The 128,678-nt window shown below is 38.9% G+C and overlaps 3 protein-coding genes and 2 long non-coding RNA genes across 7 annotated transcripts; 3 read left to right on the plus strand and 2 right to left on the minus strand.

The window, feature by feature from the left end:
- Positions 1-14,048: 14,048 nt before the first annotated feature.
- On the minus strand, positions 14,049-52,045 carry LOC144078604 (uncharacterized). 2 transcript variants are annotated; one of them, XR_013301257.1, is made up of 8 exons: positions 51,986-52,045; positions 51,670-51,876; positions 48,904-48,958; positions 42,407-42,550; positions 41,612-41,896; positions 25,741-25,834; positions 20,777-20,935; positions 14,049-14,145 (listed from the first exon to the last, which is right to left on the minus strand). It is a non-coding gene; the product is annotated as an uncharacterized LOC144078604 (long non-coding RNA). The 2 variants fall into 2 exon arrangements; XR_013301258.1 differs by lacking the exons at positions 14,049-14,145; positions 20,777-20,935 and adding an exon at positions 23,683-23,756.
- gsx2 (GS homeobox 2) lies at positions 39,127-43,106 on the plus strand. Its single transcript, XM_077606814.1, has 2 exons — positions 39,127-39,623; positions 41,472-43,106. The coding sequence occupies exons 1-2, from the start codon at positions 39,179-39,181 to the stop codon at positions 41,834-41,836; spliced, it is 810 nt and encodes a 269-aa protein (XP_077462940.1). The 5' UTR covers positions 39,127-39,178; the 3' UTR covers positions 41,837-43,106.
- pdgfra (platelet-derived growth factor receptor, alpha polypeptide) lies at positions 51,707-68,809 on the plus strand. Its single transcript, XM_077606815.1, has 29 exons — positions 51,707-51,909; positions 53,927-54,005; positions 54,088-54,375; positions 55,395-55,655; positions 56,980-57,116; positions 57,741-57,903; positions 58,101-58,293; positions 59,169-59,284; positions 59,397-59,693; positions 59,772-60,038; positions 60,116-60,246; positions 60,321-60,489; positions 60,581-60,770; positions 60,894-61,009; positions 61,130-61,256; positions 61,329-61,525; positions 61,705-61,799; positions 61,919-62,051; positions 62,263-62,367; positions 62,464-62,574; positions 62,743-62,896; positions 64,113-64,267; positions 64,519-64,634; positions 65,029-65,151; positions 65,223-65,334; positions 65,419-65,518; positions 65,620-65,725; positions 66,614-66,849; positions 67,723-68,809. Exons 2-29 carry the CDS (start codon positions 53,945-53,947, stop codon positions 67,868-67,870), a joined length of 4,407 nt encoding a protein of 1,468 aa, XP_077462941.1. The 5' UTR covers positions 51,707-51,909; positions 53,927-53,944; the 3' UTR covers positions 67,871-68,809.
- Positions 61,107-103,696, minus strand: LOC144078603 (uncharacterized). Its single transcript, XR_013301256.1, has 8 exons — positions 103,501-103,696; positions 103,265-103,365; positions 100,775-100,838; positions 91,527-91,650; positions 62,197-62,334; positions 61,923-62,064; positions 61,689-61,789; positions 61,107-61,238 (listed from the first exon to the last, which is right to left on the minus strand). It is a non-coding gene; the product is annotated as an uncharacterized LOC144078603 (long non-coding RNA).
- kita (KIT proto-oncogene, receptor tyrosine kinase a) lies at positions 90,079-120,918 on the plus strand. Of its 2 annotated transcripts, none has more exons than XM_077606811.1 (21): positions 90,079-90,427; positions 93,993-94,247; positions 97,044-97,328; positions 98,335-98,474; positions 98,899-99,091; positions 99,271-99,460; positions 101,042-101,157; positions 101,231-101,345; positions 103,791-103,975; positions 107,128-107,234; positions 107,304-107,430; positions 109,933-110,037; positions 110,878-110,988; positions 111,070-111,211; positions 112,349-112,461; positions 112,539-112,669; positions 114,302-114,424; positions 115,862-115,973; positions 116,062-116,161; positions 117,215-117,320; positions 118,461-120,918. In XM_077606811.1, the coding sequence occupies exons 1-21, from the start codon at positions 90,370-90,372 to the stop codon at positions 118,698-118,700; spliced, it is 3,054 nt and encodes a 1,017-aa protein (XP_077462937.1). In that variant the 5' UTR covers positions 90,079-90,369; the 3' UTR covers positions 118,701-120,918. The 2 variants fall into 2 exon arrangements, with proteins under 2 accessions (XP_077462937.1, XP_077462939.1); XM_077606813.1 differs by having other exon boundaries at positions 98,920-99,091.
- The last annotated feature ends 7,760 nt before the right edge of the window (positions 120,919-128,678 follow it).

Consider the following 128,678-nt stretch of genomic DNA (forward strand, 5'->3'; position numbering starts at 1 on the left):
TTTTGTATGTCTATTTACCTAGTTTTTATTGAAAAAAATACACATAATTAGCTAAAAATGTATATTTCCCCCAAAATTAAAAACTAAAAAAGCATATTATTTTATTGAACTGAATTGAATGCCTTTTTTGTCATTATACAAGTATAATGAGATTTAAAGTTTTCACCAGTTTTTTGTGTGTATTTACATAGTTTTTATTGAAAAAAATACACATAATTAGCTAAAAATGTATATTTCCCCCAAAATTAAAAACTAAAAAAGTATATTATTTTATTGAATTGAATTGAATGCCTTTTTTGTCATTATACAAGTATAATGAGATTTAAAGTTTTCACCAGTTTTTTTGTATGTGTATTTACCTAGTTTTTATTGAAAAAATACACATATTTAGCTAAAAAATGTATATTTCCCCAAAAATTACAAACTAAAAAAGTATATTATTTTATTGAATTGAATGCCTTTTTTGTCATTATACAAGTATAATGAGATTTAAAGTTTTCACCACGTAGTGCACAAACAACAACAAACAGACAAAAAATAATCAAAAATAAGAAACAAATAATTGTATGTTAGTTTGAGTAAGTAAAAATGTTTTAGTTAAAATAAAGAAAACATATCTGTCAAAACATGAAATAATAATGTTTGGGTCGCGAGTACTTCCCTGGAGAGATACAAACAAATGTCATAAAAAAATGACCTTTAACATAAAAATATCACTATTTTTATCCCATGTTTTTCCTATATAGATGCAATTCCTTCCACAACAAAGAGAAACCAAAAAGCTCAGTGCTTTTGACTCAAATCTCAAGCGCTGCACGTTCAAGCCGATAACGCTTGACACACAACGGCCATGTTTTGAATTCTGAAAGTTTACTTTGCGTGACCATAAAAAGGTCCAAAAATAAGAAAAAGAAAAACACGTGGAAACGCTCGAAAACTGCAAACGTGTGCCTCTCGCTGTACGAATAAGCCGCTGTTGTTGTTGAGCTTTAGATAACGTCAGTAATCTCCCGTCTCACTATCACGCTGGCTGGCGTCAAAAACCTGACCTCAATCCTAACACCCCAGTAGATATATTCTCTTTCTAAATATATACTGTATATATGGAACGTTCCAGAATTGGGGGAAATTAGATTAGATTAGATTCGATTAGATAGGGAAATTTCATGGTCAAAGTAGCAAGAGGGTGAGAATACAGACACAGAAAATGTGCCATTGGAAATTAAACCTTCCCTTTTATTGTTTTTCTGCGATCTACTCGTCAATAATAATAAGTCATAAATCAGGGGTGTCAGACTCGGGTTGGTTCGCGGGCCGCGTTAACGTCAACTCGATTTCACGTGGGGCGGACCATTTTAGATATAATATTTAGATATTTTTTTAATAAATGGATTAAAAGAACTGGATTAAAAGCCCTGAATATTCAGTTTTTTATAGATCTAAAACAATGTTTATTTTAGCTTTTTTTTAAATATTTTTTTAGATTTTACAAAATGATTTTTGAACTAAAAACACAGAAAAAAATGATTAAAAAAATGACAATTATTGATTTAAAAGGGGGAAAATCAGGAAATTTAATATACATCTATACTCTTCATTTTAATTTGATCCTAAAACAGAAAGTCGGCACTCATGATTTACTTTCCCGGGCCACATAAAATGATGCGGCGGGCCTGATTTGGCCCCCGGGCCGCCACTTTGACACGTGTGGCATAGAAGCTAACTTTTAAGCGACTTCAGGGGTGTCCGAACACAAAAATCAAGTCGTTTGATAATGAGCATAACTGCGTCATTTTCACAAGATCAGAATCAGGTCAACAACAAAAAAAATCTTTTAAAATGCATTTTATTTTTATTTTTAAGGATGGGCTGACATTTAGACTTCCATTACATTGCTAGAATGGAAGTGATTGTTCAAATCGTAGTTTTAAATGAACCTGAAATGTTGTTTTTTTGCAATTTTATTTGGTCACATTGTTAGGCAAATAATTCATAATATTAATTTATTTAATCAAACCATTACGAGACAAAACAAATACAGTAATCCCTCGACTATCGCGGTAAATGTAGATGGTTTTTCCTAATAGCAAGAGTGGCTTCTTCCATTTACGAGTTTCAGCGTGTATTTTTACATTTTTATGAACTTTGGATTTTTAAAAAATAATAATAATAGCAGAAAAAAATTGCAAAGAAGTGAATTTGCGATAAGTGAAGTCGCAATAAACGAGGGAAGACTGCAGTGCCACAAATCTGAACTTAAATGTATATTTTTTTTCTTGCAATTTAGGGAAAGTTGGGTAAAACAGAAATGACAGTTTCAGGCAGTACACCATAAATAAAAATATTCACCCCCCTTTTTTAAAATTGAGATTAGATTGGAGTCAATTGACTTCCAAACGAATTTAGTTTGAGTCTTTGGCATGTGGATGATTCCAAATTTGAATAGCAGGACAATAAAATGTCCTCCAGTTGTGTAAGGAGCCGTATATTTGGAGTCATCCGAGGCCTTGCACCGACCAACCGGTATAGATCGCTGGTTGCCCCCCCTCCCCCCAGATCGCCTTCACCCGCAGTGCGCCCGACTTAATTGCCACGGTTAACCTTAAAGTCGCTCGGCTGAATGAAATTGACAAGCTGTCAGGCGCCATTACTTGCCTGCGCAGAACACATTGGGTCATTTTCCGCCGATCCCCGACTCGTTTTTCACGTTTAGCCGAGCGCTAAAGCTGACGTGGCAAGTGGAAACTTGCTCCATTTAAATGGGAGTCAAATGATGAATATTTCTGCTTGAGGTGCTACACGCCAATCCAAAGACCACATCAAAAAGACATTAATATTCACATTCCTGTTAATTAAATATTACATTCCAGTGAATTGGAGTCATTCTGATGCATGAATTGCTCTGAAACATGCCGGAAAGTACCGTACAGTGGTACCTCGACCTACGATCAGCTCTACCTACGACATGCTCGATGTACGATGAAAATTTCGATCGAATAATTCGCCTGGGATACGATCAAAATTTCGAGATGCGACCAAGCCAGGTGGCCATGACATGAGAGGCTGTTTATCATTGTAGCGCACTGTCTTTTTTTTGGCTGCATCTCTTTCGTGTATAACAATATCTACGAGCACTGAACGATTTATTCAGACGAGTTTCGACCAGGAAACGCACAACGCGCATGCAAAAAGAGGGCTTTCTGGGTAATGAAGTATACTCGTGCACACAACACCTATAGGCAATGGCACCCTTTCTCAGAATAAAACTTCATTACCCACAATCAATACGTGGGTAGGCTGTTATTCCTTCCTTAGCTTCTTAGCTCCCGCGATCGCTCATTCAAGACTACTTCTCGTTGCCAAGTGGTTGTGCGTTATCCTATTGTGAGGACATTTATGTGCATCATTTTTGGAATATTTTGAAGGGAATACAACAGGAAACAGCCCATCGATAGCGAACGTGAGGGTGGAGGCGTGGCAAACAGCTAACCCGCCCAGAACGAAGGTAAAAAAAATAAAACAAAATTAGAATTCAGTTTTGTGTAAAGTTACATTAAACGTATGTTTGAGTGTGTCTGTATATATTAATCCGAGTTCATTTAAATTAGTTTGTTCGTTTATGAGTGCGTTGTTGCCGTGGATAAAGTCTCCCCGCTGTCTCCACCCTCCGCGAAATGCGTCTAATTTTACTTCTATTAAACACATTTTATTACTATTAAACCACTCGTTATTTATTACTTTGTCAATACATGGCGAATTAGAAGAAATAAAAAAAAATCCAATCCAATATCCTGTTTTTGGTGTTTTTCAGAGGGTTGGAACGAATTAATTTGTTTTCAATTCATTTGAATGGGAAACGTTCGCTCAAGTTACAAAAAGCTCAACATACGATCTCAGTCCCAGAACGGATTAAGATCGTATGTCGAGGTACCACTGTATTGTCTGCACTATAAGGCGACTTTTTCTCATAAGTCGGTAATGCACCTTATTATAGTGTTATTATATATAGTGCTGATCGTACTATTACAGCAAAAACTCATGGAACTCATCCTGGACTTCAGACGGAAGAAGACCGCTAAGCTCTGCTGATCTCACTTGGACTATATATTTATTAATTTCTTATTTCACGATTATTTATTTGTTTGTTGTTATTTGTGCATTACGTGGTTAAAGCTTTCAGTGTCATTCTAAAAGCATTCAATTCAATTCAATTTTAAAAAGTCATACTTTCAGTACAAGATTAAAATCGTACTTTTAGTCCGAGATGAAAGTCATATTATTATGTAAGGCTAATGGGTTCAAATCCAGGTCGGTTCACCTGGGATAGGCTCTAGCACCCCCCGCGATCCTAGTGAGGATAAAGCGGTTCATAAAATGAGATGAGAATTTGATGTACATGAGGCAAACTATTCATAATTTCCCTTTTTTATGAAATATATTTTAAAATATATGCTCACAGGATGACCATTAACATTGCAATTTACACTTAAACGCTACATCCATAAAAAATCATAAATGAATATATTTTAACTGCGAGTTACAACAAAGTTTGTTGTTAGTTTGTTTGCAAAACCAAGTATAACTTTAATTCTATACTTCCAGTACGAATTGTTTTAATCGTCCTACTTATACAACTTTCATACTCCAACTTTATTCTCATTATAATAGTACGACTTGTTTTTATAGTACAACTTTTCATTCTCCAACTTTTGTAGTACAACTTTAATCTGCTTGTCCTATTTTTTTTCTTTCTCTCTTGGCCCTAATACGTCATCGTATGATCAGCACCCAACGTTACATAACTCCAAATATCAAAAGATGTCTTTTGGACACTTGCCCCCTCATTTTTTTTTTCTAACTGAGTCGAATGAAGTGAACGCTTTTGGAAAAAGTCGGCGGCGTTTCACACGTCCTCGCTGGAGGCGGCGTATGAATAATGGAAAGAAGTTATGCATATGCATCAGTTCCAGTGTAACTTGAAGGAAAGTCCCCAGTGTTGTTAGAGTTGTTCTATAAATACATCTTTGGATCCTATAGACTTCTTTCTCATATGTATATACGCCACTTTATGGATGAATACTGGGCTTCCAAAACTGCTCTGCCACTTATTTGCCTTCTAAAAATTCAACTTTATACTATAAAAGAAAAGTGCGCTTTTTAGGGGTGGACCCCATTCATCATTACACAGTAATCCCTCGATTATTGCGGTTAATGTAGACCAGACATGGCCGCGATAAACGAAAAACCGCGAAGTAGGCTCACCCCTATTTAAAAAAATTAATACATTATTAGTATTTTTTTACTTCACTGCATGGATTTTCACATTTTTCTGAACTTATAAAAAAAATTAATTAAAAAAAAATTCACTCAGAAAAAAATCCGCGATGTAGTGAAGCCGTGATATTCGAGGGATTACTGTATTCATGTTTTTTTTTTCTTATTTTAAAAAAACTAGCATTTTTGGGGGGGTGTATTTTTTTTTTCTAAATGAAAATAAATGAGCAATTTTTGATGAAAGACATCTTGGGGTTTCATTAACTTACTTTCACTAAGCAGTAAGAAAATACTAAGTGCACTGATGCTTTAGGATGGGTAATTTTCTAAATATATGCTTTTGATTTATTTTACTCATATTTGGTGGAAGTGTAAAAAAATACATATGAATGAATTACATATCATTTTTTAGGGAAATAGGTCACTACTGTGGAAAAATATATTTTATAGTATTATTGGATATATTTAAATGTTTTTTGTATAAATGTAAAAGAAATTGAGAAACCTCATTTAATATACACATTTTTGTACTACACTTTAGAATTCATGTATTTTGTGTTCAACAGTATTTTAATTGAAGAATAATAATTATGTTGTTTTTGATTGTTCTTCTGTACTTTTTTTTAATTGAAGATAACATTTCTATTAAGTTTTAAAATACTAAACATTATTTTTTTTTCAACATCTAAATGATAACAAAAATGAAGTGAATATTTACACATTTTCCCTTCTATTTTATCAAAAACAAAAGATAATATTTTTTAAAGGTTTACTGTAATATTTTTCAATTCCATTGGTGGCGCTAGACATCCAAACCAATTTGATTCCTCCAATTAAAACGGATTGGACACCTAGCAGTGTCAACGAAAGCCCTCAAATGTACATTAAAAAATATGAAATATAGCTATTTTATTTTTCAATGAACACCTGAATAAAAAAAGAAAAATCCAGCTGAAAAAGTGATTCTACCTCTACACATATTGGGTCAGCGTATATTTTCATTATCCATAAATCCAGGCTGCAAAAAAGGCATCCCGCCATTTTGATTGACAGCAAAATGATTTGCGAAAAGGGCCGCGCAGCTAAATAAATATAAATGACAAGAAATGACAAATGCCGTCGGTCGTCTTTTCGCCCCGGAGCGGACAATCAAAGCGAGAACGAGGCAGAGACAAAGCGAGCGCCGACTTGAAATATGGAAAAACACGTAGCGACCTGTCACCGGATGATGGATGGGTCACCGAATCAGTCAACTTTCATAGCCGCGTGATGACTTTAACAGAGAATTACAGTTGGTGGAAGTTGCAGGAAGGACTGCGCAGCGCAAAAAAAGAACTCGCTTGCCATCGACGGAGACAGGTGTCCAATCAAATTTGAATGGTCATGTTTCAGAAATGCCCCAAAATCAACCGGAAGTCACCTGGAAATGCCCCCAAATCAGCATTCAGGAAGGTCCCTCAAAATCAATAAGAAATGATTCAAAATTTACCGCAAGTGTCCTGTGAGTACTCTAAAATGGATCGTTGCCTGCTCACGAGGGGTGCTGGAGGCAATCCCATCTAACTATGGGCAGCAGGCAGGGCACACCCTGAATTAGTGGCCCTCCAATCGCAGGTCACAATGAGATGAACGACCAATCACGCGTACTTATGGGCAACACCAACCGTATGTACATCTATGTGTATGTATGTATTTCTATGTATGTATGTATGTATATGTATATTTATGTATTTCTATGTATATATGTATGTATTTCTATGTATATATAAATATATATATATATATATATATATATATATATTTATATGTATATATATATATATTTATATGTATATATATATATTTCTATGTATATGTATATACATGTATGTATTTCTATGTATATGTATATATATATTTCAGCAACACGTTTATTTATTTGAATATTTATTTTTTTATTTATGTATCTATCTAGCTATCTATTTATTTATTTATATATTTATTTTTTATTTATGTATCAATCTATTTATTTATATGTTTATGTTTTAATTTATTTATCTATTTATTTTTTTATTTATGTATCTATCTGGCTATTTATTTATGTATTTATTTTTTCTTTATGTATCAATCAATTTATTTATTTATATCTTTATTTTTTTATTTATTTTTCAATTTTTTTATTTATATATCTAGTCTAGTCTAGTCTAGTCTAGTCTAGTCTAGTCTAGTCTAGTCTAGTCTAGTCTAGTCTAGTCTAGTCTAGTCTAGTCTAGTCTAGTCTAGTCTAGTCTAGTCTAGTCTAGTCTAGTCTAGTCTAGTCTAATCTATCTAATCTAAATTAGAGCCTATCATGCATGTTTTAGGGATGTGTGAGGAAACTGGAGTATCCGGAGAAACCCCATGCAAGCTCCACACCGTGAGCTCGAACCCTTGACCCCAGAACCGTAAGGCCAGTGTGCTAACCACACGTCAACATGAAGAAGTCACTTGTAAAAATATTGAATGGCGCTGCTGACCAAGGCGGCGTATTCACCAGAGCGATGGATGAGTCAGTGTTTGCAGACACACGCGTACTAATGAGCGGCGGTGAGTCACATGGGCGCGTGCGCGTGTCTTTTATCTGCGGCGTGGCCGTGATCCACATGATGTAAGGGCTCCATTGAAATCTCATCAGTCCCTTGAGCCCAGGAGAAAGACGAAGGCCCCAAAAGACGGCTCAAATATTCATGACGGACTTACGTAAGGCTCGGCGGAACGCCGTTTGTGTCGTCGGAAAGATTCTCCGCGACGTTGCCATTGAAAAACTACACTCACTTATGCCAGAAACACTCAACATCAGAGAAAGTTATTATTACACTTAACCTAAAAAAATGCAACTTTTTTTCACCAAAGGTCATATTTTTCTGCGGCCAGAAATGCACACAGATTCTTATACAATTGGAACTTTTTGCGAGGGAAAAGATACAAAAAAATACAAAAATACAAGCCTATACAGTCTTCCCTCGTTTATCGCGACTTCACTTATCACGAATTCATTTCTTCGCGATTTTTTTCTGCTATTAATTATTTAATAAATATATATATATATATATATATATATATATATATATATATATTTATTTATTAAATAATTAACAGCAGAAAAAATCGCGAAGAAATGATATATATATATTTATTAAATAATTAATAGCAGAAAAAATCGCGAAAAAATGAATATATATATATATATATATATATATATATATATATATATATATATATATATATATATATATATGTCCATGTTTGGTCAACATTAAATGCGATTTTAAAATGTTTCTGTGCAAAAAAAAACACCTTAGATTTAGAAGTATATATATTTCAACTTTTTTTATAGGTTATTAAGTTTTAGGTTTAAAGGGCCATAGAAAAGAGATCATGTGATTTAAAATCAGGCCCGATAGTGACATTTTCACAGGATCGGAATCAATTAAAAAAATGACAGTTTTTATTCAAAAAAAAAAAAATCTATTCATTGATTTTTACGTATCTATTCATTGGCTAGCATTGACGGCGAAAGATGTCCAATCCATTTTAACAGGGAGGGATGATCCAATGATTAAAATGAAAATAATTTTGACTATCTTTGACTAACTTCCTATTGATTTTCTATGGCTCATTCAGACTTTTCCTTTTGACAGAAATGCAAATTAAATTTTGTCAAGGCCATTTTTTTTAAAGCAATGAAGGCTTCCGTCTTAGATAAACGTCCCATTTTTCTTTGGGCACATTTCCGCAATGACTTTTTTCTCTTAAGGATCTCCTCCGAACCTTCCTGTGGACTAATATTTGTCTTTCCACCTCCTGTCTCCGACGTGAACATCTGGACTGAAGCTTTGCAGAAACGTAAACTTCCTCAAAGGCTTTAGTGGCCTTTTGGTGTACACGTGAACATGTAAATATTACTATCACTCGCACGACAAAAGCCAGAAGGAAGAGCGGCACGAGTCTTACTAGCTTAAAGTCCGCCTATCACCCCAGCTGCTACTTCACTGAATTTAACCCCCCAAAAAGACAGTTAATCATACTTGACTATTAGCCAAAAAGGGAAAGTTTCTAGTGAGTGAAATCAAGGGAGATCGGCCTCTTTTCAGTGAGCATTTTAGTTGTTTATAAATTTCAAAAAAACAGTTATTTTATTGGTACTGTATTTTCTCGCATATTAGCCGCGTCCGCGTATAAGCCGCACCCTTAAAATCGCAGAATTTTACAATTTCTCTCATATAAACCGCCCCCTGATTGACAATTTTCGCCTCCATTTTAATGTGGAGTACAAATGTGTTACTTTGAAGGGAAAATACGAAGAAAATTCATTGCACGTGGTTAGCGCTTTATCTGTTGATCTTTTCTCTATTTTCTTGCATTTTCTTGCGTTATGGCGTTTCGTGCAAGTCACGTCAAATTTGTGCGCAAATAAACCGTACCCTCGATTCAGTCATCATTTTTTTTGCGACAAATAGGGCCTATATATGAGAAAATACGGTAAATGGCTAATAAATGTCATGTAGGAAATTGCTACAACACAACCGCTAACGAATGACGCAACGTCTAATGAATTGATTTTTTTGGGGCTAAACTGCCGGAGTTAGCTGGTTAGCACGGAGGCAAAACTGCCTTTGTTAGCTAGTTAGCATTGAGGCTAGCTGCCGTTGTTAACAATGGCATGGGAACCATGTAGGGACAATTTAGAGTGACCAACCAGCCTAGCATGTAGTGTTTTTTGGGATGTGAAAGGAAATCGGAGTACCCGGAGAATACCCATACAGGAAAGGGCAGAACATGCAAACTCCACACAGAAAGGCCAAATTGGTGAGGCCCGGGTCATTTGATGCAGTTGAGTTTAACGAAGGAAACATGGCAAACAGCCCGGATAAGGGCCCTCGAGGACAGGCGTTGGTGACCCCTGACCTCACCCATTCGCACTTATGGACTTCCTGACCAAGACACCTGCGCAATGAACGTGAAAGGGAAGCAACGGGACAAAAAGCGGTGAGTCTTATCTTGTACTTTGCAGCCGCAAGAAGCGCAAAGCAAGCTTCAAGTCCAATTTCTACCAAGCGATGAGAGTAATGATTGTTCTGCTCTTCGCCTCTGATTGAACTCCTTTAAAAAGACGACCCGATAGGGGTGGGAGGTGGGGGCATTGGGGAGATTTTTTTCGCTTTCTCTCCAGAGGCGGCTCGGTAATCAACCGGGAACGGGAAAGTTCGGCGAGACGCTTTTGCTCGGCACGTGTGTGACCGCCGATTGGCAGCGGCGGGCGGACGAGATGCTCGGGAGGGTGTGCGTCGTGTCTCGGTAGGTGGCGGTGCAGCACGCGCTTGGCTCGCTAGTTTCACTAGTGGTCCTGATGGAAAGGAATATACTGAGAAATTTAATGAAAGAATGGATTTGAAATATGTTAAATAGAGAGAATCTGAGGAAAGGGTTGATGGGAAAAATGGCAAGAATCTGTATTAAAGGTTGATAGGAATCAGGGATGCAAGAAAAGTCTGACCAAAATGGACAAATATTTGGTGGAAAATGGATGGGGAAAAATGTGGCAGAAATTGATAAAAAGATAGAGAAAAATGACCATAACTGGAAAACCAGATGAAAAAAAAGGGCAGAAAATATCAGGTCAAACTCTCAGGAAGTGAATTTCCTCAAAAAATATATTGAACAAACGACAACACCGGGTGGCGTGAGTGGTCGCACTCACAGTTCTAAGGTCCTGGGTTCAAGTCCAGGTCGTGTTCATCTCGGTGGAGTTTGTATGTTCTCCCCGGGCCTGCGTGGGTTTCCTCCGGGTACTCCGGTTTCCTCCCACATTCCAAAAACATGCATGGTAGGCTGATTGGAAACTCTAAATTGACCCTAGGTATGGATGTGAGTGTGCATGGTTGTCCTTTGTCCCCCCGCCTCTGGCCCGGAGAGAGCTGGGAATGGCTCCAGCACCCCCCTGCGACCCTAATGCGGATAAAGCGGTTCAGAAAACGAGATGAGTCAACACTATATACCACATGTGTCAAAGTGGCGGCCCGGGGGCCAAATCTGGCCCGTCGCATCATTTTGTGCGGCCCGGGAAAGTAAATTATGAGTGGTGACTTTCTGTTTTAGGATCAAATTCAAATGAAGAGTATAGATGTATATTAAATTTCCTGATTTTCCCCCTTTTAAATCAATAATTGTATTTTTTAATCCGTTTTTCTGTGTTTTTAGTTCAAAAATCGTTTTATAAAATCTAAAAATATATCAAAAAAGCTAAAATAAACATTGTTTTAGATCTATAAAAACTGAATATTCAGGGCTTTTAATCCAATTCTTTTAATCCATTTATTAAAAAAATCTAAATATTATATCTAAAATGGTCCGGCCCACGTGAAATCAAGTTGACGTTAAAGCTATATACGAATAATAGAGAAAAGCAAATCCATCCGAACCAAGGTAGCGATTCAACTGTGTTTTTGTGGCCTAAAAACCGACCCCTTTGGTCCGTGGGGGTCACACAAAATAAACCGATCAGGAAAAGATCCAATGTTTGACGTGGCCAAGCGCCTGTGTCCGAGCAGTCGGCAGAACAAAGACAAACAGCTCCGTCCATCGTGCAAAAGACACGCCGCTGAAAGAAGGAGACCAATCCGCCCCCCATTCAAGCTGTTAACTTTGCGCTTCATGTTTACACAGAGATGCCACAGTCCGTCTGTGAAAGTCTTCACGACGACAGATTTTTCATGCCGGTCAATCAACGGACGAGCTCGCTAATTCCGTATGTGTGCGTTTGATGACCTCGGCGGTCTTCACTCCATTTTTGACGGTGGGAAAGCAACTTTGACAGAAGCGCAAGGAATCGCAATGATTGACAGTGACTGATTATAGCATAAACTATTTCAGGAAATCCCGTGGGTCACCAAATTGATTATTATTATTTATTGATTATTGCTCTGTTTTGTTTGTTGTTCTTGTTATTTGTGCACTTCCCTACTCATTTATTTCTTATTTATTGATTATTTATTTGTCTATTTGTTTGTTGTTATTTGGTGGTGCTATTTCTTATTTATTGATTATTTAATTGTCTGTTTGTTTGTTGTTATTTGGTGGTGCTATTTCTTATTTATTGATTATTTAATTGTCTGTTTATTTGTGCACTTGGTGGTGAAGCTTTAAATCTCATTATACTTGTATAATGACAATAAAAGCATTCTATTCAATTCAATCTTATAAATGTTTACGATTTCAGCCCGGCGCCCAAGTGGTTAGCGCGTCGGCCTCAAGGTTCTGGGGACGGCGGTTCGATCCCAGGTCGGTCCTCACTCTGTGGAGTTTGAATGTTCACCCTGGTTTGTGTGGGGTTTCTGCGGGTGTTCCGGCCACATCCCCAAAACATGCATGCTAGGCGAATTGTATGCTAAATTGCCCTTAGCTATAAAATAGGTTGTTTATGTCCTTGCGCCCTGCGATTGGCTGAAAAAAAACCAACCCAAAATGGTCAACTAAATCTGACAGACAAAAATCTTCAATGAAAACTAATTGTGAAAAACACTACAGTTATTTAAACATAGCAGACAACAAAGAAACTTACAGAAAAGTTTAAAAAATTACAGCTAGTTGTAGTCACCTGACTTGAGCCAATCTGGCAACTTCCTGAGTTCCCCTTGTTCAAATGTTTATCTTGCGTAACAAAAGTATCGAACAATGCTGACATGCAAATCAGGCTGACAGGCCGACAATGGCTGTTGTCTTAACACTGGTGCCGCTTGTCGGGGGTGAGCTGGGAAGCCCCCCAGGTACGACCCCCGAGGATTAAAATCATAGTTTTACATTGTCATTAGATGGCTAAATGATATGCATCCCTTCAGGAAATCATTTACCGATTCACTGAGCAGCAAAAACAAAAACACAGCTGACGTCTTCAAGAAAGTCATTTTAAGGCCCCAAATAATCAAACAATGGCGTTTCACATTCGAAAGTCATCGTGGAGATTCTTAGGGGAGCCGGAAGGCTGTTTTTTTATCATAACAGCTGTCAGAATCCATTGATGGAAACTATCTTCTAAATTCTGGGTCTCAAGAGATAAGCTTTTTTTTTAGTTGTTATAAAAATGTATTTTTGTCATCAGTTATAGACAAATAAAAAAATAATAATACTTTTTGTCATCAGTTATAGACAAATGAGTGTATGAAAAAGAGAAAAATAGGTGTTGAAATTTGGGGAAAAAAGAAAGAAAATGTGTGTATATAGTATTTTCAAGAACAAATACAGTAAAATCTGTGGTTAAAAAAACAAAAAATAGGTATTTGTGTTTATAGATAGTTAAATCTTGTGTTATAATTTTTATAAAATGTCATGCATACCTTCAAGCAAATAGCGATACTTGAATCAGTGTAATAAAGTAAAAAATAAAGAAAATAGGATAGGAAAATTAGGGGAAATGCCATATATAGTACATATACATATGTATGTGTATATATATATATATATATATATATATATATATATATATACATATGTATGTGTATATATACATTAATAAACGTGCATATACATATACAAAAGTTTGGGGAAATGTCAAAAGTCACCAAAAATGAGAAAAAAATGGTATATACATAGATCTCTGTTTATGAAAGCCCCAATGGAATAAGGTAATATATAGTATTTGCAAAGAGCAGCTAAATGATGATAATGTTAAAATTATATGAGATAAATAAATCTATCAAATAAAAACTATCATCAACAATTCAATTAAAACGTAGGAGAAAAAAAAGAAAGGAAGTACTCACTGGGGATGAAAAAGCAGCAGACCTGGTGACAGCCATACATTTCCATCTGGCACAGATAGAGGGCAGCGTTTGTCCTTTCAATGAGCAAAAGGACCTGAAATAGAAGTAAAAAACTAAAGTTTCATTTTTGGAAAGCATTGCTCTTTATTCCAAGGCAAATCTTTGATGACAGCCGCCATTGCGCTCCTTTGCCCCCCTTTATTGTCCCTCCAAAAAAAGGATGACTTTTTAGTGTAATTGGTGCTCTTGTGCACCTTTGTGTGCCGTGAAGAGAGCGTCTCAAGACGATGCCCGAGTGGATCCGTCTCTTTTGACAAGGGTGCTCGAACGCCGCCTCATTTGCTCCCTTGCGCCGCAACAACACACGCCATCTTGTATTTGTTTTTTTATAGGTTAGATTAGATTAAACTTTATTCATCATGTACTCGGGAAATTCACTTTGTTGCAGTAGCAAGAAGCCGAAAACACAGGAAAAGACATTATAGACCTAAATAGAATAGATAATAAATAAATAAATAAATGAGCGTGCCAGCCTTCCAAGTTGAAATGGATTTAATCTTTGTAATTTCATTTTACTGGTGTTTTTTTGTCATTATTCTTGTTTTTTGCTTATTCTCCCTTCATTTTTAGTTTTGTCTTTGTAGATTTTCCTTCTTTTTGCATATTTCTAGTTCTCGTTTTAACTCCTGTACATCTTCCATTCATTCAGTCAAAATGAATTGGACGTCTAACCCCGTCACTGGCAGCCAATCAATCAAATGAGTGCGCTGGAAGGGTAAAAAAAAAGAAATGAAAAGGTCATGGTATTGATATACTCCACCATTTGAAGGAAAAGCTAATAAAGTGTTTAATATTCACTGTATATGTGTATTTCTAGTTGGCCCTTTAATTTTTCTGAGAGTGGCCCTTGGCATGTCCAGATAAAATGAAGAAATGTGCACGCTATTTTGTTTTGTTTAGAATATTTTTATATATTTTTTTTTCTCTTTGGACCTCCAGTGGAGCAATTCATTGTGACACGCCAGTTCCCAGCATCCTCACAATCACAGACACCACTTTGCGTCAATGTGGGGGTCAGATGTGCGTGTTTGAAGAAGCGTCTGCACGAAACGCCGCCAACAGGGCACGCTAGTTTTTTTTAAGGGATAAAACCACAATGGAAAGCCTTCAAAGTAATCGCAGGGCTTGATTATAATGCGACAGTTAATATAAAACTCTGTTAGAGACTTGAAAAGGCTGGAACCATACTCTACACCGCTGGTGTCAAAACTGCGGCCTGCGGGCCAGAAGTGGCCAGAAAAGTGCTCAGATCCGGCCCGAGGGTTTGTCATACTTGACGGCCACCTTGTAGCTCACGTACATAATTATGGAAATTTTTCCAGATTTTCCGATCCGCAATCATATTTGTTCGTTTGCACTCTTTCGTCAAAACAGCGCCTCGATTGGGAGTCAAAGAGTTAATAAGACACCTTAAAATGCCCCAAAACCAATAGGAAGACACCTGGAAATGCCCTAAAATCAGCAGGAAACGACAAACCAACAAGAAGCATCCCACAAAATCAATGGGAAAATGTCCCAAATTACCAAAAGTGACCTGTAAGTCCCCTAAAATGGACTCTATTGCCAACGAATTCACTTAAACTGGCCGTGGATGCTAATTTCTCAGTGCTAATGGTGGCGCTAGGCGTCCAGTCAATTTTGACTGAAACCAACGTTCATTGGCGCCTCTCAGTCAAAACAGATTGGACGCCGAGCGCCATTCTTAGCAGCAAGTGGGCCAAAAAATAAACTGGTCTGGCCCACATAAGATCTAGTTGGCACCAACCAAACTGAGTTTGACACCCCTAATCTACACCCGTCTATCCCCAAAAAAGATCTCTCGGGTTGCACTCAATCGCCGTGTGGGGCGAGAACCCCCCACCCCATCCCCGGCGGCCCCCCGCCGTAATGAAAAGTGTTATGAATGTATGTGTGTCTTAATTCTCCCGTGGCCCGACGTTTGTGGGTGGCGAATTTGGGGTGGGCCGCCTTAAATGGAAAACCATGTCCAGTTTAACCGAGCTTGAGCTAAGCCGATTCTTTAAGGTCACGTTGGCACCAATGGGGGATTAGCTCGGGTCAGATCAATGTCTGATTGGGAGCTTTCTCTTGCCCATTGCCTCCCCGGGTCCTGGCAAAATGCCGCCTCAGTCGGGCGATTTGTACCGGGCCCACAAGAAAGCTCTCCCCTCCCACGGTGGACAAAGGCCAACATTAGCTCACTTTTCGCAGTTTTTTGCTCTGTCTAAGACCAAAAAAAAGATCAAATGGATGAAGACATGAAGAAGACTAACAAGTAGGTGTCGGTTATTAGCTTTTTGCGACTGTCCTAGCAGAAAACTGGTTTACAGTCGGACTCAATGGTCAGGGTGACCAAATAACTAATTTCACGTTGACCTAAAATTGTACAAAAACCCTAATCCAGTCTGAAAACTTCAGACTTGAAACACTGAATTTAAGAATAAATACAAATCCTGCCTTGGAATAACCCTTTTCCAAATCCCAATCCTTTTCAAAATACTTTTTACAAGCCTCAAAGTCTTGAAAAACTACTTTAAAATCTAAATGTGTCTAGAAACCTAAAATTGATGACCAAGACTTAAAACCTTAAGTCCTAAATATAAATTAAGACCCCCTTTTGAAACAGGAAACAAAACTTAAAATGCTTGAAAATTGAAATCTACAGAATTTAAAAGCTTGACATGGGTTCGTAAAACCTAAAAAAAAACTTTCAACCTCTTTTGGGAAAATAAAACCCAGATTGGAAACCCTTTAACAAAGGCTTGAATTATATATTTTCAAACAAACCCCAATTTAAATATAGAAAACCCTTGTTTGAAACCCAAACCGTGACCTCGAGTTTTCTATTCAAACAACGTATCTCATTTAAATCAATGAAACGGTTCCAAAACATGACTTTGAAACTGTAACCAGTTCTTCAAACCTTAATTAGACTTTTTATCCTTATTGAACTCTAGACGTGAAACCCTGCCAGAATTCTTTAATGAATTCAAACCAGACTTCAATTGAACTCTAGTCTCCAGACACCCCACTTTTCTGCGATTTTTTCATCTAAGGCCCCAGTGTCAAAGTGGCGGCCCGGGGGCCAAATCTGGCCCGCCGCATCATTTTGTGTGGCCCGGGAAAGTAAATCATGAGTCCCGACTTTCTGTTTTAGGATCAAATTAAAATGAAGAGTATAGATGTATATTAAATTTCTTGATTTCCCCCTTTTAAATCAATAATTGTCATTTTGTAATCAATTTTTTTCTGTTTTTAGTTCAAAAATCATTTTGTAAAATCTAAAAATATATTTAAAAAAAAGCTAAAATAAACATTGTTTTAGATCTATAAAAAACTGAATATTCAGGGCTTTTAATCCAGTTCTTTTAATCCATTTATTAAAAAAAATCTAAATATTATATCTAAAATGGTCCGGCTCACATGAAATCGAGTTGACGTTAACGCGGCCCGCGAACCAACCCGAGTCTGACAACCCTGATCTAAAGCTAGCATTTAAAAAAAAAAGTCTAAAAATAAAAACGTCCTGCCAGGTCACCAAACGGCGTGCGAAGATTCAAGAAGAACCTCAATTTCATCTAAATCTGACCAGAACGAGGTTGAACGGTCGTCACAAACTGACACAACAAGTCTCAAGTGACCGGTCGGCGCCACAAGTGGACGGCGAGGGCCCGCCGCCCGGCGCTTCAAGAATGGAAGCCCCGCCCCCCTTTAGTCGGAGACCATTGAGAGGCTCAGCAGCTGGGAGTGTTTGTCTCCTTGTCGCAAACTGGGGGGGTCACGGGTCAATGTACCCAATGGGTTTAATTGACACGGAGCTGGCCGTCACCTGTGACATCCCTGACATAATGACAAGAAAGCTACTCTAGTCTTTTAATGAGCAAACACGCGCACAATGGCCGACTTGTGGGCGGAGAAGATGGCACGAGGGACACCATTTTTGGGACGCCTTACCATTATGCTGACAGGAAGGGAAGAACGGCCTCCATTCTCCTTCACATTTTCCACAAAGCACGCTCAACACATCCAAGCCTAGATTTGGTTTCCTGGGCAAATAAGGCCCGCATTGAAGCGACTACCGTATTTTCTCGCATATTAGCCGCCTCCGCGTATAAGCCGTACCCTTAAAATGGCCTTAGAATTGTTGATTTTGACAATTTCTCTCGTATAAGCCGCCCCTTGATTCACAAATTTCACCTCCATATTTATGGTTTTAATAGGGAGTACAAATGTGTTACTTTGAAGGGAAAATCTTGAGAAAAATCATCGCACGTGGTATTTCTGACGTGTGCGGTCTTTTGGTCGCCGGTCTTTTGGTCGCCCCGACCGCGACAACTGGCGACCAAAAGACCGACGACCAAAAGACCGGCGACAAAACAAGGTAAAACAACACGGTCTACGCATCAATAAAAGCCAGCAATGGTCATGAGCAGTTTCACTGAGCCGACGTGTAAGTGTAGAAGAGTTTGTATGAACATGCGTTGTCCCTTTAAGAAGGTACGTCAGTCAGGGTCTTAACAAGTTCTCCAACAAAAAACAATAAAAGTCTGGGAAATTTGGAGCTTTTCTTTAGGCTAATAATTACTAGGGCATTAAGTATGACTAAATAGTAATTCGCAGTTTGTATTTAGGGAATTTGAGCAACGATTTAAATGGTAATTATCAATAACCTTCTGGGCGACCAAAAGACCGGCGACCAATCGACCATATACCCAAGCCGTGCCCTTAAAATGGCCTTAGAATCGATGAATTTGACAATTTCTCTCGTATAAGCCGCCCCTTGATTCACAAATTTCACCTCCATATTTATGGTTTTAATAGGGAGTACAAATGTGGTACTTTGAAGGGAAAATCTTGAGAAAAATCATCGCACGTGGTATTTCTGAGATATTGTAAGAATCGAAAGGATCGTCTGCGCGATTGGACATTCCAAAAGGGTGTTGCCTGGACGTAGACATTTTCAAAAAGGAAGTCATGTGAGCAGTACAACCAGGAAGTGTGTCCGTAGCAGTCTAGTTTGTCATCCCTAGGTAAGATAACGGCGCCCTGAGCGAGCAAAGGTAGGCACAAGTGAGTTTTTTCACATTTTAGGCAAGATACGGTTTATTTCTCTTCCTTGAATTTCATTCATAGACGTCAAAATAAATGTTGTTTAGCGTTTTATCTGTTTATCTTATCTCTATTTTGAAATAAATGACCGTATCGGCCACATTGTCTTGCGTTATGGAATTTCGTCTTCGTCACATTACAGTTTCGAGCATGCCAAGTGTAATTTATGCGCATATAAGCCGTACCCTTGATTCAACCATCATTTCCTTGAGCGACAAATACGATGTATATGCGAGAAAATACGGTATTTTAGGAATATTAATCTTTTTGTAATTGTTTAGAAATGAATGACGACGTTATGAATTTAGAAAATGCTAAGAAAAATCAAAATTAAATGAATATAGGCAAAAAATACACAGTTTTAAAGGCCCATAGTGGGAACACTAACAGTCTTTAAAATGTCGACCTGGTGGAAAATCTAATCTAATCTGTTCAAAACCTCGTTAAGACATAATTTACGCATTCCAGACTTTATACAAACTGTAAAGTCCTTTTTGTGGACGCAAATAAAATAAGCTATTCATCTCTCCTTGCAATTTTACTCCAAATATTTGATTTTAATGCCTCAATTGGCGGCATTGGAAGGTTCTTTTCTGCCGTCCTTCCAATGAGACTTGGACGGTTTGTTTTGCTGGTGGCAAAGAGTGACAGTGCACCTGTGAAGGAGCAGGAGGCGAAAAAGAAAGCTCCCTCAGCTCAGCAAACCACTTCAGTTCTCACTTGAGTGCCTCTCTTTAGGCGGGGACCCCCATGGGCCCACCCCGCCCCGTTCCCCGATCCGACCGCGGCTTGTGAAATTCCTCCACTGGCCTTGCGCAGGGGTGCCCCAGACCCCTCCCCCCCCCCCCGGCACCGAGGGGCATTCAAAGCGAATTAACGCCCAATCAATGGGGGAACGGTGAAAAAACGGCGAAAAGAGAAACAAGGGGGGAAAAAAAGAGAGAAATCTCCTTAGCAACATAATCTAGGCGGTCTGGCCAGCCAAGGCTGCTGAAAGGAGGAGAAAAGGGGTCTTTTTGGCCACGCCGTTGTTTGGGGAGGCGCGAGGAATCGCGCACAAAGGCGGCGGACACAAAATGGAAAATTAACACATAAGAAATTGTTCCCTTTTTAGCCTCGTAGAAAAGGAGCCCAATCGGGAACGTTAAACCCGAGGCGAGGCAAGACCCCCCCCAATGACCTCCCCTTGCTAAGACAGCGGATCAAACTACTAACTGTAAAAGGATGTCACAATTAGCAAAATAAAATCAGCATAACCCGGTCAAAAATAGCACTTTTGGTTAAAAAAAGCGGTATAACCGTATTATTCATAATAAAGTCTCTGCTATTTTAACTTTCTGGAAATCCGACATCCGAACTAAAAGATCCATTGCATTTTCCTATAAATTAAAAAATGCTGACTCAAGGCAAGCAACCACTATGTCACATTTTTATGAATAGATGACCTATTGATGTAAAAAAATACCAAAAAAATGGATGCATTTCAGTTAAAACAAAACAAATGTGTTAGCCTGCTACACCAGAATGTGTTGTCGTCTATAAGCCTGTTTACTGACCTTATCTCCAAGTCGCTTGCAGTGGGGATTTACGGCATCTCGTCTAGCCTCAAAACAAACACTCCATCAGATTTAAGATGCTTTGGCTCATCGTCCACTGCGGGACAACGTAAACCAGGGTTGTCCCAAATTTGCAGGAGTCAACTTGAAATCCTTCCACTAAACAGAGGATTGGAATTGATTAAAATAAATAAATAAATAAATAAATAAATCAGCTTTTTAAAATACAATCATTTTCATAAAAAAATATGAACTCATTTCACTAAAACTCAACTCAACAGCACTAAAACATGATCATTCAATGCCAGCCTATCCTGTTAAATTAATTTCATGTTGAAAATGATGAAAATGACATTCAAGCTAACTCACTTGATCACCTTGTAAATTTTCTATAAAAGTGTTTTGGATGGGATTGGATAACTTTATTCATCCCGTATTCGGGAAATTTCGTTGTCACAGTAGCAAGAGGGTGAGAATACAGACACAGCAAAAGACATTTTAGACATATATAGATAGATAATAAGTAAGTTAATTAATAAATAAATAGATGAATAAATATATCAATAAATGAACAAGCGTGTTGCTGAAATATATATGTGTGTATATATGTGTATATATACACATATATTCATATATATACACATATATACATATATATACACATATACACACATATATATACATATATATACACATATACACACATACATATATACATATATATGTGTATATATGTCAGATATATATATATATATATATATATATATATATATATATACATACAAATATATATACATACACATAGATGTACATGTATACATGTTTTGATGTCAGTTTAAATTTGTTGTCGCTAACTGTCAATGCTACTAAAAATGGGCGGATTCCATTGTTTGGAGACCCCTGACGTAAACGTTTCCACTCAGACCATCAACGCGAGGGTATATTTCCCCCCCACGGCAGTGTTATGATATTGTTTCCATATCGGCGTGCAATTAGCAGAGGGGCAAGCCCCCTTGGCCACCAACTGCCCCGTAAGCGGCCTTTGACCTCCCCTACATGATCAGTCCATTTAAAGAAGGCTGTGATTTAATTAGGAGGCCAATAACCCTCCTGTTCTGCTCCTTTCTCTGGAACAGCAATCATGCTAACAGGTCATTACGACCCACGGCAAAATTGAGCTCGGCTAACGTTGCTGAAATGATGAATAAAAAGGTCGAATGAAAACGATGGACTTAAGAAATGTTCCTTGGAGTCAAGATGAGGATTTAGCCACCAGTTTGGAATACGAATCGAACAATAACTGCTAAAAGAATTCACCTCTTCACAGTCAAAATGAATTGGAGATTTAGCACACACACAAAATCAACTTTGGAGTGATATTTGTGGCCTAACCAGAGTATATATTCAATGAAAATGTATCAATTCGCTTTTTATTAAGTCCATTACAAGGTGGATAAAATAGTAAAAATACGATAGTGATTATCAATGATGAACAAAATAATGTGTTAGTTTATGTGACTCAAAATATCAAAAGTGTGGATGGCAGTTGCTTATGAGTGGTTTAATTAATCATCAAAAATATAGCCCTAATTGAAGGTTTGAGGCCCCTTTCTTATACTTATGTAATAAAAAAATCATTTTGATTCTGATTTGTCCTTTATTTCAAATAAATGTGTCCATGCTAACGTCTACCGCCGTCAATGGCAGCCGGTGGGTTAAATGAGTGCTGAGCAATGTTCCCTCTAAGATGTGCACTACTCTCGTCTTCTCTGCGCACAGCAAATCATATGGAGCGCACAAAATAAAATCTTTTTTTTTAGCTGTGAGACCGACGCGCGAACCACTCATCCGCCGGGCCGCCCATTCATAGATATTAATCATTACATTTTATTATTACTAAATCATTTATGTGTAGTAGACATGCACCTGCTTATGGCAGGTGTGATACTGGTGTGTGCCCATAGCGAGCATTGATGATGTTGCTCACACCGGTACTCAGTGTGCTCAGGGAGGTTGTCTTTCTGCCCAGACAAACAAAAAATTAGAGGGAACATTGGTGCTGAGTACCTCAGTGCAATTTATAAAATATGTACTAGCCTGCTTTATTTGAATGGTGCGACTTATATCCCGCAAAAATACAATAAATGGTCAAAAGCATCAAATATAATTCCAAAACCGCCTGAAAATGCAAATTGGAGAAAAAAAGTTTTTATGCAACCCACATAAATCCCCCCCCCTCCCATTTGAAAGCCACCAAACAAGTCATTTCAACCCGCAATTTAGCAAGCAAGTTAAGATGTGGAAGGAGGGAGGGGGGGGGGGGCGAACGGCACAGTATTGCAACAGATGCTTTTGTTCGGCCAAAAGTCTGAAAAGGGGCCGCGGGGTGCGTGGGGCGGTGGTCTCCCCCGAGCGAGGACAGGCTCATTTTTCCTGGTCCCTGCTTCTCCCCAGCTGTGCCTGCTGCAAGAGGAAATGCGAGGGGCAAGCGGCGTGATGGAATACGTAAGTGGGGCGCGCGGTTTGGGCCTGTTTGCGGGGCGACTCCATTAAAGGGTCGTTTATCTGGCCTGTGATCCCATTGTGCGCCGCCTTCTTTCGCGGCCCCGGTGTGCCGAGGGGGGGGGGGGCGGGGTTTGCGGGGGGGGGGGACGTAATTGGCCGATTGGCCGCGGTCTGCCGCTGCACGCTGGGGCCATTTATAAAAGACTCCCGTGAATGTAGCTGACTCCTTCCAGCGGACGCCGCACCCGGCGAATAAACGCTGAATAAACGTGCAGGAAATGTGAAAAGGATGAAACGTCCCCAAAGCGTCTTTGTGCCAGTGTGAAATCAGCCGCTTGAATGCAGAGAATCACTCTTGTCATCTATTTTTTTTTTTTCGCCACCTTTTGACTCGGTCTCACCTCTTTAGGCGCTTTTCTCGACCTGGCCTTCGGATTCTTTTTTTTTCTTTTTCAACGGTGACCTTGGCATCACACTTGTAGAACATGGAAGGGAAAAACAGGAAAACAAGCGGATTTTTTTTGGCAATCTCGGCTCGCCGTCTTTACGTTTTACTTCACTCCAATGCGTTCATTCTCCTTTTCAGCGGAGTTTGACAAAGAGCAGTGAATTTCAAATGAGTTTATCACTAGTACACGTCCAATCCCTTTGAAGTGGCAGCTCATGGACTTTGATTGGACGTCTATGGAGGTTAATGGCAGCCAATAAGTTAAAGCATTTTTAACACAACTGTGACAACTATTAGGTAATTAGGTTATTTTACTTTTTTTTTTTTTTTAACTCTGGGCCTTTTGCCTTTTTCCATCACAAAGCTCCTCCTCTACTGCAAGATTTTGAACAAAAAAAATGGAACACATCAACAACGGCTGGCTCTAGAGGTGAATGTGTAGTTCTCTTCAAAAAGAATGCTAAATTAGCCAAAGCACCTTCATACCTGGAACTCAATACCAATTAACATAGGTAAACTCCCATCTCTGAACCTCTTAGCCAATCATCTTAAAGCCTGGCTGTTAGACGAACAAAATTGCGATCACAACGCTGTCCAAAACTGTGCGACTTGAGTGTGTGTGTGTGTCATCGTTTACCTTCAACCGGCACAAGGGACTAAGTATGGAAATTAGCCCTCGGCTACAATCTCACATATTTACATGTATATGTTCATTAACATGAATATGAATATGTTCATTCATATGTGCTGTCTCTTATTTAAATAAATAAATACAAGGTCAAACTTTGTCTTTATGATTGCCCATTATTACTACAGTAATACCTCGACATACGAGTGCCCGGACATACGAGCAATTTGAGATAAGAGTAAAATTGCGGGCAAATATTTATGTTGAGATACGATACGAGACAAATTTTGATATACGAGCATACAGTGGACGCGAGAGGCTGCTCATAATAACATCATGGCCACTGTCTTTCTGGTCGCAACTCCCTCTTTGTAATGTCTCTGCAAGCACTGGGCGGAGCGTTGTATTTTTTCAGCGTTTAGTCAGTGCGAATCGTGACCGGACATTTGGTTGCCGGACGTTTGGTCGCCCGGACTTTTGGTTGCCCGGACGTTTGGTCGCCCGGACGTTTGGTCGCCCGGGTAAATATAATTTTGAGAGCTGGTTTCAACAGTTGATATTTAGATATTAAACTCTCTCTCTCATGAATATAATTTTGAGAGCTGGTTACAACAGTAAACTCGCTGTCATGTTGTCAAACGTCTGGCGACCAAACGTCCGGGCGACCAAACGTCCGGGCGACCAAACGTCCGGGCGACCAAACGTCCGGGCGACCAAACGTCCGGGCGACCAAACGTCCGGGCGACCAAACGTCCGGGCGACCAAACGTCCGGGCGACCAAACGTCCGGGCGACCAAACGTCCGGGCGACCAAACGTCCGGGCGACCAAACGTCCGGGCGACCAAACGTCCGGCGACCAAACGTCCGAGTACCAGTGCGAATGGCGGGAGGTGTATATACTACTTCTCAATGGCAAGTGGTCATCCGTTATCCTATTGTGAGGACATTTGTGTGCATCATTTTGGGAATATTTTGAAGGGAATACAAAAGCAAACAACCCCCAATAGGTTGCATCTGAAAGTCAGGGTGGAGGCGGGGCAAATATAGCCAACCCGGGAGAAGAAAGGTATCAAAATTCCAAACAAAATTAGAATGAAGTTTAGTGTAAGGTTAGATTAAACTTATTTTTGAGTGTGTCTGCATCGTAATCCAAGTTCATTTCAATTTGATTATGTCATGTTACAGCGCGTTGCCGTGCAAAAAGTCACTCTATTCATATTCTATGGTAGCAGCCTGTAAAAGTGTAAATAGACATACACCAACTTCATTGATCAAAACATAACTTGGTGGAAATGTCTATCATAAGGAAACACATCTCAAGGACCTCTGCCTAAAATGAAACAGGAAGTGAGTGCTGGCCAATGGCAGCTAAAAGCGGCTCACCTTGCGCTACTGGCTATTGTGCGCCATCCCAGGAACTTCTCATCCATCTTTGTGTCTCATGCTCAAATAGATAGAATTGAGAGCGAGGGATGGACTGCAAAAAAAAGAGAAGAGAGAGGAGTGCAGCTGCAGGATGAATAGGAATGGGAAGGAAAGGATGATTTGGGAAGGGGGCAGCTGCAGGGTGGTCCCCCCTCCCACCTCTCGCCCCATGCCGGTTCGACGGCGCTACACTTTGTTTGAATTCAGTCGTACTACATTATTTAGTCATCACGCTGCTAACTGGAGCTGTTAGAATACATGAATGCACAAACAAGCATTTTTTTTTTACTTTCATACGATACAATTTGCAACTAATTGCTTGGTTGAATGTCAACTTTGACCGGTTGTAATGAAGGGGGATTATCACTCAAGGGAAAAAAAATGCAATATACAGTGTGAAATCCTACAAAAAAATCTACCATTGTCCCCCTATTTTACATTTGAAATATATTTTTGTAATGTTGTCTAATGGGACAATTCCATGCACAGAATATGCTATCTTAATATGTTATTAATTTAAGAGTTCTTATTTTTTTCTTGAACACGTGTAAAACTGTCGCTTAAAACCTTCCTAAACAGTCATTAAAAGTTAAAAATCTACCATTGCTCCCCCTATTTTACATTTGAAATATGTATTTTTAAATGTTGTCTAATGGACAGTTCCATGCACAGAATATGCTATCTTAATATGTTATTAATTTAAGAGTTCTTATTTTTTTCTTGAACACGTGTAAAACTGTCGCTTAAAACCTTCCAAAACAGTCATTAAAAGTTAAAAATCTACCATTGCTCCCCCTATTTTACATTTGAAATATTTATTTTTAAATGTTGTCTAATGGACAGTTCCATGCACAGAATATGCTATCTTAATATGTTATTAATTTCCCAAGAGTTCTTCTTTTTCTTGAAAACAAATAAAAAACTGTCACTTAAAACCTTCCTATACAGTCATTAAAAGTTTAATGGTGTGTACATAGTGATTATTTTAGCAGGGTTATTTATCCATAAGCCTATTTATGTTGTTTCCCATTCTAAATGAGCATTAAGCTCGCAAATTTTTTTTAATTGACATTGTCTAGTTCACATGTGTCAAAGTGGCGGCCCAGGGGCCAAATCTGGCCCGCCGCATCATTTCGTGTGGCCCGGGAAAGTAAATGATGAGTGCCGACTTTTTGTTTTAGAATCAAATTAAAATGAAGAGTATAGATGTATATTAAATTTCCTGATTTTCCCCCTTTTAAATCAATAATTGTCATTTTTTTAATCCATTTTTTCCTGTGTTTTTAGTTCAAAAATCATTTTGTAAAATCTAAAAATATATTTAAAAAACCCTAAAATAAACATTGTTTTAGATCAATAAAAAAAACTGAATATTCAGGGCTTTTAATCCAGTTCTTTTAATCCATTTATTTAAAAAAAATCGAAATATTATATCTAAAATATAACATATACGTGACGTTAAAGCGGCCTGCCAACCAACCCGAGTCTGACACCTGGTCTAGTTGAACATTTTAGTGTTCATAATGCTTATTTAAATAAGGCTTCTCTCTACCAGGTCCTAGAACCAAAGAATTGTAACAGTCCGCCAAATGAATAAAGTGACAAAAGCTGCAGGTGCAAATAAAAAGTGTCAGGAAGTTCAAATCCCTCCTCCTTCGCCACCCTCTTTGGTGACCTCCACCCTTCCTTCCACCTGCCAGTGCCCCCAAACGCACCTCTCGAGCCTGAAGTCGGATCAAAAAGACCCCCAAACCAAGGGGGAGGTCCGAACGAGCCTCATTTGGCATTCGGACGGCGTCCATCTCTACAGTACGAGATATCTCCACGTCGCACTTAAAACAAATTTACTCCCGGGCCATTGTAGAGCGTCTTTTTAAAGAGCGTGTTTAGCATTCAGCTCGGCTCGGGAAGTCTTTGTCCGGCCCGCTTGCTCTTCAAACCTCCAGAGTGTCGGCAGCGGGCGGAGTAGACGGGGTGAGCCGGAGTGGGGGGGATCGATTTGATTCTAATCGGAGCATGAAAAGAACATGATCTAACTGCTTTCACAGGCGAGTATATTTAGGCCCCGTCCTCCGGGGCCGCCGCCCCTCCCGAGACTCGACGAGGGGGCCACAATGAAGCTCGAGCCAATTTAAAAAAGCTTTGAATGTGTCGTCAATGACTTTGTGAATGCGAAAGAGGGAGATTTGGAGAAAGAGGGGAAAGGGGGGGTTCTTAAAAAAAAAGGCCAGAGAGCAGACATAAAAATTCCAAGAGTTGTTTAAGGCGTGGATGGCTTCATTTGCATGACAGCGCCGGGTGAATAAGGCCGACCCCTTCTCGGACTGCCCCGGTGCTCAGGGCTGAGTCGCGGCCCGACGAGCTCGCTTTGACCCGGCTCATTGACTCTGAATGGATACTCTGTTTGATTGGCGTGGTACGTGGTCACTCGACAGAAAAGAAAACAGGAGTGAATCAAGGAAGATGACATGCAGACATCGTTGTATCCGATATGGTTAGACCTTGAGACAATCGTGTGCGGTCGATTGGTCGCTGGTCTTTTGGTCGCCGGTCTTTTGGTTGCCGTCTTTTGGTTGCGTCTTATAGTCGGCGGTCTTTTGGTCGTCGGTCTTTTGGTCGCGGGTCTTTTGGTCGCGGTCTTTTGGTCGCCCCGACCGCGACAACGGGCGACCAAAAAACCGACGACCAAAAGACCGACGACCAAAAGACCGCCGACCAAAAGACGCAACCAAAAGACGGCGACCGGTTTTAATACGGAGTACAAATGTGTTACTTTGAAGGGAAAATCTTGAGAAAAATCATGGCACGTGGTATTTCTGACGTGTGCGGTCGATTGGTCGCCGGTCTTTTGGTCGCCGTCTTTTGGTCGCCGGTCTTTTGGTCGCCGTGTTTTGGTCGCCCCGACCGCAACAACGGGCGACCAAAAGACCAGCGACAAAAAGACCAGCGACTAAAAGACCGGCGACCAAACAAGGTAAAACAACACGGTCTACGCATCAATAAAAGCCAACAATGGCCATGAGCAGTTTCACTGAGCCGACGTGTGAGTGAGTGTATAAGAGTTTGTATGTACATGCGTTGTCCCTTTAAGAAGCTACGTCAGTCAGGGTCTTAACAAGTTCTCCAACAAAAAACAATAAAAGTCCGGTAAATTTGGAGCTTTTCTTTAGCCTAATAATTACTAAGGCATTAAGTATGACTAAATAGTCATTCGCAGTTTGTATTTAGGGAATTTGAGCAACGATTTAAATGGTAATTATCAATAACCTTCCGGGCGACCAATCGACCACACACGCCTAAAGACCATCCAACATTAGCCAACTATTTCCTCATATATCAACATTTTAAAAGTTTATTTGAAAAAGAATATTATTCTCACATGACACTTCCATCCTTCCAAATATCACATCATTTATGACCCTCAAGTCTTCTAAACTAAATCCCTTAAAAAAGAAAAACACCCTTATCGCCGATCCGCAGGCCTCTTGTGAACTTATAGAAGCATTTATCACCCCCCTAAAGCGCCCCCCCCATCCCTCAACGCCCACACCCCTATGCATGAATACCCGACAGGTGCAACCCAGCTCTTGCACGTGCAAAACTCAGTGCTTGTGTCTATGATTTAATGCAAACAAGCAGGTGAGAGCGAGACATAAAGTGGAACCCCCGAGCGATGCGGCCCGCATACAAATCACCCCTTGGCTCGCCCTGGGCCGCAACCCCGTCCCCTCGACCTCATGCGAAGCGGCGACAAAGCTCAGAAAGGGGCGCAAAAACACTCCCGCCATTCATGGCGATGGCCACGGCGAGGACAGGAATCTCCTGACCCCGACCTCAGCTGTCTCCAGAACGTTAAATCCGTGTGCCGTCATAACGCGAACAAAAACACAAAAGCCGCAGAATCGGATCCAATAAGCTTATGATGGAACGAGTCCATGAAAAAGTGAAAAACGGGGATCGGAATCAAAGCAATGCGCCCTTCATTGTCCAAATGAGGTGACGGATTCCACTTGTTGGGTTTTTCCATCAGAGGAGGACAAGACGAGTGGTAAAGCGGGAAAACACGGGCTTACAAGCGGCTATGAAAATCGACATAATGGCTCACTGGATTGAACTTGACACTTTCTCACATTCTATTCCAGTGTTTCCGTGGCTTCGCTAAGTATAAGAAGTGGCAGTCGGCATTGACTTATGAGTTTAATCCTTTCCGTGAATGAGATAGTAAGTTGATTTCGTCCACATGTGTCAAAGTGGCGGCCCGGGGGCCAAATCTGGCCCGCCGCATCATTTTGTGTGGCCTGGGAAAGTAAATCATGAGTGCTGACTTTCTGTTTTAGTATCAAATTAAAATGAAGAGTATAGATTTATATTAAATTTCCTTATTTCCCCCCTTATAAATCAATAATTGCAATTTTCTAATCGATTTTATGTAACCAATAGACATTTGAAACCATTCTTAAAATTTACATATTATTTTTTATAGTTTCACAAAATAATTTGACAATTTGACCCGCAATATAAAAGGATGTTGAAATGAACCAGTTTGACCTTCAACATAAGTTACATAATACGTTTTTGTAAATATTTTCAGTTTTTTGTATTGTGACCTTTTAATCCCCGTGACACATCGTCATTGTATTTTTTTTTTAAACTAAGCAAGGAAATCAATTTCCCATCAGCCTAACCCTAAATTTTTCCCCCTCCCCTTCCACACATGTGTCAAAGTGGCGGCCCGGGGGCCAAATCTGGCCCGCCGCATCATTTTGTGTGGCCTGGGAAAGTAAATCATGAGTGCCGACTTTCTGTTTTAGGATCAAATTAAAATGAAGAGTATAGATGTATATTAGATTTCCTGATTTCCCCCCTTTTAAATCAATAATTGCAATTTTTTAATCAATTTTTTTCTGTGTTTTTAGTTCAAAAATCATTTTGTAAAATATATAAAAAAAAGCTAAAATAAACATTGTTTTCGATCTATAAAAAACTGAATATTCAGGGCTTTTAATCCAGTTCTTTTAATCCATTTATAAAAAAAAAAAACTAAATATTATATCTAAAATGGTCCGGCCCACGTGAAATCAAGTTGACGTTAAAGCGGCCCGCGAACCAACCCGAGTCTGACACCCTTGATTTAGTCCATTTGAAATAAATTTTCCCTTTGCAAATGAATTGGAGAGATCGTTTTGTTTCGAGTTTCTGGTGGTCGGACGAGGCCATTTGCCAGCGTACGTTTGAAACTGAATACATTTGTTCCTCAGATTGATTTGATTGATGGGAAACTTGATGCTTCTCTAGTCAGGTGCTTGTTGCCAAATGTAGGACCGTTACTGAGAACTGTCCATTCAAGAAGGGAGACTACACAAACAAAATTCTAGGTTGGTTCAACTGCGAGAACTTCTCCATCTCGTGTCAGATAGAACTTCGAAAGTTTGGGTCAGATTTGAGCCTTTTGATGGGTGCATATGGCTCTCCGCCAACCCGTGATGTAAAATTTGGAAATCGCTGGTGAGAGAGCTGAGACCCCAACGCACCAATAGGAAGCTTCACGTCGGAAATGTGGCATTAACACTACTTCTAGTGCCACTTTAATCTTATTTTTTTCATTACACTCTTCTTCATTCACACTCACATTGATTCTATTGATTAGCAACAGCATAAAAATGTTATTAAAAAAAATCAGAAACTTTTTTGTAGCGGTGAAATGACAAAAAAAGGAAACATTTTTATGTACGTTTTCTTTTAAATTCTAAGTATGTCTCTCAATGAATAATATTTGAATTGTTTAAGGCTCTCTGTGTCAAAAAGGTTTACCGACCCCTGCCATAAACTATCTGCACATAGCAACCCAGTACATTAAAAGCAATGGACATTGAAAAGTGCCATTCTCTTAAACATAAGACTTTTGTATCTGTCATCCTAGCCTTCATTAAAAAACAAGTTTTTCAATTGTGTATCAATAAGTTTTAATAAATTCTGATATAAAGTAGTCATGAGCCTTAAATGGGCCTTCCAGATCCAGAAATAGTGAACGGGTCAACCAGCACGAGAACATTTGGACTCCAAATTCAGTTGTTTTGGGAGAATTTGAACCAAAGTGCCTTCATAGCCTGAACAATTTTAACGTGCCACATGGGAGTTTAGTTTACTCCTATTGTGGCGGTTCATATTGTCTTGTTTTTGCCATGAATTCAAAATGAGTTCATCACTACTTGACGTCCAATCCATTAAAAATTTGCAAAAATATCCACGCCGAAGTAAAGCAACAGACATTTGACGCTAGCGGCCATCGAAAATAAGGAAGTTTTAAGCAGATGCTAAAGCGAAAGTACAAACATTAAGCCAAAAGTGCACCCATTACCAAAGATAAACCAGCAGTAACGAGTCCCAGAAAGATTCTCTTATTCGACTAGGGTTGAAAATTGGAGAGCGTTTGACAAGTGAAGCAAGAAAAGATTGAAATAAGGGCTGTTTTTCCTTGCCATAATTGCGTTTGCTTGGTCTGCCGGAAACAACAGAGGAGGCGGTGATTGGGGGGGGAGGTGGGGTTTAGGGGACGTCTTCATGTGGGAACTTGACCGTGAGTCGCCGTCGCCAAGGCTCGCCGTTTATCTCTCTCGGGTTTTCTTGTTTGATACCGGGGCCTGGTTTAATTGCTGGCGATATCAGACGGCGTTGCGAGGAAAAGGGGGCACACTCCAGTCTGGGAGTGTCGGAAAAAGGCTGAGGAGAGTTGTCCTAATTAGCGGGGAGGCTGATGCGGGACGTCTGTATGGGCTGCCCTTTGTTCGCCGGCCTCTTCTTCCTCTGAGGCTGTCACTTTACTTTTCTATGGAGTGAGTGACGGGCCCTCCAAGCATCCTCCAGCTTCCAAACACTACATTGGCCAAGCATAACAATCTTTCAAGATGGCACACTAGCCAATCTGTTTTCATCTTTAAAATCTAAATGATGAGCCAACAGCCTAGCGACGAAACCATGCGCTAAATTAGGCCATTTTCCGTCAATCAAGTACGTTTTTATTTCTTTTGTTTAAACTCCCACTATGACAACTTTCCACACACGGATGAAATGCTAGAATGCTATGTTTATGTTACGTTTGCGTACAGTTGTGCTTACGTACAGTTGTGCTTACGTACAGTTGTGCTAATGCACAGTTATGCTTACGCACAGTTATGCTTACGCACAGTTATGCTTACGCACAGTTATGCTTACGCACAGTTATGCTTACGCACAGTTATGCTTACGTACAGTTGTGCTTACGTACAGTTGTGCTTACGTACAGTTGTGCTTACGTACAGTTGTGCTTATGTACAGTTGTGCTTATGTACAGTTGTGCTTACGTACAGTTGTGCTAATGCAGTTATGCTTACGCACAGTTATGCTTACGCACAGTTATGCTTACGCACAGTTATGCTTACGCACAGTTATGCTTACGCACAGTTATGCTTACGCACAGTTATGCTTACGCACAGTTATGCTTACGCACAGTTATGCTTACGCACAGTTATGCTTACGTACAGTTGTGCTTACATACAGTTGTGCTTACGTACAGTTGTGCTTACGTACAGTTGTGCTTATGTACAGTTGTGCTTACGTACAGTTGTGCTAATGCAGTTATGCTTACGCACAGTTATGCTTACGTACAGTTATGCTTACGTACAGTTATGCTTACGCACAGTTATGCTTACGTACAGTTATGCTTACGTACAGTTATGCTTACGTACAGTGATGCTTACGTCACATTTCTTCCCCGGATTTTGGCGACGTCAAGATCGGTGTGTACGCAAAACAATATCTGGCAACAAAACGAGGCTCAAGTTTCAAAGCCACTAGGGAAAACCTCGTTTTCCAGAACTGCAACTACACACTCCTCTTTGTCTCCCATCCTTGGCATTTTTGCAATTATTTCCAACTCATTTTTGCATAGAAACCCAATTATTCACCTCCAACTAAATGCGATTTTGTACCCGTGAAGCCACGCTATTCACCCCCATTCAGCGCCCTCGCCGCCACCCTTCCGTCAAACCCCCTCTCCCCATTTTCGTCCCAATGAGATGGAGAGCGGCCATCGCAGCTGCTATTCACAGCGACGAGATAATTGTTAATGAAAAGTCATCGCACGGCATTATGTTGTCGGCGGGGTCATTGTTCATCTCATTGAAGTCTATATGGCGGAGCAGAGTGTTTTCCTTTGAGTCGGGGGCATTGAGGATCTGTTGCCCGGTAACTAATAAAGGGCCCAATCACGCACTGTATTGGCCAAGATGGGCCGCAGACTGGCCCCGCCTCGACAATGCCACGTTTGTAAAAAGGCGGCGATACAAGTTAATGATGCTTGTTCAACAAAACATTAATGGGGTTCTTCACGCTCTAATATGGCTTGGGATGGGCCGTGAATAAGGCAGGGGGGGGGCTAATGGGGGGCCACTGAGCGTTTTAACTTTAACACTTTAACAACTTTGGCTGTTTTTTACTATGGGGAGGAGCTGAAAACACAACGCGGTAAACGAAAAAGAGGGAAATGATGGGTTTTTGTTTGGTTTTGTTTGCTAACGCAGGGCCCTGAATCATCTTTGCCTGGAGGAGTGCCGTTGAAATTGAATTTTCATTGGTTTGAATGGCCTGGTGATTAATTGCCCATCACCAAATGAAAGGGGTGAATAGCGGCGGCTAACCGTTGCGCTCCAGAGTTGAAGAAGAAGAAGAAGAAGAAGAAAAAAAAGACGTATGAAGGTTCAAGTGAAAAGGAGGGAAAGAAGTGATCTGGAGAATGAAGAACGTCAGATTGATTTGAGAAGATGACGTTTTTGGATGCCATTGACGGCGAGAGATGGCCAATTCGGGTTCGGTATTGTTTTTATATGAATTGTATTAAATACACAACAGATATTCTATGAGTTATATAAAATAATGATTATGCTACATAGAAACCAGGCGAGCAGAGAATTAGGAATTGTAAAAGATTAGCAAAATTGAGTCATTTTCAAAGAAGTTGTAATAATAAAATGGATTCCATGGTCTTTTTTCCCCCTTAAAAGTGTAAATGTTATGGAAATTACAAGTAAAAGATTCATGTTGTGAGAAAAATGTCCACAAAATTTATAGTATTAGTGATAGGAAAAAAATGACTGCCATTTAGTGAGTGACTGTTCAACATTTTTTTAAAGATAAAATTAGATTTTTTTTATGAGATTATATATTTTTATTATTAAAAAAATCTCATCAGAGTACGTTTTTCTTGCAACATTTAGTGAGTGACTGTTCAACATTTTTTTAAAGATAAAATTAGATTTTTTATGAGATTATATATTTTTATTTAAAAAAAATCTCATTAGAGTATGTTTTTCTTACAACATTTAGTGAGTGACTGTTCAAGAATTTTTTAAAGATAAAATTAGATTTTTTTATGAGATTATACATTTTTATTGTTAAAAAAACTTCTCATTATAGTACGTTTTTCTTGCAACATTTAGTGAGTGACTGTTCAACATTTTTTAAAGATAAAATTAGATTTTTTTATGAGATTATATATTTTTATTATCAAAAAAATCTCATTATGGTACCTTTTTCTTGCAAGCATAGTTAGATTTTTTTAATGTAATTATCTGGTCAAATAAAAACTTTATCATAGTGTTTAAAGGAAAAAAAATCTATAACTTTTTGCTAATACTAGCAACTTTATTTACCGCAATATTAAAGTATAACCTTTCAAATAACCACAACGGAACTCATCGCACTCCAAATTGATCTCCGGACTTTTTTTTAGCTTGATTATAATAGTGCTTTATAAATATGACCGCTTCATTCTTTCCAAATACAGCTTTTAAATGTCATCATTAGTGAGCACTCAATGATCCTTAAAGTGAATTAAAGCAGGGAAGCCACGTTCCCCCGAGCAGAATAAAACGGAATCATAGGATATACTCATTTTTTCTTTGCCCTTAAATGGACTCATTTTCTCCTTGAATTATGAAAGTAATGGCAAGGTAAGAGCCTGTGCTGCTCGGTACCCGGCGGCTTAATGCCTCCTAAACCCTTCCACGTGGCTCCACTAGCCCTGGCAATTAGGCCTCATTATAGCCTCATAAAGGCCCTCGTTTGGGGGATTACTTAATAGACAATGAAATTTTATCGTGCAGAATTATGGAAAAATAATATCGTGTGTGATGGAGGGGGGCGCGCGCCACGCATCATTCCGCATGGTTGCAGCGGCTGCTCTTTCACACTGTTTGCTTTACCGTAATAGCTGCGTGTGTGTGCGTGTATGCGTGTGTGTGTGTGTGGGGGTGTGTGGGTGTGCATACGTGTTACACACCGGCCTTGCTTTGTTATAGCAATTATGCTCTGTGTGTGATGTGACAGATGGGTTTAAAAGGATTTTAGGGAAAGTTAGAAGCAACATGAGCTCTTTAAAAAATGACAGTTACACAATTTATTAAAGTGGCGCTAAAATTTCCTATTTTCACGTGTTTTTAAAAAAATATATATGATATATCTAACAGCGTTTGGGCTGTAAACTGTTAAAAGTGGTTAGCATGATACGCTCACAGTTCTGAGATCGAGGGTTCAAAGTTTGCAGGTCTCCCCGGGCTTGGGTGGGTTTTCTCCAGGTGCTCCGGTTTGCTCCCACATCCCAAAAACATGCATGGTAGGTTGTTGTTTTTTCCCCATTCATCTATTTTTTTCTCGCTTGACCTTTTTAAAAAGAATGGGGAAGTTAAAATAAAATAGGAAAGTATTTTGTTTACCCTGTTTTTATAATTATATGGTATAATGACAATAAAGGCGAAATTTCCCGAATACAGGATGAATAAAGTTATCCAATTTTGATTAAAAATGAAAATAAATAACAAGTATTAAGACAAAATGTCTGGCTCATATAACAGTTCTCATCAAGCATTCTTAAGCCTTTTTTTCATCTTGTAAGCAATGTTCTCTCTAATTTTTTGTTTGTCTGGGCAGAAAGACAACCTCCCTGAGCACACTGAGTACCAGTGTGAGCAACTTCATCATTGCTCGCTATGGGCACACACCAGTATCACACCTGCCATATGCAGATGCATGTCTACTACACATAAATGATTTAGTAAAATGTAATGATTAATATGATGAGTGGTTCGCGCGTCGGCCTCACAGCTAAAAAAAAAAAGAAAATTGGGATTTTATTTTGTGCGCTCCATATGGTTTGCTGTGCGCAGAGAAGACCAGAGTAGTGCGCAATTGCGCACGCGTGCAGCTTAGAGGGAACATTGCTTGTAAGCCAAATATCACTAGGCAATTCCATCAATAAAATATGGCGAATCTAAATAAGAAAGCAAGGATTCAAATCTTAAACTTGCTGTTGAATTTCCAGCAAGGGCGCTTAAGACTTGTCTATCTCGTGAGGAAAAGTACCTTCAATTTCATGTGGATAAGCGAAACAGGATTTTTTTCTTCAACTTTTCTGATGAGGGTCTAAACACACTTGCAAAAACTGAATTTCCATTCCAATCCCCTTATAAACCCGCTCCTGGATCAGAACCACAACCTCAGCCTCACTGACTCGTCCCGAAGGTCCGAGGGGCCATTTGGCAGATGAAAGCAGAAGCTAAAGCCAGAAGTGACCCACCCGCCCGGCCCGGCCGCCTCCTGCAAGGGCGGAGGGGCTCAAAGCCGCTAATTATCGTCACAAGATGAGGGATTAACGCATTTCTGGAATAACTGCCTGTTTACCCCCAGTGCTGGCCGGCCTTTATAAACACTTTCTAATTGAATCCTAATCGCCATCCAATAGCCCCACGCTGACGCACCGGGCACGGCGCCACAAAGCCGGCCTTTCTGCAAGTGACCAAATCGCTCAAAAGCGTGATTAGAGACCAGTTACAACAATAGCGCCAATCACATATACATACATACATGCCGGAATTTAACATCACTGTCAGATATTTAAAAAAAACACATATGCCTTAACTGGAACTACACGATTAAGTATGCAGATGCCACCTTAGTCTACAAAATCTTCCAATACAAAGCCCCTCCTCCACTGCAAGATTTTGTACCAAAAAAATTCCAATACATCAACAAGGGCTGGCTCTAGAGGTGACTGTGTAGTTCCCTTCAAAAACAATGCATTCAGCCAAAGCACATACCTGTAACTCAATAGCAATTAGCATACGTGAACTCCCGTCTCCGAACTTCTTCACCTATCATCTTAAAGCTTGGCTGTTAGATGAACAAAATTGTGATCATGACACTGTCTAAAATTGTCCTACGTGTGTGTATGTGTCTAGTGTGTGTCATCGTTTATCTTGTGCAGCCTACACAGGGGACTAAAGAGGGAAGTTAGGGATCGAACCCACGATCCCAGAACTGTGAGGCCGACCCATCCAATCACAGTTAACTTTAGCGAATACCATATGCAAATAGCATTCACATTAGCATAGCGCTAACACTATGTTGTATTACTAGTATACAGCCAACAAACAGTTCACCCCAAGGCTCACACAGGACCCCCCTCATCACACTGATAATAAAATAAATACAAGCTTTTAATTATTAATTGATATTTAATTCAATACTTGCTTATTTTAGCATTTGTCCAAATTTATTTTAGTATTTACTAAACTTTTATTTTAGATTAACTTCCGCATTTATTTTAGTATTTATTTCCACATTTATTTCTATATTTAGCTCCACATTTATTTTTGTATTTATTTCCATATGTATACTTAATTTTTAATCATATCATAGTTTGGTACTTATATGATCTTATTTTTACTTTTTTTTATTTGCTTATTTTAGCATTTATGTCCACATTTATTTTAGCATTTACTTCCACTTTTATTTTAAGATTAACTTCCGCATTTATTTTAGTATTTATTTCCACATTTATTTCTATATTTAGCTCCACATTTATTTTCGTATTTATTTAAATATGTATACTTCATTTTTAATCATATCATAGTTTGGTACTTATATGATCTTATTTTTACTTTTTTTAAATTTTGTATTCATCATCATTTTGTATTTATTTTGAATTTTGCCACTTTTGCTTCTTCCTGCCATGATAAAGCCAAGTCAAGATGAATTGGACGTCTATAGCCGTCAATGAGTTAAAAATCAAAACATGTCAACGCACCATATTCAGATTAATAAGAGTAAAAATAATAATAATTAAAAAAAAGTTCAAGTTGTGATGGTCGACACTAACGGGGGGCTCTTATGCGATGTTTGCAACAGTGTAAGTGGTGGTGGGTGACGTTCCACCCACGGCCCACCCACAAGCACCCACCCACCCACTCACTCACTCACCCTCCTCGTGGTCCCTTTTGTTGTGCCATCAAACATAAGCACCTTTGCGAGCTCCCAAGGGGCATCACATGCGCCGAGGAGCGTGTTGCCATCACTCACTCTCGCCATGTCCAGATCCTTCTACGTGGACTCGCTCATCGTCAAGGATGCCCGAGTGGCCGAACATCCACACCCACACCCGGCGTCAGTGACGGCCACGGCGGCGGCAGCGGCGGCGGCTGCGGCGGCAGCAGCGGCCGCGGCGCACGACTTCCTGCTGCCCATCAGCGTGCACACGCCGGGGGTGGTGCCGGCGTGCCCCTCCAGGAAGAGCGGCGGCGCGCTGTGCGTGTGCCCGCTGTGCGTCAGCACGCACCTCCACTCGTCCCGGAGCGGCGCGCCGGGCCTCAAAGGCCACTTCGCGGCGGGCGTGGGCGGCGAGGCGGCCCAGTATTGCCATCGGCTCGCTCATCACCAGCACCAGTCCGCGGGGCTGACGCACCCGGGACACGCACCTGTTTGCACGGCGGCCGTTTTTACAGACCCGCGGAGGTACCACTGCATCTCCATGGGTGAGGAAAGTCACTTATAACTCCCCCAAAAGTTGATTACATTTTTGGGTGCTACATGAGAGGCTATAATAAAAAAAATAACTTTGATTTAAAAAAAAAAAAAAAAACGTTGAACTTGAGAAAAATATATTTTCTAAATGACATCATGCACACATTGGGGGCTTCTTTACAAAAAAATGGGATAATAATAAGTAGAATAAACGACTTTTTAAAACATCCAACACATTTTGACTGATAAAGTGGCTTTTTATCTCTCTTTTTTAATGTAAATACTACTAAAGAAACATTGTCAAGATGAGACTACAGATTGATCTTGTTTTATTATACTGATCTAACCCAATACATACTAGAATAACACAAGTATAAAGTGTCAAATTGAAATGTAATTTAAAAAATTAAAATGTCCATTGATCAATCATGTGGTATTTTTTTGTTCTTTTTAGTCATTTAGGTACAATATGTTGATGCTAAATAGTCATAAGTTAAAATTAGTTAGAATAAAACAACAGAATCTGACAAACAAGAATATGATAGTCTAATATTACAGATTTTTTTTAAATATCTTTTTTATTGGTATTTTGACTTCAACAATTATGTTGTTATGATATTTTGACCATGCTCTCCCTTTCTAGAGCACACCAAAACTTTTGAAGACTTAGAGTGACACAGCTTCATGTTAACCCTTCAAAATATCTATCTTAATGAGTTAGTCATCAAAACGTTGCAAAATTAATTAAAGCCAAGAAATGTTTGAAGCGTGGCTGAAACATCCATTCCCAAACTGTGGCTCAGGGGCCTTAAAATGGGTCCCTGGTTTCTTTTTATTGGGTCAACGTTGCTTGATAGATCCAGTGCAATCTGAATTCCTTCTGAGAGCCCATTTCCAAACAAGTCTTGCTGAATTTCAACACACAACAACAAAAGCGCAACAATAAAACACAAAACATCGATACTAATTGATCATCAATGGCTTCAACATAGTGTTTCAATCATGATTGCAATAAGTCAGAATCCAGACATTTATGAATCAACAACCACCAAAAAAGACCACAAATTTGTTCCTTGGAAATTGGTGTATAATATATGTAACCAATAGACATTTGAAAAGCATAAATAATTTTAAAAAAAATCTGAAAATATTTTTTCTCCCTATTCAGCTTCATTTTCCATTAGTTATTTGTCATTTATTGTTGCTTATATTATTAGTATACAATTTGACCCGCAATATAACAGGATGTTGAAATGGACTAGTTTGACCTTAACATAAGTTACATAATAAGTTTTTGTAAATATTTTCAGTTTTTTGTATTGTGACCTTTTAATCCCCGTGACACATCGTCAATGTATTTTTTTTAAACTAAGCAAGGAAATCAATTTCCCATCAGCCTAACCCTAAATTTTTTCCCCCTCCCCTTACAGCACGTGTCAAAGTGGCGGCCCGGGGGCCAAATCTGTCCCGCCGCATCATTTTGTGTGGCCCGGGAAAGTAAATCATGAGTGCCGACTTTCTGTTTTAGATTCAAATTAAAATGAAGAGTACAGATGTATATTAAATTTCTTGATTTTCCCCCTTTTAAATCAATAATTGTAAATTTTAATCAATTTTTCTGTGTTTTTAGTTCAAAAATCATTTTGTAAAATCTAAAAATATATTTTAAAAAAAGCTAAAATAAACATTGTTTTAGATCTATAAAAAAACTGAATATTCAGGGATTTTAATCCAGTTCTTTTAATCCATTTATAAAAAAAATCTAAATATTATATCTAAAATGGTCCGGCCCACGTGAAATCAAGTTGACGTTAAAGCGGCCCGCGAACCAACCCGAGTCTGACACCCTTGTCTTACAGGGACCACCGAGAGCAGCCACATCCAGAACGGCAAGCGCATGCGCACGGCCTTCACCAGCACGCAGCTTCTTGAGCTAGAGCGCGAGTTCTCCAGCAACATGTACCTCTCCCGCCTCCGCCGCATCGAGATCGCCACTTACCTGAGCCTGTCCGAGAAGCAGGTGAAGATCTGGTTCCAGAACCGCCGCGTTAAGCACAAGAAGGAGGGCAAGGCGGCGCAGCGGAGTTCCCACGCCAGCGCCGGCGGGGGCGGCGGCGGCGGCGGGTGCAAATGCTCGGGCTCTCACTACCCTCGCTCCGAGGACGAAGAATCCCTCTCCCCCATCTCAGCCTCCGAGGAGAAAGACGGGGTGCTTAGCATTTGACAAGCGTCTGTTTGGACTGAGTGACCCTTCCGAGCCTAAAAGACTCCACCCGCATGAAAACTGTTGAAGAGGAAAACTTTATTCATAATGTGAAGGCACAATTGACAGAAATGAACTTTTAAGATGTGTTGTATTAAGATGTGTTCTCAAACCGGGAGCCGTACCCCAAAATCAAATCAATAATACATCCATTCATTCACTATACACGTACCGCTTAAGTACACAAGAGTCACGGGGGGTGCTGGAGCTTTGAGCACCAGGCGGGGAACACCCTTAATTGACCGACAGCCAATCACAGGGCACAAGGAGACAAAGAACAACCATTCACACTCACATTCATGTTTAGAGTGTCCAATGAATAATACAGTATTAGAAAAAAAGTTATTTCAAGTATTACAAACTCATTTTTATTAAGATAAAACAAACTAGGATTAAATTCCCTGCCACGGACGGAGGTGTCCAAGGTTCCATGCACACTTTAAAGTTCAGCATCCTTAAAATTCATTCATCCATGCACACTTAAAATGCATTCATTCATTTTCTGAAACGCTTATGAGGCGTTCAATTTACCGGGCGTTGCCGCTGTGGTCAGAGCGCTCCACCGCCATTCGTCTACCCCCGTTTCAATTCCCGCTTGTGGTGGTGTCAGGAAGTGCATCCGCCAAAAAAACTGGTGTGCCAAATCTGACGTGCATTGACTGTTGCGTTCAAGTCCTGCGGGCAAAAGAGAGATGGCGTTTTTTTGGATTACGATTTATCGAAGCCGAAGTCCAGTTTACTATCAAATGTTGAGTTTAAACTATTTAACTGAATTCTAATTAGAATGTTAGATTTCCAACTGAAATGTGTTGACTATGAAGTTCTGACCGATTTTTTTTTTACCTTGTAGCTCAAATGACTCAAAAAGTATATTTTTTCCTCGCTAAAAACGTTTACAGTATAGATCAAATGCCACAAAGTGGCAGCAAAGCACTTCTTTTGTCAAAATGATCTCCTCAAGTCAATTCAACGTAGTTCCTCGGCACTTGTGTGCCAAAAAAAACCTTTGTATCAACAATATTTTTCACCCACCTCGACACCGGACTAATACTTGGTGAGCATTTTGTGGTTTCTACACCCCAAAAAGTTTGAGAACCCCGAGAAGTCTTCCACATTTTGACCCTCCACTGTGAGTGCGTGTTGGCGAAAAGCCCTTAGAAGCAATATAAAAAATAGCATATAGGACAGACAACCTGTGTGTGGAACCTGTAAGCAACATGTGTTTGCAAGCTATGTGTATAAAATGTGTATTTATTGCAATAAACAATTTTCTTTGGAATGCCTTTTTCTCATCTCAGGCCATTTTGTGCACACAAATACTGAATAAAATTGACTTATTGAGTGCTGAACTATATTCAAAGGCTACCAATTTGATGCGTATTTCCAAATTAGCCAATTTGATCAGATCAATGATATGAAAATGGCATCAAAGAATAATATTCAAATAATATGCAGGTAAGATAAAGAACAGGTCATGTTTTTTTATCAATCATTTCACAGCTTATGGAACATAGATTATGTTTAGATAATCATTACATATATAATAATAATAATTAATTAATAATATTAATAATATATTAATAAAACAATGTATAAACAAAACAAATAATATATATAATAATATAATATTATTAATAATAATATAATATATATAAAAAACAATATATAATAATATATTAATAAAACAATATATAAACAAAACAAATAATATATATATAATAATAATGTATTATTAATAATAATTAATAATATAATATATATAAAAAACAATATATAATAATATATTAATAAAACAATATATAAACAAAACAAATAATATATATAATAATATAATATTATTAATAATTAATACTATAATATATATAAAAACAATATATAATAATATATTAATAATATACAATAATAATTACATTATGGAACATTTGAGCTATAAAAAAAATCGTAGTTGAAGAAGAGTTGTGTTTTATATATATATATATATATATAATATTATGCATATATTTTACAGCACTATTTTTAAAATGTAATCTTTATTGTTAACTAATTGGCTGCCGTGAGTAAGAATAGACGTCCAAATTTTTTTGTTTCTCAGTGTAAGGATGAATAAAGCCACATGATTGGACGTCTATCATGAAAAGAGTAAAGAGATCCTGACCTTTTTTTTTTAAGTTTAAAAAAATATCATTAAGCAGCACATTATAATTTTCTGAATGGGATTTTTGTATAGTAATGAAAATGACAGCCATAAAAAATGTAATTCCCATGATTTTGTGCATACTGCACACATTTGTTTTAACAAAAAAATCCAAACCAATGGTGTTAACATCATTACTTTCAAATACCTGCATTGTATTTTTAATTCCCCCAAAATATTGCTGTTAAGCTCCACTTTTCATATCTGATATATCATATAAAGCTTGATATTTCCTTTAATAAATGACCTTTTTTGCCCTTCCCTCGTCCATTCCCGTAAATTCCATTTATCAGACAGCAATTTACATGATATAAGCGCTTGTTAATTCCAAGTAGAGCTCGTAATAATGGTCCCTTTCGACCCAAAAAAAGGGAAAGATTTTTCTTCTTTTCCCCCCATGTGGTTTTCAAAAAGCAAGTTTAATTGCGTTTGGGGTCCCACATCGCTTGATTGTATCTTTCCATTTGGGTCTGCGTAACCGAGGGACAGGATATATAGAAGTAGCCAAAGGCTTTGACAGGTTAGATTGTCCCGAGGGGGAGACCCCCTGATGTGGGGGGCTACGCGCTCACACCGCTTTTGAAGGTGGGAGGGGCGTTGGTATCGACAGGGTTCCACACGGGGCCAGTTTTAGTCACTGTTTCATTAGAGACCATTTGAACCTTTCAACTTGGGGGGACGAATGGGAAAAGACCTCTGAGGAGGGGATTAGGGTGGGGGGGCTGGAGGGGGGGGCTTGGGACGGGGAGGGTCGGCTCGAGGGCTGCTTAAAAATTAGCTGACGCCTAATTTAACTTGTTTCTCTCCGAGTTTGGGATACATTCCTAATTGAGAGGGGAAGCAGGTGAACTTTTCAGGGTTCCCATTCAGAGCCGGAGAAAATGGCCGCCCTTTTATACACTGCTGCTGATCGTATATTATTACTGGGGGGATAGTGGTGGGAGGGGGGGGGCTTAATGAATATACACTAAAGTTCCCATTAAGTGAATTAGTGTTGCCTTGCAGGTGTTAGGGCAAGGCTGGGAGCGGGGGGGTTTACTAGGGGGCAATTCATAAACTTCAATATGTTAAATGTGTTCATTATTAATGAGAGTTTGGACTAGGGCTGAAGTCCAGATGTACCTGTCCAAGTGGGATATTAAATGCCCCCCCCCTAAAAGTCTCAAATGGGTATTTTGGGAGTTGTTGAAATGACGCTCTTATCGTTGGTTGGTGATTGAAAACGTGGCCAATTACGCATGACAAAAGGCAATTAATAGGCGAGTCGTTGGAGTTGCCAGTGCAGCTGCTGCTAGATAGACAACGTGATTGACCGTCATTTGGTGGCAAGGTGACGTCTTCGTTTGGGCTAATCTGGTGCGTCGTGATCTCTGTTGTGAAAAGGTTGCCATTTAGAGAAGTGGTGTCAAAGTCAGCTTTGACGTGGGCGAAATCGGAGTGGGCATCTTTGACGACTACGGCCGCGAAATTGACAAATCATGGGTTGCCAAATGAATCGACAAGAATTTTAATAGAGATAGTGCTGACCAAATCCTCTTTTTTGTTCCTCTTCACCCTTTCAGGGGCAGCGAACGGCTATTCAAAAGTCGTCAAAATACATCTTTACTCCTTTATAGAGGAAGGAATGATTTTTGTAATATGATAAAACTGAAACTAAACTTTAACAAAACAAATGGCTGTGTTAAGACCTACCGTATGTATACATGTACATCTATGTGTATGTATGTATATATATATGTATGTATGCGTATATGTATGTGTGTGTATGTATATACAGACACTCCTCAACTTACGAACGCAATTGGTTCCGAGCGATTGTTCATAAGTTGAATTTGTTTGTAAGTTGATTTAGTGCTATATTTTGTATTATAATTTATGTTTAAGGCCTATATAAGTATATTGAAGGTTTATATAAGTGCATTTGTATGTTTAAGGCTTGTATAAGTAACACGCATTGGTTTGTACTGAAAAAAAAAACATTTAATAAAATGGAGAGAATATGTACAGTACTGTAGAGAGAGAGATAGATTTATGTATTAGAAACTGGCCAAAAGAAGCGACCTAATGACGATTGCACAGTTTTCTTCTTTTTTTCATCATAAATGATGCAGTAGCACTGTATGGCATCATTCAATTGATTTGCAAACTTTGTGCAACGTTCAATATTTGGGTCCTGCTGCTCGATCTTTCTGTTTATAAATGGTACTGAATGTGCAACGCTCACCACTCACGCGCATCAAGCTTCGTTATTATTGCCACTCGTTTCAAATGAAATGGCTTGCCTCTTCCTTGCAACTCCCTCAATAGAAGCCTTTAGCTTTTTACCAACCATATTCAATATTGGATGCATGAGATATTTAATGATACAAATGAAAAAGGTTCTTTGCACACTGGAGATACATTCACGCACTTCCGCATTGCAACGAAGAAGGTAGATGCTGGGTGAGCTGAGCTCTCACAGCGCCAGGCGTCGGTATTAGCGGCGGAAAGAAGTACTACTCCGAAAAAGACGCGAAATACAAAATTGGACTTGCGAACATTTTTGGACTTAAACGCAATTTGCAGACATGTTCGTATGTACCGTTGTTCGTAAGTTGAATGTTCGTAAGTAGGGGAGCGTCTGTATATATATATATTTCAGCAACACGCTTATTTATTTATTTATAGATTTATTAATGTATTTATTTATATATTAACTTACTTATTACCTACCTATTTATGTCTAAAATGTCTTTTGCTGTGTCTGTATTCTCACCCTCTTGCTACTGTGACAATGAAATTTCCCGAAAATACGGGATGAATAAAGTTATCCAATCCAATCCAAATATATCGTCTTAAAAACGACTTCGTCATTATTTGGATTATTATTTTTATAATTATAAATGGAAATCAATGTTTCCTGTAGGAAAAACAATCATAAAACTAATTTTAAAAAAAAAGTTAGTTAGTTAGTTAGATGAGTTAACAGCTTTCGGCCTACCAATTAAAAACTCTTTAAAAGAGTTTATCACGAGTAGATGACCAATCTATTCGAAGTGGGAGGGGAGGCAGCGAATGAACAATCCTTGTTCAAATGAGCTGGAAGTCAACTGGTAATAAACTCATTCCAACAATCGCTGCCAGCCCTCCCAGTTCAAATGGAGTGGATGTGAACACCATAATTCAGACTATTTAAAATTAGCACATCTTATTTTTGAACTAAAACAGTTTTTTTTTTTTAAAACCGCGAACAGACGTTCCTTCCCACTGTAAATGGATTGGACTTTTTTTGCCATTAGTGGCAACCAATGAGTTAAAACATTTGCGCCTAATAATTTAAAACTCTTTCAATGAGTTTATCACGAGTCGACGTCCAATCCATTAGAGCAGGGGTGTCAGACTCGGGTTGGTTCACGGGCCGTGTTAACGTCAACTCGATTTCATGTGGGCCGGACCATTTTAGATGTAATATTTAGATTTTTTTATATAAATGGATTAAAAGAACTGGATTAAAAGCCCTGAATATTCTGTTTTTTTATCGATCTAAAACAATGTTTATTTGATCTTTTTTAATATATTTTTAGATTTTACAAAATGATTTTTCAACTAAAAACACAGCAAAAATGGATTAAAAAATTACAATTATTGATTTAAAAAGGGGGAAAATCAGGAAATTTAATATACATCTATACTCTTCATTTTAATTTGATCCTAAAACAGAAAGTCGGCACTCATCATTTACTTTCCCGGGCCACACAAAATGATGCGGCGGGCCAGATTTGGCCCCCGGGCCGCCACTTTGATACACGTGCATTAGAGAGTGGGAGGATGGCATCGAGCGAATATTCCCTCCCACTCAAGGCGTCTATTTCCGTAAATGGCAAACAATGAGCTAAAAATTCCGCTCCTACTAATTTACAACTCTTCAAATAAGTCCATCACTAGCAGACGTCCAATCCATTTCAAGTGGAAGAGTGGCAGCGAATGAAAATTCATTCAATATCGCCGTCAATGGCAACCAATAAGCGACCTCTTTGGTCCAACTCCTTTAAAACTCTTCAAACCAGTTAATCGCAAATGAACATCTGTACATTTGCAGCCATCCCTCCCACTCCAAACAGATTGGACGCCTATCGTCATCAACGGCTGCCGGTAAATTAAATAGTCCGGGCGTACCTATCATCCGATGAGTCATCTCTCTTTCCTGCATTCTCTGACTCTTCACCCAAACATTTCCAAACTTACTATGCACTTTTCGGGGAGTCCTTTTAAAAGCAAAGGGCGGAAAAAAGTGAAATAAATACAAAAAAATCCATGCAAAAATCCTACTTAAGAGAGCAAAGCTCGGCCATTTTTGTGGTGGAAAACTTCCTTTTGTTTGGAGAACAACGACAGTCTTCTTCCAAGCCGACATGTGGAAGTCATTGCGTCCAGCCAACAACGTTTGCGTGTACGGGGGAGCGGCGTGGGGGCGTAAGCGGGTGTTAGTGCGCCTCGGGCCCAAAGGGGCTTTTGGTGAGGACCCCTATTCCCGTCAGGAGAGCCTCGGGATTGGGGGGCTGCTACCTTGTGGGATCAATAGCCGGTAAAAGCTGATATGTGAGTGCCTATGTGTGAGATGGGGGTTGCGTTTGATAAGGCATGGGATTCTGATGGTGTTGGAGCGCCCTCTACGAGCTCAGAGCGCTACTGCACCCTAGATGCGAGAATGCCAGCTAACTTGGGAGCACTCCAAAAATAGTTGACTGCTTGCCTCACTTAAACAATTTGTCCAAATGGATTGGAATGGATGTCTTTTGAAGTTGAGGGCAGTGGAAGAGTTAAAAATGCATTAAAAAGAAGTAAAATTACTTACTCATTGATGACAATTGGTAGTGAGGAAGGAAGAGGAAAGATGCCACCATTGTTATCTGTAGTCAAGTGTGAAGAGATAAATAAACACACAAAAAAGGCAAATTTGTTTAGAAAAAAATGGAATTTTCCCAATTGAAGTCATTTTTAGTTCATTAATAAAGTCAAAAAGAGCCCAAAAGGACACAAACACAACATTTGCAAATGTTTTGGTAAAACAACAACAGTAAATGCATCAACACTATAAAATCATGAAATTGATTATAATTATAAATGAGCCATTACAATTAAAACCACATTAGCACAGATAAATAAAATTTGTTTTTTTATTACGCAATCTTTCATCCAGTTATATGCCGTATTTAATGATAACTCATTTGCAAATATCAATTTCACATTACCCCCTTTCTATATTGGTTTTTGAAAAAAAATTCTGCATAAAACCAATATAAAATCAATTAAATTGTTAATTTTCCCACTTCTTTTGTGTGGTGGTTAGCATTTGCTTTAAACTGGTGTTGGAATTTGGAAAATAATAAGAAATACTGTCCCTGGAACTGAAAAAATGAAAAATAGCCAGTCTTGACGTGAAACCGATAGAATGTGCCTGGTTCCTTATTTGAGTATATCATTCAGTTTTTTTTCTTCCCCTCAATTTAATGGTCTGATGGTGTAAAATATCGCGTGCGTGATTGTGACGGATAACTTTTTTTGTTCCTGTTTTATGTTCAACATTTCCCATGCATTTCAAGTCATATGCAAATAAGGCTTTGATGGCTTGGAGATAAGTCAATATTACTAGTTTATATTCAAAATTTAGAAAATGATTACTTTTTTCAAAAGGAAATCAGCTATAGATGGCTGAAGAGAAGTTTACGCTAACTAATGAGATCGTCAATAAGGCCAATGACAGGAATAGGCATCTAATCTACCATATTTTGGAGGGTTGGCAGCAAATGATCGCCATAATTAAGCAAAATATTTTGCACATATTATTTAAATGAGTGGGAAAACAGTCTCCAAATAATTTCCAATAATTCCAACAATGGCATAATTGTTTTTATTTATTTTTTGTATTCGTTATTTTTTTAGGTCGGACTATTTTTAGATGTTTGTGTGCAAAATCCAAAACTGTTTTCTGATTTTCTCCCTCCCATATCAAGATTTTGGATTATAGGATCCCTGTTTAAAAAAAAAAAAAAATGAAAAGTCCGTGTGCACATTTGTTTCACATCTAAGAAATTTTAAATACTAACATTAATTAAAGAAAATATTTTTGGCAATATAAAGCACACCTGATTGTAAGACATTTTACTGCCTTTTTATTTAACCATTCTATTCATTGCTTTATTTATGAATGCAAATATCATTTATTTTAATTTAAAGGTTTAATAAAAGATGAATATGTATTAGCATTTTACTGCAAGGACCAGTATAATATAGTTATGCTCCTCTAAATAGGAGGTCATTAGGTATCATCACATTTAATCCATAAAGCGCACTTATCATAATTTGGTGGGATTTTACGTGTGCCATATACAGCAATGTTCTTTTTTTGTTGTTTTATTTCAGGGGTCGGGAACCTTTTTGACGAAGAGAGCCACAAACAATTCACATTTTCAAATGTTATTCCTTGTGAGCCATACTACGAATTTAAAAGTCAAAATACATACATGTAAACGAGTTCCTTTTCAATTTTTGGGGGGTAATTTCACTACTTTTAAAGTGGAAAAAACTGAATATTTTTTAAAAGATTCTTATGCTGTTGCTAATCAATGACAGAGTGCATTCCAGAAGAGTCTACTGCAAAAAAATGAAGATTAAAGCAAAAAAAATGAAGATTAAAGCAGTTCTAAATGTAATATCTCAGTTCTGTCAACAGCGAATTCCATATTTTAGCTCACAGGTTAGCAAAGAGCCAGATGCACCCATCAAAAGAGCCACGTGTGGCTCCCGAGCCATAGTTTCCCTACCCCAGTTTTATTTGGTGCACATTTTCTTTTGTCTTATTCACTTAAAGAACAAGAAGAAGCAACTCTTTTGCAACTTTGTCTCTACTAGGTGCAAAAAAAAAAGAGGTGAGGGTAAGTTAAAAAGTAGGAGGGGTCATTCATTTTAATTTAAAGGTTTAATAAAAGATGAATATGTATGTATTAGCACTTTACTGCATGGACCAGTATAATATAGTTATGTGCCTCTAAATAGGAGGTCATTAGGTATCATCACATTTAATCCATAAAGTGCACTTATTTTCATAATTTGGGGGGATTTTACGTGTGCCATTTACAGCAATGGTATTTTTTTTGTTTTAGTTGGTGCACATTTCACTTTTCTTTTGTCTTATTCACTTAAAGAACAAGAAGAAGCAACTCTTTTGCAATTTTGTCTCTGCTAGGTGCAAAAAAAAGAGTTAAAAAGTAGGAGGGGTCATTCATTTTAATTTAAAGGTTTAATAAAAGATGAATATGTATTAGCATTTTACTGCATGGACCAGTATAATATAGTTATGCTCCTCTAAATAGGAGGTCATTAGGTATCATCACATTTAATCCATAAAGTGCACTTATTTTCATAATTTGGGGGGATTTTACGTGTGCCATATACAGCAATTGTATTTTTTTTTGTTTTATTTGGTGCACATTTCACTTTTCTTTTGTCTTATTCACTTAAAGAACAAGAAGAAGCAACTTTGTCTTTGCTAGGTGCAAAAAAAAAGAGAGGTGGGGGTAAGTTAAAAAGTAGGAGGGGTCATTTCCTGAGAGTGACTTACTTGGAGCCAGATGATGACTTTGCTCAAGGGAGGGAAGAAGAGGAGGAGGAGGCAGGACTGTAAATTGGACCCATTTGCAGGTCGGCCGCGCTCATTCGCTCAGTAGACGTGGACGCCAAAAGACCAAAAGACACTCTCTTTCTCTGTGGATTATTAAGAGCCTTTTTTTTTGGGGAGTCGACTTGTTTTTTGCTGTGGATGTATTCCCTGTGAAGGATTGTAACGAGAGGATTATTAAAGGTAAATTGAGGTTGTAAAATGGGGTGGGAATTTTTTTTTAGGGTAAAAGTGCATATTATAGACGCATAATACGTACAGATTAGTTGGGGATTTGATCGTTGAACCCCCCCGTTGGGCTCCATATGGTGGCCCACCATGCACACCGCTGGAGGTGAGGCGCACCCGGCTGGGGGGGGAGAGAAGATCCGCGCAGCTGGGGGGATCACCTCCAAAGTTTTGGAAGTCATCCACTGGTGGGATTCTTGTTTTCTCCACTTTGGAATTCCATTGCAGCTTGTTTTGTTTCCTGTGGAATGTGGAATTAATTAAAGGAGGAAAAAAAGCATTATTGCAAGAAGAATGGACTGTGGAGAAATGGAATGTTTGATTTGTTTTTTTGTTTGCAGAAGCTTGGAGTTTTTTTGGGGGGAATATGGATGAAGTTTCGGAAGTTTGATTGGGAAACGAGTGGAAGCAACATGAGAGATTTTACGCATTTTTATGCATTTGGGGGTGAAAAAAGAAGGGATTTTTTTACAAAGCTGGATGTGGTGAAAAATAATATATTCGTATGCAAACGCGCCACTGATATATTTTGCTAGAAAAAAGTTAAAACATTATTTTAAGCTAAAAAAACTAAATGCATTTGATTTTCGGGTTAAACTAGAAGATATCATCCAAAAAAATGAGTGAACTCCATTGAGCAATCCCATTTACAAACATTTTGTTTCCCTTTAAAATGACTTAAAAAGATATATCCACTCAAAAAACTTACATTTAGAGGAATAAAATCACATCCAGTAAATGTGAATATATAGGTATTATGATATATCAAAGAATTGGCATTTTTAAAAACTAGGAATAATTAAAGTTTTAATGGGAGGGCAAAGAAAAGTATGCTTAAAAGAAGTGGACTGTGGCTCTCTCTAGTGGGAATTCTGTGCATGACAAGAGTAGATCATTGAAAACAATTGCTGATTAAGTTTTAAAAAAAACATGAGGTAAACGCATTATTAAATTATAAGCATAAAGAGTAAAAAACACTTAACATCCATAAGTATAAGTGCTGATTTTTTTCATAAAGTCATATTCTGGGATTTAATACAGCTTGAAATCATGCTGTTTTTTAACCCAAAAATATTTTTTCAAGCTATTTTTTAGGTTGAGGTGGAAAAAAAGTCATACTCCTGGTTTTGAAAAGCTAAGGAGTAGAAAATAGAATGTTTTCAAAAGTAAGGGTAAGTTAAAAAAAATACATTTTAGTTGAAACATCTGAAAAATTGGGCCCAAAATTGACAAATCAGCAGATCATGTAAGAAAAACCTTTAATTTTAATCTCAGGACGTAAGAAAACCGAGCAGGCATGATTTAAGAGTCATCATAAATATTATTTTTTCAATATGGAGCTCAATTAAAAGTCAGTTGTTGCATAAAAAACAAGATAAGATACCAACTTTTATAGTTACTACAATGTTTTCTGCAATATTCTAAACAGTGCGAGTGGGAAAAACATGCAAAATCAAATGTAAACCCAAAGTTTTTCCATCTAATCTGTTTTGGCATAAAAAAATTGTCTTAAAGCAAACGCTCAAAGTATAGCACCCCCGGCACACTGGCTCTATCTTGCGGTAGGCCAAAGAATTGCCTAATTATTTCAGTCGAATGTAGTCAAAAAAAGCAGAACTTTTTATCAACTTTTTGTTTTAAATTTACTACCATTTATGAAGCACATAACTTGTATATAAAAATATTAGTACTGTTATTTTTTTCCGATTCCAGGTGTTTTTAAACATTAAGAAACTTAAAATTAAATTAAAAATCATGTTTAGATAATGAATCTTTTAATATGCTCTTTTGTTTTTAGACCATTAACACGTTTTTTTGCATAATACAAGTCTAGAACTTTAAAAAGTAAGACCCATAAAAGTAGTTTTAATGTTGTTAATGAAGTTTTTGAGACTCGGCGGCGGAATATTTTACAATCCAAACAGATTTTGATACACAAGGTGGATTTTAAGCATTTTTTCTGTCTTTCCAGGTCAGAACATCCATAAAAATGGATGGTTCAAGACTATTCCATGTGTTTTTTGGGTCCATCTTGGTCCTGGTTGTCACAGGTTTGTCCCAGTTTGTCCATGATTCAAACCATTAGTGCTTTGTGGACTCCAAACTAAAGAACCATGTCCGTCCATTTTACAGTCAAGTGTCAACTGCCACCGACGATTGTGTCCGACAACACGGAATTCGTCCTTAGGGCGGACTCCGTGTTCAACGTCAGCTGCACGGGGACCGGCGCGGTGGTCTGGGCCGAGCCGCTGCCCCAAAACACGTTTGTCTTCCCCGGCTACATGACGTCCACGCTTTTCATCTACAACGCTACTGCGGCTAACACGGGCTACTACGTTTGCGTGGACGAGAATTTGGTGGCAAATCCAGAAAGTGATCCAGAAGTGGAACATGAGGCAGAGATTTACGTTTTTGTTCCAGGTGCCTTTTTTTTATCTTACTTTCTCTTATTTGGTTTTGATACTGTGCATATTTATTTTAAGTATGTTTAGCATGTCGGCATCACAGCTCTGGGGTCCTGGGTTTAAAAAAAATCCAGGTCACGTCCACCTGTGTGGAGTTTGCATGTTCTCCCCGGGCCTGCGTGGGTTTTCACCGGGTACTCCGGTTTCCTCCCACATTCCAAAAACATGCATGGTAGGCTGATTGGACACTCTAAATTGCCCCTAGCTAGGAGTGATTGGTTGTCTGTTTGCCTCTTTGTGCCCTGCGATTGGCTGGCCACCCATTCAGGGTGTCCTCAGCCTCTGGCCTGGAGTCAGCTGGGATACGCTCCAGCACCCCCGCGACCCTATTGAGGATAAAGCGGTTCAAAAAACGAGATTTGATGTTTACTTAGACATCCTGATTATTATACAATAATATATATATATATATATATATATATTTATATATATATATATATATATATATATATATATATATATATACAGATACACGTATACATATATATATACATATATATATATATACATATATATACATATATATATATATATATATATATATATATAAACATTTACATACATATATACACACATATAGCATATATATATATATATATATATATATATATATATATATATATACATATATATATTATTGTATAATAATCAGGATGTCTAAGTAAACATCAAATCTCGTTTTTTGGTGCTGAATATTAAATTGTCATTTTTTTGCAATGTGGAGAATGAAATGTATTTCATTATATGTATATATATATATATTACTTATTATTATTTTTTTATTAAATACATTGCAAGAAAATGACAATTTAATATTTCAGATATTTTTAAATGGCATATTGATAATTATTCTCTTGGTGACATCAGACAGGTGTCAATATATTTTACCTTTTTCAGGCATTATGAACTCTTATTTGAACATGTATGTGATAGAATGTTACGTAACGGTAAATTTTCCTGTTTTGTACCCCCAAGATCCCAAAGTCCCTTTTGTCCCCGAGACCGCCGACAATCTGGTGGTCCGCATGGACGCCATGGGAGTGTCCATTTCTTGTCGGGTGTCTGACCCCCACTCCCACGTCACCCTACGAAGCGTCCCCAGCGGAAAAAACATGTTTGCTTACTACGACGCCAAGCTTGGTTTCTTCGGGAGCCTCTCCCCGGGCCAGTACCAGTGTGAGACCACCGTTGAGGGCAAAGTGTTCACCAGCTCCATCTACACTGTCCAAAGCGACGGTACGTGAGTGCCAAAGATTTGAGGGTTTATCTTCACTAGTGTAGAAAACATATGCACCAATTAGATTAGATTAGATAACTATATCCATCTCGTATTCGGGAAATTTCATTGTCACAGTAGCAAGAGGGTGAGAATACAGACACAGCAAAAGTCATTTTAGACATTCAGGCATAAATAGGTAATAAATAAGTTAATAAATAAACAAATATCTAAATAAATAAGCGTGTTGCTGAAATATATAAATATATAAATATATATATATATATATATATATATATATATATATATATATATATATATATAGATAGATATAGATATAGATATATAGATATATACATATGTATATATATACATATATATATGATAAAATACCTCATTACATTTATTTTCACAGCCCAATAGCCATTTTTTCCACATTATAAAGCATTTATTGCAATATACACTGTAAATCATACATATATATACATATATACACATATATACACATATATACACATATATATACATATATATACATATATACACATATATATACATATATACACATATATATACATATATACACATATATATATATACATATATACACATATATATATATACATATATACACATATATATACATATATATACATATAGATACATAGATACATATATATACATATAGATACATATATATACATATATAGATATATACATATACATATATATATGTATATGTATATATATATATGTATATATATATATATGTATCTATGCATATATACACATATACATACATATATATAAATATACATATACATACATATGTCAAAATGTCAATTGAAATTGGATTCAAACAATTATCAATTAGCAAATATGTTTAAGCAAGCTACAGTGTACAATTTATATTCACTGAAAAACAAGTGTATAGAACATTTAGAGTTTATTTAGATTTTTCCCAAGCCAAATAACAACTTTTAAAAATGTACATGTCAAACTTGATTGTCGTTCTGAATGAAATACTGACTGAAAATGAGCCGTTATTGTTCCAATAGAACATGATTCACTTTTCACATAAGCGTCATGGGTGTACATCTTAGGACACGTCCCAAAAGGAAAACTGCCAACACTCGGCCAATGTACTGTATTTAAAATGAGAGCCCTGCTAGTTGATCTCACTGCTTGAGAGCCATAAAATTAGGTCATTATTTCAACAGGGGAAATGACCTCACGGCCCTGTTTTTAGTCCGTCGGTGCACATGTCAGTGCAGTGAAAAATGAGTTTATTTGATCAAGTGGTTAGATGATGCTTTAACGCCACTGGTCTTGTGGCTCTTCCAGTTCCAGCGGTGGAAGACTTTGACGTGGAAGTGAAAGTCAGCACGGAGGCTGTGAAGGTGGGGCAGCCCCTCAACATCACCTGCGTGGCCCCAGCTGGCGACTTCTTTGAGCAATCGTGGCTCCACCGCAAAACACAGGCGAGAGGCCTTTTATTTTGATTTTATTTTCTTCCTCCAAAACTCTTCGGGCTTTGCCCCTTGTCCCTTTTGTGCTCTATTTCCCTTTAAAACCGCCGGTCAGACGGCCTGTGCGTTGTTGTCGTCCCCTGGAGCGCGGAGTCTCAAATTAGCTGAGTGCTGGTTTTGGCGATGCTTTTAGCGACCTCAAAGCAAACGCCTCAGGAAAAAAACTGAAGCCGACTGACGGCCGGTTCTCGGGTGTTTGCGATGAAGAGTTTGGGCCGGACTATTCAAGCGCAAAGTCCAAATGGCCTGCGAGATGGAAGAAGTTCAAAGCGTTGTAAATCCTTTGACCGTCCACTTCCCTTCAGACTTGGAGGGCAGATCTTGTCTTGCACATGACCAGCAGACTCGGCGTTATTCCTATGCAGACCTAGTTTAATCTCAACAACACATTGTAGGATCATGAGCTCGGGGGTTCCCCTGAGCTCTTTTCCAGTGAGTTGGACTCTTGACTTCAGGATTTGGCCTACGTCGTCATTCATCTCTCATCCCTCTATCAAGTGTTTTAACCATTAAGCGCCGCTGTAAGTTTCAGTCCATTGAATAACTTCGCTCATTCCCCGTTTCTGTTTTTTTCAGGCTGTCGATGCAGTTCAAACAAAAGAAAATTTTCCTGACAAGGTCTTTTACACGCTTGCTATCCAACAAGCCAGACTTCAGGATGGCGGCCCTTACGAGTGTTTGGTCTCACACCAACTCAGCGGAAAGGTCAGAGTGAGCACCAAGGCTGTCACCGTCTTCGGTAAGACCCTTTTTATTACGCGGAAGTGGTTTTCTTCGAGGAAACTGCGGAGGTCTATCTCTGCTTTCAACATCAGACTCTTCCTATACGCTATGGCTTCAGCAGATGTGTGCCAGACCCTCTTCTCCGCCACACTTCCTGCCCAGCCACCTCTGAATGCTCCCCTTTTTAAAAAGCGCTTTTCCCACTTTGTGCAGAGGAGAGTTCCTTTGTGGCCCTCGATCACAGCGGGATCCTAGATACCGAGTTTGTCAGCCTTCTGGAGGAGACCGAGTTCACCATCCTAATTGACGCATCCCCCTCACCCAAAGTGACCTGGCAGAGAGACGGCAAAGACATTCCTGAAAGTTACTACATTCATACCAAAACGAGCCACCTCCAAGGCAACCGGTAGGAAAAGCCACATTTACAACCATTTCCAGCAAAAACGCAAAATTAGGCATGTTGCTGTTGTTTTAATTCCAGGTTTACACAACCTTGAACACAACAAAAACATACGAATCCTCCAATAGTTCAGTTCTCCGAGGTCTTGAGGTCTTATCCACACTTGTTTTTACCCCACTCGACTGCGGTCCACCCAAAATTTCATAGATGATCCAAATTGTTCTTCTCTGCTCGAAATGACTCTCTGTTAAGAGCGTAGTCAATCGTTGGCTCGACTCGTATAGTTTGGACCGCAATTAGGCCACGTAGAAGTTTGCTACGTGAAGACAATGACAATAGAAGCATTCAATTGAATTCTGTTAGCCGCAAACTTTGAACAAGTTAACTTGGTCTCAAGTAAAACTTGCCAATGTCTTTCTGGCAAACTGCTGCCCAAAAAGACTATGTTGTAATATACAGTATCTCTAAACAAGTTCTAAGGACTTCTGCACCAGACTATGTTGGCTTGATGTGCCGTGATCCCAAAGGCTTTTGGTTTCTTTGGTCCAGCCAAGCACTTAACCACCTGCAGAACTACATTGTTGATTTTACATGTTTTTTTGTCAGGCAGATCAAATAAACCACCTGAGCTTTAAGAGCTCTGGCTGGTGCATGTTGTAATTTTTGGACAGAGCCAAGCTTTTTTTTTTTTTGACAGCACATCTGTTTTTAGGTTTTGCGCTGATCTGAAATAACCACCACCTGGATGTACTGTAAATATAAAGATCACAGAAATTTTAATTCAATCCCATGAACACCCAGAGACACGCATTCAAGCTGTTGTACACCCAGGAAATATGTTTTCTGGACATTGTCATGGCTGACAATTGATATTGTTACAGGTACCAGAGTATTCTGACAGTTCGGCAGCCTCTGGAAAAAGATAGTGGAATGTATACTATCACGGCCGTGAGTAGCCCGAGCGCAGCCCAGTTCTCGTTCATGCTCAAAGTCAAAGGTAATAGCTTTCATCTTAACCTTCGATTAAGAATGAAAACCTGAAAAAAACATGAAATCACAGTTGATACCACGACCTGGAATCAACATTTTTTATCTCCATTTTCCTTCAGCTTCCACTGCCTTGACCTTTCCCCCATCCTCTGGCCCGGTGCTACTACCTCAGAAGGAGGAGATAGTGGTGGCGCTTCACACGCCCTTCTCTCTAACATGTCGTGGCGAAGCAAGGCTAGCCTGGGACATACCACTCGATGCGCCGGAGCAGACGCGGGAGGACAACGGCGGTCTGTTTGTCACCACCATCACGGTGGAGAGAGCCATGGCCATGCACACCGGCTTTTATACGTGCTTGTATAGCCAAAATGCCACTGAGGAAATGGCAGAGAGTAGCATCTACGTCTATGTGCCAGGTCCGTACCGCTTATTATCGTCACATTGCCCAGCCTGTTCCTTAGCGGTGCGACTAACCTCCAACTGATCTGATTTAGATCCCGATGTTCCTTTTGTACCATCGCCGGTGCCCTTTGGCAATCACGTTCTTTCTGACCACGAAGAGATGGAGATTCAGTGTCGGGTATCGGATCCCGAAGCTAACGTCACCCTGCTTAACGTGGACACCAGACAGCCTGTCCAGAGTGTCTATGATAGCAAGAGAGGCGCCCTAGGTGTTTTCACTGCTGGAACCTATGTCTGCAAGGCTGTCATAAATGGAGAAGTCCATTACAGCGAGGAGTACATCGTCCACGGTTGGTATGGTACGTATCTGCCAGGTGTAAGGAACAAATCCGCCCTTTGGCCGTAGCTAAACTTTCCCGATCCAATTTTTCGCCAGGTGGTGGTGCGATGCACGTGGAATTGACTGCCAAACGGACCGCTTTGCTGGTCGGTGACCCCTTAACAGTCACCTGTTTGGCTCGCGGGTCGGAAATCTTGGAGGATCACTGGAAATACCCCGGAAAAGTGGTGAGCGGCGTAAAGTTAAAGTCGAGGCATCGAATATCACAGGAGATCTGAAGTGCGTAATTTCCCCTTGGCAGGCTAACCGTGCCACGAAAACAGTCCACGAGAATAAGCGGGATCAGGAGATACTTTACACCCTCACCATCTCACAAGCCTCAGCCAAAGACAGCGGCATCTACGCCTGCTCCATCACTGATGTAATCAGTAACGAGAGCCAGACGAAACAACTTGCCATCACAGTTTATGGTATTGACACAATTAGAGATACATTTCCACGAGGTATTGCGATACGCTTGTAAAAACATCTCATTAACTGTGGCTCTCTGCTCTGGAACAGAACATGAGTTTCTGTTCCTGCGGCCAGAGTTTGGCAGCCAGGAATCCGCAGAACTGGATGAAGTCCGTGAATTCAAGGCTGATATTGAGTCGTTCCCTAACGTCCGAGTCACCTGGTTTAAGGACGGTCTTCTACTGAGTGACGTCACTGCAGAGATTTCAACAAGTCTGCGTCAGCTTAGCGAAACTAGGTGAGAAACACCCACAAAATCCATTAATCCATATGGCTGAAGCTCAATGTAACATTTCCACACTGTGGGCTGTAACTACACTTAAGGGTGAACCTCAGCATATGGTTTTGTTTCTTCGTATAGCTACTCCAGCGTCCTCAAACTCATACGCGCAAAAGAGGAAGACAGTGGGAACTACACCATGTGGGTGGAAAATGGAAACCTCACACAGAGCGTCAGCTTTAACCTTAAAGTCAAAGGTCAGCGAGAGGAATGCTCAAAACCCTCTTAGTGCGATTTTTAATGTTATCACTTTCGTGCACTGGCAGACCTTTAGCTGCGTTATCTCACATACTTGTGCGACCATGTGACTCTTCCAGTGCCTGCAGTCATTATAGACCTGATGGACATCCACCACGGTTCAGCCTCGGGTCAGTCTGTGGTGTGTATCGCTGGGGGGCAGCCCATCCCGGAAGTAGAGTGGTTCATCTGTAAAAATATTAAACAGTAAGCCTCGATCTCTTTGGAATTCAACTCTGAAATCATTTGCAATGTTTCACAATCCCATCCCTTGTTCAGCTGTGCCAACGACTCATCCTACTGGGTACCGATCCCCGGCAACTCCACGGACGTTGAGGTGGAGTCGCGCATGGACGAGGACAACAACCTAGAGAGCCAAGTGCTTTTTGGCCACCTGGAGAACACGTTAGCGGTACGCTGCTTGGCCCGCAATGAAATGGCCGCCGTCAGCCGGGAAGTGAAGCTTGTGGCGAACGGTAAGGACACCATTGCCACCACACCACACTCCTGATGATATCTAATCCCTCCCACTTTTCATTTGATGGGCTAGAGAATTCTACCCATGTGGTCCTTCCAATTAAGCATTTTACATGTTACATCAATACTCATACGTCATCAGAAAAAGCACTTTACGCCCACCTGTCTTCCTAAACAGGCCCTCACCGCGAACTGACTGTAGCTGCCGCCGTGCTGGTCCTGCTGGTCATTGTCATTATCTCACTCATTGTCTTGGTTGTTATCTGGAAACAGGTACTACATTCATCCGTTCATTCATCGCCATATGTTCACGCAAACATTCCCTAGTTTCCAGCTCTCCACATCAAATTCCGTGTCCCGTGATAGGCTAACAAGCGTCAATGTGTTTATAGAAACCTCGCTACGAGATCCGCTGGAGGGTGATCGAGTCTGTGAGTCCTGATGGCCACGAGTACATCTATGTGGACCCTATGCAGTTGCCCTATGATTCCAGATGGGAGTTCCCGCGAGACAGGCTGGTGCTGGGTGAGTTAAGTGTCTGTGAGACACAAGAAAATTTCATAGAAATTTTACTCTTAAGACGTCCTCACAAATGAAAAATGGAGTCAGCCAGTACTCCAGGTAGACTTACTAATAGTTTACATGCGTAAAGTTTGTTTCTCCAGATTACCTGAACAGAAAAGGCCTTTTCCACATTTTGTAGCTTGATAGTTGATCTTGTGTCTTCAATCTCCAGGTCGCATCCTAGGTTCCGGAGCCTTTGGGAAGGTTGTAGAGGGTACGGCTTACGGCCTCAGTCGCTCGCAACCTGTCATGAAAGTGGCGGTTAAGATGCTAAAACGTAAGTCAGCCTAGTTTCTATCAAAAACCTAATGTTGCATTTTAAGAAATAGAAGGAATGAAGTTTTTCAGAAGCTGATAAAGTTTCTTTTTGCAGCTACAGCCCGATCAAGCGAGAAGCAAGCGCTGATGTCAGAACTGAAGATCATGACTCATCTTGGACCTCATCTCAACATTGTTAATCTCCTGGGAGCATGCACCAAGTCAGGTAAGAACCTCGAGATTAGGTTTTATTTTTAACACTCAAGTGTCTTTCTTGGTTTGAGTGGAATCTTAACAGGAAAACGGGAAATTTGATGCCTGTAGTCATGACCATGCCGGTTTCTGATAAGATTACACCATAGGTGCAACTCTTTATCTACCATTTCCTTTCTAGGCCCAATCTACATTATCACTGAATACTGCTTCTACGGTGATCTGGTCAATTATCTGCACAAGAATAGAGAGAACTTCCTGAGCCTGAGTCCGGAGAAACAGAAGAAAGATTTGGACATCTTTGGAATCAACCCAGCAGACGAGAGCAGCAGAAGGTAGCGCATTGTCAGGTTACTGGGCTGTAATTTATTTATCAGAAGTGAGTCAGATTCTCGAAAAGCCACATAACATTGATTTGTTCCATTTCCATATAGACGTGCACACACTTTCCCTCAAAGCACTGATCAGAAATTCTATCTCCATTCTCCCCTGTGGTTTAAGGAGATTGTCTGGCGTCTCCACCAAATCAAATCGCAGACCTGAACTGGTCTCAGCTTTCAACCTAACTTCATTGCGACAGAGCAACAGTATAGCTGTCAATCGTAACGTGGCCAGTCGGCAGCCATCTTTCCTGTCTGAGGTTCCTTGTGTTGATGGATGACTCAGAGTCACCGCTCCTTGCCGTAACCACAGCGCTTTCTAAATGTGGCGCCCGCGCTAGCCTCCATTGCGGCCTTCGCTAAATTCAAGCCGCAGGCGCATGCCAACTTCAAGGAATGGTTTTCGCGCCAGAAGAGTGAAAGAGACAAATGAATTACTACACTAAAGTGTAAACAGGAACAACAAAACCATTGAATAACTAAAGTCAGAGCAGCTGGTTAAGTGAGTGAAAGGCTACGTGTCTCAAAATCTGGGATGTGAAACTGGAAACGGTAAAATTAGTATCGGTGAAAAAAATCTTTAATAAAATAAAGTCAGATTACCAAAAATTTACTTACTTGCAGTGAATCCTTGCATCATCTTTCTAGCTTTGGGAAATTAACATATCTTATTTGTTGTTTTTTTATCTGTTCTTCACAAAAAAAACTGAAAAAGGTTTTTGGAGTGACTCACTATTTAGGACTAGGTTGAAGTCCAGCGTTCCAGTCATTGGGAAATAATGGATTAATGATATTTTCGACATGTTGTTCTTATAGGATTCTAACCAAGAAAATCATGTATATTTAAACAGAAATGAACTATATATTTATTCTGTCTTCGCCCTGTGATTGACTTGTCTAGTCCAGGATGTAGTCTGCCTTTAATGTCAAGTCAGCAGCGCTAGACTCCATCTTCTTACTATCCTATTTAGGATAAAGTGGATGAATGACTGTAGCGTACGTACTAAATACGGATAAATACAGTTCTTTGTGACGTCTGGGTATAAACTTTGCACTGAATCTCCAATGTCGGAAATACCCAGCCCATTTTCTGGAATGCAGCAATAGATTATGGTCAACACAGGCTGGTATACTTGGACTTGACACTTTGGTCCCTTGCCTTCACCCACAGCTATGTGATCCTGTCCTTTGAGAGCAAAGGCGACTACATGGACATGAAGCAGGCGGACACTACACAGCAATACGTTCCCATGCTGGAGATGCCCAACACCTCCAAATACTCCGACATCCAGCGCTCGGACTACGACCACCCGCCCTCCCAGAAAGGTCTGAACGGTGAATTTGTTTCGTCCTGTAGTTCATTTCTGTCTCCTGTTGTCAGTCCACGTTTGCTTGGTTTGCTAGTCCAGGGGTACACCCTTGTCGGAATTTAGGATGGGTAAAGCCCTGTAATTACACGGAGGAGAGAGGATAATTGCAGCACTTGCGTATTATTGCCCAGTTTCTCCCTGCCATTAACCAAAGCCAGGTCAGGACAACCAGCGCTATATTTATTTTTGTGTTCTTGTCTCAACCAGAAACAGAAGCAGACAACCTTCTGTCGGAGGACATGGACGATGGTCTAAGCACGACGGACCTGCTAAGCTTCACCTACCAGGTGGCCAAGGGCATGGAGTTTCTGGCTTCCAAAAACGTGAGTGTAAACCACAGAAAATAACTTCCTCGTAAGAAGAAATCTCCTGACACATAAAGATTGTTGACGATTGCCAAGCGAGTCAGGTCAGCGTTGTCTGATAAGCACTCACGAGCTACAAACTCCCTCAAAAGCAAAGTTGAAAGCTGAATATAGTACCAGCACAGCCAGTCTAGAATTACCAAGCCAGTCTCCCAGCTTCATAGTTATTATCCTTAAATAAAATAAGTGGTCACATCCATCCACCCCACTGGCATGTTTATACAAGGATCATGCTTGTGTGAAGCAATATGTATTATCATTAAACACAAGCTTGGTTTTAATGCAGAAATAGAAATCCTGGGAAGCAAAGGAACGAAGAAAAGACCGCTAATTTGGTTGTTCTTTTTCACAGTGCGTACACCGCGACCTTGCAGCCAGGAACGTTCTCCTTTCTCAGGGCAAAATTGTGAAGATCTGCGACTTTGGACTGGCCAGAGACATCATGCATGACAACAACTACGTGTCCAAAGGCAGCGTAAGTCCGCTTGATTTTAGCCTGTTTCTTCTCATAGTCTTCCCTCATAAAATGGTATTTTTCTCCTTTAGACCTTCTTGCCTGTCAAGTGGATGGCACCGGAGAGCATCTTTGACAATATGTACACCACTTTGAGCGATGTCTGGTCTTACGGGATCCTCCTGTGGGAGATATTCTCCTTAGGTGAGCTATAGTCTGTAAAAATTAAAAATATACACTACTCCAGTTGCGGCTAGGATCTGACCCTCATTTTTTCTTTTCGCAAAGGTGGGACACCATATCCCGGCATGGTGGTGGACTCTAGCTTCTACAACAAAATCAAGAGTGGCTACAGGATGTCCAAGCCAGAGCAAGCGCCGCATGACGTGTAAATAAAGAACACAATGCTTCCATCTTTGAATATTGATTCTCAACACTGTAATTACTGGCTCACCTGACACATCACCTGTTGATTTGTATTTTTTGTAGCTACGAACTGATGATGAAGTGTTGGGACAGCGAGCCGGAAAAGAGGCCGTCCTTCTTAGGTCTGAGTGGCACTGTCTCATCTCTGTTGCCCAACAGCTACAAGAGAGTGAGTACCCCTTTGCGACCTTTAAGGCTTCCAATGACGCTTCTGCGAGCTCCTTTTGATTTTTTTACCTTTGTCTTTCGACCTATCCACTCTCCTCAAGCCCTATTTTCAGGCTTTAAGTGTGCACACCTTTGTTTTTAAAGTTTGTTGCTAAGCACTAGTCCAAGGCTAAATGATCAACACATCAACAACCTGTAAAAACAGAGTTTATGGTTCATGTAAAGTCGTTGTCAAAACAATCCTGCACATCTAATGTACCTTTTAGCGGCATTGAAATTGGTGCCTTCTATGGGGACTGTTGCAACTGCATGGTTGCATTCTCAAGATTGGACTTTTCTAAGAAGACCATTTAATAATGTTGCTATTTGCGGAATACATAGGCTGTATTCACTCGTATATATTGCAAGAAAATTAATACATTGCTATATTTGGTCCCCTTTTGTGTGAAAACGCCCCCTAAATCGTCTCCAAACATACCATTTTCCCAGTGAAACAGTCCCTTCAATTTCCTTAACGTACATGTGATTACAGTGAAAAAAACCACCATTTGGTGGGTCTCACTTTGGTTGCCTCCCCCAACTCCTGTTCTTGCCACAACCACCCAAAGCCTTAATTACCTCGTTAAAGCCCACACCACACATGCTGCATCAAAACGGTCTACTTCTCAGACTTTTACGAGGGGTACAGAGGGGAACTGTGGTGGGGAAACCCGTGTTTTCCCATCTCGATTCACAGTTTAGGTGGCGCCATCTATCTGTGATGGTATATTCCTGCCATCAATTCTACAATATTTTGGAATTTGGAGGAAAAAAGTGCCTATAAATTGCTGCCTGTCTGTCTCTACTCGTTGCTTTTGAATAACTTAGTACGTTTCCTTTGTACTCTCAGCATTATGAGAGGGTCAACAGCGATTTCCTGAAGAGCGACCACCCTGCCGTGACACGGGTTTGCCTGGATGGCGACGACGCCTACATCGGCATTGCTTACAAGAACCAAGGCAAGCTGAAGGACCGAGAGAGTGGCTTCGACGAGCAGCGACTTAGCTCCGACAGTGGCTACATCATCCCCCTGCCTGACCTGGACCCAATGTCCGACGATGAATTTGGAAAACGGAACAGGCACAGGTACTGCAATGGACCATTATAGGACAGGGAAAGGGGTTAGCCTAGGCCAAATTTTGTGAGGTAAAAGATAAAGTCTAATGTTTTTATAAAGAATTAATTTGGATTGTAGTAAAATCTTTAGTCGCATAACTAAGAAATCTACCATATTTTGCTGTTTAATATACCCCCCCCCATTTAATATACCCGGGTATATTAAACGGCAGGGGTATATTAAATGGCGCACAAACGGGAAGGTACGATCCACTATGCACTCTTTATGCCGTGACGGGGTGCATCAACGTTTTGCAGACTAAAACTACTTACTGCTCAGGTTAAAACTACTTACTGCTGAATAAAGTCTGACTTGGAATTTTATTGAACTTAAGTATCTATAATAATGCCCCAATGAACAACATACAAATCTTGCCAAAAAAGCTGAGTTTCCATTTAATATACCCGGGTATATTAAACGGCATGGATATATTAAATGGCGCACAAACGGGAGGCTCAAAAAAGCAAAAATCATTTAATATACCCGGGTATATTAAACAGCAAAATATGGTAATAAGATTGTAAAAAGCACGATTTTAGGATAAAATGGCAAATTTGGAATTTTAATTACTCAGCATAAATGTTTTCGATCAATTTTAATTGTGTGATCATTGAACAAAAATGTGAACTTTCAAATTTCTTCTTCCTTTTTTTCAATGCATTCTTAGAACTACAGTGAAACCCCTGCCACATAAAACAAAGCTGTATTTCCACACCAAAAATGCAATTAAGCTATGAAAGTCCATCCAAATGGATTAGATGTCAAAGGCCGTGATTGAGTTTTAAGCATGCCAACTCTCGCATTCATACTTTGAAATATAAATTCTGCAATTTTTGTTGCAGTTCGCAAACATCCGAGGAAAGCGCCATTGAGACGGGCTCTAGCAGTTCCACATTCCCCAAGCGCGAGGGCGAAACCCTGGAGGATATCACACTTCTGGATGAAATGTGTCTGGACTGTCACGATCTAGGGGAGGACAGCTTCCTGTGATGTCACCATGGAAGGGAGATGAGGGGGAGGGTTTGGGGGTTACAGACTACAAAGGAGCAACGAATAACCAAATACTCCAGATGTTTCGCCTCCCCCCATGGAGTAAAAACCACTCAGACTTTACTTCTCTTTGGACTCTGCCCCCTGTTGGGCTGGAGGAGTGAGTGATAAGGAAAACAAGTTTCTCAACTGAAGAGCTTGATTGATTGGGGATTCTTTTTATAACAAGGGAAGGATACGCAGCTTTAACCAAACCGCCCCTCAGGACACGGCAAACCACTATGTCCACAGTCCAAGACCACCCCATTTCATCTATACATACTATTGGACCTGATGCTGGCACAATCAGTCTCAATACAAGAGCACAAAAATCTGCGCGTTGCTATAAAGTGACCACATGAGGGCTGAATACACGTTTATTTTTTTACGTCATACGCCATTATGTACACATGTATTATTTGTGAATATCGAGTAGATGGTGAGCGAGAATGGAGAATGCATTGGACCATTTGGAACAAAGTGAAGAATCTTTGGAGGAGTGTGATTGTACTGTAAATAGCACCAGAGTTGTTTTTTTTATATATATATAAAGAGAGAATAAATGGGAAATCATATTTTAACGCAAGCACATACAGTATTAAGCCTCCTGGACAGCATTTATCCAAATAAATAGAGTGAACCCTGTCATTGGATGTTGTAAGCCCCCAGCTGCACCACTGCCTGTTTTCTGTCTGTGATGTTTTTGGCAATCAAATGTTGCACTTTCTATTGTTTTATATTTGTAACCAATTGCCCCTTCCCCTCAAAGCTAATGGTACGCTGTTTGTGTCCTAATTATAAAAGCTAATTACCAAAATTTGATGGTTTACTACTTGTATCGTTGTACATTCAGATGATTTACAGTGTATATTGCAATAAATGCTTTATAATGTGGAAAAACATGGCTACTGGGTTATGAAAATAAATGTAATGAGGTATTTTATCAAAGTATATATATATATATATATATTGCTGCCTGTCTCTACTCGTTTTATCTGTTCTTCACAAAAAAACTGAAAAAACTTTATGACATATACATATACATAGACATATATATATACACATATACATATATACATATATATGTGTATATGTATATATGTGTATGTATATATATATATATATATGTGTGTGTGTATATATGTATGTATATATATATATGTATGTATATATATATGTGTATGTATATATATATGTATGTGTATATATATATATATATATTTTTTTTTTTTATAAGGCGACCCGGCGGCTGAGTGGTTAGCGTGTCGGCCTCACAGAGGGGGACCTGGGTTCAAATCCAGGTCGGTCAACCTGTGTAGAGTTTGCATGTTCTCCCCGGGCCTGCGTGGGTTTTCTCCGGGTACTCCGATTTCCTCCCACATTCCAAAGACATGCATGGTAGGCTGATTGGACACTAAATTGCCCCTAGGTATGATTGTGGGCGTGAATGGTTGTTTGTGTCCTTGTGCCCTACGATTGGCTGGCCACCAATTCGGGGTGTCCCCCGGCTCTGGCCCGAAGTCAGCTGGGATCGGCTCTCACAGATCGAAGTCATTGACCCCATATTTAATTTTATTGTTAGTCAACCCAAAGTTTCAGTCTCATTGCTTGAACAAAAAAGTCCAGTCACTTCATTTTAAAGTACCTGTTCATTGGAATTTAGGTTAACAACGTAAATCAATGCTTCCGGTAGTTAGTCTTTAGTGTCTGACCACTCGCCAGTGTTTAGAAGTCAATCTTCTTTGCTGCACCATGCTCTTCAAATCTTCAATTTTAAGTACGGTTGTTCCCTAATATGAATCCACAAGAGGGTGATAGAGACCAGCACATGGAGGAGTAACAAGCGCAGTTCATGGACTGAACCACAGCAATTGAAGCTTTGGCACTAATCTTGAGTCTTCGTTGAGTGGACGATTGGTCCCACTACTCTTAAAATGTCGGTCATTTTGAAGGTCTTTTTGGGGTCCTAATTTAAACTCTAAAAGCATTGCTGGTGTTTACCTTAAAATTCACTAATCAAGTTCTAAGCCCGGCCTAAAGTCATTTTTATACCTCTGAGATTAATTCAGTTCAACCACTTTTTCTTTATACATCAGTCAAAATTCCGTGGTACTCATACTTTTTTATTGTTTTTTTTTCATTGTTTGTTCATCGTGTGTTCCCTCTGGGAAAATGAGCTGCTGGTAAGAGCAAAACAAAAAACATCCATCGCTTCAAAGCAAATGGCAACTCAAAGGAACAACTGTATAGTTGGAGCCCTAGGACAAGCACAATTTGTAGCATGCTATGTCTTTTGACAAACACACATTTGGAGTTCATTGGGTTCATGGCACAACAGGTTGCTTGAGAAATCGTAAATAATAGAAAAATATAGGGTAAATGGTAACCCGGTGGCATTGAACTCAACTCGGCTTTACAAATAAAAACTGATGGTATGGTGAACCATTCTTAAATATAAACCACTTCTAACGCCAACCCCAGTTCAAGTATACTTGCAAAGTAAAAAGTAAAGGACTGAGACGACGTCACAAGGCATCTCCTTCGAAGTTGTAAGCAGCTATGTTGAAAGATGTTTTTCCTTTTTTAATTACATATTACTAATAATGATTTAAAAGGTTTGAATCATTATTCCAACACTTAACAAAGACCGTTGCTCATATTTTAAAACAACCGCATACTTTTGCCCTCAGCACATCTGCATAAATTAATATTAAAAAAAAACGGGAAAAAAATTGACACACCATGGACAAATATGGGGGTACTACAACCCTGTAAGCAATTGAAACTTGAATCTTATGACAAAGACAAAGTTGGTGTTTACACTTTTATGGGAATGTTTCTACAAATAATTGTAAAAATGGGTACCATGAGTGCCGACAATTTAGAACTCAATGACAAGATAGAGCCAGCGGGTCCATTGCTAACTTCTTGTGAATTATAACAAGAACTTTTCAATAAGATCAGGCTGACCCAGTGATTTCAAAAGGTCAGGTCAAGCTACTTAATTTTGGTTTACAATGTGTTTGTTGGATTTTTTTCCATGAAAAAAAAATTAAAGGTTTTCAAAGTACTATCTGACGATCACTAATACAACAGGCGACCCCTCACCCGTATTTTATTACCTTGTTTTGGTAGGTCAGCTCAAAAACAACCAGGTTTTTAATTTGATAGTGCTACACACCGTGTAAGGGCTTGTCCCTCCATCTTAGCTCTCCCTTTCAACTGCGAAGTCATCAGGTTTCGACTCCCTTAGGCATTTGCTTAGCAGTTCATCAGTTGATGCCATTTTCTTAATGTATTCTTGGATTTTTGACGGTTCGTCCTGAATTGTGGTTTTGATCTTTGCAAGACCTCTACCTCCTTCTTGATGCTTAGTCTACAATCTCAAGGAAGAACCCTCCATAAATAGTGAGGAACTGGATTTTTGTGTGCAAGACATTTGATCTGTTATTTAAGTAGAGTTTGTATTTGACTACATTCATTTTTAAAAGCACTAAGGTAACTTAAAGCAAAGTATTTGGATACATCACAGATGTCAAAGTGGCGGCCCGGGGGCCAAATCTGGCCCGCCGCATCATTTTGTGCGGCCCGTGTAAGTAAATCATGAGTGCCAACTTTCTGTTTTAGGATCAAATTCAAATGAAGATTATAAATGTATATTATATTTCCTGATTTTCCCCTTTTTAAATCAATAATTGCAATTTTTTAATCCATTTTTTTTTCATTTGGTGTTTTTAGGTCAAAAAGCATTTTGTAAAAATAAATATCTAAAAATATTTTCGGTTTTCCACTTTAATATTGAATATAATTTTTTTTAAAAGTGTCCATTTGAAATGAAAAACAAATGATTAGATGTTTTCCCTTACTAAGAAAAAAAGTTCAAATAAACAGTTTTATATCTATTAAAAAACTGAATATTTAGGGCTTTTGATCTAGTTCTTATAATCCATTTTTTTTTAATCTAAATATTATATCTAAAATGGTCCGGACCAAATGAAATCGAGTTGATGTTATTGCGGCCCGCGAACCAACCCGAGTTTGACACCCTTGGGATACATCTAGGAGTATTTGGATTATTTAGTTTTATTCATGGGAAATATTATGGTAGATTGAGAGTACAGTCATACCTTGAGATACGAGTTTAATGAGATATGAGCTCGTATGTCAATTTACTCGTATCTCAAATCAAATTTTCCCATAGAAATGAACTAAATACAAATTAATTTGTTCCCACCTTCTGAAAAAAACACCAAAAAACAGGATATTACAATGGAAAAAAAATATTTGTATTGGTTGTAATTCACCATCTGCTAACAGAGCAACAAATAACTAGTGGTTATGATGTTTAATAATAAAATGAGACATTATTCAATACAACGCAGTGTTCGCGGATGGGAGAGAAAGACTTGACGGATGCGCTTGTAACGTAACATAAACGTGAAATCTAACTTAGTAAATGAACTTAGATTCCTATACACACCCTTAAAAAAAGCCAGTTCGGTCACGCGTACACTACTCATGTTTGTCGATTATTTCATGCGTAATATTGATTGTCATCATAGGCAATGTTCCCTTTAATTTTTTGTTTGTCTGGGCAGAAAGACAACCTCCCTGAGCACACTGAGTACCAGTGTGAGCAACATCATCCATAATTTCTCGCTATGGGCACACACCAGTATCACACCTGCCATAAGCAGGTGCATGTATACTACACATAAATCATTTAGTAATAATAAAATGTAATGATAAATATCTATGAATGGGTGGCCCGGCGGATGAGTGGTCCGCGTGTCGGCCTCACAGCTCTGGGGTCCTGGGTTCAAATCCAGGTTGGTAAAGTGATAAAGTGGATAAAGCGGTTCAGAAAATGAATGAAAAAATATCTATGATTAAAACATGTTCATAAATGCCATTAGAATATGCACAAATCCGACTTAAATTTGACCTTATTTTACACATCTGTCCTTCTCACTTCTCATTCTCGTTCAAATGACTTTTCTGCTGAACGTGTCACTTGAGATAGTCAAGTTTCCATTTATATGCAATATTTTTCCATGATTTTGCTTTAATTTATTTAATAAGGGATAGCACATATTAATGAACATATTTATATTCATGAACATTAATATATATATATATATATATATATATATATATATATATATATATATATGTAAGATTGTAGCCGAGGGCTAATTTCCATTTATAGTCCATTGTTTAGGTTGAAGACAAACGATCACACACACTAGACACACACACACGCACGCACACACGCACACAACCACACTCACGGCAGATTTAGACAGTTCTCACCTGATTTCGCCGCTTGTTCTTCTATTTGCACAGTAAAGTAAAAAGGAATGTATTAAGAAATATTAAAATGTAATTAAAAAAAGATAGAAGGGCTGTAAAACACAAAAAATATAAGAGCGGACAGAGCTACTGCCACTGGCTGCCGCATGAACGGCGCCATCATGAGGAAAGAGGAAAATGGGTTGAAGACAAACGAACACACATACTAGACACACACGCACGCACGCACACAACCCCAAAAAAAAATTGGATTTTATTTTGTGCGCTCCATATGATTTGCTGTGCGCGGAGAAGACGAGAGTAGTGCGCAATTGCGCACGCGCGCAACTTAGAGGGAACATTGATCATAGGCCTTTTCTTCGCACTACCCTTCATTGCACCGGCGTCCTTTAAATCCATTGTGTTTCCCTTAATTCTGCACTGACTAATGTAAAAAAAAGACGGAAAAAAATGCAACGAAGCTAAGACAATTTGGCCGGGAAAAGTGTTTCTACGCCATTTCCCCAATGCCTGTGCATAGAAAAGCAAACTTCGGTCACACAGCTTCAGGATCCGCTGCCCAAACAGTCAACCCGTTAGCTTCAAAAAGAGTATCAATGTGGAAAGACAAGAGGCTTCTTCAGCCAGGGCATGAAAACAAAGACCGCCATTATCGACTGCTCCATAACATTCAAGTTTATTTAGGAAATGATTTGGTTTCACCGCCGTGGATAGGTTTCTCGGTACTTGCTTCCTTTTGATGGTGCAATTCGCAATGGTACCCGGCGCCAGTCACACAGCAGTATTTCACTTGGCTGTTATTGTCCAGCTGAGGCCTTTTAGTATTCCATGTAAACATGACAGTATTTAGAATTGGCCCTATTCGTTCATCTTCCATGCTGCGTGGCCTTACAGGGGTGCTGGAGCCTTTCCCAGTTAACTGTCGGCAATCGGCGGAGAATTGAATTGAATTAAATTGAATGCTTTTATTGTCATTAGAGAAGTATTATGAGATGGAAAGCTTCACCACGAAGTCCACAAATAACAACAAAAACAGACAAATAAGTAATCAAAAAATACTAACAATGAATAATAAATAAGTAGTCAAAATAAGTTGGAAAGTGCACAAATGACAACGGATTACAATTGATGTCGTAAACAAGCTAATGACACTTTTGGGGGTGAATACAAACAAACAATTGACTTGAGTGAGTGTTAAGAATAAAGACTGACGATATAGACAGACACACCAGGTTGTTGTTAAAGCGATTGAGGGTGATTTAATTGCGTGTTGTTTTACTAGCTAAAGTGATGTGGAATTTGATTTTGATATATTTGGCTGGCCGGGTGAGTGAAGGGTAATTGGATTTGCGATCTCCTCGGGACTGTTTGATATGAAACATCACTCCCGCATGAAATTTGACACTTTGTGACTAAAGGCTTGGGTGGGTGAGGGTGATTGGCCACGTGCCTTTGATTCAGGTTCTGTCTCCAAATTTCACAAATGCACTGCTTGGGTGTCGACATTAAAACAAAGTTGTTTGTAACAGATACTCTGGGAACACTATTGTACATTACCAGATTTTCATAAAGTGATTGTGCAATATATCGGCAAAAAAATATAATATTCAGAAGTGCTTTTTCACTTGGTTTAAAATATTGCATCAATGAGAATATATAGGCAACGTAGCATGAGTGTGCTACAGCCCACTACAGGCTGACTGCGCTCACATGCCCTCTATTAGCTATTATGCAACCTACCAACGCCAATTAGTCTACACCACAGGTGTCAAAGTGGCAGCCCGTGGGCCAAATCTGGCCCGCTGCTTCATTTTGTGCGGCCCAAGAAAGTGAATCATCAGTGTCAACTTTCTGTTTTAGGATCAAATTCAAATGAATATTATAGATGTATATTATATTTCCAGATTTTCTGCTTTTTCAATAATTGCAATTTTTAATCCAATCTTTTGTGTTCAAAAAGCATCTTGTAAAATCTAAATATATATATATATATATATATATATATATATATATATATATATATATATATATATATATATATATATATATATATATATAGTTCGCAGTCTAGCTTTGAATGCTCTGTTGACGCCAACATCTAACGGCAGGAGTTCTTTTGTAAATCCAGCCGGAATGACGGCGAGCGCCAAATATTGTAGCACAATTATTCTATGTTGGTCATCATTCTCAGTGAAAGTTTCAACTGTGGTCCAAGCTTTCAGGAAGGCAGAAAATACTGACTTGATTAATGACGACTTTGGTGAGATGCCCACCAGTTCAACATGAGTTATTATGCTATTGCTGTTTCACGAAAATACTAATACTTTAACCTCGGAGAAAATAAAAAACTTGTTTATTCAGGTTGGGAGTGAATGGAGTTGTCAGAAAGCTGATTTGTAATCTATTAATAAAGTTTGGCTGAACTATCTGACTGTTTTGTTGACATTCCCTTTAGCGCAGCACCATCTAGTGGGTGCGCCTTTAAATGCGATGCGTCGTGTGTGTGTCAAATACAGAAATAGCACTCGTTACTGACACTGCGCCTTTAAATGCGATGCGCCATATAGTCGTGAAAATATGGTGTGTATATATATTTATATATGATTGTGTATATTTTTTTCCAGCAACACGCTTATCTATTTATTTATTAACTTATTTATTACCTATTTATTTATGTCAAAAATGTCTTTTCCTGTGTCTGTATTCTCACCCTCTTGCTACTGTGGCAGTGAAATTTCCCGAATACGGGGATGAATAAAGTTATCTAAACTAGGCTAATCTGCGTGATTATGTTTAATCAAGAGGCTTGTTGATATTGTTTGACATTATTCTGGATATGTTGACAGCCCCCAAACGAGTTGATTGGAATAGATATCTAGATGTTCTTGCCGGGAACACGCCTGCAGGCCAGGAAAAACAGTGAAACTCATGACTACACTGACTTTGCACTTGAAATCATATGAGAGTTCTCATGGCTGGGGGAAGAGTGCACCAAACAACACTTGCCTCACCCTGTTTATACTTTTAGTGAGAACATTTCTTAACTCGTTCCTTGAATTTGCAGTTAAAAACAAGAAGTCGACACAAAGTTTGTCTTCCAGCCAACAATGTTATTATGATTCTGTAAAGTGGACCTCATCATCTTGAATTAACTATGAATAATTCATTCCTTAAGATAGCTCTGAATCCAATCTTGAGCAGATTGTTTATATTCGTTTGCAAAAACACTCCGTTAACTGTCACATTGCATGTGTACTTAATAAGGGTGTTATGCGGAATAGCAGTCAGGGAGTGTATTGATTTCAATTCAGCTGCCATGGATGGTCAATTAAGATTGCCATTGACATGGAGGCAATTAACATTGGAAAATGAGTGCATGATGCTAAGGCTGGAAATACTGAATGCGGAGCCAGCTTGTCTATTAAGCTAGTGGTGGAAAAAAACATCTAAAAAGGTCCTAAATCAGGGGTGTCAGACTCGGGTTGGTTCGCGGGCCGCTTTAACGTCAACTTGATTTCATGTGGGCCGGACCACTTTAGATATAATATTTAGATATTTTTAGAAATTGATTAAAAGAACTGGATTAAAAGCCCTGAATATTCAGTTTTTTATAGATCTAAAACAATATTTATTTTAGCTTTTTTAAAATATATTTTTAGATTTTACAAAATGATTTTTGAACTAAAAACAGAAAAAATGATTAAAAAAATTACAATTATTGATTTAAAAGGGGGAAAATCAGGAAACTTAATAAACATCTATAATCTTCATTTTAATTAGATCCTAAAACAGAAAGTTGCCACTCATGATTTACTTTCCCGGGCCACACAAAATGATGCGGCGGGACAGATTTGGCCCCCGAGCCGCCACTTTGACACATGTGTCCTAAATCAAAGATTTAAGAGTTCAAATCTAATTTGCATGGTTAATATTTTTGAATAATTTTTATTTCCACTAAATGTTTAACAGTATATCGACGGAGATTGCAGTTCTTTTTATTAGGTGCTTCTAAACACATTCTTATGCAAATGAATTAAACTAGTTTCAATGTTTTTTTTATACTGTTGTAGTTGGCATGAAGTCAGAGGTTTGCGTGTCTTTGATGGAATGATGTGTTCTCTTAAGAGTCATTCTAGAGGTGAATAAGAGGTTTCCTGATGGATCTGGGATTTTTCAGCAAGATCTGGCCTTGTGCCATACCTCAAAGCTTGTAAAGAATTTTTTACAAGTGGGAAAATGCAAGTACAAAACTGGCCTGGGAATTCTTCAGGGAAGAATGTTCTCGCTGGTCCTGTGTGGGTTTTCTCCGGGTACTCCGGTTTCCTCCCACATTCCAAAAACAACCCTAACGTGTTGGTTTGTACACACGTGTGTCACTTGGTCAGGCACTCGCTTCACATTATAAAACATCACAAGAAATTTCCGGAATTCGGGATGAAATAAAATTCTAATGTAATCTAATCTAAATTACTTTTGTTTTTGTGATTAAGTAAAATATAAGTGCGCTACAATGATAAACAGCCTCTCATGTCATGACCACCTGGCTAGGTCGCATCTCGAAATTTTGATCGTATCTAGGGCGAATTATTCGATCGAAATTTTCATCGTACCTCGAGCATGTCGTAGGTAGAGCTGATCGTAGGTCGAGGTACCACTGTATAGTCTAAATAACTAGTATAGTTTTCTTCTCAGCAAGTGTAACTCATCCGAAAAATTACTGATGTAACAAATTACAGTAAACGTAGCAAATTGTTGAAACAATACTTTTGTTGATATAAAAAAGGCACCCGTGAAATTAGCCATAGCTACAATTAAACTTTTTTTAATTACTTTCTTCCCCTAAGCTAAAAGTGCTTAGTTTAGCAATGAATTCAAACTAGTTTTGAAAACGAGACAAAATAAAAAGAATGAATGTTATCTGTATCGCCACGCTAAATTCGTCCTCATACATGACTCTTTACCGAACTAGCCTCTATTTGTTAGCTCAAAGCTCTGGAATAATACTACCCTTTGTTGTGTAGCTTCCGGGGTGCTTGACGACATACCACAATGTTTGTTGAAGCTTTTTATATGCATCTGGCTTTTTTTTTGTTGCTGCAATGGTTCGAGTGTATGCCGCTAACTTGTTTAGATGTGTCATGTGTTTTTGGATTTCAGGACGTGGCTGGGGGCACAACATCCTGCCGTTCATGTGATCACCAGTTGTGGGTGTCACAGGCGGCCCAAGCCTCGAGCCTTAACGGGGTGATGGTTAGCTTCCACAAATAAAGTTTAGGAAAAAAACATATACTGCAAACAAATGTTTAAAAAAAGGCTTTACAAAAAAACATTTCATGGTGATTACGGTTTCATAATGCCATCGAAACGAATCGGGAAAACAAAAGTGACTTCATTATACAAAATGAAAAGCAGATTGCTATTCTGGTTGGTAAAACCTGTGTATACAAAATGTGCCAACTGTTGATAGTTATGTGAATTGTGTGGAAAAAATATCAATCATGTCCTGATTGAGAAATTGGGGGAAATTGAATGTTTAAATGGCCACTTTTCCAAGTGTATTCCATCTGTAATCAATAGCAGGATCACCACCAATACAGACGCTCCCCTACTTACGAACATTCAACTTACGAACAACGGTACATACGAACATGTCTGCAAATTGCGTTTAAGTCGAAAAATGTTCGCAAGTCCAATTTTGTATTTTTTTCCGAGTAGTGCTTCTTTCCGCCGCTAATACGCCTGGCGCTGTGAGGGCTCAGCTCACCCAGCATCTACCTTCTTCGTTGCAATGCGGAAGTGCGTGAACGTATCTCCAGTGGGCAAAGAACCTTTTTCATTTGTATCATTAAATATCTTGTGCATCCATTATTGAATATGGTTGGTAAAAAGCGAAATGCTTCTATTGAGGGAGTTACAAGGAAGAGGCAAGCCATTTCATTTGAAACGAGTGGCAATAATAACGAAGCTTGATGCGCGTGAGAGTGGAGAGCGTTGCACATTCAACACCATTTATAAACAGAAAGATCGGGCAGGAGGACCCAAATATTGAACGTTGCACAAAGTTTGCAAATCAATTGAATGATGCCATACAGTGCTACCGCATCCTTTATGATGAAAAAAAGAAGAAAAGTGTGCAATCGTCGTTAGATCGCTTCTTTCAGCCAGTTTCTAATACATAAATCTCTCTCTCTCTATACAGTACTGTACATATTCTCTCCATTTTACTAAATGTTTTTTTTCACTACAAACCAATGTGTGTTACTTATACAAGCCTTAAACATACAAATGCACTTGTATAAACCTTCAATATACTTATATAGGCCTTAAACATAAATTATAATACAAAATATAGCACTGAATCAACTTACAAACAAATTCAACTTATGAACAATCGCTCGGAACCAATTGCGTTCGTAAGTAGGGGAGCGTCTGTACTGACTTTTCTGCCTATTTCAAAAATAAATTTAAAAAAATCCTCATCTCGTACTGATTGGGCATCCACATACGATGACTTACCAATTTGACATACTACATATCGATAATACTAAATTATACAAAAGTTATATGCAATGTATCGGATTTATTGTCATTAATTCTCATTTTAGTTTTAATAGATATGATCAAATTAAATGAATAAAAACAGAAGTGCAGTGTCCATGGCCCCGAATAATATAATTTTTATTTTTAAACCCTAAAGTGCCAAATGTATCATATTTGATACATAACTTTTACCAGGCCTACCCATGAGACACTAGCATGCTATTTTTCTTCCTTGGAAAAACGTGACCTATCAAATAAGATGCATTGCACAGATCATCTAAAATGAACAAACAATCTTTGGTTATTGTAACCTTATTAAATTAGCTATGAATTTATGAAAAGATAAATTATATACATCTTTTGCTTGTTCCCAGGGACCAATAAGGCTCCAACATTAAAAAAAATTGGGTCATTTACTTCATAGTTTGGCCTCAAGATTGTCAACCATTGACAATGAGAAACAAAGCCACTAAATCGGATATTTAGCTTAATTTTGCTGGCAAACTAATCAAAGGAATGATAATGGGTGGACCAGGATTTTACAAGGATTTACATGCCTTAGTAATCCTCCACAAAATATTGTGCATTCTTCCTCTAACACAGGTGTCAAAGTCGTGGCCCGGGGGCCAAATCTGGCCCGCCGCATACTTTTTGCGGCCCGTAAAAGTAAATCATGAGTGATATTTCCTGATTTTCCCCTTTGTAAATCAATAATTGCAATTTTTATCCAATATTTTTTTTCTTTTTGTTTTTAGTTCAAAAATAATTTTGTAAAATATATACAAATATTTTCAGTTTTCCACTTGTAATAGTGAACATAATTTTAAAAAATTGAAATGAAAAACAAATGATTTGTTTTCCCTTACTAAGAAAAAAAAGCTCAAGTAAACATTGTTTTAGATTTTTTTTTAAATCCTGAATATTTAGGACTTTTAGTCAATTTCTTTTAAACTCATTAAAAAAATCTATATACCTAAAATGGTCCGGCCCACATGAAATCGAGTTGACGTTAATGCGGCCCGCGAACCAACCCGTGTTTGACACCCTTGCTCTAACAACTAAAAAAAAAGTGTTTGACGTTTTCATGTAAAATAAATGCAGTTGTAATTCTGAAGTATTTTTACCATCCATCAATGTCTACGTCAACACCCTCCTTGTTCTAAAGGGGATAAATTGTTTCATTCTTGTGACTCCATCAAAGTACTGCTCGACATATTTTGCTATGGCGGGTGTTTCTTTGGAATGGTCGGAGTGTAGATTTGAGAAGGGAATTGTGTCCAAAACAACGGAGATGCCCAAAGCGATAATAACAACAGTTCGGCTCTAGTGAGGAAATCCATTAATTCAGTGTTTTTCATTTTCAGCAGTCAACGATGAGAATTAATCATTTTTTAATTTTATACCCAGACATCAACGATTATTGAGGACCTATGTGGGTTAAGCATCATTAAAAAAGATGGAATGATGGATGGAATGATGGAAGGGGATTTTGTGGAGTTTGCGGGGCTATAATTAGACTTGAGATGATCTTATTTGGACATTCCCAGATCGGAATGTTTTAACATAATTTCAGCTCAGTTAATGATGAGTAGAAAAGAAGGAAACTTAATGCAAGACACAAAACGCAGGTTAAAGTTTCAGAGGAGAATGCGGAATTAAGCGATGACATCAGATTTTGATACATTTAAGAACTACTCAAGACTGAAGATTGAAAATTAGATCTCTTTGTAAAATGGACTGTTATTTATGTTACCCTACATCACTCTGGATTGTAAGTGGATCTAGTCAGAACAATGGGCCTCGTGATGGCAATTAAAATGGTCGCATTGGACTCTTGGATTTCAGGTTAGGTTTATGGTAGGTAGATGATTACTTTCATTTACCTAATTCTTGAGTGTTTTTCAGAGCAAAGCAAAGATGGCATCCAGTTCCCCTAAAATTCGAGCAGTAGGGAACCTGGTCAACTGCACATGTTTTGCATTTCTGAAGATTGATAGAATGCAATGACATCATCAGGTTTAGTCTACCGTGAGGACTGTAAGATGTAACAGATGGTGAACATGTCAAAGAGTCTTCAAAAAAAATGACAATGATCGCACTTATGTAAAGCTATTTGCGCTATCATTTGATATTCTGGATTATCATGAGCAAGAATAAGTGTTGTTCCAAGATGGTCTATTTTCCACCAAAAGGTGCTTTGTGTATTTTTATTTTTTGCTAAGGAAAATGAAATGGACATTCCGTTTCATTTTTATCAATCCGTTTTGAAGTATAATCTGTATGTAAATAATTGCGACGGCATGATCTTTTCAACTGCTAAAATTGGCATGCCTCTTTCTGGAACATCGCAGACAGTCTACATACCAAGCACGATGGAAATCGAAAATATGTTGGCTACTCAGTGTGTTAAAATGTGCTGTTAGGTTATTACGTATTCTGTTTCTGCCAATATCCTTTACCTTCTCAAATACAAACGCCTGTGTTGCATCACACTTTAAAAGAGCACTGTCACCTTTGCGCCTGTTCAAAATGTGGTCATTCATTGGCAGGCAACCATTTCTGGATGTGGACATGACAAAAATTGCAAAACGAGCCTAGAATAAATACAGACTCATTTCTGCAGGTATTTTTTCTTATGGTTTTAGATCTATCTTTACACATGAAATAAGTTCCAGCGCTTGCTGCGTTGCAGAAAAGATGGATCCATTAAATTGAATAAATGCTGAAAAAGTTCTCTTCGCAGATTATATCATTAAAGGTCACTTGAACAAACGGTATCCTTACAATACCCCAAATTCCTCAATAATTATCATTAATTAGAGATGGAAATTTATTATGTGGTTGGAAAAAGGTTACAACTTTTAATGTGTATTCCCTTCAGGTTACCTACCACACTGTACAAAATCAGCCACAAACAAACAAAACAACTAATTTCGCTACATTTTTTAGGAATTTATTGGACCAAGTAGTAGTACCCTATGATGATTTCTGATTTGAGATTTTTGGCTTAAATAATGTTCATATGGGATTTTTAATTGGGATATGTTATTGGCTGGCAAAGGGAGGGTTGACAGTGATCATTTGCTGTCTCATTGATGGGAATTGCTCTTAACGACAATTCTCAAAACTACTATTTATCAGAATATATGCAAAATTCCAAGACTTTTTTTGTGCTTCATTGCTAATTTATCTATGAAATTTAAAAAAAAAACATTTTATCGACTTGTATTTTTGACTCTGCTGTGTGTTTGTATTTTTGGGAGATTTCCCAAACTGCATGTGGTTTGTTGGAGGAAAATTCTAATCGCCACCCAAAATCAGTGAAACCACTTAAAAGGATGCCAGATGAAGATTATGTTACAGTGACTCTTCCCACATCCCGAAAAAAACGAGCATGGTAGGCTGGTTAAACATCCTAAATTGCCCTTAAGTATGAGCGTGCGTGTCAATGGCCATTTGTCCCTTTGTGCCCTGTGATTGGCTGGCAATCAATCCAGGTGCAAACCACCCATGACCAGGACAAAGTAGAATACATTGATTCTATTGGCTCGAGTGCCTTCTTTTTGCTTTGCTATTTGAAACAAAACTTGTTGAACAGGGGAGAGTTTTCAAAGCCAAACATGGGAAAATCAGAGTAATGCACCATCATGGGGTCTCGTTGTGGATTGTTACAGACGTGATAAGATATTGAAGAAAATACAACTAGACAAAAAGTTGATCAAAGTCAAGATACTGTAAATATGGCAGCCTTCTTCATCAACAAGGTCAATCCAAGAATTAGAATAGAATTTTCCCCTCCATACTTGGCCTTATGTGTAGAGAATGGAGTGTCTGTGTGTAGTTAGTTTTCTTGATTAAAAGAATTCAAGCAACGCTAGCGGGCCAACAAAAAAATGTTACGCAAAAGCACCAAATAAAAACCAAGTCGGAATGAAGTTTGCAGTCTTTTATAATGATTTCTGCGCAATAAACAAGTTACGCAACATAAATAATGCACGGACGAAATCTAAGTAGTTCTGTTCCATTCCACAAACAAGGAGGATACAAAGTCTACCTTGTGGGCTGAACCCGGGTCTATTGACTTAAGGTATTTCCTGCTCTGAATTGGATTTAAAACCACTGTGGCGTGAATACAGATCATTCCCAGCAAATATCCAGTCCAAGAATGTCAACCAGTGGTGTATCAAATAAGACGTCTGGCTTCAACAAATTTGCAAAGTATAAGCAGCCAGCAGATGGATTTTGATTTGATCAATGATAACTGCTGCATTTCGGTCCATCTGTGCTAAACAAAACCCTTCGCCAAATCCCCAAACTTGCATTCCAAATGGAGTGGCACGTACCTCTACTTCCAAAATGAATTGTTTCCAGAAATAGTTTCGTAACTTGATTTTTTTAAGTCGGATTTTACAGCAAAATTTTCCCATTGAGGCTTTTCGTATATTGATACTATTGATTTTGTAAAAAAAAACATTCGTAGGTAGAAGAGGTACCACCGTATGAAGTTTTTCCGAAACCAAATATCTAACTTGACTTTGTTTTTAACCAAACAGCCCGTTTCTCAGAGCGCATAACAATAAAAAATCCATCTATTCACACACCAACAGTGCTACTGCCACGCATGGCATGGCCGACCCACTGGGGGGAAATTAGACTCGGTGCCTTGCCCAAGAGCACTTCGGCGGCAGTGAGCCGCTGACCCTTCGGTCCCAGGACAACTCCAGCTACCAACTGTTCACCAGATTCAACTGATTGCACTCACTGTTCCATTCCAAATTCCGTACAATGCTTTACTCTAATTGTGTATTTTAAACAGCGAGGCAGCCTGTGAAATCTCCATGTCGAATAATGTTATGAAAGAACATCAAACCTTAAAATCTGTACAGATGAGCAAGGAGATAATCTTATGAGACATGTAGGAACAAATGTTCCCATATCTTCCTCCCTCAACTGGCTCTGTTGTGTTCTCTGGTGTCTATTGAAGAGGGTGTTAATGTGAATTAAAGGGGAAAAATCAATGTGTGATAACTGATGTGTCATTTACAAGGTTTAATGTGTTCAATTAGAGGTAATGTTTCAGGAACTAAGACACCCGAGCCTTTAAAAGTCATGTTTATTTGCATAGCTCTAAATCATAACAGTACCGTATTTTCACGACTATAAAGCGCACTTAAGTCTTAAATTTTCTCCAAAATAGACCGGGCGCCTTATAATCCAGTGCGCTTTATATATGGACCAATACTATTGTTATAACGATAAAATAAAATAAATCAGTGGATAGGGTACACCATCCTCTACAGCTCTCACAACTACGGCAAGCAGCCCCCGACTCTACTATTTTCCCCGTAGAAAAAGTACTGCGTAGTGACTGCTGGGATATAGAGTTATTTTGTCAGTAGACCCAGTATGACGGCGAACACACTAATTTGGTGCACGCCGTCATTCCGGCTGGATTTACAAAAGAACTCCTCCCGCTAGATGTTGGAATCAACAGAGCATTCAAAGCTAGACTGCGAACTATATATATATTATATATGGATAAATATTGTAGCACATTAATTCTATGTTCGTCATAATTCCCAGTGGAAGTTTCAACTGTGGTCCGAGCTTTCAGGAAGGCAGAAATTACTGACTCGATTAATGACGACTTTGGTGAGATGCCCACCTGTTCAACATGAGTTATTATGCTATTGCTGTGTCACGAAAATACTAATACTTTAACCTCGGAGAAAATTAAAAAAAAACTGTTGTTTATTCATGTTGGGAGTGAATGGAGTTGTCAGAAAGCTGATTTGCTATCTATTAATAAAGTTTGACTGCCTGTTTTGTTGACATTCCCTTTAGCGCAGCACCATCTAGTGGGTGCGCCTTTAAATGTGATGCGTCTTGTGTGTGTCAAATACAGAAATAGCACTCGTTACTGACACTGCGCCTTTAAATGCGATGTGCTATATAGTCGTGAAAATACGGTATATTACGGGTGGAAGCGTAAATGGTGTATGGACTCATAACACACAATCCATTGTAGACCAAGCGTGTCCAAACTCTGGCAGAGAAATATTGGATGTAGGAGCCACTTGGATTTATTTGAAATTAAATTATTACACGTGAATAAAAGACTAGTATTGTAAGGATAAACTGAGGATTTGAGTCAGTTATCAGTCTGTAATGTGTGAGATATCTGTGAATAGCACTATGAAAGCCTGGATCAGTTTAAAAAAAAACTTTATGAACAAATGGTTCATTAAACTAGCTGATTTACCTGTAAAAGTTTCAACGTGGGTCATTTAGATGGCAACGTGAGAGCAGCTATCATCGACATAGTGGCATTCAACATGGTAGTAAGGAATCATTTTCACTGACATTTTGTAAACAGAAGACCTTATATCTAGTCTTATATCTACTTCTACACAGACAATGTCAAAATAATGGCAGGTCATTAAGTCAAATGTCATTCCAACTAAAATGATCATAACAACAAACTAAATAGCATAACATAAGTAGTAAATCAAACTGCCGGAACAGTAACTTAAGAAATAGTTCGCAAAGAACATAAACTTTGAAAGTTAATTACATTATTATGTTACGGACCTATTTACAATGCATGCGAAGACGCATGAGTGTCTTTTTCACCTTGCGCAGATTTATTTGCATTATCTAGCGTAAAACATTCTACATTCGATCGTCCAGCCTCTCCCATAATGGCAGCCAATGAGTTGAGTGCCTTATAGAGAGTAAAACAGTTTTTAAATGTCTTAAAAGTCTCAAATCAACTAATTTTTCAAAACTGTCTTAAGAAGGCATTACATTTCATTGTTTAGGTCTTAAATACATACCTGTCAACTTATATGTTTTCCCCATATTCTATACGTCTTAAATACATACCTGTCAACTTATACGGTTTCCCCATATTTTATACATCTTAAATACATACCTGTCAACTTACATGTTTTTACCCGTATTTTATACGTTTTTTGATCATTTCAAATTGTGTACGCCGTATAACAACTTTTGTACAGGATTTTTTTAAGTAGAATTTTTGGAAATACTGATCTCGTTCGCCTTTTCACGATAGAAATATACCGCGCCAGAAAGCCGTCCATTTTGGAGAAAATTTTAGACTTTTACGTGCGCCCTATGAGAGTAAATATGTGCCGCGTTGCATTTGTACATTTTTTTTTTAATTTTATCGCTTAATAAGGGGAATTGCAATCATTAATAAAGTGGCCGAGGTTGACAGGTATGTAAATATATGGGAACGACATTTTGTAGGTCATCCTTATATGACCCAGAATGTGATTATTAGTATCATATATTTTTTTAATGACCAAAAATAGTCACTTGCCCTATAAAGGATAAATGTGGGCCATGCATAATCTTCATGCAGCATCTCAACAAAAAGCACAAAACTCTACTAACCCATACTTTAGACAGCTCGAGGGTGCAACGGGCCATCACAAGACAGCAGAAATAGCAGGGAAATGTCAAAATGTAAAAACATTTCCAAGACCCCTATCTAATAACCCACCTGCTCAAGACTCCCAGAGTTCTTTCAACAATTGAAGATGCTGCCTTCAGGCATGTACGAGAGAATGTTAGTATTCAAATGATGCAACATGTGATCGTAGGAGGGAACAAAACACAAAGGGCCGTTGTAAAAGTGTGGGTTCTTTGCACAGGGTTCACAAAGTCCAACTAGCGTAGAACTACAAGTCATGAATTTACTCTAAATTCTTGTTAGAAATGAGATTAATAATGAAATTAAGGGTTAAAATGTCTGACTTTGATTACAGGGATTGTTCATTTATTGCAGGGGTTTGTGCCGCAAATCATAGTTGAAAAATGAGAGATTTAACTGTGGTGTTTTAATGCAATTTTACTATCAAGACGTCAGAAAATGATGAAAAATCAAGACAGAAACTGCAAATATGCAATCTGAGTGGTATTCCACAATTGCTAATGTTGTTCTGTTTCAATGCTCTTTTCAGTTTGCAGGACATACATTTAAGTTTGTGGCATTTTATTCTCAGCCACAGGTCAGAAATATTCAGTTTTTGAGGGCGAAGTTAGGGACCGGAAAATTAATTGCGGGGCAATCAAATGCATTTTTTTTGTCAAAAGGTTTTTTGGGGGTTCAAGATTGAAATTGACATTTTTTTGACCATTTAAGCGGTTTTCAAATTCATAATTTGGCACCAATGGGTGGAAATTTCTGGCCATTCAATGGAGTTTTCCTCATCAAAAATGAGAAAATCCAAGTTTGAGATCTTTAAGTGGCGCCCCAATGCATTTTTTGTCTGATGTTGTAAAAGCGGGGCATTATAACGCCTGTTAGTAATGGAATGTGAGAAATGTCCACATTGAGATCTTTGAGGGAGATTTTGATATAATTTGAGGGAGATTTTGATATAATTTTCCCCCCTTCAAAATGTCACCACACTTTTGTTAGATGGACATTAAAATATTAAAAGTGTGATCTTTCAAACACCATTCCAACGCAGGTTCAAAGCCAACATTTGGAAAATTACGGCGTTTCATTGGAATTTTCTGGTCGGGAGGCAGAAATTTATCATGGGCAGTGTGCACAGTGGTATCTGTGGTTTGAAATATTTGGCCTTCAAATACAGCAGGGGTTGAATTCCAGTTTAAGATTTGTAGCATTCTGATGCTGTTTCTCGTTTGAGACTATAAATTTGACAATTAACAAGCATTCCAAGACAGAAATGCAAGAAAAGATGCGACAATTTCGTTTTTTATTTGACCCCTTTAACTAGTCATAATTAACTATCAGTCTGGGATTTAAAATATTTGCCAACTTGGTGCACTGATCCAGTTAGAAAATATCTAAACTCTGACAGAATAAAACAGTGACAGAATAAATTATTCGATATACGTAGAACATTTTGATTCAGTTGCAGTACCATTTTTGGCCACCAGTCTGCCATATGGCTCCTTTAAAGTTACCAAGACAAGATAATGGCAAGTGAATCAATCCAAAATTATCTGTTGACATTGCTCTAAAGATTAATTGTGGACTACCTGCATCTTTGCCTCTAGATTCCAGATTAGCCAGTAGAGGGCATGCATGCTCCTCAGATGCACTTTTCATACCTCCATGCTGAGGAAAGCCGGGTGGTCCTAGTTCATTTTGAACTTGTTGCATCAAGATTCAACAATTCATTCATTCATTCATGTTCTGTCCCGCTTTATCCTCAGTAGGATCGCGGGCGGTGCTGGATCCTACCCCAGCTGGCGGGGGACACCCTGAATTGGTGACCAGCCAATCGCAGGGCACGAGGATATGAACAACCATTCATGCTCACAACCATACCTAGGGGCAATTTAGAGTGTCCAATCAGCCTACCATGCATGTCTTTGGAATGTGGGAGGAAAGCAGAGTACCCAAAGAAAACCCACACAGGTGGACCGACCTGGATTTGAACCCAGGACCCCCACTGTGAGGCCAATGCGCTAACCACTCATCCACCGGTCGGTCCTCTACAATTGTTCCAATGTAAACAATTTCTTTTTGTGATTTTATTCTTAACAACTCAGTCTAATCCATTTCAAATTCTACCAAATGGGTAGCTCTTATTCCCAAAAGTGATCTTGATGACATTTAAAAAGAAGCGAAACAAGGGCTTCAAGAAATTGAACCAAACGAAAATGACATTTTAGGACTCACCCTTAGTACTCACAGCATATTATTCATCCTCTGAGAAGAAAGACTACAGTATTTTGCTGTTTAATATACCCACCATTTAATATACCCGGGTATATTAAACGGCAGGGGTATATTAAATGGCGCACAAACGGGAAGGTACAATCCACTACGCACTCTTTATGCCGTGACGGGGTGCATCAACGTTGTTTTGCAGACTAAAACTACTTACTGCTCAGGTTAAAACTACTTACTGCTGAATAAAGTCTGACTTGGAATATTAATGAACTTAAGTATCTATAATTATGCCCCCATGAACACCATACAAATCTTGCCAAAAAAGCGGACTTGCGGTATAATATATTAAACGGCAGGGGTATATTAAATGGCTCACAAACGGGAGGCTCAAAAAAGCAAAAATCATTTAATATACCCGGGTATATTAAACGGCAAAATACAGTAATATTAGTGCCATACTGATGAACTGAGATGAGTGTTTTGTGGTATTGGAAACTCATACTTCAAGGCACCACCGTATTTCTTAGGAGCAGTGAGGGAGTCTCTCTCTCTCTCTCTGTCTCTCTCTCTTCTCCCTCCCTCTCTTTCTCTCTCCCTCTGTCTCTCTTGCTCTCATTTAAGCGCTCACAAACCCACAGCCATGTACACCGCCGCACGCTCAAGAGCATTTCCACCCCACAGTGTCAGTCAGTCATGCACACCTGCTCGCCACGCAAGGTCCTGGCCTGGCAATGTCCACTGACTCTGGTCTGCGCTCTGGGAGCCTTCTGAGTGCGACAGTTCTTCTTCTTCATCATCATCATCTCTTTCCTCTCCTTCATCTACCACGGGAGTGGAGTGTCGTGGAGTAGCGGCGTTCCTACGCCACCGTCCGCTTCTCAGATCTTGCCCGGCTTTCGTGCACAGCTACACCCATGGAACTCTAACTATGGATTACCGCTGGATACTTCTGCGGATTGTCGTGCTGCAAATCACCTTCCAAACAGGTACTTTTTCCTCCTTTCTTTTTGAATGAGTGTTTCTCAATTGCAACTTGTTGCATCTATTGGCCTGAAACTCCAGTTTGTGAATGTCTGCTGTCACAATTGACACGCAAAGCAAGGGGACACCAGTGGATACCAAACACGATGGATGCTTGCATTATTTAGACGGGCATAAAATGAAAAATAAATGGGGGAAAAAAAACCTCGACAGCACACTGAGTAGTAGATTGTAGTGCGTAAATCCGCTGTATCATTGAGAAAAACCATTCTTTTATTTCAACAAACAAACAGCTGTTCAACTGCACGAGTCAAATGTCAATCTGACGTTATCAATTTCAAGGAGTAACAAAGAAAACTATTGGATTAGCACACTTGAACTCTGTGAAACTGTTGTATATGGACACTTTTTCCATTTTATTTTGATTCAGACCATTTTATTTCTACTGACAATTAAGGAAGCAGAGTGGGGCTTGTATAATACATAGGTTTATATGCAAGATATTTCCAGTACCTTACTCCATTGATAAATATTGACCCTTTTAAGGCAAGTTTCTATTTTTGGTAATAGTATTTAAAAAAAAAAATTATTAAATTTTTTTTGGTGTGCGCCTATATTACATGCCATGTAAGGTATAGTTTTTTTGAATAAGTAAAATGATAAATTAATCAAAACAAATCCAATACAAATAAAAACCGAAATAGTTAATGGCCTCAAAAAACTTTCAAAACTTTCATTTCATAGTATTTAACTGCGAATACTGGTTGTTAATGCTAATTTTTCAATTGCATTGATGCCGCTGCATTCCATTGTGACTGGGAGGGCTGGCAGCAAACATTTGTGTAAATCCTGTCTTCAGTTTTTTTAATACCTTGTAATAAGTAACACACTTTGAATTGTGACAGCCGCTGTGTTATGAAGATGGAATGTAGTAAAATCCAGTTTTACGTTCATCAGTTTGTCAATATTACGCAATTCACAATTCAAAGTCAAGCGAGCCAACTTTGCAGACTTCCGGCATTTCTTTTGTGTTGTTTTTGCACGGGACGGAGCGGCTCCGTGGTTTTCGAATATCCGCAGGCCGACGCGTACGCTCAGGCTTACCTGTCATGTGACGCAACGGGGCGACGTGGTGAAGTTTCCCTTAAGATTGTCTACGCACGCAGGAGTGCGGCAGTCTAATTTCAATTGCCCTCCTCCAGTGAACATGTGCGTTTGTCTGGCGGACCTGGAAAAATATGGAGACATGTTATACCCTCTTGTTTGCATCTGGACTGTTTGCTGTCCTATGATCATGAAGATCATCCCAACATTTGTGTTTATTGAATAAAGAGAAATGAGTCTAGTTAGGATAAAAGATGAAACATTGCTAAAGCATCATATCCCAATGGTTGGATTAAAACATAGGAAAACCTCAGAACAGCAGATTAGAGGTTTATGGTTTGCAACTTGCTGCTCCAGCTTCTTGCATGCAGTGTTATAAACCCATTTCATAAAACGATCCAGTAAAAAAAATCTGAAATTTTGTTTGACGTGTGAATGTGAGTATGAATGCATGTTTGATAAAAAGATGCTCTGTGATTGCTTGTCACCTGTCCTGTGTACCCAACAGCTCACTTAAAAGCAACTGGGATGGCTTCCATTTCTCTGATCAGTGAATTATGACAATAAGGGCTATGGTTGGATTGATAAGGAGTAGAGTTTTGGTGAAAATGGATTCAGTTTTATTTCCCTATTTTTTTGGATGCACATGGTTGATCATGAATGCATCTTGAAGGTTGGCGCTTGGTGGGGAATTGATATACATTTCCGATTTTTTACTGGATCGTTTTATGAAATGGGTAATAATAAAGCATGCAAGACTTGGACCGATATGCGAAAAAAAAACACAAGAAAATGGACACTGAATACACAACCTCCATTTCGTGTAGCTTTTACCATTTGACGACAGTAAACATGAAGGAACAATAAAAAGGCTGATGAGACTTTTGCAGGCTCTTGGAAAACACATTCAAACAATAACAAACGAATAAATCAGCTGGTAGGGTTTCGTTTCCAAACACGATTTAAGAAATCCTACACTGTTTTTTTTTTACCCTTCCAAAATAGTGGTGCAGTTCTGGCAATGCCTTGATGGAAAGCAGTGCATAGCCCAGGAAGTCAAGTGACTTCCCTAAAGACAAACAGTCCGAGACTTTCCTGACAAACCACAAAAGGTCCGACGATGAAAAACATACTGGCTTTTCTGTCTTTTTGATTTTTTGCAGTCACAATAATTTAAACTTCTAGCCCAGGATGTGTAACATTTTCTATTTGAATGGTTAAATAGAACAAACAGAAAAACGAAAAACAAATAAAAAGATAATTGTGTGGAACTGGTTTACATGAAAACAGTGAGTAAAGTCAATATTGGATGTGGTCTAGTGTCCAGGTAGTTTTAATCTGTTTATAAAACATCATTTTGCGCCATGTGGCAGTGTTGTTACAACAAAACCTGCGTTATTGTCATGGACATGGGTGCCATTTTTTTATGTTTGCGTCAGCTATTACACTTTTAAGTTTGAGTATTGCGCGGGAATAAGGTTGTTTGTGCACTTAAAATGATTTGTTACTGAACTTGGACTTTTTAGGTATATGAAATTCGTCACAGAAAACATTAATGCTTTCCTCCACGAGACAATATCGGTAATTTGCAAGATATGAAGTGGCATTTCCTTTTCGGAGAAGTGTAAAAGAGTTCAAATAATCTAATGGGACAATGTGAGTTGAAGAGAGATTTTGATGATGTCGTAAATCTCTGGCTAATAAACCTTTAACTCTCAGGAGACTTCTATTAAAGGCATCATGTCACGGGTTGTAACATGTAGGAGACTCCGTGTCATAAAAAATGAGGCAACTTTTGGCTGAATGTTACAGACTTTGTTTTACACCCAAAAATGACAAAGCTGCCGTGTCAAAAATTATAATCAATCATCTTTTATTATACATTTCAATCACTTTTTGGCCATAATTCCAAAGTACACCTTCCTGTGCAATGGCAAACCTGGTCATCACCAAAACAGGCAGGTATGAACAGACTGCTTCTTACTGTAACATACTGTAACATTTACAGTAAACGAAAAGTGTACACAAGAGTGTGTCCTTAATCACTGACATTGCCATTCCCAAAAATGATTACCATTCTGGCGAAGAGGCGAGTTGAAGCAGCTGTTGGTAATTTGGTGGACGCGCGCAGGCAGGTACTTTTGAAAAGGGGCATTTTGCACTGTTGGGCGTGACCTTCGCTAATTTATTTCGCAGTGGCATCGAACGCTCACCTTTGCATTCTTTCTACATAGCTCTCGCTGGCTTAGTTCAGGGCAGCCTGCTGCTTAATAGACAAAACGGTCCAGTGGTTTGCGCTGATGTGAAACTGCTTTTTATGCTCGAGCGCATTGGCGCAACCTACTGGAATACAGCCCAACGTGTTAAGAGATACGGTACATGTAGCAGAGGCGATCTGCAAATGACCAGCCGACTTGGATATTTCCTAAAAATGTCCTCATTTTCTGTGGTGTTTCAATCTTTCAGGCCGAACCGAGCCCAGCATCAAACCAGCAGGATCCCACCTGGTGGTCCCACTCCATGCGCCTTTTAACCTGCGCTGCCAGGGCGAGAAGGAGATGCAGTGGCACCGGGAGGAGAGGCCTAAGGTGCGGGGAGAGCACCGGACGGAGGGCGCCTCCATTTTAGACGTGGCCCGCGCTCGGCCCGTCGACATGGGCCGCTACATCTGCCTGGAGAGGACGAGTGGCAGGCAAACGTCCATCTATGTCTTCGTCAATGGTAGTTGCATATCTAACTGATTATTTCATTGTACGAATGGGAGTGGGGCAAAAAAATTAAAAAAAATCGGAATCTTCTTTTGACTTTCCTAACCTAGTATGTTAGGTTGAATCCTTAGAAATTACCGTATTTTGCCGTTTAATATACCCGGGTACAATGTTCCCTCTAATTTTTTGTTTGTCTGGGGAGAAAGACAACCTCCCTGAGCACACTGAGTACCGGTGTTAGCAACATCATCATTGCTCGCTATGGGCACACACCAGTATCACACCTGCCATAAGCAGGTGCATGTCTACTACACAAATTATTTAGTCATAATAAAATGTAATGATTAATATCTATGAATGGGGCAGCCCAGCGGATGAGTGGTTCGCGCGTCGGCCTCACAGCTAAAAAAAAAATAAAAATAAAAAAATTGGGATTTTATTTTGTGCGCTCCATATGATTTGTTGTGTGCAGAGAAGACGAGACTAGTGCGCAATTGCGCACGCGCGCAGCTTAGAGGTAACATTGCCCAGGTATATTAAACGGCAACTCTGCTTTTTTGGCAAGATTTGTATGGTGTTCATGGAGGCATAATTATAGATACTTAAGTTCATTAAAATTCCAAGTCAGACTTTATTCAGCAGTAAGTAGTTTTAACCTGAGCAGTAAATAGTTTTAGTCTGCAAAACGTTGATACACCCTGTCACGGCATAAAGAGTGCGTAGTGGATCGTACCTTCCCGTTTGTGCGCCATTTAATATACCCCTGCCCTTTAATATACCCGGGTATATTCAATGGGGGGGTATATTAAACAGCAAAATACGGTAAGTATACAATTTTGATTTGTAATATCCCAAGTGTAATTCATTTAATATATAAACTGGAAGTTCTGAGATTGAGGGTTCAGTCCCCTGGTGGGTTCAGACCTACCTGAGTGATGTTTGTGTGTTCTCCCCAGGCCTGTGTGGGGTTTCCCCGGGTACTCCGGTTTGCTCCCACACCCCAAAAACATGCTGGGTGAAGACTCTAAATTGGATTGGATTGGATAACTTTATTCATCCCGTATTCAGGAAATTTCATTGAGGCAGTAGCAAGAGGGTGATTAGACAGAACAACAAAGCAAAAGCACAAAGTACAAAGCAAATCAAAGTAAATGGGATCATTAAGAATCACCAAATCAAATCATTAAGACAGAAAAGCAGCAAAAACACAAAACGAGCAAGAGTGGACGGAGCTACCGCCGCCGGCTGCCACTTGAACGGCGCCATCTTGCCCCTAGTTATGAGTGTGAGCCTAAATAGTTGCTTGTTTGCATTTGGCTAGAAACCTATTCAGGGTCGCAGGCCTTGAAAGAATAAGAGGTGCGGAAAATAAATAAAAAAAAATGTTGTTGTTGTAAAATGACAGGTTTGAAGGAGTACAGATACAAGTGTAGGTGTGCTTGCGTCATGGCCTCGTGCAACTAGAGTGCATGCTTAACTGTTTTGGCCAGCACGTTTCCCTGGCTTGGTGCCATCGCTTCAGGATAATACCATGTGCCGCTCTGTCCCATCAGAACACTCCTTCTCGCAGGCAAAAAACACAAAGGCACTTTTTTATCCAGGAGGTCAAAGGAAACCACAACTGGGAATACAGTTCTTCTTCTAGGTTATATTAGGCTTTTTGTATATATTTAAAAAGATTTTTGTTTCTTTATCAGAAGGTAAAACAATCGGCCCATTGAAACTACACTTGTGAATCCTGGAAATCAGATCCAATTTGAAGAAAAGCATAAGATTTCAGATTGTCTTTGGGCAATAAAAAAGTAGCTATTTGAACATTTTCTACCTAAAATTTCAGGATATGAAAACCTATAAAGCTAAGACAGATGAATTTTCAATGACCGTAGAGCACTGTTGTCAAAGTGGCGGCCCGGGGGCCAAATCTGGCCCGCCGCATCATTTTGTGCGGCACGAGAAAGTAAATCATGAGTGCTGACTTTCTGTTTTAGGATCAAATTAAAATGAGGAGTATACATGTATATTAAATTTCCTGATCTTCCCCCTTTTAAATCAATAATTGTATTTTTTTATCAATTTTTTCTGTGTTTTTAGTTCAAAAATCATTTTGTAAAATCTAAAAATAAATTTAAAAAAAGTTAAAATAAACATTGTTTTAGATCTATAAAAAACTGAATATTCAGGGATTTTAATCCAGTTCTTTTAATCCATTTATAAAAAAAATATTGTAAATATTATATCTAAAATGGTCCGGACCACATGAAATCGAGTTGACGTTAATGCGAACCAACCTGAGTCTGACACCCTTCCCGTAGAGAGTTTTCTGAATTTCTATCTGACTAAAGGCCCTAGGCAGATTAGATTGACATGGCAACACATAGAGCCAATCATGTGATAGCAGACACAAAAATAAAATGCAGAATGAACGGGTATACCAGTGTTGGGAAAACTATTCCACAGAGAGATGCAGTGGGTTCAGGTTTTCGTTCCAACCCATTAAGAGGACACCTTTTCACCAGTCTGGTGTCCTACAAGTGCAGTCAGTGGATTTTCTAAGATTTTCCCTATTTCTGCAAAAACCGTATTGGTTAAACTGTCTGTGTTGGATCAGTTACAACCAAGACTGGAATCCTTGAGGGCCGGTTGGCTCGGCCCAGGGGTAGATAGATGAAAGTATAAACCGTACAATAGTTGGTTCTTAACTAACCTGTCTAAATTGGAATTGGAAAAACAACTGAGAAAAGCAAACTGGCATAGCAAGACCTCACTCCTCCACCTCCTTTCACTCAAAGCTTTTGTATTATTTTGCCAGATCCTGACAACCCTTTCAGAAAATCGATGGTGTTCAAAATTCTCACCCGCGTGGGCGACACTGTTTCCATCCCCTGCCTTGCAACCGATCCAAACCTGTCCGACCTGCACTTGGAGACGTGCTCCGGCGCGGCCCTACCTCCCGGCCTACGCCTCACCGCCAGCCTGGAGCAAGGCGTGGTGGTCCGAGACGCACAAAAGGCCTACGAAGGCTGCTACGTGTGCGCTGGCACGCTGCATGGGCGGCGCGTACGCTCGCATGACTACCATCTTACCGTCAAGCCAGGTAAACAAGGCTGTGTATTGAAAGTTTAATCTTAGAGTACGGCCTGCATCCAGCCAATCATCAGCATGAATGGGTTCTCTCCCGCCCCAGTAACCCCTTGTGATGATAATCTGGACATATTATGATACTATATAACAATAAATGTTTGACTTCTACTTAATTAATGTTTCAGAGAAAACAGAAGCAGATTTATTATGCCTTATGCTGCTTTTTTTAAGGACTCAAAGACAAATCTAAAATCTTTTTGAGCCTTTCCCATGAACCTGTAAGAGGTACATGTTTGTGTGTGAACCACAGCAAAAGTCCCATGATGAATATATTTATAGCATGTACTGAAATTCGACCTGGAAAAGCGAGTATTTAAAAGTCAGTTTAATGGTTTAGGGTTTTTAAATATCTTAATCACATGTGTCAAAGTGGCGGCCCGGGGGCCAAATCTGGCCCGCTGTATCATTTTGTGTGGCCCGGGAAAGTAAATCATGAGTGCCGACTTTCTGTTTTAGGATCAAATTAAAATGAAGAGTATAGATGTATATTAACTTTCCTGATTTTCCCCCTTTTAAATCAATAATTGTAATTTTTTAATCCATTTTTTCTGTGTTTTTAGTTCAAAAATCATTTAGTAAAATCTAAAAAATTATTTAAAAAAAGCTAAAATAAACATTGTTTTAGATTTATAAAAAACTTAATATTCAGGGCTTTTAATCCAGTTCTGTTAATCCATTTATTTAAAAAAAATCTAAATATTATATCTAAAATGGTCCAGCCCACATGAAATCGAGTTGACGTTAACGCGGCCCTGCGAACGGCAGTCTGACACCCTTGATCTAAATGATTCAAATTTGACTTGGCCTTGTACGTCAATCTTTAGTCGGAGTGTAGATGTGGTACTGGTAAGAGTAGATCTATTTTCAGATCATCCAAGTTTAAGTAAACCATTGAAAATAATCCACTTCACCCAAAGTTTTCTGTAGATTTCTGAAAACTATCATTGCTCCCATTTTAGTCCCCACGGCACCTCCTGTCATTGAGATGCAAGCACCCGAGCGAGTCCTCCTCACCCTGAAGGAGGATCTGGCACTTACCTGCAACACTACTAATGTCAACGGCGATATCAAGCTCAAGTGGGTCACCCCGCCTGGCTCGGTGAGGCATTTTTGCATTCTACTACCGTTCTATATATTTTTAGTGGGCGTTTTTTCCAGAGAAAATACTCCAACTGACCCAACCACCAAATATAGTACATACAAAACCTGCCAAGCAAGATGTTTCTTTAAACAGCACATGCCGTAGTTTTCTTACAAATATTGTGAAATGTATAAATATCAAAGTATAACTTTCATTTTCCGTACTGCTCATCTTGACAATTGTCGGAGGGATTTTGCAAAATTTTAGCATGACCCTTGCATGTCTTGATTTTGTGTACACATTTGGACACATCTTGTATAAGAGGTCATACTTAAGGATCTAGACTTTTTGTGTGCTACGTTACGTGTGTTTGCCTGTGTGCGTGTGGTGAGGATAGCCGTGCAGACGGGGTTAATCTCTAGAGATCTCTGGGCGTTGACAGGGTGCCGTCTGGTATCCACAGCAACCAGTAAAGGTTGACACTGCGTCTCATATCCGGGCGGAACACTTCGACCACATGCGCAGCGCCACTCTTCGACTGACCTCCGCGGGGCGGCGGGACAGCGGACGCTACCGTTGTGAGGCCGAGAACGAAAAGGGCGTTAGCGTACGCTCTGTGTGGCTCAACGTCTACGGTGAGTTAGTAGAATCCAAAGCGCCATTTGGGAGTATTGCAAATTCTGCCGACCCCCCAAAAATAAAACCTGACAGACGGATATTGATTGACGAGTCATTGTCAAGGCAGAATTTGTGCTATTTTTCGTTAATAAAGCAAATGCGTAGCTACATAAAATGATGATCATCTCGCCTTCAGATAAAGGATTCCTCAACGTGACATCAACGAGTAACAGGACTATCCATGTGCGCTCGGGGGATAGTTTATCCCTGGTGGTCGAGATGTCGGCTTACCCCAGGCCACGTACCTTCTCCTGGAGCTTCATGGGCCAACAGTTGAAGAACAACAGCGATCACGTGATCACTACGCAGCGCACGCACGACTATAGGTGCGAAAAACTACCCTGAATGTCTCCTCACTCAACTTGCAGTGGTGGAATTTAGCATGGAGTTGCCCGCAAGCCTCGCGGCTCCGTGACAAATACGAAGCAGAGAAGCTGGCCTCGGGATATTTGAGCCTAAAACGCTTTGGCCGTTATAATGCGTGCTAAGTAAACCTTCAAGTGTTTGCATTGTTACTCTTAAGCGCTAAGGGGAAAATGATATGTTTTAATGTCATACCTGGCGGGTCCAATTGTTGAATAATATGACGGGGAAAAGGATGGCGCATTCAACTTACCAAAATTAATTAAAACTTTATATGGAACTGTTGTGACACAAAATGGCGAGTTCGGAAAAAAATATCTATTGTCGTTTGATTTTTTATTCTAGTCTCAATTTTTTTTAAACTTGGTTTTACTATTTGTGGTAGTTTGTATGTAATGGCATCAAACTTATCAAAATTAATTAAAACTTTATATGGAACTGTTGTGACACAAAATGGTGAGTTAGGAAAAAAATATCTAATGTCGTTTGATTTTTTATTCTAGTCTCAACTTTTTTTAAACTTGGTTTTACTTTTTTGTGGTAGTTTGTATGTAATGGCATCAAACTTACCAAAATTAATTAAAACTTTATATGGAACTGTTGTGACACAAAATGGCAAGTTAGGAAAAAAATATCTAATGTCGTTTGATTTTTATTCTAGTCTCATTTTTTTTAAAACTTGGTTTTAATTTTTTTGTGGTAGTTTTAATGTAATGGAATCTACCAATAGCTTTAGGCCACAGGTGTCAAAGTGCCGGCCCGGGGGCCAAATCTGGCCCGCCGCATCATTTTGTGCGGCCCGAGAAAGTGTGTATGAGAATGAGTGCCGACTTTCTGTTTTAGGATCAAATTCAAATAATTATAGATGTACATTACATTTCCTGATTGGCCCCTTTATAAAATCAATCATTGCAATTTTTTTAATACATTTTTTTTCTTTTGTGTTTTTAGTTCAAAAAGCATTTTGTAAAATCTAAAAATAAATATACACATATTTTCCATTTTCCACTTATAAAAAACATGATTAAAAGACATTTTCCAATGCTAAGAAAAAAAAGCTCAAATAAACGTTGCTTTAGAGCTATAAAAACTGACTATTTGGGGCTTTTGATCCAGTTTTTTTAATCCAATTTAGAAATATTAAAAAAAATCTATATATTGGATCTAACCAACTCGAGTTTGACACCCTTGCATTGGGCTCTTGGATTGCAATTTTAAAAAATCCTTACGGAGACATCTCTACAAACAACCGCATGTTTTTTTTCTCGCCTACTTACTTTTTGTGTGGCCCTCAAATATGGAAAAAGACGTCATTGGCGGATATATTTTTCACCCGTTTACCTGACAAAGAGAGAAGACGAGAACAGTGAGCACAATCCCATGCAAAAAACAGCAATATCATTTTTTGACAATCACAATATAACCTAAAAATGTGCTTTAATCATCTTGAAAATACTTCATGTTAAAACAAAATATTATTTTCTTTATTTTTTTTTACTTTTGTTGATTTTACATAACTACGCCGTCTTCCCATTGGTGTTCAGGTACAGCAGCGAACTGAGGTTAGTTCGACTGAAGATGTCGGAAGGCGGCGTGTACATGTTTAAAGCCGCAAACCGCGACGCCTCAACGAATGAGACGTTCGCCATCTTTGTGACCAGTGAGTGATGATTTTAAATGAACAGTTGTGTTGATTTTGGGCATTTTAAACCATGTTTCCATTTCTTTTTTAGCTAAACCCGAGATCGTGTCACATGAGGGCCCAGTGGATGGGCAAGTGCGCTGCGTGGCAGAAGGATTCCCTGCTCCCAAGATAACTTGGTACTACTGTGAGCAGCCCTACATCAGGTTAGTGCCAAATTGTCAACATTACGTATCTTTGAAGTTCTTGTGAAGTTTAAGTTATTTAGGTAATGATATTCATTATTCTACCCTGAAAATATTTGTGTCAATTTGTTTGAAATTCATTTAGTAAGTGTGTTGACTCTTCTACTGTAGATCAAAAGGCAAATTTGGATATAATTAAATGGGATTTTATTAATTATTTCACCTCAGGAAACTATTTAAACAGATTAAAATATTTTTACTGGATGAGAAATATAACTGAGGTATTATTTAGGCTATGAACACTTTTTAATCGTTATTTTTAGCATAGTTGATTTTTAATTGCTGTTTTTAAACATGAGTTTTTCAATAATTTAGTAACTTATAGAAATTTGTAGGGTACCTAATAAATATTCTTTGTTGGTTTTGGGATTTTTAAAAAACGTGTTTGTTTGTTTATCTCATTAGGAATACTTTTTTTTGGATGGAATTAAATGAGCTTGTAAGCAAAACACAAATATAATATAAATGTTTACTACCGGCCTTGGTTTAGTTAATCATGAATTATTTGTTGGTTTTGGATTGTTGTGTTCTGATTTACTTTTAGAGATGTGAAAACACAAGGAAGAGTTTCTTGAGTGTTTTTTTGCACATTTGCTTTTTTAAAACAAATATTATGAGCCACTTAGCATCATTTTTGGGACAAATGTGAAACATTGTTATTGCATTTGGTACTCATTAGCTTTGAAAGGTCACCCTGACTCGTGTGATATTTTGCAACCCAAAAAATTATAATAATAAGGGTTTGGAGAACTGCTTGACGACCTTTCATCACAACATTCCTGATCAGCAACGCAAAGATCGGAGTTCACCTCCAAACCAAAACATGTTCTGTGGTGAGCTACTGTCAAAAATGGAGCCTGACATTGATTTTACACACATCATTACCAATAAAACCACTAGAAGCACCTGCTTATTATGGATGGAATGTCCACCGGGAGGTTAAAATATGAAAATACCAGTGGCGGGCCGTCAGGGCCTTCAAGGCCTTCTCTGCTGGCCTAAGAAATATCTGAATCATATATTATATTTTGTCCATCAATACTTATTAAATAATTCCAAATTGTCTGTTAGCTTCCTTTCATTCCTTTCCCCCTGGTTGCACTGCTTCCAGATGTGTTTTCATATTGAAGCATTTAACCAATCACATTTCAGTCATTATTTGTTGCCAGGGTCAGAAATCTGCCTCAAGGCCTTCACAATCAGTTCTGCAGGCTCTGCTGCATTAAACAAGCGTCGATAAGACATCATTAAGAAAGGTCGGACACCTCCAAAGCAAGCAAGACTGTCGCAACCGGAAACGAACATTTTCAGCACTAAATCGAATAAAAACGTATGCCAGAAATACGACAGGACAGGCTCGACTTTCAGCATTAGCTTCGATGGCGATAGAAAAGGAGGAAAGAAAGGAGGATGGATATTGTGTACAGTTAAAAATGATTATTGGTGAGTAAAATATGGCTATATTCCTAAATAATATTTCAATTGTATGAGGTTATTATTGATGATTTTTTATGTGTTGCAGCTGTAGCTGCAGTAGAGGTTTTATAGCCATAAAATAGTTTTTGAGGGTTGGATTGATTCGTTGAAGGCGCTACGAGAAAATGCACGGACCGCCACTAGAAAATACTTATGTGAATCATGTACTGATTTTTATTAAAAACACACTTCAGCATCACAGGTCCAATGTAAAAAATCATATCTCATTACGAAACAGTAGCATCAATTAACATATATGTTCGATCATATATAGATGGCATTGCCAATGCTTTAACAGCTGGTTAGCATCAGCTATTTATTGAATTGATCTGGATTTAATCCCTTAATTTTCATTGTACAAGTATAATGAGATTTAATGCTTTGCACCGATTTTCGACCCCTACCTGTATTAAAGTGCAGAAATATGATCGTGTTAGTTGAATTAGCATCCCTCATCAGGTAATACAGCAGAGGTAGAACTGCATTATCTCGCGTTGCACGAGCGCTGAATTAGAAAAAAAGAGAAAGAGAGAGCATAAAATTAGCGATCATACATACTACATTAATGATAGACATAATACAGCTAAGATAGCACTATTTGGGAAAAATCGGCGTTTAAACGGGGCCACAAAACACGTACCCCGCATTGTAAGCGAGCTGCGATAGCATTAGTTCGGATATCATAGCAGGTGTGCTAATTACGTAAATACACAGTGGCCCTCACGTATTAACCCTTAGCTGCCCACAAAGGTGCCTGACTAAAATAACAATGTTTGTGAATTTCCAACCACGTGTGGTTCGAAATCAACATGCTTACGTCTGGATATTTAAGAACCAGTTTGCTGATCCCACAAAAAGTCCTGTCAACAACAGCTAATCCCCCCCCCCTCCCAAAAAGAAAATTTAAAATCTCTTCTTTGTTTACTCTAGGTGCTCTCAGCAGGTGAACGCCACCCAAGAAGAGACAGACATCATCACTATCACGTTGTTCAGCCCGATGTTTGGCAAGACTGAGGTGGAGAGTCGGGTGAACATCAGCCGGGGACGTTTCAGTACGCTGGAGTGTGTGGCTACGGTGGAAGGAGAGCAGGCCTACACTCTTTTCTCGATTTCTGGTGAGCCACAACATAAAGTATGCACATATGCACCACTATGTACTGTATTCCCTCGTTATATCGCGGCTTCAACTTTCGCGGATTTTTTTCTGGTATTTATAGTCATACACGCTTATTGGTGAAATTGTATTAACCTAAAATATACATATAGTCACAACATATAAGGAGCTGCAAAGAAAAAAACAAGAAAAAAATGGGGAAATCCATTTATCAGAACTTTTCAAGCTGAACAGCCACATTTACAGCAATCTCTCGATTATCGTGAATTCATTACTTTGTGATTTTTTTTCCCGATATAAATTATTTTAAAAAATTATGATTAGATTATTTTTTAAGTTCATAAAAATGTGAAAATCCACGCTGAAACTCGTAAGCAGAAGCCACTTTTGCTACTAGGACTCAGCACTGGGAAAAAAAAGCTATAATAGGGGTGACCCTACTTCACGATTTTTCGATTATCACTGCCATGTCTGGTCTACATTAACCGCGATATTCGAGGGATTACTGTATTTCGGGTCTTTGACCTCATTACTCCAAAATTTCCTCATCGCAACCCCGTCATATTACATATATACCCTGCAAGTTTCATTCAAAAAAAAAACTATATATACGATTATGAGCTTACTTAAAAACAAACATGCACAACAACAGCCATACAAAACCAAATAAAACCGCCTTTGTTACATTTCTCTCACTGGCAGAAATTATCATTAAGCCATTATAATTTCCCATTACTTAATATTAGTATTGCATAATATCTCCTTGCCTTTCATCTTTCTTTTGATGTTCCTTAAGATGTTTAATTACCTTAAGTTGTCTTGTTTTTACACTTGTGGTTAGACTATTTATGCTATCAGCATTGCTGTATTACAGGATCAGGATAGTGCATACCAGAGCAAATTTCATTCAAAGCCATCATGTCTGGAATGACACACCCAAAGCCATTAAGACATACCTTCCATGGGTGTGTAATAACTTCCAATTAAAGAGCATTTTGCGGTGCAGCATTTACAACCATAGTGAATCATTCTAATTGGTTACTTATTACGACAGGTCGCTCTATATCGTTTAAAAAAAATGATTAAACTGCTTTTCCACACAACTCATTCACTACCATTCACAGGCAAAGATGTCCAATCCTTTTTGACTGGGTCAAGGTGGCAGTGATCCATCACAATATTTGACCATCAGTAGAACTGAACAAGGGTTAATCGTCCCTCTGTGATAAAAACAAATCTCTATTTTTAAATGTCTGACACAGTCTTTTGAAAACCTCGTCAATTTTAATTCATTTTTTTTCCCCAAACGCCAAAGTGATTTTGAGTTTTTACAGCTGTGGCGAGTCAGTCGAATGTGTTCGATCCCCCTTCCGTGCCTGGCCTGGCCTTATTGTTTGCTTCACTGTCCACTGGCGTGTAATAAGCTCTTTATAGAGTTAAGGAGCTTTCTCCCCACTTAAAATCGGAGAATGCAGAGTCTGCAGGAACAAATCCACCAGTAAACCCGTCAGTGGTTTCTAAATCTCTACGTGAGTTCCACAACACCTCCAAACCCCAGCCTAGAACTTCTACCTGCCCGATTTGCAAAAATCATCACCCTACCCCACGTGTCAAAGTGGCGGCCCGGGGGCCAAATCTGGCCCGCCGCATCATTTTGTGTGGCCCGGGAAAGTAAATCATGAGTGCCGAGTTTCTGTTTTAGAATCAAATTAAAATGAAGATTATAGATGTATATTAAATTTCCTGATTTTCCCCTTTTTAAATCAATAATTGCAATTTTTTATCCATTTTTTTCTTTTGGTGTTTTTGATCAAAAAAGGTCCTGACCTTTGGTCAAGAAAACTACCAGTATAATTGGGAAATTGTTTTTGAGGCCTTTTGTGTGCCCCCAAATAGATTGCGCCCTGGGCGGTCGCCCACATTTCCCATTACAAAAACTGCCCCTGATTGTGTATATCACAGGTGTCAAAGTGGCAGCCCGGGGGCCAAATCTGGCCCGCCGCATCATTTTGTGCGGCCCGGGAAAGTAAATCATGAGTGCCGAGTTTCTGTTTTAGGATCAAATTAAAATGAAGAGTATAGATGTATATTAAATTTCCTGATTTTCCCCCTTTTTAAATCAATAATTGTAATTAGTCTGACACCCTTGCCCTACCCACTAGCCTGCATAGTGCCTTGCTCCAACCTCAGCTAGTTGCTCTACTGTAAATTTGGGAGGCATGGGGGAGGCATTATGGCAGATGGGGAAGCCGTTATGACACCGCATGGATTTGGAGTTAGAGTCATAAAGTAAACAATGGACTCTAGCTAATTCCTATCTTATCAGACCAATCGTGTGTCTCTTAGCGACTGTTTACCAAGCAGTTTTTGCGAGACAAGCACTGAAAAATCTGAAAATCCATGCTAAATTGTGCTTTTAGTCAATATTTTGAGGGGGTTTCGTCATTGTTGTTGCGCTTATATACTGTATGTATCTATAATATTGTTATGGGTGCCACAAGGTGACCTTTTATGCATTTAATTTAACTCGTTTTATGAATTTAGCACTCATTTAAATTTAAATCTAGTGCTGTCAATGGTACTGAAAGATGAGCTTTGAAGAGCCAGTCCTCCCAGTTTAAATTAGTTTGGCGTCTATCGTTGTTATTGGCAGGCATTGGCTTAATTACTCTTAAAATATGAAAGGGAAAAAAATATTTTGTGTTATTGAGGGCAATCAGCATTCATTTGGATTGAATAATTTAATACAAATAATATCACAACACCATATTTACCTACGCCCACATATGTGGACATCCCATTTTGGGTCATTGAGGACACACAATGGATGCTAATGTTGTCCATTGGAAAATTGTTAGTAAATTTTGTGGGATAATAGCATGGTAAGCAGGTAGAATACACCTCGTAATTATCAGTTTACAGGTTTGAATTCATTTAAAAAAATGTAAGGTCTTATTTTAATGTGTGGACATTCTCATAGATTTGGGTTTGGAATTTTAAGATTTGGCAATTTAGTTGTGTGTGGATTAGCATCAGGTTTTCATGAAATGTAGGGGTTGGTCAATGCAAATAGATTGGATGTCCATTGATTTTACTGTCAAAAATTCAAGACATTAATTATGATTGTGTTTTTATTATTATTTTTCTCTACAGAGAGAACCATTCCCCACGATCTGTTCACCCCACTGCTGATTGGCTCAGTTTCAGCGGCTTCCCTCCTCTGCCTGGTCCTAATCTTGCTCTTCTACAAGTACCTGCAGGTATTATCATAGGCCTTTATTAACGTATCATTTGACACCTTTCTTAAACTCTTTTGTTTTTTTTCCCAGAAACCCAAATACCAGGTGCAGTGGAAGGTCATTGAAGGGATCCACGGTAACAACTACGTGTACATTGACCCCACCCAGTTACCCTACGATCACCAGTGGGAATTTCCCAGAAACAACCTGCGTTTTGGTGAGCCATCCACTCTCTTCGCGTATTGGTGTAGAACTTTTTTAACACCCGTCCGTGGCACGAGCCTGGGTACCTAGCGCTAACGCGTGTCATTTCTGACAAGCCCCCATAGAAAATATTTTTTATGTGTGAGATAGGGAGAGTAGCAGAGAGAAAAATATGGAGGCACACTGCAAATTATAGCAGTTTAACTCCTTCACTGCTATTGGCCGAGGTAGCGGGCCAATCACTGTGAGCTCCCCCACTTAAAATGGATTGGAAGTTTGTCGCTTTTAATGTCATCCAATCACTTCAAATCTGATTTGCTGTCGATCAGGGCTGCTAAAATTATTATTTTGATTGTGAATTAGTCAACTATAAACAGCTCGAATTTACTTTACTGTAAAAGTATCCAGTAAAAAATAGCTGTAAATATGCAGGGAACCAAATAATTTGCTTTGAAAATTTGCACTATGAATAAATATTTTTTGATCGTTTTCCAAAGCAAATATAGATAATCATGTGTTCATGTTTCAATTTTTTTTTACAATTGTCTGTTTAAATAATTAAAACTAATGAATACAAATAAAATATACTAATAATGCAAACATGTTTTTTATTTTAAAATATTTTTAAATAAAAAACATTACATGTAATTATTATTTTTTTAACCTAATTTAAAAGATTTAAAGGCTGAAAAAAGCGAATTTTGAACATTTTTAGATTTCTCTCAGCAATTCATCAACTACGAAAATAGTTGTCAGTAATTTGAACATCAATCGATTGTTGATTAATCGTGCCAGCCTCTCTTCTGCATAACATATGATGTCTGAACTAGTAGCCTAAACACTGCAACAACCTCCTACAATATTGTAAATTCCAGCTTTCCATAACATAAACACAACTAAGCCGAGTTAATGAATTTTCTCTGTGGTGTATCAAACTGTTTGTTTTTTCTTAACACATCCAGAAAGAACACATACAAAAAGCTCCCTGTTAGTTTCGGTTTCTACGGTCTGACTCCACAGCCAGCGGAATCTTCCTCTTGATTTGTTTTGACAGTCTATAATTGTCAACGTCATGTTTTCCTGAGACACAATCAATTTAATTTATTTATTTATGAAGCCTATTCTAGTTGACAAAGGAATGGCAAAATATGAGAGAATCTCTCTAATCAATTTTAGATGCATGAACTTCATCCTCCTGCTACAAATTTCCAGAAGTCTAGGTAGACGTCCAAATCCATTTGAGATCGGTGGGTGGCAACGAATGAACGTCCATTCACCCTCCAACTTCGAATAGATCGGACATCTATCAATTTCAATGACAGTTAATGACTTCAAGCCAGTTTTTTTTCCTTTGTACCGTTTCCCGGTTTTAGGAAAACTGGAGTCTATGACAAAATTGAAACACGTGTAGGGTGTAAGTGAAGAGAATGATTCACAGCAAAATTCTGAGAAAACAAAAAAACAAACAGTTGAAAAATGCCTTCATACACTGCTTCTCGATTATTTTCTGTTACATTTTTGTCTGAAACAAAAAACATCAATTTTTTTAGTATGCCGCTTTATATGATGCTAAGGCTGTACTTTATACACTAAACCACTGAGCACCAATAGCATCATAGTCCTCGATTGTTGCAAATATTTGGCTTGTTTTTGCAGAAAAAAACCTCAAGAAGCTTATCAGCGTAATGTCTTTAAATGATCTACCATATTTTCTCGCATATACGCCGTATTTGTCGCTAAAAAACGGCTTATACGCGCATAAATTAGGCTTGACATGCACAAAGCTGCAGACGAAATGCCATAACGCAAGACAATGCGACCAATACGGTCATTTATTTCAAAATAGAGAAAAGTTCAACTGATAAGACGCGAAACAAAATTTATTTTGACGCCTATGAATGAAATTCAAGAAAGACAGAAAAACATCTTGCATATAACGTGGAAAAAAACTCACTTGTGCCTGCCATTGCCCAACAATGACAAAAACCTAACCTGCCACACCGCAAACATTATATTGAAAAAATGATGACTGAATCGAGGGTACGGCTTATACGCGCATAAATTAGACTTGACATGCACAAAGCTGCAGACGAAACGCCATAACGCAAGAAAATACGGCCAATACGGTCATTTATTTCAAAATAGAGAAAAGTTCAACTGATAAGAATGCGAAACAAAATTTATTTTGACATCTATGAATGAAATTCAAGAAGAAAAAAACATCTTTCATAAAACGTGGAAAAAAACTCACTTGTGCCTGCCATTGCCCAACAATGACAAAAACCCAACCTGCCACACCGCAAACATTATATTGTTGACATACCCTGGGTGTTGTTTTTTTTTAACCAAGCTCCTCCAACAGGATCCTACACGTCCTGGTGCTTGAGCACACAGCCCGGGGGCTCAACGGGTGTTGTCCCAGTAATAGTGGCGGGGTGCCAATTGAAGGGAGAAGAAGGGAGGGGGAAAGGGTGGACAGGCAGGGGGAATAAGATCTTTCTTTGTCTTTTCGCAGGGAAGACGCTCGGTTCCGGCGCCTTCGGAAAAGTGGTGGAAGCCACGGCGTACGGACTCTCCAAGGCCGACTCGGTCAACACGGTGGCGGTCAAGATGCTCAAATGTACGTTGAAGGGCGCTAAATTCGAGCGCAGCTGAGCCGCTGTGTTGCATTTACAATGACTGCCCGGGGGGCTTTGAGTCAGACATCACATGTACTCCATTAGAACAGAGACAAGCTTATCGGGATGATAAAATCAGTCAGTAAAAAGCGAGTCAGGAAAAAAACACGGAATGGATCGTAAATAGTATAGCGCCTCACAAGACAATTGGGGTATTCAATATGCTTACCAGGCTGCACACGACCCCAACCTAATCAATCCTGAATCTTTCGCCAATAAAATTGAATTGAATTGAATTGAAAAAATGATAATGAACAATTTCACGTTATTGGAAAAGGAAATTTGTATTTCATCATATGCAGCTCATGACTTTAACCCAGGGGTGTCAGACTCGGGTTGGTTCGCGGGCCGCTTTAACATCAACTTGATTTCACGTGGGCCGGACCATTTTAGATATAATATTTAGATTTTTTTTAATAAATGGATTAAAAGAACTGGATTGAAAGCCCTGAATATTCAGTTTTTTATAGATCTAAAACAATGTTTATTTTAGCTTTTTTTAAAATATATTTTTAGATTTTACAAAATGATTTTTGAACTACAAAACAGAAAAAATGGATTAAAAAATTACAATTATTGATTTAAAAGGGGGGAAATCAGGAAATTTAATATACATCTATACTCTTCATTTTAATTTGATCCTAAAACAGAAAGTTGCCACTCATGATTTACTTTCCCGGGCCACACAAAATGATGCGGCGGGCCAGCTTTGTTATGGTTATTAATAGCCATATGGTTTCAACCTATATAAATTTGGGTTTTTTTCTCATTTTTTTCAACAGCGAGCGCTCACTCCACTGAAAAAGAGGCCCTAATGTCTGAGCTTAAGGTTCTCAGCTATCTTGGAAACCACATGAACATCGTTAACCTGCTGGGAGCCTGCACCGTGGGAGGTAGCCTCACCTCTGAATGTTTAGGATGAGTCTTGTCCTCTCCCCTGATATCAGGCATGACGGGTTTGTCTGTTCTTGCAGGCCCAATCTTGGTGATCACAGAATACTGCTGCTTCGGCGACCTTCTAAACTTTTTACGGAGGAAGAGAGAGTCTTTTTTCTTCTCCAAGATGGAAGAGGATTGCTACTATCGCAATGTGCTGTCGCAGAAAGGCAAAGTGGGGTCAGTTGATTGAAATGCTCCTAATTTAGATTAGATTCAATTGTATTTTCCTACAAAATTGGGACACTGATGAATTTTAAGGGTTGATGTCGTTGGAAGTTTTGTGGGGACCATTGAACAAATGAGAGTATTTACATATAAAGTACTGCTCTACTTACGAAATTTTCAACTTCAAAAAGAAGTTCTGGAACCAATTAATTTCGTAAGTAGAGGTACGACTGTACGGTCTGTTTAGATTAGATAAAATTTTATTCATCCCGTACTCAGGAATTAATTTTTGTGTGTGTCTTCACACTTTTCCTACAAAATTGGGACACTGACGAATTTTACGGATTTATGTTGTTGATAGTTTTGTGGGGACCGTGGAAGAAATGAGAGTATTTACATATAAAGTACTCCTCTACTTACGAAATTTTCAATTTACAAAAAAGTTCTGGAACCAAATAATTTCGTAAGTAGAGGTACGACTGTACGGTCTGTTTAGATTAGATTAAATTTTATTCATCCCGTACTCGGGAATTAATTTTTGTGTCTTCATACTTTTCCTACAAAATTAGGACACTCTGACAAATTTTACGGGTTTATGTTGTTGGTAGTTTTGTGGGGACCGTGGAAAAAATGAGAGTATTTACATTTAAAGTACTCATCTACTTACAAAATTTTCAACTTACAAAAAAAGTTCTGGAACCAAATAATTTTGTAAGCAGAGGTACGAGTGTACGGTTTGTTTAGATTAGATTAGATCAGATCAGATTAGATTAGATTACATTACATTTTATTCATCCCGTACCCAGGAATTAATTTTTGTGCGTCTTCACACTTTTCCCTTTCCTACAAAATTCGGTCACTCTGATGAATTTTAAGAGTTTATGTAGTTGGGAGTTTTGTGGTGACCGTGGAAAAAATGAGAGTATTTACATATAAAGTACTGCTCTACTTACGAAATGTTCAACCTGGAAAAAAAGTTCTGGAGCTAATTAATTTGGTAAGAAGAGGTACGACTGTACGGTCTGCAAAATCTGAATTGTGTGCATGAAGCCCTGGAATGCGTCAAAGGACAGTTTACTACCCAGAACTTGCGTAGGAGTAGGCGTGTTGAAACGCTGGTTCTCAGACTGCTCTTTTCTATCTTCACAGCGACAGCTTGAACGGCTACATGAGCATGAGGCCTTCTGCCACTGGCAAGCCGCCGTCGTCCTCATCCTCGTCATCGACGACCACGGTAGAGAAGAGAAGCTCTTTCCGCAAAGGCAAGTTGGACCATCGTCGAATTTCCTTTTTCATTTTTTTTCCACGATCCTTCCATTTTATCGATTCTTTTCATCAGGTGGCTCCTACGGCGAAGAAGATGACGAAGGGGAAATGTTCGACGACGACGGACTGTCGCTGGACACCGAAGACCTCCTCAGCTTTTCCTACCAAGTGGCCAAAGGAATGGAATTTTTGGCTGCCAAGAATGTGAGTTATCTCGCCCCTCCATTTTAAAAGCCTTGTTAGCGGCACGTGTAAACTGGAAACAGCTGGTCACCTGTCAAAACAGGAGCACAACAATACCGATTACTGGTTTATCAACGGGTAGAATTCCCATCTATCTGAAACGGGTAAATGGCAGACATTGAATATTCGTTCATTCGCATGATTGGACAAAAAAAAACATTAAATTTGTTCTTTAGGTGTGCATATTCCTGCAGGTTAAGACTCCAGTACTGCTTATATATGACTAAAATAATGTTTTCTTTTGGAATTTTGTCATCTAAAAATTACAGTGTATTGATTCATAAATACCGTATTTTCACGACTATATGGCGGATTGCATTTAAAGGCGCAGTGTCAGTAACGAGTTCTATTTCTATATTTGACACACACACAGGACGCACCGTTTTTAAAGACGCAGCCAGGCATGGCAAAACATACGCCAGCTTAAACATACAGACACACGCTAAAAACACGGTTTTAAAAAGGCAACGAAAGCAAAACTAAGTTCGGTTGTACTTTATTTAGCCATTTTACAATGTACTCACGTCATCATCACCCACAAATCCATCAAAGTCCTCATTTTCTGTGTCCGAATTGAACAATTGTCCGAATGAGTCATCGAAAACGCTGAGTTTTATACGTTTTGTCCAGGCAGCCACAATCCATCCGCAAATAGTAGCTAGCGTAACTAGTCCGGCGCTGCCTGCCACCCTTCGTAAAGCTGTGTTGATGTCGATGTCCAGGCCACAATCCATTCGCAAATAGTAGCTAGCTAGTAGCTTGCGTAACTATTCCAATGCTGCCTTCCGTGCTTCGTAAAGCTGCGTTGATGTCGACGTCCAGGCCACAATCCATTGGGTGTATTGACAAAAGAACTATATATCCCTGCAGTCACTGCGCAGTACTTTTTCTACGGGGAAAATAGTAGAGTCGGGGGCTGCTTGCCATAGTTGTGAGAGCTGTAGAGGATGGTGTACCCTATCGACTGATTTATTTAATTTTATCGTGATAACAATTTTAGTATTGGTCCATATATAAGGCGCACTGGATTATAAGGCGCCCTGTCTATTTTGGAGAAAATTTAAGACTTATGTGCGTCTTATAGTCGTGAAAATACGGTACATAATTTTGTCTTCATTTTATTTTTTTCTGAGTTAATATATTTGGAAAAGTTAAATGTACTTTTTAATAACCCACTGGATGAGTTTTATAAAAACCCATTTTGATTTTGGTTTTCTAAAGTTCTAAGTATGAATTCACATCATTTTGACAAGCTACATTTTTGTTGAACAATAAAACCCAATATTCCTTGCGTTATTTATTTTATTTTGCTAAATGTTCCACACCATTCCAAGTTTCTTTTGGAAAGCTTTATGTTTCACGACCTTTGATGGATGGATAATTCATCTGATTTCGGACCTCACGCTAAGCATGGTGATGTTTCCACTATGACCAAGCGTGTGCCAAAACATGTCTTCGCACAACGTTTGCAATTGATTTACTTCTCAGAATCAAGTGCCATCTTGAAGAAAAAAAAGAAGTAAAAATATGCAACACTCAGCTTATGTCATGCATAAATCACGTCTCTTTGGTGTTTTTTTTTTTTTTACATAGTGCATCCACAGAGACCTGGCGGCCAGAAACATTCTGCTCACTCAAGGGCGAGTGGCAAAGATCTGTGATTTCGGTTTGGCCCGAGACATCACCACAGACTCCAACTATGTGGTCAAAGGCAACGTGAGTCACACACGATAATCTTAATTAATCAACAGTCTTTTTTGCAATGTGATATCTTAAACAGCCATTACAAAAGCAACAATAATAGCATTAAACCTGATAAAAACTTGCTAGCTTACACTGGTTTACATTTTTTTTATAACATTCCAACTCCTTTAGAGATAAAATGGCTGAATTATACTTGATCTGGTGACACAGATTGGAAAATAAAAGATTCTAGTGCTCACGGGTTAAAGCACATGTGTCAAAGTGGCGGCCCGGGGGCCGAATCTGGTCCGCCGCATCATTTTGTGTGGCCCGGGAAAGTAAATCATGAGTGCCGACTTTCTGTTTTAGGATCAAATTAAAATGAAAAGTATAGATGTATAATACATTTCCTGATTTTCCCCCTTTTAAATCAATAATTGTATTTTTTTAATCATTTTTTTCTGTGTTTTTAGTTCAAAAATCATTTTGTAAAATCTAAAAATGTATAAAAAAGCTCAAATAAACATTGTTTTAGATCTATAAAAAACTGAATATTCAGGGCTTTTAATCCAGTTCTTTTAATCCATTTATTTAAAAAAATCTAAATATTATATCTAAAATGGTCCTCCCCACATGAAATCCGGTCACCATGAATGTGGCCCGCCAACCAACCTGGGTTTGACACCTCTGGGTTAAAATATTAAAAATATTTAACACAAAAAACAAACGACAAACTGCCTGCTTTATGGCATATGTGACTTCCCCCTTTTATGATATTGTTTAGCCACAATTACATTCATGACCTCATCGCTATTCATCCTTCAAGCAGCAACTGGAAACACAAGGCAAAACCCTTCGGCTAATGGCGTTGTAAAATTGTATTACTCTAGCATTTAGCGCGCCGGCCTCACACCTCTGGTGTCCTGGGTTCAAGTCCAGGTCGGTCCACCTGTGTGGCGTTTGCATGTTCTCTCCGGGCCTGCGTGGGTTTCCTCCGGGTACTCGGTGTATTTTATTTTATTTTTTTCCAAAAGAGAGCATTCAGACAAAGCACATACCTGGAACTCAATACCAATTAAAATATGTGAACTCCCATCTCTGAACCTCTTGGCCAATCATCTTAAAGCCTGGCTATTAGACGAACAAAATTGCGAGCACAACACTGTTTAAAACTGCTACGTGTGTGTAAATGTCATCGTTTATCTTCAACCTACACAAGGGACTAAAGATGGAAATTAGCCCTCGGCTACAATATTCCATATTTACATATATACATGTTCATTAACATGAATATAAATATGTTCATTAATATGTGCTGTCCCTTATTAAATAAATCAAACTCACTCCAATGTTGCAGTTGGCTTTAATGTCAAAAAATCCACAAACTATTGTTAGAAAGCTGTTTGCAACCGTTTGTATAACCAACTCCTGCATCCTAGATAACAAACAAAAAAAAAACTGTCAACTCAGGCACGGCTGCCGGTCAAGTGGATGTCCCCGGAGAGCATCTTTGAGTGCGTGTACACATTCGAGAGTGACGTGTGGTCGTACGGCATCCTGCTTTGGGAGATCTTCTCGTTGGGTATGTGAATCCATCCTTTCAAGTATTTTTATTTATTTTTTTCCCATTTTTTCGAGTCTCTTCTGACCAAAGAAATACTTCCACGCAGGAAACAGCCCTTATCCCGGAATGCCCGTGGACGCCAAGTTCTACAAACTGATTAAAGAAGGCTACAGGCTGGACTCCCCTGAGTTTGCACCTTGTGAAATGTAAGATTGGAAGGAAGTGTTTGGGTGTTTATTTTTTATTTTTTTTTAAAGGTGTCAGTCGCGTTTTGTAGTAAAAAGTGAGATTTTTATGGCGGCCCACGCTCATACTGTTTCACTGGCATATAACTACTTTTATGATCTTTTACTCTACTCCTACAGGTTTTCTCAGTCATTTAAAAAACAACACCTAATTCACTTTTAATTCCAGTTGAGTGTTGTTTAATAGTTTGGAATAAACAGGATTTTTTTATATGAAGTGCGATTGTGGAGAAAAGTCTTAATAAAAGACACTATATTTTAATGCCGCTTTTAAATCTCATTATACTTGAATAATGACAATAAAAGCATTCAATTCAATTTAGCCAATTAAAGGTGAGGATCCCAGATTTTCCGCTCTTTCTTGTGATGTCATTAATATAGTACGATCACATGCACCTATCACATGAAGCTTATTAATATACTAAGTTTTGCCTTTTCCTATAATTAGCCGTCATCTAACCTAGTCTTGGGTGATAAATCAATTACCGTATTTTTCGGCCTATAAGTCGTAGAATACACAATGAAGAGGAAAAAACAATATATAAGTCGCACTGGACTATAAGTCGCATTTTTGGGAGGGCAACTTTTTATTTGTTCATAAAGAACGAACATATGTTAAAGTAACAATAGTAAAGTGGAGAACAACAAGATAAATAGAAATCTGTTAAAATAACTTTTTTCAGATATAGCCAATAAAAACAACATAACTGGCTGTCAGGAGTCAGACAAAAAAAATTCATATTTAAGTTACACTGGAGTATTTTCGTCGCAAGGCCCAGACAATCAATCTCTGAAAAAAGGTGTAATTTATAGTCCGTAAATTACGGTATGTGATTTATATTTTTTTAATCTTAATTTAACAATTAAAATTGAAATATCTAATTTCAGACATTTTATTTTTAGACCATATTTGCCACCCTCATATGACTTCAAGTATACTTACCCACATTCATTGCCTATGTTCAGTGATGTTTTGTATTATGTTACAGTATAATACCTAATGGTTCTTCTTAGGTATCAGATCATGCGGTCCTGCTGGGAGCCCGACCCCATCCAGAGACCCCCCTTCAGGAAGGTGGTCGAGAGAATTGAAGAGCAGCTGTCGGACGCCACCAAACACGTAAGTTCCAGACTTGGGTTGCCAAGTCACCTATCCATAATTGGTATTTTACATTCAAGACAGAAAGTGGCTTGAGAAGGGGATTTAAAATGTAACATAAGCAAAAAACCCTCAACAAATAAGCCCAACTCTGGAAAAAAAAAATCCCAATTTTATCTTTTGAGTGGTTAGCGTGTTAGTCGGCGTCACAGTTCTGGGGTCCAGGGTCCGATCCACTGTGTGGAGTTTGCATGATCTCCCTGGCTTGCGTGGGTTTTCTCCAGGTACACAAAAAAAACATGCATGTTTTGAACACCAAATTTATTCTAGGTGTAATTGTGAGCTTCGTGTGTCCTCTGATTGGCTGGCCACCAGTTCAGGGTGTCCCCTGCCTGGTGCCTGTAGTTAGCTGGGCTAGGCTCCAGCACCCCCGGTTTGGAAAATGGGTACTCGGACGTTTCGTCGAAAGATGTTTGGTCCCCGGACGTTTGGTCGACCGGACGTTTGGTCGAACGGACGTTTGGTCGAACGGACGTTTGGTAGAACGGACGTTTGGTAGAACGGACGTTTGGTAGAACGGACGTTTGGTCGATCGGACGTTCGGTAGAACGGGCGTTCGGTAGAACGGGCGTTCGGTAGAACGGGCGTTCGGTCGAACGGGCGATCGGTCGAACGGACGTTCGGTCGAACGGCTCTCAAAATTATAATCATGAGAGAGAGAGTGAGTTTAATATCTAAATATCTAATATCAAAATATCAACAGTAAATTCTCTGTCATAATTTGACAACGAGCGTTCTACCAAACGTCCGTTCTACCAAACGTCCGTTCTACCAAACGTCCGTTCTACCAAACGTCCGTTCTACCAAACGTCCGTTCTACCAAACGTCCGTTCTACCAAACGTCCGTTCTACCAAACGTCCGTTCGACCAAACGTCCGTTCTACCAAACGTCCGTTCGACCAAACGTCCGTTCGACCAAACGTCCGTTCGACCAAACGTCCGTTCGACCAAACGTCCGGTCGACCAAACGTCCATTCGACCAAACGTCCGGTCGACCAAACGTCTTTCAACGAAACATCCGGTCACGGGAAAAGGAATGATTATTATTATTTTTTGTATACAAAAATGCACTTGAAACTAATAAAAACACCACTTTTCCAGATCTATCTGAACTTCAGCTCCCGTCTCATGATGCCGCACAGACCCAACGCCCCGGCGACCACCGGCGAGGAGCGGAACGACGACGACGACGACGACGACGACGACGACGACGAAGAGAGCAGAATCTTCGACGCGGCTTTACAGCTCAGCTCAAACGGCAACAGCGCTCCGATGCAGCCCTTGCTAGTCCGCCACCAGGTCTTCCTGGAGGACGCCGGCCTGGGCGTCCAACGGGTGTGAGGGCCCCCCTCCGTCGCCCCCTACCACTTAGAAGAAGTGCCTCTCATGTTCTGCTACTACAAGCTAAACAAAAACACTTGCCAGCCCACTTCCCCCTTCCTTCAAAAGACTGCTACTGCTGTGACAAAAAAACTAAAAAATACAGACGACCCCCCTTACCCCTCCGGACAGGACATAAAGAAGAACATTTTATAATTAAACTCTTTCAAGAAGAACAACAAAAACAACAATAATTCACTCCCTCGTGCTTACTCATTAGCAAATTCGCTGCCACCCTCCCAGTTCAAGCGGATTGGTCGCCTAAATTCACATTCACAGCAGACATTCAAGTTAAAAGTCGATTATTTCACCCGTCTTTCAATTTTTCTCATATTTTTCACCCACTTTTAACGTCCCGTTTCATCCAAGAAGAAAACAAAAGCACACACTCGAGGCACTTCAATTCATTCCGCCTATCCCATCATGCAGCTTGTTTTTTTTTAATTGTCAGTATTATGTATTTTAAATGAAGGTGATTTTTTTTCAGGGTCCAATTTTTTTCAGGAGTTACTGGGACACTGGTTTTTATAAGCTATTATTAAGACAGCCTGATCCGCTTTTGAGGAGATTTCCGATCGTTACGCCGCAATAAAGGACGACGTGGTACGCTAGTTTCTTTAGTGTGTCGATACTTTTCGCCAGACGCTGAGGACGAGGCTTACAAAAAAAGAAAAAAATAACTATCTTTCCCTTTTCTCCTCGTTGTTTACATGCTGGTACTGCCATTTCAGAGATTTGTGTTTTTCTGTCGGGCAACAAAATAGCTGACTGTGGCGGACTTGCCATTCAATGGACTGGAAAGCAGACGTGGAGTTGGTCGTATTGTTCCTCGGCCACGTGTTACTTTTCCCCACTCTCTCGTTTTTTTTTTGTGTCCAGATGTTCACGTTTCCTTCGTTCCCACCGGGTTAATGTCCTGTTTGTACATATGAACATACTTGACTGTATGTTTGTGATCGCAAGAGTATGTGTGCTTCTCTGAATGACAAAAAAAAGAATCTAATTATTATTAAGTCGTTTTGGATATGCGTTTACATGATAATGACATTTTTTTGTTTATCTTACACAAAAAACTTTTGGGAAATTGACATTGTTAAACATTTTAGAGCAAATAGCAACTCGAAGAATATTGAAAATTTGCTTTATGAGCGTTACAATCATTAATTCAATGATGGCGCTACACTTAAATTAAATAAAACTGATGATCATTTAAGATTAGAAGTAGAAAATCGTATTTTTAAGTTCTTTTAAATGGCTTGTTGTTTTGATTTTTTAAATTATTTTTACTTGTTGGTCCTTTCACGTGAATTTAAAGTATGATGACTTAGTGTCTTAATTCTTGCAAGATTATTATATACATTTTATTGTCGGAAAATATATTAAAAATGTTTTTTATATGATTTCAAATTTCGAAATTTTGATGACTTGGTCCCTTAATTCTTGCAAGATTATTATAAACATTTAATTGTCGCAAAATATATTTAAAAAAATTCGAAATTTTGATGACTTGGTCCCTTAATTCTTGCAAGATTATTATAAACATTTTATCGTCACAAAACACATCAAAAATTGTTTTAATATGATTTCAAATTTCAAAATTCTGAGGTCAAATAAATCAAGTTAAAATATGTTCATGTAGTAATAGTCGAAAATGATTTTCTATAAGCCACAATTTACATAAAAGTTAATAGCGTGCTTAAGGATTGAGTTAAATTGTATTAAACTTCAACGCGTTATTCCTAAAATATGACAACCCCTTTTTAAAAATCCCCTTTAAATATTTCAACATCGCCAACTACAGGCCCGGAGGACACATTACAACCCCCCCCCCCATTGTCATCGTCATGTAAACGCACCCGAAAACCTGCTTTCTCATCTCCAATTGTGTAAATATACAATTCCCTGTGCATATACTGTAAAGTCATATCAAAAGATGACTACTATAATGAAGACGCGGTACACATACTACAAGAAAAATATTCTTCTGGGGTTTTCTGTGCGTGTACCGTACACACTTTTGTCACCCCGGTTAACGTGACAACGTATGGAAAATATGGAGTTGAACCACTTATCGTCAGGCTTTTATTCCCCATGCATCTTTGATATTTATTTAGCGTTGCTGTGTATGATGGATGCGTTACACATGTGTCAATGTAAATAAAAAAGGTCTATATTGAAACAGAGGCGTCTTGGAGTACTTTTAGACGCTTGGAATCGGTGCGTGTGGTCGGATATGTTTGGTTAGTCGCGCCGGAGTGCGTGCCAAGAGGTGCTTTTCCACAACAGCGCATGTCACAAGTAATTCTGATAAGCTCTTTGTTGTGAAATGGAGCTTAACGGCCTCTCGCCGTTGCCAAATGCCAAAGCCAATGGCGTTGACCTTCACCTTTTGGTTAAGAGGCGAGCTAAGATGCCTTCAGGTCCCTCGGGAAAAAGACAATCTTGGTGTTTTTTTTTATTCAGCTCCAGGTTTTAGTTAAATTAAAACTATTGTTTTTTTTAAACCCAGGCGGAACGTGGGGGAAGTGGACTTTTAAATGGCTGGTCGTTAAAGTGTGTTTGTGTCGTCAGGTGTGAAATTACACGAGAGAGTGAATGTGTTGTGAGTCTTGGAAGCTTTTTTTGTTGGGAAGCGGAGCTTGACGCCAAAATGTTTAACCCAGTAGCGCACTTGGGGAAGTTATTTGAGGACACGGCGTTCTTAAGCCGGCCTACTCGCCTGAGTAAATAACGTTGTTGGAAATGGACTCGTTTGTGTATTTGGGATGAGGTTTTAGTGAGTGATGGATTTGATTTTGGTTGGTGGAAGAATTCGAAAGAGTTATTTGGTTTTGGTTGTTTTTTTTGCTCGAAGGCTGGGTGTCAAACTGATGGGGCGGGGGCCAGAAACAAACCCGATGCATCATTTGGGGGGTCCAGGTCTGGTATGTTATGTTTTTTTTTCTTCAAAAAATTGTCAAAAATTCAGGAAGAGCGAATATTCATGGGTTGTACAATGGAGAACAATGGGCTAAATAGTCATCTGTTCCGTTTTTTAGGATAACTATAGGCAAAAATATAACAAACTAGCAGTTTTTCGGTAGTCAGAGAGAAGAAAAAACATATCTAGGTCATAAAGTTGTTATACGGCGTCAACTCGATTTCATGTGGGCCGGACCATTTTAGATATAATATTTATAGATTATTTTTTTAAATAAATGGATTGAAAGAACTGGATTAAAAGCCCTGAATATTCCGTTTTTTATAGATCTAAAACAATGTTTATTTGAGCTTTTTTATACATTTTTAGTTTTTACAAAATGATTTTTGAACTAAAAACACAGAAAAAAATGATTAAAAAATTACAATTATTGATTTAAAAGGGGGAAAATCAGGAAATTTAATATACATCGATACTCTTCATTTTAATTTGATCCTAAAACAGAAAGTCAGCACTCATGATTTACTTTCTCGGGCCGCACAAAATGATGCGGCAGGCCAGATTTGGCCCCCAGACCGCCACTTTGACACATGTGGTCTATGCTGAAAAAAAAACTTATAGTCCAGAAAGTATGGTATCTATTTTTGACACAGATCTCAACAAAACTACCAGTTTTTTGGTAGTCACAGAGAAGAAAAAACTAGGTCATACTTGAGTATTAGTCTACGCCACATGTGTCAAAGTGGCAGCCGGGGGGCCAAATCTGGCCCACCGCATCATTTTGTGTGGCCCGGGAAAGTAAATCATGAGTGCCGACTTTCTGTTTTAGGATCAAATTAAAATGAAGAGTATAGATGTATATTAAAGTTCCTGATTTTCCCCCTCTTGCATCAATAATTGTAATTTTTTTCTGTGATTTTAGTTCAAAAATCATTTTGTAAAATCTAAAAATATATTTAAAAAATCTAAAATAAACATTGTTTTAGATCTATAAAAAACTGAACATTCAGGGCTTTTAATCCGGTTATTTTAATCCATTTATAAAAATAAAAAAATCTAGATATTATATCTAAAATGGTCCGGCCCACGTGACACCCCTGGTCTACGCTGAAAAAAAAATGCAACTTATAGTCCAGAAAGTACGGTATCTACTTGTGCCTTCACAAAAATATTTTGGGATGACGCAATTAAATGATGTATTACAACTGTATCATTGATTTTTCAGTTGAAATCGAATAAAAAATTGTCGAGTTCTGCATCAAGTGCAGAACTCACATGTGAATCGCATCTCTGAGGTTAGAATGTCGTTAGCATGTCGATCTTATCAGTAGCAGACTCTCTGGTCCAATTTTGTTTTTAATGCCTATCAGTCCAAGCAAGCGTCGAACCTTATCTGATTTGCGGCTTCTGTTCCGAGCTCGCCGAGTCCCGCTGGCTTTCTCCCAGAAGGCCGACATCTGGGAACGTGGCGGTCAAAAACCGCGTGGGCAGCGTCCATTGTTTTCAAAGGAGCTGATAAGAAATCATGAAGGAAATCCTGCAAGTGATTTTTTTTCATTCTTTTTAAATGTATACGCGTCACGTGGCTTCATTTGAAAATTTATCGCGCATGTCCGTTCATGGCCTCCCGTCTACGTACTTAATCCCTCAGGTCATAAAAAACAAGTCCAATGTCTCATTAAATCATATTCATAACAGCTATTTTACTGTAATAACATCTCATTTTGACTCTCAGGTTTTCACGTTCCTAGAGAGAAATCAATCAGAAGAATTTCAAGTTACAGGAATAAAGTTGTTCCACTTCATAGGACCAAATCCAAAGCTTTAAAATCCAGAAACGATCTCATTGGTTACCATACCATATTTTTCATTGAGTACACATTAAATCTGTCTTTGACCTATTACCATTTACAAAAGGAAGTGAGAAAACACAGGAAAAACGATCCTATTATTGTAACTGCTTTAATGCTATTCCATAAATTAACAGCGACATTTCTTTTAAGCACTTCACAATTCATCTCAACTGCTCGCGTTACTGTTACACAAGGAAACGTGTGTTTTGGCGGCGCGTCTGCGTGCGATGTGGTCGCTCAACTGTTGCCCTCAATTTGCGGTTAGAAATTCGACCGACGTGTCACTCTCCTTCCGAGCAGTTTAACGTATTCCAGGAAAGAAGTCAACAGTTGAAGTGAAAAACAAAAAATCTTTCAGGAAAAAACAAAAAATACAGTTTAGCCCCCAGATAGCAACGTTTTGTGAGCTAGTTTGTTGTTCACAGCGGATTTGATCTACTCATGATCACCCTAATAAAGTCTTATTAATGTTTCAATTCATACCTGGCAACCTCGGCCAATTGCTCCCCTTATTAATGATAGCAATTCCCCTTATTAAGCAATAAAAAAAACGTACGAATGCAACACGGCACATATTTATTAACTTAAAAGTCTAACATTTTCTCCAAAGTGGACAGGGTGCCCAATCAGAATGCACTAAGTTCAAGATTCTGTAGATGTCGCTGTTTGGCGTAGACAGTTTAAATGTCCTGGTACATTGCTTGCTGACGCGCTATATTTTATATATTACATTATATACATTATATATTACATATATTTATATATTACCTATCTATTTATGTCTAAAATGTCTTTTGCTGTGTCTGTATTCTCACCCTCTTGCTACTGTGACAACGAAATTTCCCGAATACGGGATGAATAAAGTTATCCAATCCAATCCAATATTTATATATCTATATATCTATATATATATATATGTGCGCATATTATGCTTAAAGCACGACAACATTAGCAATCGCCGATGACGTTTTCGTCTGCTAGCAGTGACCGAGACAATCCGAAATGGGCAAAACGAGATCGGTTTTACAAAAAAACGTACTTCAAAAAATCCCGTAAAAAGTTGTTATAAGGCGTACAGTGTCAGACTCGGGTTAGTTTGCGGGCCGTGTTAGCGTCAACTCGATTTCATGTGGGCCGGACCATTTTAGATATAATATTTAGATTTTTTTTTTTATAATAGGATTAAAAGAACTGGATTAAAAACCCTGAATATTGTTTTTTATAGATCTAAAACAATGTTTATTTTCGCTTTTTTATATATTTTTTTAGATTTTACAAAATGATTTTTGAACTAAAAACACAGAAAAATGGATTAAAAAATTACAATTATTGATTTAAAAAGGGGAAAATCAGGAAATTTAATATACATCTATACATTTCATTTTAATTTGATCCTAAAACAGAAAGTCGGCACTCATGATTTACTTTCCCGGGCCACACAAAATGATGCGGCGGGCCAGATTTGGCCCCCGGGCCGCCACTTTGACACGTGTTGTAGACCTATGATCAAAAAACGTATAAAATACGTGAAAAATTTATAAATTGACAAGTATATCTTGATTACTGGGATTAGACTATTTTGTCTGGTCATTTTTACTTAAAAAAAATTAACTTGAACTTCATTGTTCTCCCCCGGGCTTGCGTGGGTTTTCTACGGGTACTCCTATTTCGCCCGGCATCCTAAAAACATGCATGCTAGGCTGGTTGACCACTCTAAATTGCCCTGAGCGTGATTGGTTGTCCGTCTCCTTGCGCCTTGCGAATTCAGTAGTTGGCTGGGATCGGCTCCAGCACCCCCATCTGAGGATACGCGGTTCAGAAAATGAAGGAATGAAACAATTTACCACTGTACTTCTCTTTTAAAACTAATATAGTAACAGCAAAAATATGCTTTTTCATTTAATAATGAACATTCATTCATTTTCCATTCCGGTCACGGGTGCCGAATGTGCCGATGGACCGCAACTCGTTCAAACGGACGGTAAGCTGCCATTTTGAAGTGCACAAAGGAAACCGTTATGAGGACTGAAGTAGTTTGGAGAATTCCAATTCTGATCAAAGAAACGGACCAAAACGACCGGGGAAGAAAATTCCCTTTCAGAGATCCGTACAACCAATAAAGTTAGAGAAAATTTCCTTCATCCTGAGTCAGCATGTATCTAGTTCTGTTTTGGGGTCATGTGTACCCTGTGACGCTTGTACTCCATCAGCAGGGTGCCGGGTCACATTGTATTAAGCACAAGACTTTGTAGTCAATGAATGGTGGCTATTGTAGCATAGAAAAATTGTCCTGATTTAATAGAAGGAACATATAAGGAAATAAGAACACTATGGAATATTTATTATTTCATTTTCTGAAGTGCTTTATCCTCACAAGGGTCGCTGAAGCCTAGGCCAGGCACTCACACTCAACTCATAGCACGTGCGATGATTTTCCATTCAAAGTAATACATTTGTACTCCCTATTAAAATTATGAATATGGAGGACAAAATTGGAAATCAGGGGGCGGCTTATACGAGGGAAATTGTAAATTTCAACGATTTTAAGGCATTTTTAAGGGTGCGGCTTATACACAGAGGCGGCTAATGTCATCTCATCTCATTTTCCGAAGCGCTTCATCCTCACTAGGGTCATGGGGTACTCGGACGTTTCGTTGAAAGACGTTTGGTCCCCGGACGTTTGGTCCCAGGACGTTTGGTAGACCCGACGTTTGGTAGAACGGACGTTTGGTAGAACGGACGTTTGGTAGAACGGACGTTTGGTAGAACGGACGTTTGGTCGACCGGACGTTTGGTCGACCGGACGTTTGGTCGACCGGACGTTTGGTCGACCGGACGTTTGGTCGACCGGACGTTTGGTCGAACGGACGTTTGGTAGAACGGACGTTTGGTAGAACGGACGTTTGGTAGAACGGACGTTTGGTAGAACGGACGTTTGGTAGAACGGATGTTTGGTAGAATGGATGTTTGGTCGACCGGACGTTTGGTCGACCGGACGTTTGGTCGAACGGACGTTTGGTAGAACGGACGTTTGGTAGAACGGACGTTTGGTCGCCAGGTTGTTACTGTTGAAACCAGCTCTCAAAATTATAATAATGAGAGAGAGAGAGTTTAATATCTAAATATCTAATATCAAAATATCAACAGTAAACTCTCGGTCATAATTTGACAGCAAGCGAACCCGGCGACCAAACGTCCGTTCTACCAAACGTCCGTTCTACCAAACGTCCGTTCGACCAAACGTCCGGTCGAACAAACGTCCGGTCGACCAAACGTCCGGTCGACCAAACGTCCGGTCGACCAAACGTCCGGTCGACCAAACGTCCGGGGACCAAACGTCTTTCGACGAAACGGCCGGTCACGGGTCATGGGGGGTGCTGGAGGCTTTCCCAGCTGACTTTGCCCTAAATTGGTGGCCAGCCAATCGCAGAGCACAAGGAGACAAGCAACCATTCACACTCTCACTCATACCTAAGGGCAATTTAGTGCGCCCAATCAGCCTGCCATGCATGTTTTTGGAATGTGGGAGGAAACCGGAGTACCCGGATCAAACCCACAGTGAACATACAAACTCCACACGGGCGAACCGCCCTGGATTTGAACCCAGGACCCCAGAGCCGTGAGGCCGACGCGTTAACCACTCAAGTCGCCAGGCCAACTATGGAATATTATCGCATGGTAACATAGAAGCCGCATATGGGTTTTCTTCATGGGTCACATCCCATTTTTTTCGCCTTGGCATCCCTCTCGAGATAGTAGTTAAGAGGGAAGTGGGTTTTACCTGGGTAACACTCGGAGGGCAATCTGTTCAGGGACTGGATCAGGCTCGGAACAGATTGCTGCATCAATTCTCCCATGCAGATTATTTTGGAAAGTGTACTTTTAAATGGAGATAGGTAGAAATGTGGACGCCTCGGGACACGTTGGTGTTGGAATTTGTTGCTCGTGAGGGACATGAAGGTAAAAGTGAGGATTTTCTGAGACTAAAACGGCCTGAGGACAGACAGAAAAAGTTTTGCGTGGCATGAAGCTGTGTTGAGCTGTGTTGTGATGTGTTACACACTGGAAAAAGAAACTGGAGATTCAAAAAAAAGAACTGGATACCTATGAGCTCAGCTTCAATATTTAATGATTGGACAGGTCAGAACGGACAGGTGATAGATCGCTTTTTGTCCAGTGGAAATTGGCCCAAGAGACAAAGCTTATGTTAAGGTCAGAGTTGTTTTATTTATTTTTGTAATTGTTTATAAAGTCCCTCCATTTAGTTTTTACACATGAATTAAATGATGGGATTTTGTCAAAGAATGTTCTAAAAAAAATTATGAGGACTAATAGAGGTCCATAATTATTGAAATTGCAAGGAATATAATTTATGGAACAGTTTGACTCTGCATAGTTGAAACTAATGGTGTTGTCAGTGGTAAGGATGCCAGTCACCACTGAAATTAAAAAAAGTAGTTAAGATTTATTGCCTCCATTATGTTTTAATCTGAACAACTGAATACTTAGCGACTGGTCATTTTTTTGACTGGTCATTTTTTTCCTATAGGGTCAATCCACTCAGTGCACACACTAGGTCAGGGGTGTCAGACTCGGGTTGGTTCGCGGGCCGCTTTAACGTCAACTTGATTTCACGTGGGCCGGACCATTTTAGATTTAATATCTAGATTTTTTTTTAATAAATTGATTAAAAGAACTGGATTAAAAGCCCTGAATATTCAGTTTTTATAGATCTAAAACAATGTTTATTTTAGCTTTTTTTAATATATTTTTAGATTTTACAAAATGATTTTTGAACTAAAAAAACAGAAAAATCGATTAAAAAATTACAATTATTGATTTAAAAGGGGGAAAATCAGGAAATGTAATATACATTTATACTCTTAATTTTAATTTGATCCTAAAACAGAAAGTCGGCATTCATGATTTGCTTTCCCGGGCCACCCAAAATGATGCGACGGGCCAGATTTGGCCCCCGGGCCGCCACTTTGACACACTAGGTAAAGGATACAAAAAACATTATATAAAATTCTTAAACAAAAACAAAATAATTGGAATATCAAGCAATATAAAACAACAAACAAACAAATTTATTGATTATTTATTAGTTTTTTCTTGATTGTTGTTATTTGTGCACTTGCTAGTCATCCTTTAAATCTCAGTATA

This window comes from Stigmatopora argus, chromosome 8, assembly GCF_051989625.1.
Source record: "Stigmatopora argus isolate UIUO_Sarg chromosome 8, RoL_Sarg_1.0, whole genome shotgun sequence".
NCBI classification, from domain to species: Eukaryota; Metazoa; Chordata; class Actinopteri; order Syngnathiformes; family Syngnathidae; genus Stigmatopora; species Stigmatopora argus.

What these genes read in the sequence shown, in the direction of transcription:
- pdgfra (XM_077606815.1), top strand. Translation starts at nt 53,945, where the DNA reads ATGGATGGTTCAAGACTATTCCATGTGTTTTTTGGGTCCATCTTGGTC. An exon ending in GTTCATGCTCAAAGTCAAAG is followed by an intron (nt 59,285 to 59,396) that starts GTAATAGCTTTC and finishes ATTTTCCTTCAG; the next exon opens with CTTCCACTGCCTTGACCTTT. An exon ending in CCACCCGCCCTCCCAGAAAG is followed by an intron (nt 64,268 to 64,518) that starts GTCTGAACGGTG and finishes TGTCTCAACCAG; the next exon opens with AAACAGAAGCAGACAACCTT.
- kita (XM_077606811.1), top strand. Translation starts at nt 90,370, where the DNA reads ATGGATTACCGCTGGATACTTCTGCGGATTGTCGTGCTGCAAATCACC. An exon ending in GGCGGTCAAGATGCTCAAAT is followed by an intron (nt 110,038 to 110,877) that starts GTACGTTGAAGG and finishes TTTTTTCAACAG; the next exon opens with CGAGCGCTCACTCCACTGAA. An exon ending in TGTCGGACGCCACCAAACAC is followed by an intron (nt 117,321 to 118,460) that starts GTAAGTTCCAGA and finishes CCACTTTTCCAG; the next exon opens with ATCTATCTGAACTTCAGCTC.
- gsx2 (XM_077606814.1), top strand. Translation starts at nt 39,179, where the DNA reads ATGTCCAGATCCTTCTACGTGGACTCGCTCATCGTCAAGGATGCCCGA. An exon ending in GTACCACTGCATCTCCATGG is followed by an intron (nt 39,624 to 41,471) that starts GTGAGGAAAGTC and finishes CTTGTCTTACAG; the next exon opens with GGACCACCGAGAGCAGCCAC.